This window comes from Macrosteles quadrilineatus, unplaced genomic scaffold (assembly GCF_028750875.1).
Source record: "Macrosteles quadrilineatus isolate MER2022 unplaced genomic scaffold, UCM_ALF_1.0 Scaffold_14__1_contigs__length_3811126, whole genome shotgun sequence".
Taxonomy (NCBI): Eukaryota; Metazoa; Arthropoda; class Insecta; order Hemiptera; family Cicadellidae; genus Macrosteles; species Macrosteles quadrilineatus.
The window spans coordinates 1,018,975-1,148,332 of NW_026542607.1; the positions used below are offsets into that span (position 1 = coordinate 1,018,975).

At 34.0% G+C, this 129,358-nt stretch overlaps 4 protein-coding genes across 6 annotated transcripts; all 4 read right to left on the bottom strand.

Moving 5' to 3' along the window:
• Positions 1–1,037: 1,037 nt before the first annotated feature.
• On the bottom strand, positions 1,038–25,010 carry LOC129005032 (sodium-independent sulfate anion transporter-like). 3 transcript variants are annotated; one of them, XM_054433786.1, is made up of 14 exons: positions 24,950–25,010; positions 15,508–15,689; positions 14,131–14,326; positions 13,295–13,397; positions 11,224–11,341; positions 10,528–10,696; positions 9,672–9,836; positions 9,031–9,192; positions 7,866–8,006; positions 6,876–7,021; positions 5,431–5,592; positions 3,919–4,069; positions 2,922–2,979; positions 1,038–1,360 (listed from the first exon to the last, which is right to left on the bottom strand). In XM_054433786.1, coding segments are annotated over exons 2-14 (1,752 nt in total). In that variant the 5' UTR covers positions 15,688–15,689; positions 24,950–25,010; the 3' UTR covers positions 1,038–1,359. The 3 variants fall into 3 exon arrangements, with proteins under 3 accessions (XP_054289761.1, XP_054289762.1, XP_054289760.1); XM_054433787.1 differs by lacking the exon at positions 24,950–25,010 and adding an exon at positions 17,926–18,128; XM_054433785.1 differs by lacking the exon at positions 24,950–25,010 and having other exon boundaries at positions 15,508–15,736.
• A 3,752-nt stretch (positions 25,011–28,762) lies between these two features.
• Positions 28,763–51,641, bottom strand: LOC129005014 (HUWE1-associated protein modifying stress responses-like). Its single transcript, XM_054433762.1, has 7 exons — positions 51,324–51,641; positions 51,136–51,210; positions 43,163–43,349; positions 32,822–32,924; positions 32,663–32,789; positions 32,169–32,331; positions 28,763–30,665 (listed from the first exon to the last, which is right to left on the bottom strand). Exons 1-6 carry the CDS (start codon positions 51,520–51,522, stop codon positions 32,171–32,173), a joined length of 852 nt encoding a protein of 283 aa, XP_054289737.1. The 5' UTR covers positions 51,523–51,641; the 3' UTR covers positions 28,763–30,665; positions 32,169–32,170.
• Positions 51,642–53,749: 2,108 nt separating this feature from the next.
• Positions 53,750–61,080, bottom strand: LOC129005038 (uncharacterized). Its single transcript, XM_054433797.1, has 8 exons — positions 61,006–61,080; positions 59,264–59,365; positions 57,761–57,899; positions 56,923–57,050; positions 55,865–55,993; positions 55,399–55,536; positions 54,790–54,840; positions 53,750–54,021 (listed from the first exon to the last, which is right to left on the bottom strand). Exons 1-8 carry the CDS (start codon positions 61,052–61,054, stop codon positions 53,819–53,821), a joined length of 939 nt encoding a protein of 312 aa, XP_054289772.1. The 5' UTR covers positions 61,055–61,080; the 3' UTR covers positions 53,750–53,818.
• Positions 61,081–63,223: 2,143 nt separating this feature from the next.
• LOC129005033 (heparan-alpha-glucosaminide N-acetyltransferase-like) lies at positions 63,224–90,307 on the bottom strand. Its single transcript, XM_054433788.1, has 13 exons — positions 90,072–90,307; positions 86,066–86,191; positions 85,443–85,561; positions 83,682–83,779; positions 82,377–82,504; positions 81,440–81,549; positions 80,512–80,619; positions 80,114–80,372; positions 79,001–79,191; positions 66,967–67,061; positions 65,794–65,918; positions 65,271–65,454; positions 63,224–64,232 (listed from the first exon to the last, which is right to left on the bottom strand). Exons 2-13 carry the CDS (start codon positions 86,189–86,191, stop codon positions 64,051–64,053), a joined length of 1,725 nt encoding a protein of 574 aa, XP_054289763.1. The 5' UTR covers positions 90,072–90,307; the 3' UTR covers positions 63,224–64,050.
• Positions 90,308–129,358: the final 39,051 nt, after the last annotated feature.

Below are 129,358 nucleotides of genomic sequence, written 5' to 3' on the forward strand. Positions count from 1 at the left end.
CCTGCGACATGCCCCTCGAAAACCAACCTATGTTAACTTATTGAGCTATACACACCATTGTCGCAGACACGTTGCCTGCGACTCGTGTCGCAGGCGTGTGTCTCAAGCAAACAAACCGGTCAGTGTTTGGACAGACATGTCTCTTGTCTGTTGGGCCCGCGCATGCGCAGAACACGTTTCTAGTAGTTTTGGCGTTTTTTTACTTACTTAATTGCCTTATGGTGTGAAATGTAGTATTCTGATATTATAATACTTATTGACACCATAAGGAAATTACGTAACTACCTTAATTCAATTAATTAAATTGTATTTTGGAAAAATTACCATGAAGTTATCTTTAATGTTTTTGTAAAAAGAACAACAGCAACAATACATCATCTTCTTCTGACGATGACATTATTTAAACTGATGAATGTTGTGATTCCTTCACTTTCATGTCGCCAGCATGTGCTTCTTCCCATGGTTGTATTTTATTATATGTCGCAGACATCATGCCCGCGACATCAGAAATATCGGCGACATTATGTCTGCGATACCGGTGTGTAACCCGCATTACTTGAGTAAACAGAAACCAAGTAGAAGCAGAACTTTTGAACATTAATTCTTCCTCACTTGTAATTCCATCTCAACACGACTGAGTATCAGCTGGTGTGTGTAAAGCTTCTCGCCAAGCAACCAGCTAGGCTACAAGCGACCTGCTCTGCTCAACTGTGTTTTACCCTTAGGAGTGTGGTACGAAGAGTGCTAAAATAATGAGAAAGAGAACCTTTTCAAATCCCAACTCTTATCCTCTAGGATACAAAGGGGGTGTTGTTTCAATAAACCTGCTATATGGTGCACAGTCGTTCTATATGATTTCCGAAACCATGTGGATAACCGATGACCAGATATAGTTGTGGTTCTACTGTATGTTATAGTGCTATGCTTAAAGTTAAAGAGGTTTAAATAAAATAAGTGCAGCATAACAAAAAATACTTTATTTGTTTTATTTACAGATATTTACAAACATAAGAATGCAGAGTTTCTCTAGTAAAAATATAAGTTATGTATATCTTGCACTGAAGTTTATTTCACCGTCAAATTAAAGAGATTAGTTACTTTAAATCCAAATCTAATTAGGAAATGAAAATGTAATAAAGGATCAAGTTTTCTCTAGGGGGAAAAATAAGTGTCAAGCTTAAGTGTAGTACCAAGCTAGGGTCATGTTTTGATCTCTTGAACGTACATTTTTAAACTTTGGTTGTGAGAAAATCTCGCTGTGATGAAACTCAGTTTATAAAACAGACCTTTCTCCTTAATATTCAATTAAATTAGATGAAGCTGAAATCGTGCATCAGCTAGACAAAAATAGTTTCAGCATCTGAAACAAAATGATCAAAATCATTTATTCAATACAGTACATTAAAAATGGGTTGTGATATTTGTATTGTATTCACTATTCACTAACAATTAGTTAACTCACTGTAGCCATTGTCAAATTCCATCTAGAAAAGTGTTAATAATTTAAGGGGATTCTTTGTAGCATATTCACATAAAAGTTTTAGAGTTCATCCACTGAATTAATATATACTCAAATATATACTCAGTTTCCACTTTTTGGCAAACCATAAACATTTCAAAGCAAATTATATATGCTTTGTTATTAAACCGCTATATCAGACTGAACAATGGTACATCATTGTTCAATACCTTACTTACTTGTGTTTGAAGAAAATCAGCAAAGGAGTTTTAGACAAGCTAAAGAAATAGATAAAAAATATGGATTTCATAACTCAAAAAGTCACACCTCACATTTTAGGATTAAAAAATGTAGTAAAAAACAGACAGTACAAAAGAAAGTTGTTCAAACGTAGTAAAATATGGGTTTGATATATTTAACACTAAAGTATGAGTATAGCTCGGGACTAAAGTTCGTTGATCTAACCTGCGATTCAACTGGATCTGATCGAGTCGGGTCCATGTGGACTGGCAAATGCAAGGTTAAAATAGGCCACCAACCTCTTTAGAAAGGAAAAAATTGCTAAAAGGTAGAATAAACCATCCTCAGACGTAATGTACTTGATTCAATTGTCCTCTGATAACCTCGTCACAAGAAATCACCTACAGTAGACTCATTCTTATCCGGACACCTTTTACCGCACATCGGTTTAACCAGGCTACACTCGGCGGAAATGAAATCTCTTTAACCGGACAATTTTTACCAGCGCATCAGTTTAACCGGACTAGATCGGCAGGAAGTGGGCGGTACTGAAACGACTGTTCTCGTGGGAAAGAGTTCAGACCAGTGATCACGTGTCTAAATACAATGCTCTCCTAAATTTAAGTCAAATATGTATACAGTATGCATTTAAACGGTCCGTTTTAACAAATTTTTAGGGACTTGGTTTAACCGGAACAACCGTTATCTGGACTGGCCTTGGTCCTGAGGAGTCTGGATAAGAGGTAGTCCTCTGTAACAACCAGTATTAGGGACGTTTTTTCTCAATTTGAGCATAGACAAAACAAATTAAATATAGACCGACATCAGTGCTGCGGTTAGCATATGTTCTAGCGCCCACTGCTAGAAGTCCCGTGTAGTTACGGCGAACACCGCTGCAGCGTCTGCTGGTAGCAAACGGTGAGGAGCCGACGACGACAGCGAATCAAACACTGAGCACACTCTAGCGGCACATTGCGGAAGCTTCCTTTGACAGTCTATATTTATTTTATTTGTCTATGATTTGAGTTTTTTTTTTTATTCACTAGCCTTCCTTAATCTAAAACTCTATCAGAAACAATGAAATATTCTAAATGTATGTTTAGTGAAAAGCTTAGTTAATTATTGTGCCAGTTTGGACTCTTTTCCATGCAGTATCCCTGCTATCCTTACAAAAATCATGAAAACAAATTTTTTAATAAATATAAAATTAAAAATTACTCACCATGTTTCATTGTTTATGGATTTCAGTTGTAAACCACTCTCAATTTTTATTGGATCTTCTGTAAGCAAAGTAAAACTTGTTATAAAAATGCTAAATATTTTGGTCTTCAGAAAAACCTTTATAATATCATGCCTAAGTTGTCAGCACGTTGTTCAGATTTTTCTAAAACTAAATTGTGAATTCATCCAATCAAAGATTTGTCATTCGTTCAGTTTTGGAATAACAAAATGATAATTTAGAATCAAATGAAAGATCTTCATCCCTTCAAGAGTTATGTCCAGATATGCAATCGTATTTTTTTCTGTAAGGACGTGGAGAAAGCCCAATGTATTTTGAGTGAGTGTAACTAGACTTTCAATCGTCTTGTTAAAGTTGTTGCCAGGTCTTGAATCAAAATGGACGTAGTTGAATGGAACCACTGACAAAATTTGCGTGCGTAATGTAAATTACTGATTTCTGTTGAATATGCAATTTTTTGACCAAGTCAAAATTATAGAACCACTTTTTGTAAGGTATAGCATATTTTATATCAAATCTGTCTAAGTAATGAATGACAAACTAAGACAGAAAATTAAAGACTGTGGTGCTTCCTGAGGGTGGGTCATGTCCTTTTTTAATAACAGGACAACATTAATAACAGCTGGTCCATAAAACTGGGATGTCTACTTCAGTATCCAAAAATCAATGATTAGACTTGCACATAAAGAATGGTGTTGTCTCATCTTTGTCATCTATAATTTGCTTATCTAGATTCTTGCTGTACTGACGAGTAATATTGACTGAGGCAATACATATTTTGCAATGTTCTTAGCCACAAGTTAGATTTATTGATACAGTCGATTTCACTGAAACTAAATAATTCACAAGTTTTTAAAACAATATTTTAATTAAAAGTGACAATCATCCACCAAAAATTCAATCAAACCTGCAATGTTTTTTTTCTTAATTGATTTCACCAACATTGGACTTATTGTTTTATTATTGTGGCAGCACTGACCTGACAGTATCTGCTGGACGTGTTGGTGCGAGTTGGCCACCCGCAGGTTTGGACAGGTTGATGAGAGAGAGTGCACCACTGTGTCTGTCGCATTCAGTAGAATAACCTGGACGCCTTGCTTCTTGATGTCAGCAATCATTGACGAGACTCCCTGCAAAATAAGTGATTTTGTTGGTGTTAAATCAGTAATCTTTGACTTTTCGACCAGTCCAAAACCTTATTGTAAGCTAGAGCCATCTTTTACGTTCCATCAATTGATGACATCTCAAGTGATGCATCAAAACCGAATTTGAAATCTCAAATTAGTTTCAAAATTTAAGATTCAACTACGCTATTAATTCAATAAATTACAAATTGATCTCATCATGTTGTTATGTCAGTGTCTTGTTATAGGAAAAACTTTTGGTTAAAGCTTTAAGAGTCAGGATTTAATTTTTCAAGTTTAAGTTTTGGTTTTGAGATTTAAAATTTCTGGCTTCAACCATTACTAACATCAACTAACACGGCAACAAAAACTAAGTGAGAAAATATAATTTTAGACTGTAGCACACTCTGTGTTTGGTTTGTTCAAGCATGTTCTTGTTGGCTAAAGGTGATCCTTATATAGATAGAATGCCAAATTCAGTGTTTAAAAGTCAATGCAAGTTTGAAAATAGTAGTTTACGCAACGATGGCGTAAAGATAGAGACATGAACATAGAACGACATGATGACTACTCATAACTTCTAAGAGAGGTTATGTTTTTGTTTATAACCTCTAATTGCCACTGACAGTGATGCAACGAAACATTGTATCAAATACTTATTGCACCAATCAACAATTAAATTGGCCTGAACAGCTGATTAGTTAAATTTCGAATCATTAAAATTTTGCTTCTCCTCTCTCAATCCTTGAACCTCATTGGTCCGTTACCCGTGTTGTTATGAGTAAAACTATGCTGTTGTGAAAGTAAACAATGCTGTTATGGGATACTTTTCAATTCTAAGAACTGTACTGAAACGGCTACTTTAAAACACGGTAGTAGGTAAAAATATTTACCCACGATCGTTTTTTTTTACTGGCCGCGTCAGTTCAGTAATTAGAATTGAAAAGATTCACTTAACAACACATTTGTTTACTTACTTAACAGCATTGTTTTTTTACTTAACAACATGGGTAACGGACAAATGATGTTCAAGGATAGAGAGAAAAGAAGTAAAATTGTAATGCTTCGAACTTCAGCAGTTGTAATCAACTGTTCAGGTCAATTTAATTGTTAAGGAGTGGTGCAATTAGTGTTTGGTACAATGATTTGTTGCATCACTGTCAGTGGCAATGAGAGGTTATAAACGAAAACATAACCTCTCTTAGAAGTTATGAGTATTGATTAGTAATTATTATATTATTAGTAATTAAAACTCTGTCAAAGGTAAAGTAGTGTACGCAACTCACGTTAATAATAGTCTTAACGACACTATCTTTAGGAGATCATTGCGTAAACTGCAATTTTGTTACAAGCTCCAAAAGATTCACCTTAGCCGCTGTGAAGTCTGTGTGAAGGATGTAACTGCAGTCTAATACCAGAGTTGTCGGTTCGCCTTCTTTCACTTTGGTGACGATTTTATCCCAAACATAATCCACAGCTGGAAACAACAATGAACCGTGAGGTTGTACTACCCAGTAGATGGGGGAGCCCTGGAAAAATGATGTCCATGTTTTATGTTGAGGGTTCTTTTTCAATGGTTTCTTTGCCAGGATACCAGTTACCAAACATAAATAATTGAAAATATCTGTGACATTCACAGAATATATTTGAGCTGATTTTCAAAACTAAACAGTGTGACCGTGATATGTGTCAAGTCTTAAAAAAATTGTATATGACTATTTTTTCTGACACACACGAGTATGTTGTAATGAAGCCAAATATAGCTAATTCATTCAACTTATCTTTCCACACACAGGATTATTATCCCAAAAACACGATTTTTAGACCACGAGAGGAATTAAAATGGGGTGCGGGATAAAACAGGATTTTCGGCTATGACGTTTTTTTTATTTATTCCACTTAATTTTAGAGAAAAACTAACTCCAATTGATTAAGCTAATGTAGCAAAATATAATAGCAATGTTTAAACAACTATTTAAACATGATACGTCAAATATAACAATCGGGATTGAACAAAAAATCATGACCACACGACTCAAAAATATTATCCCGCTTACTGGGTTGAGAAATCCTGTTTATTCCAGCTTTTGAATTATGAAAAATCCCGGTTTTCCCCTCATGATTTTTTTGTTCAATTTTTTTTGTTGGTTGTTGTATCGAGCTAACCCACCTGGGCAATTGTTCGCTAAGGACTTCCTACTACTGAAATGTCATTTTATTATAGTAAACTGTCACCTTCTGGTGTTCTACTGTTACCTCTGTTGTGTTTTGTTAACAATTATGAAATCGAAATTACTAATTAGGCAAATACAGTGATACCCAAACCAGGGTGCTGGAAACATGGATACGCCACTGCTGAAATATTTCCTCGTGTAATACTTTGCTACAATATCATGATCTTTGGGTTACTTTACTTTAAAATTGTGTTACATAACGGATAATGTCAGCTGATGTTAAACGTCATTGCACATGGCTAATTTTGAGAGCAGTAACGAAACTGACTACTATATCTAATCAGTTCAAAGTTACCTATAATATGATTCGTTTTTACCGCAGAAACAACTATACCATTACCAGTAATCTAGACATACTTCTGTTTGTCAATGTGCCAAAAATTAAAATAGTCACATTTTTCTGATCAATTTAGAACAAATTAATACTTTAAAATCAGCAGCTTAATATTTTAAAACGTCAGGCTGGTTCAGGTGCAAAACAGATGTAAAAGACAGTTCAGAATTTGAAGGGGTGACAAATATTTGCAGCATTTCAATCGTAAAAGCACTTAATGTGGTGTAAATTGTAGTCTTATTACCTGCACTTTATCAATGGAAACACGAGGCCTTGCGTTAAAGTAGAGAAGAATAAGAACATCTATTGCCACCCCAATAACCAGCCCCTTTTCCACCCCAACTAGTAGACAGGCGATGAAAGTGACCAGAGCTGGAACTAAATCTCTGCCTGAAAATAAAACCCAACATACGTTAAAAATGTATAGCTATTTGAGTTTGAATGACAATGAATACTCAAGAGTCAAGTAAATAAATCTAGAATAATCTTCAACTGTAGATATCAAAAAATCTAGCAGAATTGTTAATAAAATAATAAGTTGAATATGTGCCCTCATTCTTGGAACTCACCAAGAGCTTGTTATTTCAATATTCAAACAGTGCAGTTGTTTTTGTTCTGGTGGAACTCGATTTTTTTAATAGTGAGGTAGATCTATAAGACCAGCTTTGACTATGTAATGGAATCAGTGGTAAACATCTAATCCACAGGAATTAATGTTTAAAACTTTTGTTGTTGAATTTTCCAGTCCATTCCAATAACTATTCATGTTTTAGAATCGGATGGACATCTGGTCCACAAGGACATTTTTTATATTGAACTTGTTTGGGGCTTTCATTGCTCAGTCCATTGTGGGAACAACTCTTGTTGATAAATAATAATACACTGTTACCTTCTACCGTTCCAAATTGATACGTAGTTTACGATGCGTTTCAGCACAGTGACATCATCAGGTAATCCACTATTGCTTGGTCTTCAACACAAAACAGTCTTCGTAACATAAAACAGTCACTAAATTCACAAACACACATTTAACACACGTTTGTGTATTGTGAGACTGTTTTATATTAAAATTGAAGACGAAACAAGAGCGGATTACCTGATGATGTCACTGTGCTGATAAAACACGTCGTAAACTACATCAATTTAGAACGGTAGAGGATAACAGTATTATTATTTATTAGTAATTGACTTTCCAGTAGTATAAAATTTATTATAATTCTTGTTAGACACTTACGGTTGGATGTCCACATTGGTTTGATGATTTGAAGATCAATCATGAAGAGCACAGCACACATGATCACAGCGGCAAGAGAGGCTCTTGGGATGAAGAAGAAGAAGGGAGTCAACAATCCCAGAGCCAATAGGATCAGGACACCTGAGATATACCAGATAAATATCAGCCCATATCTAAGAAATGCTACCCTGGCAAAATATTAAATAGACTCAAGATTACTAAATCTTATATTAAAAGTCATCATGATAATCCAATACCTATATTTTAGTTTCAGAAGCAGTGTTTACATCTGAGTTTATGACAAAATGTTCAAAAATTTAATTTATATCAGCTGTTGGTAACAGAATTTCATAACATTTCGTTGTAAACATGGTTTTTGACTGTGTGTTTTCAACAAATGTTAACCTCATATTGTTAAGCTCAAATGTTTACAATACTCTTTGATCTGTTATTGACTTCTTGCGGAAAAGAAAATTAGTGTTGTAAGCACTGAAAAACTGTTATTGAAATATCATCAACAAAAATAAGCATGCTTTTGATTGTTGTAAATTATTGTAAATGCTGCTTTTGTCTAACGCAATCGTTAATAGACTAAATAGGTGAATAGCTCAGGAACAGCTAGTTTACTGTAGTAAAAACAATGAAAGCCATTTCGGAAGCTAACTTATCAATGTGAGAACAGTGTACAATTATTTGTGTTTTGTGAATTAGTTAGTGTAATCATTATAAATTCTGGAGTAAAATAAACACTGAAATTCCAAGCATAGCAAGCATAAATAAACCAAACTATTTCATCTTTCAAAATAAAACGACTATTGGAAAAAAGAAAATAAACCATCTGATAAACAAATAGCAAAATGAAATAGCCAGTTGATATAGTAGTCAAATTATTTACACAATTAGCTTAGAGAATGTCACAGTAGACCTATGATAAAAAAATATAATTCATCACAGACTAAAAAGTCTTTACAATCTTGGCTTGATTGGCTCGATTAAACTTATGCTTGTGTCAAACAGAATAAGTCACTGAAGGATTCAGATGTATTCAGTTCCAAGTACCATGGTGCTTTAAACTCTAATTCTCATCAAAAATCATTTGACTTTCAATACTAATGCTACAATCAAGCGCAAGATTGAATGTATACTTAAGGAAGGTGTGACTAACTAGTGTAAAGTCCACCCATCGGTGATCTAACTCCGCTTGCGTTGTTGACTGCCGAGCGGCTGAAAGCCCCTGCGACTGGCATAGATCTTGCGAAGCTGCCGAGAATGTTGCACAACCCTAGAGCAATCATTTCCTGCGTTGCGTCCACTCTCTTGCCATTGGCTGCGGCACATAACAAAACGTCAAAGCTACACCAATACCTTTTCCATTGACTGGTGAATGTTTCGCATCAACACCTTTCATTAATTATGAGTGAAAACCTACCAAAATTTATGTCTTGAGGATCCAAAACGGGAATAACCAATTTTATCCCCAATAAAACTCAGATCATCTTTGTTTGTTCCAATGGAGTTCACCCCCTTTAAATAAACGTGGGTTTACATGTTTGTACAAAATTTCATTAAAACTGGATGATTTTTAATTGAGTTATCAAGGTAACGGACACATTTAGATATATATACAAAATAAATATGAACTTGAAAGGATTGTGTTTTTGGCCTCTAAAACAAGAAACATGCAAGTAAATTTTGCCCGGGTCCAGGTCTTACCATGAGACCTAATTAATAGCTTATTCCTATGAGGGAAATGAACTCAAATACGTATGCAAAACATCTTCCCCATCATCGTTATGTGTTACTCACCGAATGCCTTGGCAATAGCGATGTTACTGATTAGTGCTATCAGTGGTACCACTACTACACCAGCGCCCAGCTCTGTGATCATCTCTGTGAAGCCGAGTTGTCTGCCGTTAATCTCCGTAGATGTCGGAGGGAATCCTATTGTAGGGAGCCCTGCCTCAATCTTACCTGAAAATGATGTTTACCGCATGGTAATTTCCATCACTGAACCAGCTTTTAAGCAAAGTAAGTCCAAATTTTCCAGAATTTTAAAACATACCTGTCTTAGTTGAACTGGCTGCATTATTACTGATTTAGTCTACCCAAAGGCCTTTATAGTCCATGTAGGTTTTATTTCCTTGAAATTACCTGTTCGACATCATTGAAATGTCTGATTACAAATTTCCCCCCATTTATTTCTAAGTATACATTTATTTTGTGCAAAAACTAAGACAATTTGTATTTCACCAGAAGATTTTTTAACTGAGAGGGGGATTTCTTCACACAAGTGGGGTGCCGTTGCTTGTCATCATAGTTTCTCTATGCGTGTGGGGTTTGTTTGCCCCCTTATACCTAACCTCTCACAGCTACAGTCTACTAGGACTGGGATCACCATTGGGATTACTGCAGCCCAGCAGGGTAAATTCTTGTTCACCTATTTATTTCTACATATACTTATATTTTGTTTGGTTTCCAAAATTAAGAGTACTGTATTTTTGTCTCAGAAATTTATGTGTTTTTTTTTATCAAAATGACATTTGAATTGATAATAGAGAAAGAGCTACAAGCTAAGTTGGTCTATTGGTAGAATTTCGTTATATCCACCTTTTGGGAACTATATGATAGAAAATTATCGAGAAAAGATAATAGACTACGCTACCTGTAAGTTTAAATGGGGTCCAGTCATTCTGTTGGAACAAAAACGCAACAATGGAACACATGAGAACAACCAGTGCGTTACGTCCTGTAGACAAAAACCAGATGATTCCGTTGATCACCTTGTGTTCTTCTTTATTTTCAGTGTTACCAACCCGAAAATCTTTGAGTGTCTGAAATTAATGTTGAAATAATTAGAAAATAACTGCCTCGATGAAGTGTTGGTTAAAAAATATACAAGCAGCTAGCTAATCTTAGTTTATAGATTTTTTTTGTCCTAGGGCACTACAGGTTCTAACATGGAATATTTTTTTCACATTACTTCAAGCTAGACCTAGGGATTGCGGCATTATCACTTAGATGAAATCTGTTGGTGATTTGGCGGGATATGAGGACAGAATCTTAGGATCCAAAGTTCCGTGTTCTATCAATAGACTAGCTAACTACCCGAAGCCTGGATATAATGCTCAACTGGTGATCAAAATGTTGTTGGTTCGATCATGAAAACAGTCAGTTGCTTTTTGATGCTTTGAATATTGAATCCGCTGTTTGTTCTTAATAATTGGGACTTTAGAAAGTCCAAAAAACCATCTCACCTATTTAGTCAGTAGTAATTAAGGATGAATGTAAGAAAGAACCAGATACCCAAAGTTCGCCTAAAAAAATAATGCAGTCAATTAATTAACTGTAACTTGCTTACTCTAAGAGATAGCAGCGTCCCAATACAAATCACTCCAAGTATCAAATCTCCCGGTCTTGTTTCATGTATGTGACTTAAAAATGCAGTCCAAGTGTCGAGGAATGCTTCTGTATTGTACCTAAAAGCAGAATGGTTGATCATAAGGTGAGTTAAGCCCTTTAAACTACAATATCCGATGTATTGGACACAATTGAGTAATATAACTGAAGTTACTCTTACAGTTGGTAGACCTATTCTGACTTGTGCTGCAGCTTTAAGTTACTTAAAGAACTAGGAAGTAAATACAATGGACCAAAGAATATGAAAGAGTGGAAATAAACTATTCATCTTGTAAATAGAGAAGGAAAAAGGCAAGATAACAAATAGTTAATTTGATCCTATGATCCATAGTTTTGTAGCGTAGTGCTCCTGGCCTCATTTTGCTGTAATAAGTATTTTTTAACAATAGGTTGCATTGGAAATAAAATTATACATATAAATAGGTTAAGCATATAAAAAAATGTATATCTCTTTTTGGGTTTATATACAACTGATAAATCTGCCGCTTAAGAGCAATGTTAACGGCAAATTACCTATTATTGATTATTAATTGTTAGTTTGTTGTGTTTCTGTGTTTTGGTAGTAGTTTAGCCTGCTGAACACATTCAATTTGACTCTTTAATTTTGATAAGGAAAAGCCAAATTGACCATGTGTTTGTGATTGCTGCATTCGTTAGAATTAAAAAATCTCACTGAAAAGTTTAATTAAACGTTTGAGGAAGACTTAATTACATGTTGATTATTCATAATTGACAAAGTTTTGACAACTGCTCACAAAGTTATCTGAACTAATTTACGTGGATGCCTTATCTGTTTGCTACCTATCACAATTTTTAATTGATAAAAAACTTGTTCTTTTACCATAAATTTAACCTTAATCCAACATTTCTATAAAGTGGATCAAAGAAATTGCCAAAATAAACAGGAACTTTTTCAACCCTTCCTGGACAGACGAAATCGTGACATAGAATGGGAAAAAATTATAAGAAAAAATAAAAATAAGTTTTCCTTATTTGTGTTTTGTTATACAAGTATACATAAAATAAACACAATGGAACACTTCATACTGTCAAAATAATTTTTTACTCGTTTTTAACTATGCGGATATATCCGCTACCCGTCCGCGGATAAGTAGAAAAGGAGCAGATTTATCCGCCTCCCGTCTTTGAAGATATGACCATGACAACGTTAGGCAATAAATAATGAACAATATGTAAACAATAAATATAGACAAGATAGTGTTGAGCGTGAAACGTCGAGTGAGGAGCGTAGGAGAGGTAGGCAGTGCATGGGAGAGGGGTAGGTGCGTGAAAGAGGGGGGAGTGGGAGAGAGCGTAGCCATGGAGAGAGCAGGAAAGTGGCCCCTTGGTACCGCGAAACATCTGGTTACTGCTCAAGCGCCTGCCAGGCTGTCTGAAGAGAAGGTGGATATATCCGCTTCCCGTCCGGAACATCAAAAACCATAAGCGGATATATCCGCCACCCGTCCTTTATCGCCAAAGACTTAGGCGGATATATCCGTCACCCGTACGGGAAGGGTTAATGTAGCGTAGCCTTATATTTAAATATTTTGATGGCTGATTTGGAAACGAATGAATGCCTGTGAGAAAGTGTGCTGATTTATTTTTTAAATATCAAAATATTCAAATATGTAAAAGAGGAATTCATTAAGTACCTAGTTCCTCAGACATTGTGTTTACAAAATCACCTCTCTGCTTTGAAATATTAAATATTGAAATATTAACCTCTCTGTTGCAATATTTAAACAAGTCTCAAATACATATGAGGAGAATCTCACAACTTTTTTACAATGAGGCGAATTTGTCAAAACGTGCACTAGAATTTTTCTATTCTAACCAAACACATGACATACCTCTCATACATTACATATTTGTCCAAATGGAAACATTCTTCTTGAGCAACAAAAACACAGTGGGAATGAAAATTGTTACATTAAGGCCAAGCACGGGTAACATGGACTGTAAATTATGAAGTATTACGAGAAAATAAGTATGTGTGCAGTTATTTTTACTTGAGGCCAAAGAGTGATTTGAGCTGAGCAGAGGCTATGATGAGAGCTGCAGCGGAGGTGAAACCGGAAACCACAGGAACTGACACAAAGTCCACCAGGAATCCTGGAAATTAAAATAAATTACAGTAATGTGGTTTGTATTGCCTTAATAATCATAATAGTAGGTAATTCATCTATTGATTACATTGGCACAACTATAGTATGGGATCATCAGACTGCATAAATTAACTTTAAAGAGAAAAAGCAAATCAAACAGGATGGACAAATAAAAAATGTTATCCATCTTAAATAAAGCAAAGTTCATAAATAAATTAGGTTATCCAGAGGGACCAGACTAATGATTCTTCCAATGAATCTTTTTTCTGAAATACCACCTGATGATACAAAAATATTTTCTATTTTACTGCTCTGTTACAAGCAGGTTGGATGGATAGTATGTATTTAACAGGTTCAGTACCGGCCGTCACACTTCTCTGTATGTAGAGTCTCCAGACACACGGGAGTGAATGCGTTAATTAGTTTTTCGTTAGGCATAACACACCTATTTTAAAACCATAAGTAGGATATGAAAGATGAAAATAGGATTCATCAAATTCAAATAGGAATCTGTACTTTAAATTAACAATCAATGACTTTTGTAATATGATATGTAAAATTAAATTGTCTACAACAATGCAATTAAAATTGGAATATTCTAAAGATAAACTAAAAGAACAGGTTGTAGACAATTGGTGGGGTTTATTTGTTGTCCAAACAAATTTATCACGATTCTAAAGATTTGGATACTAGCCATAAATTGAATACATTATCTGCTGTTAGAGTATAAATTTACCCACCCAAATGTAGAATCCCGAACAGGAGTTCAACACAACCGGATATAAAGCAAAGGAAAACAGCCATGTCAGCGTTGAGATCGTGAGTGTACGTGAACGTAAGTAGAGACACCAACGCTGTAGGACCTAGAGAGATTTGCTTAGTGGATCCAAACACGATGTAAACCAAACATCCAACCCAGCCAGAGTACAACCCATACTGAAACAGAGAAAAGTAGTGAGTATTTTATCATTCCAAGTTGCATCCCAAATATTGAATGGAAAGAAGTACATGGTAGTAAAGGATGGTATTAAAGGAACTGTGTGAATAAATGAAAGTTTTTGAAAAGATTTGCCAACAATCAACAACCAACTTTGATTGCTCATTCGGTACAACGTTGAGATAGCTAGTAGTTGCACAAGACAAATTTATTTCACTTCTTGGTACTTTTGCTTCTGTGATAGTTTATCTGACATTAAAAGTGCTAAAGCATAAGTTGTCCGTTCTGTTTGGATTGGTTACAAGTTGGCATGTTGGACGGAAATAATTAAATTTAAATCAACATACGCTGTTGGTGGCTAAATTTAACTACTACACTAATCGATTTTCCAACCACTGGATGGAAATGATCACATTGCCACACGTGTAAACAGTACGCAAAATTGCACAATTCTGCTTTAACTATTCTCATTCCCGCTCCCTCGCTAAATCCGCTGATTTCATTGTTGGCTTTGGCTTTTCTATAAAAGACGTAACATACATTCAATCCAATAATAAACAAATAGACAACGTAAGAAAACAAACATAACCAAAATTATTTTATATACAACTAAAAAGTTAATCTGCGAGTTAAGATAGATTAATTATGTTGGTAGGAAAAATCTTGTGTGTATAAAGACCACAAACAGCTCCTTTTGAAATGTATGGTAATGTCTAGTTCTCGAGAGGCACTGACGTACTTTGTATTTAGGTCAATATAAAGGCAAATCCGCTAATAACTTAATAACTTTAGCATAGGAATGGATGGGAATATCGAATATCTAGCTCTATCCAAAGTCAAAGATATCACTACCACAAAATACCAATACTTGGTGTTAGGGCTTGTCTAGTAATCCTCAGTAAATCGCTGATTTAATCCTGAAAGAGGTTATATTAGTTTGTAAATTGAAACTTGACTCAGCTGTTCCTGATAATTTTGCAAAGCTACTAAGTATTTCACTTTGTATGTATTCTACATCCATCTTCACCTTAAAATACAAACCATGGTGTATCAACATAAATATTCTAATCATATTCAGAGGTTGATTGAAATACACATTATGACTTTTGAATACAAACTAATAAGTTGGAACTATAAGTTAGTTATAACATTTTGAATATTGTGTCCCTAACTATGATACCTGAGGGCTGAGGCCGGCTAGGCCTGCGTAGGCAATGGCCTGAGGCATAAGCGTGAGTCCAACAGTGATCCCAGCGATGACATCGCACGCTGCGTCTCCGAGGGCGTAGGTCGGCAGCCATTGGACAATCGGTACCCTCTGTCGCAGTAACTCCCCAAACCTGGGTGGTATGGGTAACATGGCTGTAACAGATGTCATTAATGTGATGCTCAACCATTTTACGATATAGTCAAACTCCACGCAAACCACCACTTCAAAAATAATAAAAAAATTAAATTAATAAAAAAAAGGGGAAAAAATAAATTTAATTTAGTTAAACAATTAAGTACATTAAGCTCCAGCCAAATAATTAGGTACATTTAGTGTTTGAAATTTTTTTTCAGTCTGCTGTCGCCTGATTAGTTTGTTTAGTGAGTGCCAATTTTGTTAATCACGTGTGGTACGGTACCGTTACAATTATTGTAGTGTTGTAACGATCAGTAATCTAAGTCAACTGCCAAGTGCAGCTGTCCGCTTCCGCTTTTGTTTATTAAAAAAAACTATTTATATGAAAAATCCAACTTCCAAGTTTGTTACCAACTGGACAGGGTCAAGTCCCAATTTTAAATGATCCAAATAGTTGGAGTTTAACTGTATTTTATTTGTATGCTGGGTATGCATGTGTTTTTAGCAACCATATGTTGATATTGTTGGAACTTGTTAGTTTCCATTGAAATTTTTAGGTCAATAAGTTTCATACAGGTGCTAATATAGTTGGGTACCATCAGTGCTTGCCTGGTAATTAGAAGGTTGCAGATTCGATTCTGAGAATAGTCAGTAGGTTGTTGATGATTTGAAAATGGTCCCAACTCTCTTTGATCGTTGACATTTTAATTATTGGTCTTTGCTACAGAACCAGTTGATCCCATCCAGAAACAAAGCGATAGCGGTGAATCAAAACTAGTGTTGAATGGATTAAATTATCATTTAATCCATTCAACACTCGTTTTGATTCATCGTTGCCTTAAATATGCAGCCTCATGTGTTCTCTAATCCAATTTGAAATATTTCACTACCGTACATAAAATGAGTATAAATTATGATTTCAAATAGAAAGATGAACAATAGATTCCCCCAAATTTCAAACCAAACTTTTGAAATGTGTCTAGACATATCATAAAAGGAATTATAAAATCCAAGTTAGCCAATCTTATGTTAATAAAAAAATAATGTGGTAATTTTAGTTCTGATAAATTTAAATTACTATATGACATTTTGTGTACAGAGATGTCCAATAATTACAGTTTTGCTGCCCTAAAGAGATCTATCTCCATTTGGTAAAGAACCTACAGCCATGGGTGTCCATCAATATGGAAGCCCTGCCTCGAGCCCACCCTATGAGACCCTGTGTTGATCACATTTTTTACATTGTGTAGTGAAAACATAAAATATCAGACATATGGATCAGAAAATTTGACACTCAATAAAAACAGGATGGAAAATATTGTGTTAGAAAAAAAATATTGAGAAAAGTGTATGTACCAACTTATGAGAATGGACATTGGAGGGAGTTATTGAAGGAGGGAAACTGGAGGAGTTATAGAAAGAGAGAAGTGAGGAAGTCATACTGTATTTGAGGCTTTGGAGTAGATGAATGAGATTGGCAGGAAAAGAAGGCTCCTTATCAAAGTTTAGTTCTGGAGAATAAATCAGAAGGCAGGAGACTCCTTGAAAGACCAAAGCAGAGATGGTTGGACCAAGTGGGAAAGGATCTAAGGAGACTGGGAAGAAAACAGGAAGAGGCGAGAGACAGAGATTAGTGGAGACACTGTGCTTGGAAGGCCAATTACCACTAGGGGTAATAGTGACCAAAGCAGTAAGCATAAAGAACAAATTGAAACTGAAAATTTAGGTATAAAAATAAGTATAATCAACCATTCTGTACCTAAACAAACATTTCCCAGCCCCATCTCTTTACTGGGGGTTATTCCATACCCCACAGATCCCCGCCCCCCTTAATGGAAAATTTGGATGGACACCCTTGCCTACAGCTTAATCTAGTTTCCAAAACTCTGGGACACAGCGTTATCATAAAACTATAAGTTATTGGTAATTAGCGGGATTCAAACCAGGGAATCCAGGACAGAAAGTCTAGTGCTTCATCTGTACACACATAATTACTTTATTTATTTAAAATTTGTGAAACATTTTCGGGATTTAGACTGAAACTAATTTAATTTCAGTAGGCCTACACAGTGCGATTAAATTTACAACAGATAAAATTTAAGCAATTCAGTTAAGCAGGTTTGCTAAATTTAGCCTACAATTTGCAAATTTGCATGCACCTGGTTAATATGCCATCTGTGGATTAGAATAGCCAATTAATTATATCCTATTGTGTTAGTTACAGTGTGAATTAGTCTACATGATTATACTTACTAGTTTTTAATCAGTCTGTACCAAACGTAAAAATCCAGCTTTGTAAAAAAAGGTTCAACTGGACCTGTTAAATGACACCCTAACCTGATGAAGGGGAATACCGTTAATTTTCACTTCAATTGGCAATCATTTAGAAAGTTGCCACAGCTATTTCCATTAGCATTGCCTTCAAGCTTGTTATTAGTTGGATAATGACTTAATAATCCAGCTTCATCTTAACCTGCACCTATTCATACTAACTCATAATTTAAAATTACCGAAAAGCAAATTAATTTTTACAACAATCAGATGATATTTTTTTATATTCAAAGAAACACATTCTTGTTTTTAGCGAATTTCCCATATAGGGAATAAGCTATTACCGTAGTACTCATGGTAAGACCTGGACCCGGGACCGATATTTTTTTCGTTTTGAGGTCCCTAGAGGCCAAAAACACCATCCGTTCAAATTCATATATATATATATTCATATATATATATATTTATATATATATATATATATATATTTATATATATATATATATGTGTCCGTTAGCGCGATAACTCGAGCAAAAATGATCCGATTTTGATGAAATTCGGTACAAACGTGTAAACCTACATTTATTCAAATGAGTTCGCAAACCAGCATGATCGGACCATAGGAACGGGGGTTTATGGGGGCTTTTATGGGGTAAAAATGGGTTTTTCCAATTTTTGACCCAAAAAACATAAAATTTTGCAATTTCTTTCCAAACTATTTTGTAGAGCTTAAAAAAACAAATAATTTAGTATATTGAAGCGTTATAATGCGCCTAATGGTTACGGAGAAAATTCCAAAAAATTGTTAATTTAAAATCCCATGTTATTCTTATGGAGAATAAGTAAACTGTTGTAATTTGCTTGTTTATTAACATATTTTGCCCAAATTTGGAAAATGTTTTTATTTCTTACTAACTATTAACATTTTACATAAAAAACAGTTTTACCCTCCCTGTTGCAGCAAACCTACGTATGTGTTAAACTGATTCTATTTAAATAGGGAATAAAAGTGATATTTTTAAGGAGACATTTTAGTGTAAACCTAATCAGGCAAATGGAAATTCGCTTAGTCTGCAGGTTTGCTGCGGCGGGGGTATTTAGTCTTACATTTATTTATTATATTAACAGAAAAAATATTAGTTTGAATTGGCAAAAAATAAAATAGCACTAAGGTGAATAAATAAAATTTTAACAATGTACAGTGGTAACACATTTTTACATTAATTTCACATCGCTTTACAATATTTTGACAAAGTCGTTGTTGCCAAAGTTTTGCCTATTTAAGTAAACAAAAACTTTGCAGAAACTTGGTCTAGCTTCTTTTTAACTATAATTAGGAACAAAGCATTTGACCTATCCTAAGACAAAGAGTAGATTAAATAGATTGACTCTGATTTCTAGATTTAGACACCGAAAGATTATTCCAAGTTACAAGATTTTAATTGATATGTAAACAGCTAGTACATTACCAAGATGAATTAATCAGAAATTGCAATGGGTTGGCATAAGATCCTGGTAAAATAAAGTATAACAAAGCTAAAATACTAAACAGGAGTCTTAGACAAAAAATAAATAAAAACTTCTGAACACCGATTGATAATAAAGCTTAATGAAGTTACGTTAGTTAGCCAGTAACTAAATGTCTGAACTACAGATAAGAGTAAGGATAGTGATTGTTGTATTGTTTTACTATCACTAAACAATACAGTAATTGGACACAGTATTTTCTTGTATTACTTTCCTGCTAAAAAAATCTTGAAGTTCACAGTTTAAAAAAATAATTAAAATCATTACCTATTCAATCATAATATATGTTTTTTGTAAGATTGTCCTCTGCTTTGGAAACAGATGTATGAGCTACAAAAACTTTATATAATATTAAAAAAAGAAATAAAATAAAATGTAAGTATGAACAAGTATAGAAGAATAGTGAAAGAGTGCTACATGAAAATCCTGGATTATCCAGTAAAGCAATTCATGATTTTGAAACATTCCTTCTTGAGAGCCATTTTTTTTTAATTATCGGGAATACATTGATTGAATAAGTGAGTATGGATTTCTTTGTGTTGAAAATGTTGGCCAAACTTAGAATTAGAATAAGAATATTTATTTTCTCCCAGTAATACAATACAGTAATTACATTACAAGATACTACATTACCTATATCAATATACAACACATGAAAAAGAACTTGATATATCTGTAAAACCTTTTAAGAACATTGTACAAATGTTCTAATCCATTTAGACTTGTAATGTGTTCAAACATTTAATCGCAGACTAGGTAGGGTCTACATCAATCATTTGTTGAGCTACATAGGAAGCAGTAGTTAGCTGTCAGCTGCTAAATGACTAAATGACTCCTCAACTGTCTTACCTTTGTCCTTGTAGTTTCTCTTTGCTAGTTCAACAGAACAGCATGAGTTTTATATTAATGAAGGTCAGTGCTGAATATTGATTGTATTACTTTCTAAATACATTTTGCGTACTTCAGAAACCGCTTTATCAATTTAGTATTTGTCTTTATATGAGATTTTGCTTTATAAGTTAAACTGTTTGATGTGGATTTATTTAAAAAAAAATTGTTTTTAAGAAAACAATCTGAGAAACATTTAGGCATAAAAAGTATGGAGCATTGGGAATTTGAAAGTATTGCTTCCGTATTAAATAAAGAGTTTGGTAGTTACGGTGCGCGGTTTGATAGTTTTAAACCTTTTAAAATTTACGTTTGTATTATGACTTTTTATGATGTATAGAGTAGAGATCACAATTTTAAATTCTGTTTATTTTTTCTGATTGCTGAATTTTATTTATTTGTTTTAAATCATCTAATTATCATTTTTAGGTTTTTTTTTGTATTATTGTCATTAAGTCAGAGGCTTTTATTTCTTGTCACTTAGAAGTATTATTTTAGCCAATTATTCGAATCAATGGAGAAATAGTATACAAATAGAAATAGTTTCAGTCATGTGTAAATTCACGGTCTATGCACAAGGCCATTGATGTTACAGATCATTTAGCATTTACGATTGCATAATCATCATTGCAGATGCATTGTTATTGAATTTTCAAATATTCGGCTATCAGCCTGCAGTTTTGCTTCCATATCTTTTTAATACTACATGTTACCTCTTTACATTAAAACACATAATATGAAAGTACTATCAGTATTTTTTTAAATATTTTTCAACAACTAAACTATGGTATGTTATACTATTTTAGAAAAGTACCGGTAATAGTCCAAAGTTTTTTTTAAGCAGATAGAGAATCGAGAATATCATATAATTTTTGAACGTCGGAACAAGTAAACTTCTTATACTCAATTTATTAAAATAAAGTTTACAAGTAGGCCTAAGCGATTTATAGTGTGTAAGTTTCTAACAGAGAATTTACGATCATAAACGATTTACTTTTGAGGAAGTATTTTTTGGGGAAGAATGTTATTAACTGAAAACAAACTATTTTATATAAACGATCAGCTGACAATTAGAACAAACTATTTTGCACCAAGATCAGCTGACAATAATTATAATTAGACCATTTCGCACCAAGATCAGCTGACAATAATTATAATTAGACCATTTCGCACCAAGATCAGCTGACAATAATTAGATTATACTATTTTGTACCTGAACAGTTGACAACTAAGAGACTATTTTTTTAACCAGATGACAATTCGATAAGAATATTATGCACCAAGACCAGCTGATCATTATGTCCTGACCACCACACTATTAAGCCCAGAGTGTCACTTTGACCGGAAGCTGCTATTGTTAGGAGGCGTCAATTTCCTGTATTTTCCCGCGTACTGTCCACATCTCACACTCCACGTGCGTTGATTGTTGCCTTCCTTAATTAAACATCGCAAGGTCAAAGTTTAAAATAAGAGACAATAGTTTTTTTTTTTCATTTTGAACACAGTTGAAAGTTGATTCAACAAAAGATTAGGTGTAATGTTTTTAATTTTAGAGTATATTTTAAAAAAATTATAAGACGTGTCAGTCAATAAAAAAACTTAACTTACTACAGTATGAGATGGTTTTGTGAAGGAGTTTAAAATTATGAGTAAAATCATGGTAAAATGTGCTAATTTATGTTACCATCTTGAGTAGGCTACTAAATTATTACTCAGTACGACAAAAATGTATATCAGTAAATGATGGTACAGTAGTCTACTGAAGTATTTAAGTCGATGGTCCATCTCTTTAACATCATTTTATGCGCAGAGTTAAAAAAATTTTACTTTAATTTTATCCAAGAAAATTTTGTGTGAATGCAATATTAAATTATTTTAACCTGTCAAAATATTTTTAAGGTTATAATTGTACAAACTTACAAAGTTACTTGTCTTCAAAACATTGCGCTTCTAAAGTATAAGAACCTCAAGAATTGTGTTTGATTACGATCATGACCTACCCACAGACATAACAGCAACAGCAAAACCTAAACCATATCAGACAAAGACCACCAACAAAGGTGCAGGTCAAACCTTTATGAAGTTCCCCATGGCTCCATTCTGGGGTTTGTTTTGTTTTGTTGCTATTTCTATTCAAGGCCATGGATCTTCTTTGGAAGAGATGCAAGGTCAATCATACACTTCAATGTCCTGAACTAATTTATGAATTAATGGATACTGATACTGTAACATTTATGGAAGAGTTACAGGTCTACACGTTCAATCTTCTTACATCACTACCACTAATATCTACAATATTTATTTACGATGAAGTCACAGGAGTCACGACTCCAGTGATTTTATCACGTTCAAATTTTTTGTTTTTTAATATTACAGACATTAGTGATAGTGATCTAAGAAGATAATATAGGAGACTCCCTGAAGATGCCACAGATTGCTGACAAGATGTAGATAAAAAGATTAACTACTATATCACAAAGACTGAAGAAAAAAGAGGGTTTGGAAAAAATCTAACAACTAATAACTAACATAATTTAAGTAGTAGTATAATGTTATGTATAAGTATAAAAGAGGAAGTTGGTTTGCATATATATATTTGGCAGTGATAAATTCAGATACCGCTGGACCGATAGCTCAGAAACTTGTTACATACGCATGTATAATTTCATGGAGTAGGTTTATACACCATCAATTTCGTGATTACTTTCAGGGCTTAGCTCTAGGACCGTCTTCAAGTACCCATGTCAAGGATTTTTGTTTACTTACAAATCATATGAAAGTAAAATTAAAACAGGTAAATTAATGGTGGTATTTTTTATTCTGATATTTAATTAATTGTTTATTTGTTAATATCAAGATTTGTTTCTTGGTGCCATTTGAATTTTGCATATATTTTAAAAATGCAATACACTTTTATAATAAAATGTTGGTTTGTAGTACAATTTTACATTCTACATTATGTTTTAATATTTTAGCAGATAAAATAGATCAACTAAGATATGAATAGTCAACATACAAAGTTTTTAAAATTAATCCAAACCAAAATGGCGGTTTTCACTACTTTATGATGCTGGTTTGCAAGTGTTAGAATAACCAAAGGTTTACTTGTTTGTCCTAATTTAACCAAAAGCTGATTCTTTTTACTTGAATTGTTGCGCTAACGGACTCACACACACATTTAAACATATGTAAATTTGAACAGATGATGATGGCCTCTGGTGACATCAAAACCAAAAAGTAATTTTTCCCAGGTACAGGTCTTACCGTAAAAGCCACCAATTACCTGATTCCCAATATGGAAAATGCACTAAGATGTAATTTGAAAAACAATTACCAATACGACTTGTATTACTTCTAAATAGCTGATATTACATAGAGGAAGAAGTCCTGTACAATATCTGAGTTATCCAAGGTCATGTGAAAATTACAGCAAATTACAGTATTAGTCTTTGCCAGGTTGTGGTATTTAACTGTATGACATCCAAACTGTGCTGGGAATACAGAGTGGAACTGAACCTCCATTGTGTAACAATATTGCTAATTATATGAAAAAAAGAGTTACTAATGAACTACTATATAGTTTAAATAAAACATACTTGATTCTAAGGATGTATTTTTGAAGAAAAACAGACAAATAAATGCTGCTGGTGTTAAGGGACACTCCCATCAAGGAATTCAATTTTTGCTAAAATACCTTTAAGAAACTACTAAAAAACTATTTCAAACTAAAAATCACTATATTCCGCTTCAATAGAAGTTTTGTAAATTAAAAATTAGAAAAAACTTTATGTTATAATTTATGTTTGTAATATTTTATTTGGGGTACTTGGGATTTGGAATACACCTATTTTTTCATTTTTATTTTCTATTCTGTGACACAATTGATGTATTTCCTTAAAAATACTTCTATAAATAAAGATGATTTGTATTGTAAAAAGATTTGTTCCAGCATTTATGTAATGCCAAATGTTTTATTGGTCTAATTTGGAAGTAGAGAATATTGCTATTTTATTTTGGTTCTGTTTCTATTTAATAAATAAATAAAAATATTACAACAAATTTGATGAATTGATCAAGTACAGTGCACTTGCCTACTCCTGCATTTTAGTACATAACTAATTTAAGACAAACATACACTACTTCATTACCTACTTGATAAAAGCCTCTCTTAAAAATGTTTAATTAAGAATACTGAAAACCTTTTTCTTTCCCACCATTGCATTCTTGATTTATTTTTGTAATTTCTAACTCCAAAATAAAGACATTCAATATTCGTTTTAGGTATTTAAGAAATTTGTTATACCTGTATTAGTAGGAGTTTAAAACATTATGAATCATGCTTCAAAGAACATACAATCCCATTTATAAAGATATAAAATCATAGCATATCATGATCAATTAGGTTCATTTTAAATTTTTGAAACAAAATTCTTAGAATTTAAATATTTGTCAACAAAGACAACAAATAATACACTACACCTTTTTCACAGGTATTTCAGAATAAATACTTACAAACAATACTACAATTCCAATCAAAAGCATATTGAATTTACTTGGAATGTCAACAATTAAACAGCTGATACGAACTCACCTAACAGATGTTAATGTGCGAACTGCAAGCAACCAACTGCTAGACTGAATCTACATGTTCAATAGCAAGCTGCCAAATACAAATCCCCACCAACATAACTGCAGATGTGAGTTCAAAAATTGTCTGGTCATTTGCTCAAATTAGAGGAGCAGGTTTGCAAATTTGCTTCAGGTAAAATTATTAGCAGTCAGCACTCAGCACTCTAGTCTGGATTTTCCAGATGCTGCGTTGTTATTAAGAAAATCTAATTTGGTAAAAGTATCTATTTTACATATGAGATGGAAAAAGAAAATACAGTTTAAAATTCCTTAAAATTTTACAATAAATTTTTTGTGAGAGCGTCGATAAAATTATAACTAAGTTTTATCAAATAAAAACATACTAAGTAGAATTTTTGAGTAAACTAATAAACATTGAAATTAAGAGTTTATTACTTGTTAAAACTAATTATATTTTTTTAATGTTTAAAATTTTATTTTTTATTGAGCAATGTAAGAAATTGGGTATTTGTAAGGATTAAGTTCACTCTGATTTATTTTTCACCACACAACACAGAAAGTACGGTAGACACCCTCTTATCTGGACACCTTTGAACTGGACTACGATCAACAGAATTTGACATCTCTTATCATATAATTCTATCAATTTTTATCAGTACATTGGTTTAACCAGACTGGATCGGCAGGAAGTGGACGGTATTAACAACTTTTTCTTGTGGGAAATATTTTAGACTAATGATTGTGTTTGAAAATACAATGTTCGTCCTCCTAAATTTGAGTAAAAAAATTGCATTAGACATTTCCAATCGAAAGAGTTTTTGGGGACATCAGTTCTACCAGAAAACCCGCTATATGGACTGGTCTCGGTCCCAAGGAGTCCGGATGAGAGAGAGTCTACTTTAGCTTGTATCTGCACTCCTTTGTAGTCGAGAAAGTCGTTGTTTGGAGTAGGGACCAGTAAAGTATGCTGGAGTACATTGAAGTCAAATGGAATGTGGTAAATTTACTGTGGCTAGACCTCACATCCACCCGGTACACGTTGCTCACCATCTCAGTAAGTTTTAGTGTTGCTTAATGTTAAACGTTAGTGTTCATTCAATGTTCGTGTTAAAGGTTTTTTTCATTTTAAAAAACAATGAAGACCTTCAAATGAAGTGACATGGTTTATCCATGTATGCCTGAAGATGACTACACAGAGTTGAAATTAGTTGCAACATAAAGCATCAATAATGTCGATATTGTAGCAAAACGGATTGAGTTATTTAATTATAAAGCATCAAATTGGATTACTTAAATGTAGGTGTTTACACATACTGAAGGAAAATCAGCTAAAAAATAGGCACCAAAAATGAATTTAAATTTTTTTTATTAACATGGGCTTTATGGTTTGCTATGCTGGTGATGAAATATAAACACAAAATCAAAACAAAACAGAAGAAATTCCAATCACATGTTTTTCATTTATAGCGTGGGGTGAAATTGGAGAAGTCTGTGGATTACATATTTTCGGTAGAGTTTTCAACTACTGGAATACCTCTAGTATTTATTTAATTCAACATTCAGAGAGTATGATGGTTAAATATTTACAACCACAAAACTAATCTAAACTGAAAAGTTATCCTCCAAAAGTGTTTCAAATTCCTCAATTCCCTGATTTGACTAACTAATAAAAAAATTACACTAAATTGAACCAACCAAAAATATGTTTAGTTAATATTTTAAGATGCTATTTTCCAACAGTATGTAATTTTTAGTGGTCTGGTGAAGATAAGGCATGTGTTCACTAGTTATGCTTGATACAATTTGCTAAATTGAAAAGGAAAACATAAAACCTCAATCGGAAATTTTCTTACAGGCTGCTGAAATGTACTAGAATACCAAACAGGCGAGATGGAACGAGAATGGAAGGATAAAATTAGACAACAATGGCGAAGCTAAGGATGAGCCTAACCTACCATAGGGTTCTGCTCTGATTTAAGTGTAACTGCGACATTTGTGACTTGGGAAAGTTTGGACAGCTTACTATTTTAAGTGCAGACGACTGATGGTGATTTGTGTAATTTATAGTGTTCTAAGACTTCACATTTACCAAATCAAGTTTTTTAGTGACTTTAAAAGGACCTTATTTTTTATTTTTTTCAATAAGTTTTTTGTAATTTTTTTATTTGGTAATACAGTAAGATAATAACCTGAACACACACCTAAAATTTAGCTAGATAGGACAGGTCGAGCAGATGTAGTGAAAGGCCAACCCAGAACCGTTCTACACTTTACTTTAGTCACTCCTAGAGGGTTGAGACATTATGGCTTCGATAAAATTGGTAGGGATTTGAACCCAGGAGTTCGGGAACTGAAGTCCTGTGCTCTACCACTAGACCAGCTTACTCCCAAACTTTTAACTGCCAACAGTTAACTTCAGTTTTAATATATATTAAGACAAGAATAGTTGAGGACATGGCACGCTTCCTCCACGTCCAATCCACGTAGGCACAGAGAAGTAAGATACAGACCAAACGTTCAATAGGACACACAAGTGGTGCCTAGAGCAAAATCCAAAACCGTCCTCACCCTCGTTTACTACAACACTCACAGAGGAGGAATACCTTCTTGCCTTATACGATATTAATTTTTGTACAGTGCTCGCCGCTCGGGCTCTTGCTTTGTTTGTCACAAGTATATTTCCCGCACCACATTCTAGAGCTGAAAGCGCACAGTCCCAAGTGAGGTTTCTGTACCTTACTTAGCTGTAACGCAGGCTTGTTTTGTGTAAACCACAACAGGACATCCTTGTTGAAAAGTGGTAGAGTGCTATTATGCTGGAAAATGATTTCCGCCCTTTTTCAGGGATCCAACAACTTGGGCCAAAGAAAATCTAGGAACATTTCATCATCCAATCTTCTCTTAGATACGTGGTCTAAGAGTCTCCAATCATACCTGCCCATGTATTCTCATGCTTTCCTTGAAAACTTTACCATGATACTTTCATCACTCTATTGAGCTCATTAACGGTCTCATTAGCTTGTAAGTAAGTTAATAAATTATTCTCCAAAACACCTGTGTTTGGCCTTACCATGTTTTTTGCACAATACTGCATATTTTAAAGTTCATCATGAAATGAGAAAGTAGTTTAGGGTTGTATGTAATACTACATAATTGTAAAGTGCATTTAATGAGGTTTTTAATAGTATTGTAATAGCTTCATTAAAAGCTATATGAATGTTATTTTAATTTTGGTCTTGGTTAAAAGTTTTTACTTTAATGAATAATCGTGGAATATCACCTAATGCTGATGTATTATTGTTGTTTTAAATATTATGAAGCCTCTTACTCTGCATGGGGACCTCAAATGTTCATAATTCAAAAACTAATTTTTTTCTTTAAAATCTGTTCTATAATGTAGAGAACAAAAAGTAAATGACAACGAATAGTAACGTTTGGGGATTAAAATTGCTGCTAGGCACTATTAACAATTATTTTAAAAGGAAACACTTCACACAAATCAAGGGTCACTTAAGTCCCACACCAATGATTAATACAGTATGCATTTTGTTAATATCAAGGTATCTGTAAATCCCTTTCTAACTGTCTTCTTGTAATACAGAAAACAAGAGTTAATGCAACATGATGAATAATATGCAAACTTTTGTTTAAAGGTTATCTGTAAATATCTATAAAAAAATTTTACTCCGCAAAATATTACTGTATGTTTGTTTAAACAAATTCATGTGATTTTTTAGTATCTCCAGAAAAAGGCAAGGAACCTAAATAATACAGCATAAAGAGTATGGGTAAGGGATAACATTAAAGACTCAAGTTGATAATTAACATATACAATTTAATTAGAAGGAAAAAACATTATAAGCAATGAAAACATAACGACTAAACTGTAAATAACAACCAAAGAAGAAAATACAATTTCAAGTCTATGATGGTTCTATATTCTTATTACAGTTAAGAAACTATAGTAGATACAATATATTAAATATTATGTACATTATTGAGCGCCGTCAAAATAAAACTAGAATTATGTATTCAAATAATAAATTAAAATAAAGTTTTAAGTCTAGCTCATTCAAAAACGTGCGAAAGACTCGTTCCTGGAACGAACCGGTTTAGCCTACATGAAACAAGAAAATATGCTCAATAATTGTGAACATTATCTTGATGATTCATGGTAATGTATATTAATATTTTTCCTAAATAAATTAATGTAATAACAATAGAAGAAAAAATCTTTGACTTAAAAATCCAATAGCTCCATTCCTTGCTAAAATAAATAAAACCTTTGTTTGGTAACTTTACAAACGCATTAAAAATATTTAATGATCATAAGTATAAACAAACACAATATTTTTGTAATCAAAGATGAGTTGCGCGTTTATTGATATTGCATAAATTTTAACAATTTAACTTGTAAAAATAGAGAGCCACATATAAAATGTATTCATCAGTTTCATCAAGTAAAAGATGAGAGATATTTTGTTTTATCACTTTACGGTATATCAGGATCAAACCACAATTCTTTTCTCAATTGTCCTAAACATTTCCTTAATGTACCAAACTACTTTTAAGTTTGGGAATAACTGAACCAAAATTAAATTATAAATGCATAATAGCATTAGAATAAAACAGTTTCAAACTTTGGTAAGATAACATGAAAAAGAATTAAAAACTGAGAATAGAGCTTTTTCAGTTCCATTAAAATGTATATTCCAACGAAACACAACTGGTTAAAGCATCATTTAACTACCCTAATTGTCAAGTGTTTAGAGCCTTGTAATGTAAAATATATTTTGTAGATAAGTTTGTTGGTGGATAAATTAAGGAAAAAAACATCAATTGTGGATTTTAAATATAACTGTTGAGTAAAATTAGTGTGTTGCTAATAATCTATAATATTCACGGGCTAATACCACGCACTGTTAGATAGGCTACTGAATTTGACATCCCATAAATTAGTACCAGGCGCAGCCGATCTTTTATAGTAAAAAAAAAAAAACATTATATAAGCCACTCAGTCAATTAGTAATAAACGGGAAACAGCTTGTAACTCTAACGAAACAAAATCCTAAATCTGGAACTTGAGAATATAGCCATATCTCATACTTTGGTAAGATCTTAGAAAAAGGACAATACCTTTATTGTTGATTATAAATCACACGGCATAAACTCATCACGAGGAGAAAACTTAAAAAAAGAGACCAAGTCATGTTTAACATGAACAAAACGTTCTAAACGCTAAATAAACAAATTCAATTTGAATTGGCAAAACAGATGGCAAACATTTTAGGTATAATGAGTATTGGAGAAAACTCCTAAGATAAATTATTGTGCGGATTCGTAGTGTGCAGGGAATAAATAGAATCGATGATAAAAATAAATCAATATCGGTATATAAATAAGTCAATAATCGATAAATAAATGTTAAATAAAATCGATAATCACAACAGTCTACGTGCAAACTATCCAGTCAAACCGAACTTACAACCTTTTCCTACAGAAATTAAGTTACACTCGTTTATGTTTAAGAAACACGCGGCCTATTTACAATATGAACATTAACAATCGGAAGTACGTACGTCTGTACAGCTAGCGTGATGCCTTACTATATAGCAAGACGGAGAATGTACAGCTAGCGAAACGCCTTACTATGTAGACGCCTTTGTAGCGAGAGGTCGGTATATACAGGCATGGGAAGGTGGACTCAGAACGGTTGACTGAAACAAACGGTTATCATGTTAGAAATGGTCGTTTTGTCACAACACTAAAAGAGTAAGATGGCGTAGTTATTACTGTGTTGGTTTCACAGTCCTCTGTGCTATCAACTGAACCACCAACTCACCAAAATATTGTGGCGTTTCATATTGTTTAAGGCTCATAAAATACCAATGCTTCTTGTACTAACTGTGCTTCGGCCAACACAGCACTTGACAACTGTGCAAGACAAATATTCACTTAGTTGTAGATTGTTACGAAACAGCTTAAAATTAAACCTCGAAGATTGTGACAATAGTTTTTAACACATTATGCCAATTTATTATGAAGAGGTTACTATAGTAGTGAACTGTAGTATACATGTTAGGATTGTTTGGGCTGGTGTGTCAGTATTAGTTCCCTTCCTATCCATAGCTGTGTATCAACAAGTTAATAAAAATAAATCGTCTAACTTAATAAAAATAAATAGTCTGACTAAATAATTGTACTCAAATAATATGAGCGAAAATCATTTCCTTTCGCCCAGTTCTCAGTTCTTCAATCAGCTGTCTCCTTCACCAACTGTGAAAATATAAACTTCTCAAGAAAGAAACATCGGGAATGATTGGGAACGCTTGGAATGAACCTTGGACCAGAAATTCTTTTGGAATCTTATCCTCCAACTCAGTCTTCTCATTGAAGTTATTTTATGATATTTTCTGTTCAGTATAAACTATAAAGTGTTTTATTTTTTAAACTTGGGATATAAATTTCTAATACATATTGATTAATAAAATGCTATAATACTACAAAAATCCTATTCACTGTTGGAAAATAAATTAGTTGGATTAGCAAAATTAAGAAAACAAAAATTAGAATCTACAATAAAACAATAATTAGACCTGCAGTCTTATATGGAGGGGAAAATTGGATCCTGAGCAAAAAACACGGAAAAGAAGATTATAACATTTGAGATTAAAGTTCTATGAGCTATATATGGTCCAGTGTGTAAAGATGGAGTATGGAGAACCCACCACAACAAAGAGGTAAGAGAATCATTCCGAGACCCCGATATTGTAGGAGAGGCCAAAATCAGAAGGCTGAGATGGGTTGGCCATATCTTGAGGAGAAATGAGGAGAGCTTGTTAAAAAAAGGTACACAGGGGAGATCCGAGGGAAGGAGACCAGTAGGAAGACCAAAAGTCAGGTGGTGGGAATCAAGTCAAGGTCAAGTGGTGGGAAATCTTACTATAGCATTGAGGAATCTTTTCTGGATAATTTTGAAGGGTCGGTTGTGCCACTGTTTAAGAAAGAATCCTTACTTAATTTTTTGCTATAGTCAAATTATATACAGGACAATAGCCTAAATCTTGTCCTGATACAGACCAGACTGGTATTTCATCATGTGGTTTAAGCTTACCGAGAGAACTGGCGACACCCTGTTGGCGAGGCCGGAACCCAACAAAAATATCACAACCTGTCCCGGGAGTTTGGCGATATCCAGCAGCTGTAAAAAGATTACTTACGGCTACATAAACCGGGGCCTCTTGGGATGTGTGGGACTGTCCATGTTGACGTCGTGAGGTGGAGGCGAAGGCATTGGCCGCTTGACAGCTTGACAGTGTCGGGCAAACTCTCCAGCGACAAAGGCGCTCAGCTCAGCGGCTCGTTGTCTGCGTGAACCACCACCTATAAACAGACTCATTGTAGATCAAGACTCATTGTACATCACAGACATGTTTACACAATGACACCACAAATACCGTTACTTTTTAATAATAGTCAGGAGGGTTCCAAAACAGGTGAAATAATACAAAAGGGCAAAATATGTCACTAATCATCATTAATTTAAGTTGTTTCTGACATTATTTTTAGCACGACTGAATTTGAAAAAAATTGTGTTTCCTTATATTTCAAGAATTTGTATAACGCCCTATAGCCTAACTGTGTGTACTGGAAGCCATGAAAACCCTACTTTATGGTTGCATTGCCTTTTTCTTACATCAAAACTGTTCGGTACCTGAGATGGCCAAGGCCTCGCGGAACATGTGTAGGTTCTCGTCCATGCTAGCTGCAGCACTGTCCTGCACCATGCCTTGATGAGAGTTGCCAGAGTGACTGCTGACTACCAGTCTAGGCAGAGGAGACATCCTACGACACAAACATACGGTTACAACATGTGTAGGATATTGTCCATGCTAGCTGCAGCACTGTCCTGCACCATGCCTTGATGAGAGTTGCCAGAGTGACTGCTGACTACCAGTCTAGGCAGAGGAGACATCCTACGACACAAACATACGGTTACAACATGTGTAGGATATTGTCCATGCTAGCTGCAGCACTGTTTTGTAATTTTGTCTTTAAGCCTAGGTTAAGGCGCTTTAACTGTCTTTTTGGCCTTAACTTGAAATGGGCATTAGTTCTGTTATATTAAATTTGGTAAAGTAGCCTACAAAGTCAGTTAAATAGTTTAGGCCTATGGATTATTCTGTGTTATCTTTGAAAGTGTTTACAGCCTATGTGTAAAATGTTATGTTTCTTGGCTGGGTCTATGTTGTAAGTATAATCATATTGTCAAATGTTTTTATGATTCACTTTAAAGAATTGTATATAATGCAGTAGGTGCTATTCATATGTCTATTCCTAGTGCACAAAGAACTTACTGTGAACACATTTAGGTAGGTTAGGTTAGGCCAGTTTGAACGGGCATTCGTACCATTCAAAACTCTAGTGCCTTATAACTCTTGTGATATCGAAAGACTGATCTTTTGCTGCAAACCTCTTGTTGAATTAAAATTGTTATTTGGACAGTCAACGACTGACATGAAATCTTAAGACTTGTTCTTCTAGTTAGCTTACACAAAACATATAGACTAAAACTTGTCATCAAGTGAACTGTTAAAAGTTAGGTTGGTACCTAGTAATAAGGTACCAAGTATGCTTATGCACATTTGGTGCTAGACACTTAGTGAAGATGAACTTTAGTAACCTTGCTACCGTTGTGATTTATTGACTATCAACAAAACTGAGTTTACGGGGTAATGATTGCTGGAGAAATGTCCTTGCCTACTGGACCAGACATGGTGACCCATCCAAGACTAGGCCTGCCTGCTAGCCTCCGGTAGTCAACCACACTGGAACCCCGGCTAGTCCCGCCAAGTAGTGTTGTGAAAGGACCTGATTCGACGTACTCACTAAGCAGAACCTAACCTCTTCAATTAGGCCTAGATTTAAATTTTATAATCGACAACCTAATCTCCACAATCTGATCCCTAATATATAATTTAACTTTTTCTTATCCTGTTTATTATGCTATTTGTAATGTTCTTATGAGTAGCGTTGAGTTGTATTGTCGTCTACGTTATATAGTTCTGAGATGTAATATGTTAAGACAAAGTGATTTAAAGTTAACTTAAACACTAGCCTATGTTGTTTTAAGGACCTTTTCTTTTGGAGGCTCATGTTAAAAATTTGTTTGATCATTGTTACTGTGTTATTTGATCACTATACTGTTGTTACTGTGTGTATTTGGATTTTTTTAATCCTCTTGATTTTTAAGAAAAGTTCTTACCAAACAATTGTATTCTGAGTTTAATTGTTGTGCTTTTGCTATATTTACATTTCCTACCGTGTTTAAACCAAACATTAGCCATTTCTTTCAAATTTAACCTAACTTCTCACGCTCACGCCAAACACTTACTAGACAATAGACAATAGACAATAGACAATGATCTTTATTTACATATTCGTTGAGAACAGTACATGCGTCAGAATAATAATTAAAATTTGTTGATTTAATATGTTGTTAAAGCTGGTTGTCAAGGAATTCTTTTTCTGAGTAGAATGGCCTTTCTTGCAGCCATGTTGTTAATTGGTTCTTGAAACGGTGAGTTGGTTCATTTCTAAGTTGTTCTGGTAGGTTGTTGAAATACAGGGCCCCTTTGTACGATGGCTTCTTTTCAAAGAGACTTAGATGGTGAGGTGGTATTGCAAAGCTTGAGGCGTTCCGTGTATTGTGATGGTGAATGTCTCTGTTTCTTGTTTGGTTTGTGGAGATGGCATGGAGAATTGCCTCACGGATGTAAAGTGATGTCAGTGTGAGGATTTTTAGTTCCTTAAATGCATCACGACTGCTTTCTTGATATTGAAGGCCTGCTAGGCATCTTATAGCTCTTTTTTGTTGGATAAGTACTCTTTTTAGGTAGTTGTTGGATGTACTTCCCCAGACCACCAGACCATACCTGAGGTGTGACTCGACCAGGGCATGGTAGGCTGTTTTTGCGGTTTCCAGACCACCAACCTGCTTCATTCGCCTGATGACATGAATGCCAGAGCGTAGCTTCTTGCAGAGTTGGTCAATGTGCTGTTTCCATGTCAGTTTTGAATCCATGATAATGCCGAGATATTTGGTACTATTTTGTGCTTCTATCCCAGGGATTAATACGTTTGTGTCTTTATTTTTAGTAGAGTAGTTCAGCTGAACAGTTTTCTTTTCATTTAGAGCCAATTCGTTTACTGTACAATATAGTTTAGTCATGTTGAAGGTTATATTGATGTTTCGGTTTAAAGTTTCCGTTGATTTGTCGGTTAGTGTGATGACAGTGTCATCTGCATACATTGTGGTTTGGCAGTATTCTTGTAGCTGGTCTGGTAGGTCATTTGTGAGGAGGAGGAACAGGACTGGTCCGAGAACTGATCCCTGTGGTACTCCTCTCCGCATAGGGACAGTTTCGGAATGTATTTTATGGCGAGTGTTTTTTTCTACATGCTGAATCTCAACTAGTTGCTGTCTGCCATTAAGATAGCTGTGGAACCATTGTTTAGACTTTCCCTCAATACCCAGAGCTCCCAATTTTCTAAGAAGTGTCTTGTGGTTAAGGCAGTCAAAGGCCTTGCTAAAGTCCAGAAACAGACTTGTGACTGAGGAGCCGTCTTCTAGTTGTTCTATTATGTGCTCGGTGAGCTGTATTAAGGCAGTGGAAGTGGATCTTCCTTTAAGGAAGCCATGTTGCTGGCTGGTGAGCAGCAGGTTTTGGTCTAGATGGGATATTAGTCTGTTAAGGACGATTTTTTCAAAGATTTTAGAGAAGGTCGGTATAAGTGAAATTGGTCTGTAACTTTTAGCATCTGTGTTTGGTCCACTTTTATATTTAGGGTATACCTTGGCAGTTTTGAGCTGTGTTGGGAAGACCCCTTGTTTGAGAGACTTATTTATGAGTGCTGTTAGTGGGTTAATCAGTTCATTTTTGCATGTTTTGACCAGTTTGGCTGATATTTCATCAGTGCCAGATGAAGTTTTTGGTTTAAGTGAGTCTATTGCTTTTAGTACTTCGTTATGTGTTGCAAGCTGAAATTTTAGTTTGTTAGCTGTTAAAGGAGGAATTTCAGGGGTTCTGGTGTGTGTGTTGGTGTTGTTTGCCTGAAGTGTCCTTTCCGCGGCTGTAGCAAAAAAACTGTTGAGGTGGTTTGCTATTTTGATTGGGTCCTGTAATGTCTCCCCATCTACTAGGAGTTCCCACTCATTTGCTATACTGGTACTTGATTTTCTCTCATTATTTATAACCTGCCAGAGTGCCTTGGACTTGTTGTCGGCATTGCTTATATAGTCGGATGTTTGAGTTTTCCTCAAAGTCTTTAGTCTTAGGTCATAGTCCCTTTTTCTTGCTGCGGTTTCTGCTTTGTCTTCAGGTAGACCTGTGCGGTTTTCTTTTTCCAGGGCATTTATATATAGATTTTTTAGTCTAGAGCATTCAGCATCCCAGCAGTTTTTTTGATTGTGTTGTTTTCTCCTTGTCATTTTTACTGGGCAGGTCTCATTTAGTATTCCTTGGATAGCCCTGTGAAAGTTGTTATAAGATTCATCGACATCTTCTATGTGGTAGACACAATCCCAGGGTTGTTCATGGAGCCTGGTTTTAAATAGATTTATGGTGTTTTTGTTGAGAGTTCTTCTTTTCTCCTTAATTGACTTTGTGATTTTTTCTGATGGTAGTTGGAGAGTGGCAATTTGGGCAGTGTGGTCTGAGAGTCCAGACAGGATAATGGATGTCTGGATATGTTTTGGGTCTATGTTTGTACAGATCCAGTCTATTGAGGTTTTAGTTTCATGTGTAATTCTAGTAGGCGGCAGATTTAGTCTAACAATGTCAAAAGAGGATAGAAGATCTTCAACTTGGATGTTATCTGTGTCATTTGCATGTTCACCAAGGTTGTTTACATTTATGTCGCCCATGATGACAGTTTTCTTCTTTGTGCGGAGAGCATATTCCAGCTGGCTTGCTAGGATATCTAGCGCTTGTTCCAAATTGTCCCTTGGAGGCCTGTAGACTCCCATGACCTGGACTATTTCCTTTTTCAGTTTTATTTCGAAAAGAGCAGTTTCACATACTAGTTCTGAGTCGTCATCACTTATCTTAAGTACTTTCATATAATTTTCCAAGCCATGTTTGGCATATCCTGCAACTCCTCCTTTCGTATGATTTCTTCTTGTGTAGCCTCCAATTAGGGTGTAGCCAGCTAGCTGTGTGTTTTCTAAGTTTTCTCGGGAGAGACCATGCTCTGTAATAACTATGAAGTCTGGTTGTTCATTATTAAGGAAGTGTGATAGTCTTTCTGTTTTATTAGACAGCCAGTCTATATTTTGGTGGGCAAGGGTGAGTTGGTGTCTGCGAACTAGTGGGTGTTTTGATTGGTTATCAACACTGTTTTTAGATTTTGTTATGTTGTTGCCGGTGGTTTGGTTGAGGGTCCTAAAAAAGAGGTTTGGGTGTTGCTGGTTTCTGTACTTGGGTTGCTGCTATCTACTTGGGGTGGGATCAAGGTACTTCTAGAGGCTGGGGTTTCAGAGTGACTAATTGAGGCTGATAATCTTTCTTTGTGTTGGATATTTATGTCTTTGAAGTAATCTATATGCTTCATGAAAAAGTCATCCAAAGTTTCCTGGTCGCCTCGTATTCTTGCTGTCATAGGTGGAAGCCTTTCTTTTTGAGTCATTTTTTTAGAAGGAGTTTGGTTGTTTCTCCTGGTCATATCCGGGTTCAGTTTTTTGAAAGGAGTTTGGCTTTCTCTCCTTGTAGTTTCTCGTGTCAAGATGTCAGCATCGCATTTCTGTTTTACACCATCTACCTGTAAGCCTATTTCTACATTGGCAGGTTCTTCAAGCCGAGATTTGTTTTTGGCTACTTGGAGAGATACACTGAAATGGTTTCTTTCTTTCCCAATTGGTTTTTTGCTCTTGCTTATGTTGTGGTTTTTAGAACGAGGAAAAATCTCTTTAGTGGGTGAACTTTGTGTGACTGTTGATGGTGTAGCAGGGTTTATTTGTTCACCTTGTTTGTGCAATTCTTTTTGCAAAGTTTCCACAGAGCGTTCTAGTTGGTCTTGTCGAGTTTTCAGCTGAGCCAGCTCAGTAATTAGAGAGGCACAGTAGTTGGGAACATAAAAATCGGAGTGATTTGTTTGTGTTTCTGAAGTGCCAGTAGGTTTTGGTGTCTGAGGTAGGCCCACTTTGTCATCTTGGTTTAGCTTCAGCTTGTTTATCATTCCACCTAATTGCTTAATTTCATTTGCTGAGTTGAGTAGTAGTTTTTCTCTTTCATTATCTTGTTCTTCAAAGGTTTGTATCATTTTAATTCTTAGCTGTCTTTCCTTCTCTAGTTGGAGTTCTACTTCATTTAGTGTTTCAACCAGTGAAGCATTTCGGGAGAGCAGGATTTCCTTGTCATTTTCAAGCTCTTCAATTTTTGCCTCAGCAAGGTTCATGTCAGCAAAGTTATCGTCTCTGAAGTCTTGGCATTTTAAGGAAGAGAATTTTTGTTTCATATCATGTAGTTCTTGCTTTAATTTATTATTTTCTAACAGTAAAGCATGTCCAGCTTCCGCAGCAAGTGTGAGCGATGTCTCTAGATCATCAGGATTTTGTTCTTGTTCTTGTAAATCTTGTACTTTATTTAGGACATCTCTGAGCTGCTTATTTTCTAGTGGAGGGACATTACTGTCTAATGTTGTGTTTCTGTCAGGGTTCAAGCATTTCGGGTTTGAGAAGGCATTTTCTGCTTCCTTTAAGGCTTTGTTGAACACTTTATTTTTAAAATTGTCTATTTTTGGTTTCCCATACAGATCTTTACTTTGTTCGTAACAATACATATCAGTTTCTCTAACGTCAGCAGTGTTGTTGTCGCCAAAAAAAATTACCTTATATTTTGAGGTGCAATTTTTGTCATTTGTACAAATTTCAGTAATTTTAGCTGGCCAGTGTGGGTACCCTTTTAATTTTACAAACACAATTTGTCCAGTGTTAAAGCTAGTTTTGTTGCTTATTTCCATGTTAGTTAATCCAGTTGCTGATTCAGTTTTGAAAAGTTTGACTGGTTCTTTATGTCAGGGATCTTGAAGTTCAGTGTAAAATTATATCAGTTTTGAAAAGTTTGGCTGGTTCTTTATGTCAGGGATCTTGAGGTTCAGTGTGAAATTATATCAGTTTTGAAAAGTTTGGCTGGTTCTTTATGTCAGGGATCTTGAAGTTGTACTATTCGAAGGGGTACTATTCGACACGTCAAATTGTCTAGTCTTAAGTAATCAGTAAGTGAGTCTGAATGAGTGAAGCTCCCTAGTGGTCCTTGAGGATAATTCAATTAACCCCAAACATTTCCTGTTATTGGAATTCCTTGTTGGCCAGTGGACGATCTACAGAAAATAATTCCCAAAGTCAATCCCTTACTTCATACTTACTCAAAAATCCGAGGACCAACCCACCCCCTTTTCTCTGAACAAAACTGGGCCTAGGCCTAGAGATTTTTTAAGATTATTAAATACCTTCACATAAGGCCGACGGCTAGGTTCAAGCCCGGAACTGTTTTGCACATTACTTCAGGCTAGTCCTATAGGGTCGCAGCATTATCACATCAATAAAAAAAATCCATTGGGGATTGGTGGGATTTAGACTCGGGACATCGGGTTCCAAATCCCCGCGCTCTACCACTAGACCAGCTCACCCCCCGCATCAAAAGGTTCGGGCTCCAAATCCCCGCGCTCTACCACTAGACCAGCTCACCCCCCGCATCAAAAGGTTATCAACTGTTAATGTTAGAATAACAACATGATGCTCACTCAAGCGATTGTAGTGAATTCCTTTATAATTTCCTGCGATCGCATTTACATTGGTGATCATAACTTTTGACTTGCTGCTAACTTTGCGATTATCTCCAGCAATTATTTCAACACCCATCAACTATTTTTCGTGATCAAGGCCACATCTGTAATCATCTTGCAATCACGGCAAAAATGATGATGATTTCTTGCTTCTGCGACGGCGGCCATGATTATTTCTTACGATCGCCGTGATGGCCCTGATTAATTCTAGTGATTGCGGCAACAGCCCTGAAAATCTCTTGCGATCGTGGACACGGCCAGGATCATTTCTTACAATCGCGATCACTTCTATGTTCACATCTTATGATTGCAGCGACATCTGTGGCTTTTTCGGCAAATTAAAAAATTTTATTTCTCAGTTCCTTACAAAATTCAAGTAAATTCAGATTTTTTACTGGTCATCACAATTTACATACAATTCCCGGTTTTCCTGGTTGGCTGGACACCTAGAATATATAACCACAACCCCAACACTTGAACAAACTCTAGGTAAGCAATATCACAAAACAAACAGATGTTTTTCTAACTTCATATTTTGAGTTGTTTTGTCTCTGGATCACAGAACAAACTATAAAAGGTATAAAATTACCTGAGTACTGCCAGAGTGATCCTGTTTGTTCCTTACGGATAACGCGTTTCGAAGACTAAGTCTTCATCATCAGATCTTGTACAAGAACATTAAAACACTGTCACTTTGAAAAGGTCGTCAAGAGTTTACATACAAAACACGGAAACATATTATGTACAAACGTGGATGTTTTACGAATAAAAACGAGTAGGCCTACCGACGAAAACTTACAATGTCCGACCGCACAGTTACAGGTGAAGGTCATGACATGAAAGTCCATGGAGAAGGTCAGAGTCATGACCTTCACCTGTAACTGTGCGGTCGGACATTGTAAGTTTTCGTCGGTAGGCCTACTCGTTTTTATTCGTAAAACATCCACGTTTGTACATAATATGTTTCCCCGTGTTTTGTATGTAAACTCTTGACAACCTTTTCGAAGTGACAGTGTTTTAATGTTCTTGTACAAGATCTGATGATGAAGACTTAGTCTTCGAAACGCGTTATCTGTAAGGAACAAACAGGATCACTCTGGCAGTACTCAGGTAATATTATACCTTTTATAGTTTGTTTTTCTAAATATGAAGTAATATGAAGAAATGAACATATAAGCCAACACACCTGAATATTTGGATGTTTAACATTTTCTAACAGTCCATTGTTTGAATTATACATTTAGAGCAAATAAAATACTACTTTTCAACTTTGTAAGAAAAAATTGAGGCACTTATCATTGTAGCAGAAGTGTTTTGAAATTCCTTTGTCTAAGAATTTTGCTTTCTGTGACCTCAGTCGCTCAGTAACACGTGAAGTGCTGTGCTGCTAACCAACTCTTCATTTTGGGGACGAAGGGAGTGACACTTGAAGCAAGAATATGGACGTTTGGTTGGTTAGTGAACATCTCAAATTTGAGTGATGGTAGGAGAACTTGAATGATGGATGGAGCTTGTGTGAGGTTGGCTATTGCCTTGCAAAAACAAAATGTTGGACGTTTAGTTTGGCGATTGTTCAATCAAAGATAGACCATTTGATGTCATAGAAAGATAGAAAGAGTCTATTCTACAAAACCCAAATGGCCAACAATAGAGTAAAAATGTAAACATTGATTATCATGATGAGCATTGCTTCCTCACCCTAACTAGTCATTGCCTAAATATCATATATTTTTTTTTGTTTTCTTTCTTATTGTTATAATACAGTACATCCAAATGTTCAAACTCAATATCATTGTCTAAAATGTGGGTGTGAAAATTGGACTCTGAAATTTGTTCTATTGGAAATATCTTCTTGGTGGGACCACAGAGAAGTAAGATACAGAAGAAACAAGCTTATGGGACAACTGTGCGCCTATAGCTCTGGTATGTTGGGGCAGGGATTTACTAGTATCGAACAAGGAAGAGCTCTAGAACGGCAATGACCACAAAGCATATTTGTACAGCAGTTGTAGCACACAGAGTCTTCTTACTGCGTGAGTGCAAGTACGTGATGTCAAGGGGGAAAAGGAGAGCGGAAGGGGACGACAAATAGAATTTGACACCATTGACTGGTACTAGACACCACTTAAATGTACAATTGAATTTGAGCGTCTATAGCTCTGGTATGTTGGGGCGGGGATTTACTAGTATCGAACAAGGAAGAGCTCTAGAACAGCAATGGCCACATAGCATATTTATACAGCAGTTGTAGCACACAGGGTCTTCCTACTGCGTGAGAGCATGTACGTGGTCTCAAGGGGGAAAAGGAGAGCGGAAGGAGACGACAAATAGAATTTGACACCAGTGACTGGAGTACTAGACACAGACACCACTTAAATATACCATTGAATGTATCCTTTGTTTCTTATTTCTGTGTGGCGGGACAAGGTGAAACGAGTATAGCCATACAACATTCTACAAGATCTTCCTTCAAGACTTCTAGACCCACATTAAATGAAGGTGACATTTGCAACAAATAGTCCTTTTATTTTTTTAATCCTTCATGGGCATATGCAACAGCCATTTAAAACTGAATGTACAATCTTTATATAGGCTATAGATTTTATTTATTACGACAATAATAGGTTTTTACATACCTCCGTCAAATAGTCCAACAACTAATATTGCAACTTGCCAAAGACACAATCAAAACACGGACGACACGAAAACAAAAAAAAAACATTAAAACATTACAAATACACAATAAACATTTAGATAGCGCTATCATAATACTGATTATATTTATACGGATATCTAAATGTTTATTGTGTATTTGTACCATTTTAATGTTTTTTGTGTTCGTGTCGTCCGTGTTTTAATTGTGTTTTTGACGAGTTGCAAGATTTGAAAATGTTGTCTTCGCAACGAAACATGTAAGCTGATGAGCAATATTAATCGTTGGACTATTTGACGGAGGTAGGCCTATGTAAAAAACTATTATTGTCTTAACAGTAAAGTCGAGGGGCCAGAAACATGAATTTTAATTTATTACGTTGTTATGTATACTTCACTCACTTGACAATAAATGTTTAGGCCTTTAGGTTTTAATTCTGGCTACCAAAACCTTGTCTTACAGCTAGCGGGACTATCAGCAGCAATTTTTCTTGACTTTAATACCCTCACAACAGGAAGCCTGACGACACTTCCACTGTGACTGCCGGATAGTAATTGAGTTGACAAAGACGTTTGTACAAAAAGTGTGCGGTCAACATGTGAATATTGGCACAAGACAAAAACGTTCCTTACTTCCTACATTACTTTGTAGGTAAAACGTGATTAAACATGAAATGTGAAACCACAGAACCGATGTAGAAATTCCCCAGGGACCTACCTGTGGTGAGCATGATGAGAGCATGTTGTACGTGGAGGGAGTGGTTTTCCTGCCAGATAAGATATCAACTCCTCCCGTCGGATGTGTCTCCGCTTCTTGCGCGCCCAGTTGAGTAGCTCTTTGTTCCTACGTTGGTATCCACACTGTGTACCAAGTTCACCTTGTCGTTTAATGGCTTCTGTGGCATCTGTAAAATATTTTGAAACGTAAATTTTCAATTGGTAGGTCAAGAACTAATTTGAAAATCCTGGAAATAATCATATACAGTACTAAATTACATACTTTTAGACTACAAAATAGTTCAGAAGGGTAGGATATTGCAAAATTTTATGCTTTTAGGGTAAAAAATGGGAAAAACCAATTTTTATCACATATAACTCAGTTGTTCCCATAGTTATTTGCTAACCAGGATGAGGATTTTAAAGCAAAAAATAAGAATAAACAGTAAAATAAAAAAAAATAAAAGTAATATTTTATTTTTAAATACATTGCAGTGAAAAATGGTTATCCAAGTACTATCATAGATAAACTAATCAGTAAACAGAAATCCAGAACCGTTAAACAAGAAACTGACAAGTCCGGTCAAAAGTTCGTATCAATTGAATACGGCAATGTCCTCCACTTCAATATTTAAAATGAACTTAGGAAACAAAATATCACCCTGGCATTCAAAACCTCAAGCGATAGAACGTCATTTGAACACGAATCGGCGTATTAATATTGGTAACAACTTGGATGACACGGGTGTTTATAAAATAAACTGCAATGATTGCCCAAGTATGTACATAGGGCAAACAGGCCGTTAATTTAGAAAAAGGTTTAACGAAAATCTCCCTAAACCTAAATTGCATTCACAGCGTTCTAAGATTGCCGAACACCTGCAAAAAGAAAACCATTCCATAAAAAGTTACGAATGGAGGATTAGAAATTTTACATAAATGCAATAAAGGCCCTGTGATGAACGTTCTAGAACGCTACAAAATTTATAAAGCTTTCAAAAAATAGCCAAACGACGTGTTAAAAAAACTTTCAACTCCAACATTCTGTTCATTCACATTAAATCATTGAACAAATAGTGACAGTGTTATCTTTATCGTGATTTTCAAACATGTATTTTACGTGATTTTACAACTGTTCATCAATAAGTAAGCTACTATTATTTTATACTTTTTTTTGCATCATCTAACGTTTTTATCAACAATATTCTGTCCTAAAACAGCGTAGCAGTAGACAATAGACAATTAATCTTTATTTACACATTCATTAAGAATAGTAGTAGCGTCAATAATACTGTCGGTGAGAGTAAAGAAGTCCCTTGAGCCAGAGCGATACCCAGCTAAATTTGGAGGGTATCACACACTATTTGCAGGCGCTAAGCATCTGGGCGCCTCGCCTCGATGTCTGGCTGTAAACAACTGTTGTAAACATAATTACTCATATCTTTGTTTTGGTAAGTGGTTATCATCATGTGGTCACGTCATTTGATTCAGTGCAGTCTCTTATGTTTGCGTATTGAGTTCTGTTTTGTTTTGGACGGTCCTTGCAGCTATGGATTTAAGAAAACGAGGTGCTACTATACATATAGTGGAGAGGAGGGATTTAATTAGACGGGTGATCGACTGTTGTGACAACGAATGTAAGGACAAGAAGTTATTAGTGCTAATAGAAAAGACAACAGAACGTGCCGAAAAAACTATTAAACGCATTAGGAAACCCGGCAAACAAACTCCGGATTAGAAACTCTGTACACCCGGGAAAAAACGCAATAAGGCTGACCACGCAATAAGGACAAATAGATAGTTTTGATAGGCGTGTAATCGTAGATGTAATACGCGATTTTTACACGAACAAAATAAAGTACCTACATGTAATAGTATATTAATAGTATATAACAAGAGTAGAAAGTGTGTCATTACATATTTGAAACCATGTTTAAAGTGCAAGATTTATCGAGCACTTTAAATGGTCGAGAATATGTATAAACCCACTTTCACTCGTGTTTTGAACGTTACTTTTCTTAAAATTGAAACAGTTGTTAAAGCAATACGAAATATTTGTTTGTTTACGTCGGCAAAATCTAAAAAATATAAACACTATTTTTGCCTCAGTAAATAATGTAATTATGGATTTTCACAGGTGATTAAACATGTAACGAAAACAGGTCATTTCACAGTAGTGTAGCGAAAAATAACTATTACCTGTTTTGAGAGAAAGGATTAATTTTAAATGGATCAAACGGGCACTTCGGCGTCTTTTAAAAGATATGGGGGGAAAGTGGAAGAAATGTGATTCCAAAAGAAAATGTTTGATTGAAAGGCCTGACATTATGAATTGGAGGTTTAAGTATTTGCGAGGGATGAAATAGCTAAGGGAACAAAATAGGAACATTTTCTATCTGGACGAAACTTAGATGGACAATAGAAACAAACCGTTAATTTAACGTTCCAGAAATGTTGACAAAGTGTAGACGTCGATGGTGTGTTACCTAATATGAACGCGGCAAACCGCGTGAAGATGGTTCTAATTGTTCCGCGAAACGTTCATGCGTAACGCCTTCAAACTACGAATAGGCCGGAGCTCAGGGGTCTTCTTTACTCTCCCGGACAGTAGCGGTAGCTTACTAGACTTTTGATTGTTCTGTTCTTTATTTTGCAGTACAATGTTTGGGAATATGTTTGTTTGGGTAAAAGTTTAAGAAAGCTGTGATTTTAAATCTTACAGTTTTTATTACTGAACCAATGTGAATGACTTCACAGAATTACTGTAGCATGATTGTGCAATAGCCTACTAATTGTATTTTGATGATGTATGCAAATTATCACATTGAAGTCCATTATAGAATACTAGCAGTTACCTGGCGCGCGTTGCTGCGCTTAACAACTATTATTTTAAATGGTAATTTGTTCTTTACGATGAATAATAAAAGTGTACGAGAGGTCGTCCAGTGGTCGAAACTCGACCAAAAATATGTAATGTACTCACTTCTCTATTTTCACCCCACACTGTAAATAAAACATGTGATTGGAGTTTCTTCCATTTGTTTTGATTTTCTGTTTATATTTCGTTGTTATTTCGTCACCAGCATGGCAACGCATAAAATCCATGTTAATTTTTTCAAATTTTCAATCTCATTTTTTGTGCTTATCTTTGAGCCTATTTAAATTTATAAAGGGATTCTGCACACCTACAGGAAAATTGCTTTCTAACGGTATGCGCAGATTTACCCCACGATGCACACAAGCTGAGAAAAAAGGTTTTAAAGAAACATGCTTGCCTATTAATATATAGATAGATACCAAAAATAAAAATATAATATTTTACTTAATAGCCAGTGGATAAACAATGGTTTTTCTTTTTTCATCAGGTGTATATAAGTATATAAGTTTTTATGCGTACCTACCACACGCAACATACAGTAGACTCCCTCTAGTTCGGCCACCTCAGGACCGTACTACTGGCCGGACTGGGACTAAAAAATGGCCGGACTAACCGAAAGTAGTAGAACCTCAATTATTCGAGGTAATAGGGGGGAGGGAGACCAACTGAAAACCAGGGTTAATCCAACATGACATAAACATTTTATATTACATACCCATAAAACGCCTACCGTAATACTGTATTAAAATGAATGTTATAATGCGATGATTAAATTGCATTTTACATCATCATACTCAAATATTACTGTATTGTGCAATCGTGAGATATGTTAAGTAATAACCTTGGTTTAGTAATAAAAACTGTAAGTTTAAAATCAAGCTTACTCAAGCAAAACAAAAATTACAAAACACTGTACAGCAATAAATCAGGTAAAGAACAAAACAGTAGAAAGTCTAGTAAGCTACTGCTACCCTAGTCAGCATAGGCTACTACTACATGTTGTTTCAGAACAGAAAAATGTCGATAAAACATTAAATATCTCATAAAACAGCATAAAAACATAGTACTTAGTCTTAAAGTTAATAACAAAAGTCGTAAAATAAGATAAAGATAACAATGGACGACGTAAAACACCGCTTATTCTTTCTGTTTGTTCTTCATATTCTTTCTTTGGTTTCTCTTTATACACACATTCAACAAGTTGCTATGGTTACTATTCACCAATTAAATTGTAAAAAAGATGTAATTTCCGCCGAGTATTGTACCGTTAAACGATATCCGGTTAAAAGGTGTCCGGATAAGAGGGAGTCTACTGTAATGGTGATTGCGAAAGCAAGACACAAAGGGAATTGTACTTGCTTAAATTCAGAGGGTAATTCGGATCAAATCAATAGTAGCCTATTCTTGGGATTAAGACTTCTCCTTTAAACTTACCACCGATAATTTTTGCTTCTATCAATTTTGGTGTTATTTTTTTAATCGTCAGTCTGGTAACGTTGCACAGCTTTGGTGGATTTAAGTTTCGCATTAGTATTATTGGAGTTCCTTCTTTTAATGACAGAAATGTGGTGGGTTAATGACAAATTGAGAGGCTTGAATACCTGAGATAGCACGCACGATTATTATTCACTTAATGATTTATGTTAGATTGTGTGGGTATAGAACAAAAGATAAAAATATTAAGGCATTGCCATCCCTTTTATTGTTTATAATACTTTGATAAAGGTTTTTATGTTTACATATTTAACATTGGAGAATTTAAATGTTGTTGAGTGCACAGGTGTGCTGGAATTGGGGTTTAATATATTTGGACTTATTCAAAAGTAAAATAGTTTTCTGTGCTGGACTCTGTGGAAACATTGTGGCACTATTTCAAATCATGACTAATAACTAGCGTCTAGACTGCCAGTGCAAGTCCGAGGAACGGAGGATCGTGGATCAGATCATACCGGCGCATCAGCATAGCTTATCTAATAACTGTTCGCGGAAAATTGTTATCTGTATCACTGTTGCTGTCAAAACGTATAATTTGTAGATTAAATTTGAATTAAATATAATTAAACTATCATAACCTAACCAAACTTGCTGATAATGATACTCGAATGAAGGTTTACTAATCGAAAAATAGCTCTGTTCTAAAAATAAAATTTAAAATGTCTCAAATTCAATTTTACAATCTTTTAATTATAAAATTAAACTGTCATAACCTAACCAAACCAACCAAACTTGCTGATATGAAAAAAAATGTTGACAAAAAGTTAGTGCTCCCAGTGGGATTCGAACCCGGCACCATCAGATTATCAGCCCGACACGCTATCCACTACACCACAAAGGCTCATGACTCAGTTCGGTTCAGTATCGTTGCAGTAATGGTTGACGTCACGCCATCGGCACTGAGCGGTGGTGGGGGGTTTTTCGATCTGATCCACGATCCTACCGATCGGCCGTTCCTAGGAGTTGCACTGGCAGTCTAGATGCTTATTGACTAATACACAATGTTGTGATAATTCAAACCTACAAAACGGTTGCCACACAACAGCTAGGCCTACATAGTTATATCATTGTAGTTCAAAAAGTCTGACATTGGCCCACTTAAAACCCTCTGGGGCGGAGCCCTTTTGACGGATCTGCACCAAACTTCACACAAACCATCCTTGAATAATGCTTAATAATTTATGAACACAGGCCGAATGAAAAATCTGTAGGCCTACAGCTAAGAAGAAGTAAAGGGTAGAGTTCCCTATCTGTTGGCACAAACAACCGAATGAAAATATAGATTAAATTCCATTTGATATATCGTTTGGTTAGGTTATCAATTATTATTCAATTATCAATCATTGAGAGGGGGACGCCACCTAGGTGCGTATTTTACCCAAATATGAGTGAAGGATGAATGTAGAATGGTGCGTGATGACCTTTGTTACTGACTAAGATCATCGGTTTCATTAGTCAGGATAATTTATTTAAAGCCCAATGATCAGGAACAGCTCGGCCCAGTTTTGAACCATCAAAAAGCTACACTTACTACTTTTCTCAGGATCGAAGCCCAATCTGTTAACCTTACCTAACTAACCAAACGATATTATCGAATATTCGATATATCGATCGATATTTTCATTCGGTTGTTTGTGCCAACAGATACGGAAGTCTACACAAAGTAAAAAACAAAATAACATTATGTCCGATGAAATTTCGCAGGCTATAGGCTAGGCCTACTTAGCCCTAGGAGTGGCAGATCGAAAGAAAATGTCGATTTAAAAATGTGCCGCTGGAGTGGCGGGCGACAGAATATGTCGATTTATGTAACGTTTGTTTCAGTTGCATGTTAAGCACATTTAAAGTCGGTGAAATGACATAACTCTTATACCAATGGAAAGATAAGATTCCGAAGTTTCATTTTATTATAAGAATGAACCTTATAACATAAATATATCGATCTTATAATGAGTTACATTTAAACTAAAAATACGCGCAAACTCGAGAACGCCATGTTTTGTTGCGCAATCGTAAAAGATGAGTCATTTCAAAAATAAATAGCAGACGTAATTTTTGTCTCTGACAAAAGCAAGTGGTACCACTGCAACAAGCATGAAGTAACCTTTTATTCTGTATAAAGTATTATGTCATAATACATCCCAACAGCTGATGAACAATTTTTGTAAATAGCCTATTTTTATGTATTGTTCATGTGGTGGATCGACATAAAATGTTGATTTCTAAATCGCATATATATACAATGTGAAAAGTACAAAAACGTTTTATATACACTCTTGTAGACGAAGGACAGTAGAATTAAATGTTGTTAGGCTGGTCACACAAATAGAAGCTTTTGATTTTTTAAAGCTAAAGGAACAGAACACTTGTCATCGTCTAACCTAAAATGGCGGCGTCGTTGTGAGTTTTTGTCCGATAACAAAGACGAAGTGTGGGTTTTATCCCTAATTTTACAGTGTAATGTTCGTTTTAGTTTTTATTATTTTGTATTAGGCGAAATATTTATGCATTATTTTGCATAAATATTTATACATGTGTAGGTAATCCAAAATAGGATAAAAGTTAGTGAAGTTTTGTGGGCTATAACAGCTGATCAGTTGTTTTGTTTACATTTTTGCTTTTGTGAAAACCAAATATTCTATTACTTATCTTATTTAGTTATTCTTATATAGAATATTATTGGCTTCAAAAAATGTATGGTTTTATCATATTGATTTATTAGTAGAGGGCATTTGTGGATCTATCAACATGTAGTTGAAGAAATTTACGTTTTCCAATTTTTCCGTACGGTATTATTGCTAGTAAATCTAATAAAAATAATTATTTTGTGTATATTATGATTTGTCTATGTAGAGGAATAAATTCTGAACAAAATGCTTATTTTGAATTGTGCAATAAAAAATTACGTTACATGTGACACGTGTTTGCTTTTGAAATAAAAATTAAAAAATTTATAAATTTTCTTTTTTTTTACTTTTTTCTAAAAATCTACCTTTCTAAATTTGGTTTTTATTACCATTTTTGAATTCTACTGACTATTACGATCAAAATGAATATACGGTTCAATAGTTTATCTCTACATACTAATTTTATACAGATTTTTGAAGAACTCCCTTACAAATTCACCAAAATGAGCGTGCCACTCCACAAAGCACATACCTACTGAAAATCGGTCTCGCCACTCCTAGGGTTAACTTAATACCTTTAATGAAATGGTGACCATACAAAGTAGGTATTTTAAGCCAAGTATGAATGAATGGAGATGAGTGTACAATGGATGGCGCGATCTTATAGTCTTGTTACTTAGTGACTAAGGGTACTACACAGTAAGCCTAAGTTCTAATATAGGCTACGAATGTGTAGGCTAAATGATACTAAGTTAGGCCTAAAAGAGTAACTATAGCTAGGTACAAACTTTAAAAAAGGAGTAAGCCTAGGCCTACAAAAAACATATTATCCTTGCTTCTGTTTTACCTCAGCTGGAATTGACAATGGTAAGCCTATGCCTATGTATGGTACCAGCCTAAGAGGTTATGTATAAAATCTTTTAAAACTACCCAAATTTAATTATTAAGAAATATAAGATAAAGCATTGACCCTACCTTTATAAAGAGTAGCAACTGAGCCAGCTGCAGTTTGAAAAGGCACCCATAATGTTGGAACATCTTGCAGTCGATCTAAAACGAAAAAATAAAATGGTGATCAATAGATGGAATCCAAAATGGAGACTGTACCCTCCTACGTTTAAGCTTTTAATAATATAATAAAATCATAAAACGCGTTAACTCACCTTTATAAAGCTGTGCTATAGCAGTTGCTGAATTTTGAAAACAACACCATGCCTTTTGAGTTGCTAAATCCCTGTCATTTATTACTTGCCCTTCATAGTCAGGTTCATTTTCAAGGTGTTGAATACACTGTTGTTCCCAATTAGTTAACCAGAAATCACCCACAGACTCGTCGTCTCTATCCCTATCTTCATTCATCATATTTGATATTAACTTAATAAAGTAAGAGAAGTACGATAAATGAGAATGAAAATTCAGTACAATGGAAAATTCCTTGCAAGTCAACGAATTCCTTAGTCCACCCTCCCCACTCTTCCCACTACCACCACTACACAAGGAGAACGAATTAATAACGACAACGACAACCTGCTGTTGGCTTGCCGTCTACGTCTACAACTAAAATATTCAGATTTTTTTTCTCTCCTCAGTACCAAAGACTGTCAGTTGGTTTTTCTTAATGGAGCTGAGAAGTTCCCTGAGTATTTCTTTATCACAAAATTTGTATTAGACATTGACTAACGACTAACCAGAGCTAAAGCCGTTAAAGCACTAGATAAAAGTATGTTTTATCTATGATAAAAACCCCTTAATTGTTTTGGTCAGTCTATGGTTAATATATTTATATGCAGTCTGCATTATATAGAGATATCTTCATGGACAATCACTAGAATAACAAAGTGATTCCTGATAAAATGGTTTTATTTTGTGCGTTTTCAACGGCAATGGTAGGTCTACTTTTACCTTAGGGAATGGTACAAACCCTGATCTTGATACTACCATAGATAAAACTTACTGGTTAGTCTATGTTACTTTTAACGTCAACCTTTTTTAGCGAATTTCCCATATAGGGATTAGATATTACCGTAGGTCTCATCAGTGACCTAGCCAGGATTTCAAATTGTTGTTTGGGGGGCCATGTGGGTTTCCATACCCCCCAGGTAAAAGAGGGAGATCCGGGAAAATTTTTAAAATATAGGCCCTTAAAGTTAAACGGTCTTTGTTTCCTCTCTTGGCATTGAAAATAATCAACCCCAACGTCAATACAGTATCATTATATAATTTTACATTTAATTTAATAAAAAAATATTATATTTAAGACCGGAAGGGGGGATCTGGACCCCCATGACCTCCCCCTGGCTACGTCACTGGTCTCATGGTAAGACCTAGACCCGAGACCGATTTACTTTTTCGTTTTGAGGTCCCCGGAGGCCAAAAACACCCTCCGTTTGAATTCATATATATATATATATATATATAATGAATCAGCATATTTCATTATTAATGAAAGTAGCATTCAATCAAATCCTCCCCCAGTACTGAAAATTGATTTTCCAGACCACCACATGTTATTTTTAAAAGACCACAAAATTTAAAAAATATGTTGGTGAGAACATAGATAAAACATGTGTTGCTTATTGTGAGACCCAAAATTCAAAATTCTCGGCCTTCAAACAATTCTAAACCCGGCTGTGAACCATGTCACAAGCCCTGATGTGGTAGGTATTTGCAAATTTATGAGTAGTATGTTTTATCTATGGTAGTACAACTGAATTTGATAGCAAAGTTACAATGTTTATCCGATTGTTGGTAGATCAACTTGTGAAACTCACAATGTGATTTATCAACTGTCTCTAAGTAGAAATCCAGCCAGGTACATGGAAATTTTGCTTAGTCTGTAGGTTTGCTGTGGCGGGGGTATTGTTCGATAGCATCATCAATAGGATTCTTAGCCTTAGAAAATGACATCAATGTAGAACACTTGCTTGAAAACAATGCTTTCCATAATTATGTTAAATGTACAAAATTTAAGAAAACATACCTCAAAAGGTATATGGTGACAATACATATATATTTATGTGAAAAGGGCCCCCTCCGAGGGGGGCCCCTTGTCTAAGCCGCCCCAGACCCCCAACTATGACAGTACGCCATACTGTCAAAATCTTTATGAAATTGAATACAACCACCATCGTCAAGATCAAAGTCATCATCGATACTGTCTTTGATTGGAGGTGCATGTACCAAGGGCACCGGAGCAGTAAAAAGGTAAATCAGTCCGAGGACTAGGTCTTACCGACTACCTACAGCATTATTATAGCTTCTTCCTATAGGGAATTTATCCAAAAAATTATTTTATCTATCTAAAAACTAGGTGGAACTAATTTTTTATGCTAAAACCATTGGTGGATGTGTGCAACTATTTCATAAAGCAGATGAAGAACCATATTGTACTCTTTCATGTCCTCTTCCTGTTGAAAAGCAAAGGTGTAGTTTAGTCAAATTCAAGCATATGTATGTCTAAGGTTATACTTATCCAAACTGCTTGTGCAACCAATTTCAAATTGTGGTCTCCACATCAGCTCATAGATTCAAAACTAAAAACGATATGTGAATGAGTTTTGGTAGGGTCCTCAATGGTAAACAAACTCAATATTGTACAAAAGTCTTTATTAAAGAGATAATGGAACATTCCTTGAGGGAAAATAAAACAGTGGGATGATCAATCGAAGTGTCCGTCCCCTCTGGTGTATTCATGGTTGTGGTTGATCATCTGAATGATGTCAGCTGTGATAACGGAGTTCGTTTTGACGCAGACTGGGACCGGGGGGATGTCACAGCGACACTCAACGTCTGACACTTCAGACCATTGGGAGAGACGATCTCCCACATGCATCGATAACTCTCCAAACTTGCAGGTCAGGTCTGAAACAAAAGAAGAGTACAAACATTGACTTTGGATACTGCAAGTACAGTAGACCCGCTCAACCGTCCTTAACTGTTCTGATTGACCCTCTGCCAGGGTAAAAGTAGAGATTGTTATCCCCCCAGAAATTTACTGAAATTTACAGAAATTACTTATTAACTGGTTGGTTTGGTTTAGTAGATTTCAACACTAAGTTCTAAACAGGTTGGCCGAAAACAAAGGCTCAAAATTAAATAATAAACTAGTCAAATTAAAATAAGGCAAACTCATTAGGTAATAGCTTTGAATTTTGATAAAACTAGACGTTCCAACAACATGATAAAGTTGTTGCTAGTTTTTGGATTTAAATGGACCTTGTCGAATTGAGTCAACAGAAGATTGTTGTGAAGTAAATTACTAATTTCTATCGAATATGCCAACTTTTTGACAATATGAAACTAATAGGATGATTTATGATAGGCTATAGCGTCTATTATTTACCACAAATGATCTGAGTGACCAAAAATTATTTAGAAAATTGAATTTCAGACACCATCACACTCTGATTGACTGTTCTTTTTTAGTAAAAAAAAATAAATAAATAAATAAAAATAGCTGGTCCATATGGATGGAATGTCTACTTCCGTATCCAAAAGTCAAATGGTATTAGCTTGTTTAATTACATAAAGTATAATAAATGATGTAAATTTAAAATATGTAAACTAAGTGGATACGTTAAGTAAATTTTACTAGATTAAAATATTGTCATAAATGTACAGACCAATTACCTTTCTTGTCAGATGGTTTGTCTGCTTTTATAACAGAATCAGTAGAATTAGCTGTAACAAACAAAATAAAATGTTAGTAACTGTAATAAACAGAGTAAGTTAGTAGTAACTTGTAAGGGGTGCACTGAGATGCCAACTGACAACTGCAATGGGTTCTGGAATAGCTTGTGATATCAGGCTAATATTGAATGTCTGTAAACGTAAACTCTACATCACATAGCCTAATCTTCTAATGCCAGAAACCTTCCCAGTTCCATCCATTAGTTATTTAGTTATCAACTAAGAGGCAGGCTACCCCTTATTACATTTGCTATTTCTTCAAGTTTGTTTTTAACACTAGTTACTGAGCAAGGGTTACGGGGGGGGGGGGGGGGCACTATGCACTAGTACTGCATCCTTATAAATTATTAGCAACATGGTTTACAAGTTATGTAGTACAATAAAAAAAATATTATCTGAAATTACTTTTTGTGACAGCTATATGACGTCAATGGGTATTGTTAAATACCACTTGTGTTGGATATACATAAGCATAAAATAAAATAAATAACCTTACATGATAGATAGTAATCAGAAAAAATCCCACTTAACGAGTGTAAAACTACTTACGACATCTAAACATGACAGGACAGCAGCCCTGAGCACTGAGATAGACAGGGATGCAACCTTTAGTGAGGGAGTAGGGTGTGTCTCCCCACAGCTCTAGGGGACAGTCCATGGGGGCGCAGAACGGAGAGGCAATACTTCCTGAGACAGAGCCAACAAGTCAGGTGGCGACTGTATCTTAAACAACACTTTAATTCAAGTGGCCTTGACTTGACTTTTTAATTTCCATTTGATCGCTAAATGGAAGAGTTTTTCTTGTCATTCTCCCTGCACTTCATTCGGTCAAACCACAATTTTGATATCTTTACACAACAATCTACAATCCATGCTGCTGATGATGAACATGCACAACGTGAATCAATGTTTGACAAACTTACTAATAATTGTCTGTGTAAAAACATTTAAAAAATAGTAAAACTGTTAAAAGGATTTTACTTCAATTGTTTTTGGAATGATCAAATATACCTACCATTAAAACCCTCTGCGCAGATGCATTGCGTACAAGTCACGTCACTTGTCGGGAAAAACCTCTCGCCCTCTTTGTAAGTTTTGTTGTTGTACGAACACCTTACTTCTTTGCGGTGGGTTGGGTCGGAAACTATGAACAGACATTACAATGTAGATCATTATTTTTTAAATATGACTTGTTGAGTTGTTTTTTTTTTAACTTCTTGTGTAATATTCTAAGGTGAAAATAATCAGTGGGGATTGGAGAAGCACTATTATATACTCAATTCCATGTTCACTTCACAATATCGAGCTTAAGCCACATGTTTTAAATTACTGTCTCAGCGATATTATCTGTCCAAAATAGCTGGCAAGTTGGTTGATTAGAGTGCTTGCCTATCAATCATAAGGTCACCAGTCCGATCCTGAGTAAAGTGAACAGCTTTTGACGATTTGTAACTAGACCCAGTTGTCATTGATGATTGAGCTTTCGATAAATAGTCCTAAAGCTAGTTTTAGTCAGGAAAAACACAGATCATCTCACTCCATTTTACACTTGCCCTTTTATTCATATTTAAGCTTGAATTACACACCAAAGTGTGTGTTTATGTCTCAAAGAATTGAATTTAAAACATCAAATCCTTTACTTTTTATATATTTAAACACATTTTACTCCTACCACCTACAAAATCCAAAATTCAAACAAATTAAAAATCCAAACATGCAGGCACCCAATCATAAAAGGCATCAAGTTGCTAAAATAAGTAAAATGTGCTTTATTACATTATGAGAGCCGCAAGGAGATTTGGTATGATGGACCTTTCTCTACGACAATAATAGATTGTACATACCTTAGTCCAACGATTAAGATTGCTCAGTAGCTATCTTGCTTGTCTTGTTGTAGTTGAGTTGGACTATTTGACGGAGGTACGTAAAACCTATTATCCTCTTGACAAAATAGCCCAAGGGCCATAGAAACGTGAATTTTGATTACCTCTTTAGTTATTAGCTAGGAAAAATAACAATAGTCATAAGAAAAATAAGCAACTGAATTTTTCTATCAATGCAATCAACGAATACCTTTGTCACAAGTGACAAAACTCTTCTTGCAGCAGGAGAGGCTTTCTTCAAACATGTGTCTTCGACATTCTTGAGGCAAGGGCTCACAGTTGTTGGCACCCTTACCCAGTCTGCAGACAAACTTTGCCCTGCAAGCAATGGAATTGTGGTTAGAAGCCATCAAGCTGTAATTTAAAATCTGAAGCAAGCGTTAGTGTAGAGTTTGATTTAAAGTCAATGGTAATACTCACTGCTTGTGAAAAAGGTTAATTCCACCCCTAGTGATGGGTATGGCCACTGTAAATTAGTCAAGTGTAGACAAATAATGGTAGAGTAGAGTATTAAGTGATTTATTTTTCAAATATAATAGCAGTTGCTATAAACCCAAACCTTGGACTAAGGTTTAGATGAACACAAAGCTCAATTCTTTCATTGACAACTGATAGTACGGATAGTTTTGTGTTAGTAATCCACTGTTAAAGTTCACAAAAGAGAACATCTTCCTGGCTAGGGGAGCACATCTTAGATTGAGGGTTTTTAATCTTGTCTCGGTCAGATCTGATGAACAACTCATGAGGAGTTGATTAACCTGTGTTGCAGAGTTTGGTGGTGGAGACCCAACTTCAATATAGTTGGCTTAGGTTTCCACCGTGTTGACAGGATGGGTGGAACCGATAATTGCACCTCAAATCAGGTGTTTTGCTTATTAGTCCTTGTGTGTCCAATGATAAATTGCTCTGAAAATAACTTCAATTTTGTGATTTTAAATTGAGGGGAAACATTACAAAAATATTTATAACTAAATCACTGAATTATCCACAGAGCTAACAGGTTATTTAAAAATACAACAAAAACTCACCCTTCTTCAGTTTTCTTGCAAGTGCAGGCTTCTATACAGGGTGTCTCAAAATCAACTTTACCTCTGGTTACAGTTGTGTTGATTGGATACTGGTTGCCGAAAAGGTAACATGAGTTTGGATCTCTTTTTAAAAGATTATCTGCAAGAAATCGAATGTATTCAGATTATTGTTAAGAAAAAAAAAACATAGAAGAAAAGTCTCTAAAAATTATATAGGGTGATTTTTTTATTGGTGCGGTTTTCAAACTAAATAAAAAAATGAAAAACAACCTGCATTGGCATAAAAATGCATTTATTTGAACTACAGTGTCATGACATTACGTTTTAAAATGATTTCTGGCATATGGGGTCCATTCCGTTCGCGTAGAAAGCCCAATCGAGAAGTCTAATTTTCGAATACTCTTTCCAGCAGCTGTGGTTGAATTCCGCCAATAACTCGACGAATGTTAGCTTCCAAGTAATTTAAAGTTTGTGGCTTGTCAGCGTATACTTGAGACTTAACATATCCCCATAGAAAGAAGTCTGTTGGCATGATATCACACGACCTTGGGGGCCAGTTGACACTACCTCTAAATGAGATGATACGTTCACCAAATGTTTCTGCCAAGAGGCCAATTGTGTCATTTGCCGTGTGGCACGTCGCGCCGTCTTGTTGGAACCAGACATTTTCTACATCCACTTCAAGTTCGTTTAGCTGAGGAACGAAAAAGTCCCGTAACATTGCCCGATAGCGTTGAAACTTTAAATGACTTGGAAGCTAACATTCGTCGAGTTATTGGCGGAATTCAACCACAGCTGCTGGAAAGAGTATTCGAAAATTGGACTTCTCGATTGGGCTTTCTACGCGAACGGAATGGAGCCCATATGCCAGAAATCATTTTAAAACGTTAATGTCATGACACTATAGTTCAAATAAATGCATTTTTATGTCAATGCAGCATTTTTTATTTAGTTTTAAAAACCACACCAATAAAAAATTACCCTATACAACCCTGAAAGATAACTTCAACGACAAGTTTGTTCTCGTACTTTCTTGGAGTTATGTTTTTACTATATTTTATAAGTTCTCTACTTTTCAACTTTCTATTGTATGGTTTATTGCTAATTGATGATAAGTCCAAAAATGATTGCACTCACTAAAATTCTGAGCTTCTGATATTAATTTCTTGCATAACAAAGTTAGATAAAAAAAACTAGCATTAGGTATGTTGATGAAAGATATGATTAGTAAAATTGGCACCTTCAGCGATGAACAACACTTGGGACGTTGTTACCATAACTAGACAAGACAGAGAACTTTTCATTCTGTTGAGCTAGTTTTGTTATGTGTGTTAGTAAAAAAAGTATTCAAATACCACCAAGCATTAGTCTTGCACCTCTTGAATAGACAGAATTTATTCAGCAATCAACTCTGTACTAAATGCTTGACTAATCTTAAGTTAATAAAGTTCAACTTTAAGTTGATGCTAAGAAATTAAGAAATTTAATATTCCCAAACCTTACCACATTTGTAGCTTCCTGGGCAGGAAGAGGAAGCCTCCATCTCTGGTTGACATTTAAGTTTCCTATAGAAGGCGTGAGCAACATTGTTGCAGGGGTTTGATCCTGGGAAAAAAGTTCTAATCAACAAAAGGCTACCAATTGTCTAGAGCTTTTATAAAAGTAAGTGGATTAAACATTTTAAAGTTTTAATTATTTTCTTCCTTGTACAATCAATTGATGTCAATGAATAGTTATTTATCCCATTTTTGAACAATCCAATATTGAACATAGTAATTGGTTTTGTTAACAATAATGATCACTCTTATATTGTCCTTAAGCATTAAATTCATTCAATAGAAATTATCATTTTTAAGATGCAAAATTTAGTTGTTAAATAAGAGACTACATGAAAAAATGCATTCTTTGAATTAATTAATACAGGGTGCGGCAAAAACCCGATCTATTTTCTGCAGCACACTGTTCAGTGAGAGGTCGTCTGAGGGTAATGGGGGTAGGCTCGTTGGAAAGCCTACATAATGCCAATATCTGTAGTCATAGAGCAATGTTCACCTGAGCTACAAGCGTTTGTTATTGAGCCGTATTTAAAAAGTAATTAATTTATTCATTGCAACTTAATTAGCGGAGTGGGGGAAATTGTGCAACACCTAGCCTACTTACCATCTTAGACAACATATACAAAATTTAGAGCTGTTGGTAGGTTAACAGACATCTATTCATTGGATTAATTGTAAAAAAGTCAAACCTTTGGATTAATTTTGACTTGTCTGAAATTTATTTACTCTTGGATATTTTGATATTTGGTTTCTTTTATGTTAAAGGAATTTGTTGGGTAAATTTTTTGAACCTTTCTTGTAATCAGCTGTACAATAGTTATTTGTGTAACTAGTGGTGAAAGTGGCACTTTGCTGCACACGAGAGCAATGTTTACCTCCTGCGGAATGATCTCGAGTGCAGCAAAGGCCTTTTTCACTCGTGTTACACATTATATTTTTCCTACAGTCACTATAAAGCATATAAATAATTAGTCTTTCAAACACTATACACAACACGTTTTTAGGTTCAGCTGGCAACACAAATGGTGCCCTAGAGAAAGTAGTACCCGCGGTCCGTATCACTCCGCTATTTTTCCTCGGCAAGAAATGAACTCCACATTTTGAGAATATAGTTCCGTATGTTTTTGTAATTTGAAGTGGTTTCCGCGCCTAAAAAAATGCTTTAAAGGTATTTTCTTGTTTATTAAGATCGTAGGAATGTTTTAAAAACGTCTAAAAGAAATGTCCAGAAAGTTCAGAAATACCAAAACTATAAACACGAAATGACAGGTTAAATCGTAGTTATAATAGTCAATCAGCTGCTCATAGTATTATTATCTTTAAGTGTTGCCAACCTATTTCCAAGCGTACACGGATTACGTGCATAATAGAACCACGCTGTTTTGTGTTGTTTCGTTGGAATCCTGATGTGCGGCAAAGTATAAACCGTACGGCAAAGTATAAATATGCAGCAATTAGCAGCTTTCTGTACTATAAACAGTACAAGGAAGCCAACTTTTTCGGGTGACTGTAGGAAAAACTTCTTTTCTTGTTTAATTCATATTACCTAGATTGTGTTCAGTACATATCACCTTGGTCAGATGGTTAATTCAGTTTAAGGAATCACGAAATCAATACAATACATTTTCAGGGCTTTCCCTCCTTAATAAATTCTCATATCAAAGTAAGATATACTATATTCTGACTAACCTTGAGTTGAAAGAGTATAGAAAGACAGCAGCAGGAGTGGCAGATGCATGGTGTTAGACTGAGCTCAGACTATTATCCAATCAGACCAGAGGGGAGGTGATAATGTGCCAAATCAAAATGGGTGCTGTGTCCGCTTCCTGTTTAAGCCAGTGGATCCAAGTGGTTGAATGTATTTCAGTATAAATCTGTTCTCACCTATCTCTGTTCCTCAGGGAAGGGTTTTAGGACCTTTATTTTTTGACAAAATTACTCGTAATTCACCATTGGATTAAACCAATAGAATATATTTCAGTGTTTGAACCCACACAGTCAGTTGTCATCTGCCTGGCTGGGATTGAAATGAAAATACTTGTTTAGGTGTTCCTCAGTGAATGGTTTTAGGACCTTTATTTTTTGACAAAATTACTCGTAATTCACCATTGGATTAAACCAATAGAATATATTTCAGTGTTTGAACCCACACAGTCAGTTGTCATCTGTCTGGCTGGGATTGAAATGAAAATACTTGTTTAGGTGTTCCTCAGGGAATGGTTTTAGGACCTTTTTTATTTTTTGACAAAATTACTCATAATACACAAAACATGTAGATCAAATTAATAGAATGTATTTCAGTGTTTAGACCCGAACAGTCAGTTTTCATCTGGCTGGCTGGTTTTGAAATAAAAATACTTTTATTGGTGTTCCTCAGGGAATGGTTTTAGGGCATTTTCTATATTTAAACAAAATTACTCATAATACACCAAACACAAGAATCAAAATAGTAGAATGTATTTCGGTGTTCAAACCCGAACAGTCAGTTTTCATATCTGTCTGGCTGTGATTGAAATGAAAACACTTGTTTAGGTGTTCCTCAGGGAATGGTTTTGGGGCCTTTTCTATTTTTTGACAAAATTACTCATAATACACAAAACACAAGGATCAAATTGAAATTAGTAGAATGTATTTCGGTGTTCAAACTTGCACAACCAGTTCTCATCTGGCTGGCTGGGAATGAAATGGAAACACTAATTGTATAGGTGTTCCTCAGGGAAGGGTTTTAAGGAACTTTAAAGTAAAATTTTTAACATTTTAACACTGTGACAAAATATATGCGACTTGTACACTACTTGCCATGTTATTTTTTTCCAATTTTACTATGACAAAGAAGTCTATTGTATTATAAGAGTTTTTGATTATCTGAGGTAGGGGAAAGCGGGGCTAAACCGTACAGTGAGGCTAAACCCATTTTTTGGCCTAGAATTCAAGCTAGGTGATACCGACAAGTGCTGCTATCTAGCAGCAGAATGCGCAAGTTTACAGTATCTGCATAATTTTGCTATGTGTGCTAGTTTCAATGTTTCAGTAAAAAAACATGTTTCTACTCACTTGCTTCTAATTTTCGTCCAGTACTAAATAAAAAGTTAGTGAAGTAGCTTTTATCGTAACTGTGAGATCATAATAAACTACATCCCTTAAGCTCTCTTTTGGTTATTAGCGATTATTGGTTAAGTGATAGAATTTGAGTGTATGTTTATAAATTCCCACGAGGTACAGATTGGGGCTAAACCGTACAGCTCTGGTACAGGGTGCTGCTCATGTTCAGGGTGGGTCCATTCAGTTTGCAGTGCTGCGGAGTCCGCAGAGAACTACATTTGTGGACTTTTTCTTCTTTTTTTTAATTTTGGGAGGAAATATTATAACTTTTTCATAAACTTCATGTTTTTTATGAAGGTTGATTTTTGAAATGTTATTTCTTCTAAAATGTTAAATTGTAATACACTGTTTCTTAACTACAACCTTTATATAGTAATCAAAAGTATTTGTACAGTTATTTGTTGCAGTACTATTATATTACTAACCTAAACAAATGATTTTTGAACTGTACGGTATAGCCCCTTCCCTGTACGGAATAGCCCCACCCCGCAGGGCTATTTCGTACAAGGTAATTTTTTTTTAATTACCAATTTTATTTTTTCATGTAAAAAATGCAATAGTACCAAAATGTTTATATACAATCAGTAGCCAAATAATTAAATTATATATTGCTTGTGTTTACATTAATTTTACTTCGTAATTTACGATGTAACTACGAATCTTCCTTATGTGTATAGCCCTGCTCTCCCTTACACTTAGTCCTAAATACCCCCTAATCAAGGCTCTACTTTATAAAAAAATACAACTAACAACCTCAAGAAGCTGTTTGGGAGAGTAGTTTGGTTGGATAAGTATAACAAACATGCACAGTATAAAATAGTTTATTAAAATATATGCTAAAATAAGTCTCATTGGTTAAATTCATAGACTATAGATTCCAAGTATAAATCACATTAACTTTTGGTCCAGGTGAGTCTGATAAACTGGGGTTTGGACTGTTTCTTCACAAAAAATATAAAAAATGGTGCTGGCATTGAACTCAAAATAGTTCTTAAAAAAAGCAGTGTACCTAGTGATTTAGCATATTCCCAATTTGCAAAATAATTTAGAAAGTCACATAAATTACTTTTTCCAATAATGGTAGCTATTTTCAAACACTTCAGTCTGCTTAGCTCAGCTCGAGTGTGTAAGTTTCAAAACTAGTCAAGAATATTCATGTTTTCATTTCATACACTAATCATTATATTTAAATTCAGAATGTTTTTTGATTGCGAATATTGTATTTGTCTTATAAATTATAAGTAAACCACTTTTATAGCTCTTCCTTTATGCTACTATGAACATTTTTGTTTCCTATTTTTGTTTTCAAATTATGATGGATTTAAGAAGTTTTACTTGATCAAAAAACTATAAAACTACTTTAAACAGTTTTGCTTTACCTTTGTTGAATAAGTGAGCAAGAAGTGTTATATCTGTTATATGTAGCATTAACTTCCCTATGTGTTTATTGAGTTCTACCAGAATGAAAAAAATAAAACAACAATAAAAATGTCAAATGTTGACCCATCTTTACAGCAAACTCATTCAGTCTCAAATTAGTCAAAATATCAAGTCGCTGTGTCCTAACAAATAAAAAACCAACTGTTTCTAACAGGATAACACTTCAGCATCTATAGTCGATAGTTAAAATGCTCAAATAGAGACAAATATCTGGTATCTCTCCAGTACCCAAGCTACAAGAAGCCAAGCGAAAACTCCATTAACATTCATCGAGAGTAGTTCTCCATGGTTTGTAACGTCACTAGGCTTCCAACTCCAAGGGAACGTGTGTTTCAGAAGAATATGCCCGGTGTAGAGAAGAATAGCGTTCATCCCTACCAACATAAACAGTAGTCAATGGTCAGTTTGTTTAGCATAATAATTTACATGAAGGCTGGATAAAAATTCAAAAATTGCCAAGGTTTGCAGTACAAGGAAATTAAAAACTAATCACGTTCATTTACAGAACCTAGCCAAACACACCATTTGTAAAATCAGCCATACAACAAGTACTCTTTATCTATAAGAAAATTATAGACTCCCTTTTGAGATATTTTAATTTATTGGGTTGATTTAACAATAGGCAATGATTAAGTTGGCTTAGTCTGGTGACAAGAGAGGATTTCTAGGGAAAATAGAGTTGATGGTAAAGAGGAAAGGAGACCTACAGGAAACACAAGTAAGTGAGCAAGAAGTGTTATATCAGTTATATGTAGCGTTGATGATAGTGGCAGCAGTCTTTTCTAAAAAAAGGAACTATAGAAGCAAAAAAGAAGATGGAGAGCCAGCCCTAGTTAACAGTTAGACAGGAGAAAACCAAAATGTAAGATATTATATTAATGTAGTTATAATCCCAGACACACAGGATACAATATTGAATTATATGAAATATAAAACTACCACAGTTTTGGGTAGTGCAAAAAACAATGAAGAACATTACAGATGATTAACTCTTTGAGCTCCAAAGGATAAACTAGATTGAATGACAAGAATGAAATATTTTGTACAACATAGATATAAATTAAAAATTTCATTAATTGTGGTTAGGTTATATATTACTATTCCTATAAAAATATCCTATTATACTATAATACTCTGTTTCCTTATGAAAAATATAGATATACAATATAGTCATAGTCAGGAATCTTTATACATAAATATACATGGTTGTACATGAATAGTGTCAAATCAATTAAAAACTAACGCTTAAGACTAAGATAAAGCCGTTTATAGTATTTTTGACTAGTAATTGGCGGTCTTGTAAAAATTGTTATACAATTTTTAATCGATTATGCAAACTGCGGCTAAATACAGAGACATTTTTGAATGTGTCAGTGCTGTTTTCAGTGGTCAAATAAAAAATAAACACTCACCTGCAGACTTAAACATTCCTCCCGTACACCAGCGACAGTGGTCGATCAGGAGGAAGGCGAGGGTGAATACAAGAAAGGCGAAGGATGACGTGAGAAGAGCGTAGGAGACTGACCACAGCTGTTTGTTGACGGGAATCAAACCTCCTTCTACAGACCAACCGCAGAGGAAACCAGCAAACAGACCCTGAGTGAGAAAAAAATCTAATCAAAAGATTTTTGTAAAAAAATTAAAATCAAATTATCTGACTTTTTAATGTGACAATTTGAAATTTTTCGACAGGAAATAAACTATTACCGTAGGTGGTAAGAACTTGACTTGGACTGATTCTTTTCTTGTAAATATTGAACCTAGTTTTTTTACTTTTATATATTTTTATTCAAACCCCTATGTTTTTATAATCAAAGCTTTGAAGCATTCTACTCTTCCAATAATTGTGAAGACCCGCTACCAGTCAACATCACAAAACGTACATAGCTTGAATGACAAATCTTAAACAATTGAACATTTTTAAAAAGATCTTACGGTGATGAGAGCCCAAAACAGCCAACGTAGAGAGCGAGATACGGTGGAGTTATAACTGAGGATAATATAACCAGCTTGAACACCCAAGTAGACCGTCAGGCATGTTGTCAGGGTCCCAAGAATACCTGAAACAGATCAATATACAATAACTAATATCAAACATAATAAGATCCATAGCTTCTTTTAATACAAGGCTGCTGCGTTGGTGTGCGACATCACATCAGCCAGACTTTTACCATGGTAATAACAATAATAAGTAATAACAACGTGTAAACATAAACATAAATAACTTTTTTATCAGCATCGTACATGTTATTAAATTACCTGAAGGCTCAGAAAATACGTCAAATCAAACTTGTAATAATATATTTACACTTGTACTGTTTACTCACAAGACGAATCCAATTCACCTTTTGTGCCTGATGATGATTGGATTGGAGTGTTCAATCGATCACCACTTCCACTCTTTTATGTTTTTAATGTTTTGTGAGTAAACAGTATAAGTTTAAATAGATTATTACAAGTGTTGTTTGACGTACCTTCTATGCTTTCAAAATAAACATTGAACAGAAGCTCTATTATGAATTAGTGCAACAGCTGTTTTGGTAGACGTGATAGGCATTGCCACTTTAGTCTCGCTGGGACCAGGATAGACCCCGCCAATGATTTTACAGATATCAATATCACAGCCAATTAACTAAAACTTATGATACCTAAATTAGAATACAAGACTTGCTGCATACAAAAATGGATTGAGAAAAAAACCACGCCATGACTAGCTTTTTGAGTTTTTTTGTTGATACATTATTTTATCTGACTGACAATTTATTAAATAAATAGCTACCTACACCTTTTTCCACGAATGAGAAAGTTCTGTGATTTATGTATTAATTCTAGGACATGTTTTTTAATCCGTTATTAATTTGTTATTTTCGTTATATTTTGTTATTTATTTATTCATTCACCTCGCTCCAAGTTTGGTCCTATGAAAAGTTAGCTTGTAAGTTTTAATATTTAAAAGTTCTTTAATCCCAACTATTTGATCTAACTACAATTAACTACTTGTATTCATGATTTTTATTCATTTATAATTCATAGTTGATGATTGACAACATCATACGCAACACAAATGCTATTTAACAATAGAAATATTGAATATAGGAAAAAACTTACCTTCAGGGTCAAACGGAACATTAGTATGATAGACCCTTTTGACAGGACCGCGCGGATAAAGATGAGCATCTCCAAACACCTGGCTGTCAATGTATCTGTCGGAACACACCAAAGTTAAAAAAAGTGTAACCTATTCAACGTTTTAACTGAGTTAACTAAATGTGGTTTTGGCACTTCGGTATTTTCATTTGTGTTGCACTCTTAATATTTAGGTATTGATAAGATTTCAAAGTATAACACATTAATGTAAATTCTTGGTTTTTGAGTAATCAGTGATCACCGTAGTGTGGTTAGACTTGTGAAAATACTGGCGTATGTTTGTGTTACATCGGTGCAGTAATCCAACTTAGGGCTACACAATTCAACTTAAGTTGTAACTTGTCTCAAGATGGGTTGCAGCAAAGCGTTTTGAAACTTTGGTTAGTCTAAGTAAAAATAAAAAAGGCTAATCAAAACATCAACTTGAATTCAAATCACGGAAGACCTAAAATAATCATGAAAAGTTATAGCCATGGGAAGGACCTAACTCATTACATTGACCAGGCTAGCAGCAGCAAGTTTAATACAATGAACCACTGCCAGCCGGGGGCTCCTTTGGACGTCATTGTGGAATCCAGGGAAATCAAAAAGCTGTCAGATAATGATTTTGTTGTTTTAATTGGTGGCACTAATAATATTACAAAGACGACTACGAGAAACTCTGAAGGATTCATAAAATCATTCAAAAACCAGTTTAATGAAGTACTGGTGCATCTGGAACATACCAACGTTATCTTATCAACACTACCTTATAGGTATGATTTGAGCGCTACCAGCCAGGAGAATAAATTAGTTAAAGAAACAAATTTCACTGTCAGACATCTTGCGTATGAGAAACCCAACATCAAGCTCTTGGATTTCTAGACTCTTAAAAGACGCTTCCACACCAGACATGGCCTACATTTTGATAAAAGTGGGAAAAGGTATACATCTAAACAAATTCTTATACTAACAGAGAATTCCAACAACAGAAACCCTTCCTGTAGCACCTTGGACTCAACCGACCCACATGTTTCAACCTTATCTTCGCCAGCAGAAATAGTTAATGCAAACATACCAGACCCTTTGAATAGAACATCTTCTACAGAATTTTTTCTTGAGGACAACACTTTCCTGTTGCAAATAATTGAAGCTGAATTGAGATGCAATGAAATGAAATGAAATGAAATATGCTTTATTGTCTTTTGAATTTGTACAAATCATCGACAATGTCAAGATACAGCTAAAATTATAGCATAGTCAGGTAATTAATTAATAAAATACTTATAGCTAACTTAACAAAGGGAGACATATTATAATACATATTCTAAATGAATAATTACAACTGAAGAATCTTATTCTTAAAAAAATCTTCCAAACTATAAAATGGGTTATTGGTCAGCCAACAATAAAATTTACTTTTGAAATCCTTTATATTGTGTAATTTAATTATGGATTCAAGAAAGTTGTACACTTTAAGTGATAAAACTATGTGACTATTTAGGGGCGGTTTGGGAGCTCGAGCCCAGCTAGTACGCGCCTAGTGTTAGACGCGCCTAACTTTAGTCCCAGGACAAGAAACCAGGCTTGGGAGCTCGCGCCTAAGTTGAAATGGTCGTAGATCAAGTATAGTCGCGCCTAAGTTGCAGCGCAGCTAGATGGACAGGGAATCGCGGGGAATTCAGGTTTTGACGTTGGCAACGGCCACTGCAGAGCACGTTACCGTTGACAACAACAAACGATGAACAATTGAAGATGGATACAATTTTATCTTGGTATATCAACGGTGGCTAATTAGTAGACTATGGTTTAAGTTTCTGCATTGTACCATTACAAAAATTTAGTTTTGTAAGATCGTTGATTTACATCTCAATGACGGCTATGTTTTATATCTGGTACTACACCTTATAAATACGTACAGAGCAGCATAGGCTTCTGAAAATCAATATGATTTCTTTCAGAGATCAAAAACATTTAGGTAACCTAATCATTTAACAAAGATTACCCTGTGTGTGGAACGGTAACATCTGAAACTCGGTTTCATGCAATAAAAAGTTTAAAAATTAAACGGCAATTGCCCTGTATAATATATGGGTATTGACGGAAATAAAATAAAAAGTATTTTAAGTAATTGCGGAGGTTATGATAGTGTGAAGCAAATATATATCTGTCAACACTTACAAAAAAATTGTTGTAAATTTTAAAAATTTTAAACATGGCACTCTTTTATCTAACTTTCCTATAATAGTGAAGTAGCTATTACCATAGGTAGCACTTAGTTCCGGGACCGATATACTTTTCCATTTTAATGTCCCTAGAGGCCAAAAACATGCCCTATTCGTTCGTCCCAATTCGTTCAAATGTTTATATATGTATAGCCCATACATTATATACACGTCCATGAACTTGACAAATTGAGTAATTTTTGTCTGATTTTGATAAAATTTGGCATGAAAGTGTAAGGCGCGATGAACCCTAATAAGTTCGCGAACCAGCATGATCAGACCATGTGAACCCGGGGTTTTATGGGATAAAAATAGTTTTCTTCTCAATTTTAACCCCTAAAACATGAATCTTTATATTTAAAATATTTTAAAGAGTATAAAAAAACAAATTAGTATCTTAAAATGTTTTATACGGTTATTGGCTACAGAGACTATTCAAAAATCGTAAATTTAAAACTCCCATGTGATTCTCGTGGAGAATAAGTTAACTGTTGTAGTTTCGTAGTTTATGGATATATTTTGATGAATCTTGACAAATTTATTTATCTATATATATAAAAGGCAAAGCCCTCACTGACTCACTCACTCACTCACTCATCACTAATTCTCCCACTTCCCATTTACCTAGGAGGCTGAAATTTGGTACACTGATTCTTTAGGCATTAAATAGGAAAACTAAGTGGTTTTTATTCTGATCGGGCTCTCGGGCCCCGCCCCAGTGGCTCTGGAGTTTCCCATGTTAACCTTATGAGTACTCATATTTAAATGGAATTAATGTATCTTAACAGCTGTTTCAATTAAACAAGTTGGTTCTGTTCTATGATGTGCAATAGCATTAAAGTTACAAGGATTACCAACAGGGTTCAGCACTATTATTCTTTTTTAAATTTATGACAACAGCTAATTTGCAACCAAAAGGTGAGTGAGCGTAGCGAACGAACTTCAACCCGGAGGCGAGTTAGCGTAGCGAACGAGCTAACCTGAAGGCAAGTGAGCGCAGCGAACGAGCTAACCTGAAGGCAAGTGAGCGCAGCGAACGAGCTCCAACCTAAAGGTGAGTGAGCGTAGCGAACAAACTTCAACCAGGACGTGATTGAGTCATGCGAACGAGCTCACTTATGAAGTAAAACGGGGCAAAGCCCGCGGGTACAGCTAGTTTTATATAAAACTGTTAATATTTTGGTAAAAAACACACTTTATTGCCTCCCTGTAGTAGCATACCTACACGTAGGTAGTTTTAGTTACTTGTTAAACCTAAAGCTATTTAAATAAATTTAATTGAAAGTCCTATTAGGTTATTGGATATTCGCTTAGTCTGTAGGTTTTCTGTGGCGGGACTATTGATATACTGTATATATTTTCTTATACTCCAAATAATCTAGGTACTACATTTTGATGTAACTAGCACTTGTCAATGACACTGAACTGAGCTCAATCACAACGCAATAAAAAGAAAATTATTATGACTGTGAGCTTTTTGCAGTTTTTTTTTGTTTTGTTTATTATCTCTTCACTCTTTCGTAAGGGGTGAGTGGGGGAGGGGGGTATGTAAGCGGTTGCAATTTTTTTCCTAGCTAATAAAATATTTATAATTAAGGTAAGGTTGCTTATAACCAAACTCTCAGTTGAAATAAATTATATTCAGGCTCCATATTTTTATTGAAGTTAACAGTAAAAACAAAAACAAAATAATATTTCGTTAAATTACTTCCCGCAAGATGTTTTTTTTTTATTTTGAACAACAGAAACCTAAAAAAAAACTTTTATCAAATACACTTTGAGGGTAATGAAATTGTTCGGAATTTAATAACGAATTCCAATATAACATTATTTTACTTAATATGTAAACAATTAACTTGCTAATGAGCTAATACCGGCATGATGTCGACTTAGACCTGCCCCCTGGCAGGACTAAAGTTGGGGACTAAACTCACTGATTTTTATGACGAAAACATATCTCTTAGTCCCGAAATTGGTCTCCCAAACCCACCGAGACTATCTCTTAGGCTGGCGCCTAAGTCTACTTGACTCCCAAACCAACAATATTTAGGCGCGAGATTATCCCTGCACAAGTTAGGCGCGCGCCTAACTGATCCCGAGCTCACAAACCCGTTTTCGAGGCGGCAGCCTAAAATACCGGAAATATCCGGATTTAGTCGCGGACTAGCGCTAATACCGAGCTCCCAAACCGCCCCTTAGAGTTTTACTTAAACGATGGAATTCTATTGAGGTATGGTTCTTATTTCTGGTATTATGATCATGAGTATGGTTTCTAAATTTTAAAAGATGTTGATTTTCCAAGATATAAACTATTAAGTCATAAATATAAACGTTAATAATAGTAGGGATTTGAAGATTTCTAAAAAGTGGTTTGCTGTGGTCTCTTGAGCCTTTATTAGAGATAACTCTAACCGCTTTTTTTTGCCAAACAAGAATTTCCTCTACCCTAGCACAATTGCCCCAAAAAATTAGCCCATACCTGAAAATGGATTGAAAATATGAAAAATATGCTGTTCGGACATAATTTAATGGAATGCATTTTTTCAGACGACCTAGTAAAAATATTACACGATAAAGTCTGGTATTTAAATAGTCTATATGAGAATCCCATGTTAGCTGACTATCTACATATATTCCCAAAAACTTTGCTGAAAAAACTTTACTACCCTTATCACTGTTCTCAAACAACTCTCTTGAATTATAATTTAAGGAAAATGTCAATTTTTGTGATTTTTCTTTGTTAAGCAAAAGTCCATTACTATGAAACCAATTTTGTGCATTATTTAATGTTTCATCAGCCAATTTTTCAAGTTCTTTATAGTTTTTACTAGTAGATAAAAAGGTAGAGTCATCTGCGTACAGAATGGTTTTACAATTAACAGAAGAGGGTAGATCATTTATATAGATTAAGAAAAGAAGGGGACCAAGGACTGAACCCTGTGGCACTCCCCACTCGACTGACACTTCATCTGACCATCTTCCTTTTATACAAACTGATTGTTTCCGATTTTGCAAGTAGCTTCTTAAAAAAGATAATGGAGGGCCATCAAATCCATAGTACTGTAATTTAGAGATGAGAATATTACTGTCAACAGAGTCAAAAGCTTTACTGAGGTCACAGAAGGTGGTCTGAGCATAAGTTTTATTTTCGAAAGAGAGATGAACTTGCCTGACTAGATCGTCCAATGCATTGAGAGTGGATTTTCCCTTTCTAAAACCGTATTGGTTGTTGTTCAAGATGTTGTTTTTTTCAAAATAATTTCTGATTTGATCGTAAATAAGTATTTCTATTAGTTTTCCCAATACAGGTATAATTGAAACTGGTCTGTAGCTCTGAGGTTGGTCCTTAGGACCTTTTTTGTAAATAGGACAGACTCGAGAGACTTTGAGCAAGTCAGGAAAAACCCCTTCTGATAAAAGGTTATTTATGCATATTGCCAAGGGGTTAGCCAAACAGTCAATAATTACTTTTAACAGATTGTTTGACATATTGTACACATCCACACTAGCTGATCTTTTCATCCTTTTAGTGGCACTAAGAATATCACTAGGTGTGATGGCTGACCAACAAAATTTATTACAACTATCAATTTCATATTTTTTCAAAAAATCATTACAAGAAGTGATTATACCTGGAATTTTAATAATTTGTTTGATCTTGTCTACACTGTCAACAAAAAACCTATTGAAAGTATTTGGCTCAATTTGCAAATCAGCTGGGTTTTTTATTTCACAGTTATTCTTTATTACCTCCCATGCGGCTTTACATCTGTTATTACTTTCTTCTATGTATTTAGCATTGTTTTCTAGCTTTGCTTCATATAAAGAGTTTTTATATTGACATTTCAGTTTTAAATATTTATACCTTAGTTCAGTATTGTTCACATTTCCAGTATCTTTAAGCAAACTATACAAACACAATAGCCTTTCTTTCATTTGACCCAACTCTTTAGTATACCATCCCTTGTTCAGTTTGTTTAAATACTTAGGTTTGAATAGTTTACCTTTATTTTTATTTGGGACCATAAAATAATTAATATTGTTGATTAGTATATTAAATAAACATTGGAACTGCATATTAGCACTACTACTCTCAGACTTGGACATTAAAGATAGCCAATCATAAGTAGACAATTTAGAGACAGATGTACATGACTTTTAATAGGTAGATAAAACTGAATGGGATCTTTTGAGACTAAATGAGATGTATTATCTATAACTAATGGTTCATTCTGCATATTAACAATAATTCCATCATGGTCCGAAAAAGGAAATTTGAACAAACTTAAAAAAGAGAGCCTAGCAGATTTTTGGTTTACAAACACATTATCTAGACAGTTTGTGCCTCTAGTTGGTGAATTATTTAAATGATAAAAGTTGTACTGTTTAAATAGATTTAACAAGTTTTTTAAATTTCTTTTGCTTTTAGTAACATCAAAATTGTGGTTGAAATCACCACCGATGACAATATTATAGTTGTTCCACTGAGTTATAAAAGGTAAAAAAACATCCAAAATCCTTAAAAACTCCAAAGGTCTACCATTAGGCGAATGATACAAAGAAACAAATATAGTTTTTAAAGAATCTATAAATACGGATGAAACCTCAAAATCCAATTCCTGACAGAATTGGCTTACATCACACAATCTTGAGTTAAATTTAGTATGTACAAATATACAAGTATTCCCTCTTATATGTTTGATTCTATTGTAGGAGCTGGCACAATGAAAATTATGAGGAAAAGCTAATTTTATTTCGTCTTCCTTCAACCAGTGTTCAGAGAGACAAATAACATAAATATTTGTGTTAATTAAAAAACTCTCCAAAGCTGAAACCTTTTAAACCTTGGACATTTAAATATAAAATATTCAGACTATCATTTCGCCTTGATAAAGGTGTACCATTATGAGCAAGGACCTTGGATGTGTTAAATACAAGGACTATTTACAGGACTAGTTACAGAGAGAGTATACAGGAACACTTTTAGCACTTTCACTTGTACTCTGCTTTAGCGCCTCACAAAACGTGAGGTCGCCGGGCACTACACTTATAACTTCTCCATTCTGTGGTTCCTCCATTGAAGTTAGTGTTGGCTGGTCAGACAGAGCCGCAGTGTCGTCCGTCGGTTCCAGGGCAGGAGATGGCAGGAGGGCTGTCATAGGTGGTGTGACAGTGTGGCAGTTTTCTTCCGTTGCATCAGACAAGTTCATTGTTTCTTTCTCTTGATTTAGTTGATGCCGATGGATAAAAGTCTTTATTTGGTTGTTAAATTCATTGTGTGATAAACCATTTCTCAACTTTCTCAATGATTTTTGGAAGTACGACACAATGGTGACTTTTGCTCCTGTTTCGTTTTGAAAAGTTGTAAGGTTATTTAAGAAATCAGCCAAGGATATATTGTCTCTAACACAACCAACTGGCGAACAAATCAGATGTGTTAGGTTCTGTTCCTTAAAATGTGTTGTCAATTCCTTAAAAGCAGCATAATAGTCCTTTATATTTGGTTTTCCATTATAGTTATCTTTTGTAATTAGGCTGTACACGGTAGCACCCGGTTTCTGGTGTTGAGCTGCCAGATGACTTGAGACACGGTGATGAGGTTCAGGTTTCCCAAAGTGATTTTTGAAAATCACTGCCACCCCTGCTGTCATGTGTCGAGGGTGATTAAAGTCTGCCGATATGCTATGTGCAAACCCAACTGATTCATGATGCCGGTATTGTGCTATAATATCAAACATTGGTTTTTCTGTCAGTGTCATTTTACATTGGTTTTGTGAATTACATTTTTGGTTTGTATTACATGAAGTTTTTACTTGTTGATTGCTGTATTGTTGAGGATCATTTGAAGGTGGCTGACAAGATCTGTTTTGGTTCAAAGACCACTGGGAGAGAGTTTTAATGACTACACGGGCCAGTTTAGCTCTGCCTCTATTGTTTATGTGGAGACCATGTGTTGTAAAATCTGCCCTAGTCAAAAAATTGAGATTAATTAAGAATGTATTTTCTAATTTTGCTACTAGTTCTATTATGTATTTATTGACTAAATTTAACTGGATGTTTTCAATGCTGTTTGGATGTCTGTCATATCTTACAGGAATCGTTGTGATGAAAACTGGTCTGATTTTATTGACAGACACCAATTTCTCCTCCAACTCTGTGAAAATGTTAGAATAATTATTATTCAGGCTGTCATTACTTCCCCCTATAACTATTAGTGGTGTGTTCAAAGTTTTTTCTATTGAGGATGATTTGATGACATCAATCAGAGTGGTATTAGGTCGTACATACCCAAACACATCTATTTTTCCATAGCTTATATTATTTATTGTGGACGCCAACATTTTCCCTTGGCTGTCTGAACACAATGTAGCTCTTATGTTATCCTCTTGTTTCTTTTGCTTTGACATATGGAGTTCAAGTGTATTATTTTTGGATTGATTTTTAGCATTGAAGTTTTTATGCTGTGTAAAGTTCTTTTATCTTTCATTTGGCAAATAAATGTCCAAGGTGATGAACACATATAAACCCCCTATCAGTCAAATTGTACAAATAAGTAGGGCTACAAACTTAGATGAAACTCTTAATCTCAGGGTTCTAGGAATGTGCCGGCTTAAAGTAGGCTTATGTGATGTTGGATAGGCATAAGCCTAATGTTCATCACAAGTTATGTACAGTTCAATTTACACTTTTGAAAAGAAGAAAGTTCAAATTTTGAATTTAGTAAAATTATAATTTAGGTAAAAGTTCAAAACGGCAAAAGCCAATAGAAATTTTGGAATGTGAGTATTTAGCAAAGCACAAGTTCAGCCCGATCTCACCCAAAAGTCCATGGCAGTCCTCTCCACAAATATACTTCCCGAGGCAAAAAATGATATGTATCAAATAATTGAGAAAAATCCCGATACTTCAAATACTATAAAGTTAAATCACCAATCAAAAGTTTTAAATAATCCTCCTGTCTTGCTTCCTCATTACTTATTCTCAATTGAAAAATCTTGATTCTTGATGTTCAATTTCATACATCTGTTTCAACAATTAGTTCACTGGTTTCTTGATGTCACTATTCACTGTTACTTTTATGATTGGTTGGTATTATATGAAGAGTATTTTAATTACATTTTTGAAAGTGAAAGAGAAAAATAATTTTGTAAAATAATTCAAACTGTATAAATAACTTCCAGTGACTATAAATTTAGCTTATTAAATAAATGACAGTGTTTGATGAGAATGTGAAATATGGAAATTTACAATAGGTGGAACCTTTTGCCCTTTTACTGCATGTAAACACATGTGATAATTTAGAGGTATTAATTTAGCTAATAGTAGGCCTAGGTATTTGGATACATAACACATGGTTTATTAACATTCAACTTAAATACAAATTCAAAAGTAAAAAATGAGGATAATTTTGGAACATCTCAGCTGTGCCGATGATTTGGGCTTTGTTTTATGAGCCACATTCCTGATCTTGAAGTTTTTTAAAGCGAGTTTAGATTGCGATTGAGATTGCCATTCCTTGTCCGATTGATCTGTCCTTGTCTCATTGATTCTTTCATCATCATCAGACTCACTTAGTAAATTAAAACGATTTTGCACATGCAGGTGTTCATTTGCCTGGGGTCTATTTTTCGTTTGACCTTTCCTACCTCTATGGAATGTCCATTCCGTATTAGTTGAAGTTTCAAGCATGACCTTATTAGAAACTTCTTTTATAACTTCCTGGTTACGATCTATGGCTCCATTGACATTTTGTATGATTTTGCTGTTTGTTTTTGGTTTTACAGAAAATACTAAGTCTTTCAGAGTATTTTTGTGTAAAGTAACATGTTGTTTGTTATGTGAGATCAAAGCAAGCTGGGCTCTTTTGGTGAGAACATCAGACTGAGAGAAGTTTGGAAGTATTTCTGTGAGGATGTTCTGTGACAAAGATGTCAAACGGCAATGCATGATAGATGTTAGTATAATTGTGGCATTTAGTATCATGTGAATACCACAATCATGCCCATTGGTTTGTGAAGGTGTCTTGATATTGATTACTGTTGACTGTTTATCAGTTGTCTGGAGTTTTCCTGCTATTATTTGAGCGTGTTTAAGGTTTACCTCACCCAATGAATCAAAATGAAAGAAAATATCTTGAATTTTATCCCACAACATAAGGCTCCAGTGTGTTCCTGACCCTCCAAGATTCTGAATACTTTCTGAATCATTAATCGGGATGAATATATAACTTTTCCCAATCAGCTCTTGAGCAGGGATTACATTTTGATACTCATTTAAGGTCTTAATTGCTACTGTTACTACAGGATTTAAAAACTGGAATTTATCATCTGCTATACTGTCCAAGGATTCAAACGAAATTCTGACTGTATCATCGGTGACCCATTGGGATTCAAGAAGGGACAATGGAATATTTAAATTATTGTCTTTCAAACTTGAGCTAGAAAGTAGATCATTACCAAGAGTAGTGTTGGTACATGAATCATTATTTTGTACTTGTAACGGACTACTAGTGGCTGAAGGCATTTCAGCGAGTAGTGCAGAATTTTCTAGTAAAATGCTATTACTGCTGTTTGTGTTTTTTGAGCTATTATCCTTTTTACTAAAACTCAATTCCATTTCTTTTATAGCAGCTTGAAGGCTTTTATTTTTGGTCGTCAAATTACAAAATCTTGATTTGTTTTCATGATATTGACATAAGTCAAGCTCTTTTACGCTAGCAGTTTCGTGTGTGCCATAAAACGTAACTTTATACTTAGGCAATTTGCTTTCAGTATCAATACTGTCAATCAAAGCTGGCCAGTGAGGATAGCCTCTTACTTTGGCAAAGACTTTGTCACCAGGGTTAAATTTAAAATTAACCCTATCATTTCTACCCATTTTAGTTAGTTAATACCAGTTTTGGTTTATAACATTTGTTTTCAATGCTTGCTTATGAATAAAAATAATATTAAATAAAATTGAAATAATCTTTAGATAAAAATTAAATAAAAATGTCCTCTATAATATATTAATAAGTCTTGATGTTTGTCATCATGTATTATCAGGTTGTATATATTATATATATATGTATTTTATTTTCTCATCACTTGTTTTATTTTATATTATTTACAAGGCCAAAATTCCAGGATCAGTTATCTAGGTAATGTACACTCCTAAGTTACACAACAAGTCCTAGATTGATAAGGAACAGGTTGTCTGTGGTCAGTCAGGGCAAGGTTCAGCAACTGACGTAAGTCTGTATAGTTTAGACACCAGTGTCTAACCTGTCCAGATCCTGTTGCAGGCGAATGGATGCACAGGATGCCAAAACCCGACAAAAATAGTGCCAATTTTATAAGTTTTTGTGATCTTCTTTGCTCCTTACTTTAATAATCAAACTGTTTCATTATGATTCCAAATATAATTTGTAATGATATAACATGCTTTGTTTCTTGTGAGTGCTCTTAATTCAGGAATAAAAGTGGTTTGAAACTATGACTGAAAACATGTGACAATTTGCATCCAATTAGTAAGTAAAACTATTTAAGATAATATTAAGTTTATTTACTGTCTCCTTGAAATAGTTATGCAGAAAAACTTGTTATAAACTGTTCTTGTATCAATATTACTTACTTTTAACACCTTTTAAAATTTGAATACCACAGTATTTCATAAATAAAATAGAGCACTTTAGAACAAGACTGATTTTTTCAAACCATTTAACAGCAAAAATCTTGCTTGAGTATTAATCTTATTTGACATACTTTCTGAGTTTACAAAAGGACTAATTATATTTTTTCATGTAAGATTACCTGGCTGCTCCTCCTGTACAGTTCGGGTAGGCTCCATGATCACCCAGGCCACCCGGACCAATGTAACCCGTGGGACACCCGGGAACCGGGTGGAACATGGTGAAATAGAGATGAACACCCATAAGAGTGAGGATGACAATCCACTGTCGCCAAGTGTCGACCAGCTCTGAGAAAGACAGCCAGCGACCGTACTGAAGACAAAATAGAGGAATGGAAACAACTTGCTGGTTAGTTTGTTTATACTTTATAAGTTTAAATGATGTAAAACTAGTATCTTTACTAACTCAAGTGTACAGTAAGCCTTCAGCAGATTTCTCTTAGATTAGCCTTAGCAGTGTCTTAGATTACTCCCCTCTAGCCTGTCAAAAAAGGTGGTCAGTTAATCTGTTCTAAAATTAAAACTTTTTGGTTTAGCCGTCATTTTCTGGAAACCAAGATACTTCCATTCATATCCGTATTTTTATAATAGATTTGAATAGTGTCTGTGAAGACCTAGCTTCGTAATAAGTTTTGTCATGTTGGCCTGATTGTACATTCATGACTCATTCTTCACAGTTTCCGATAGCCAATGTGTTGGAATATCAAGTGTCAGATTAACAGGTGTCAACTGTATTTGTAGGTCAGATCAAAATAATTAAGTGAAAGTGTATAAAAAATAACAGTTCAGCAAACTGACAAAGTAACTTCTCCAATTAGCTTAACATTATAAAATTGAACTTTTCACTACTTTTACAAGTAAAACAGTAAAAACACTTCATGAAAATGAAATCAGAGTTGTAATCTATATCTATACATATATAAAACATTTGATTGGTTTTCATGGGGAAAATAAAAAAATTGCATTAACTTTTGAACTGTAATTTTTTAAACAGCAATGAGGTTTGTAGGTTGTACTAGTATGTTTGAGGTTTAAAGGTTTTAACTTCAATTAAACTAGTTGTAGCCGTTTCCACACACTCATACATAAACCCACACATAACCACTTAAACACTACTTTTTTGGGTGCCCAAAAAAGATAATTCCACCCATAACTCAACAATTTTAACAAAAACAATGCTTTCTCCATATACTATATAGGGGGAGAAAGTAACAGTAAAATCTGTAGAAAATTACCTGCAAGCTGGGTTGTTTCTTCATGAATATCGTCTCAAGTGTCGATACAACCAGATGAGCAACCCCTAGCCGCTGCAGCACCCCGCAGAACCTCATGGTGTGGAGGTCATTGTCGTTGTGTGTGTTGAGGATCAGCCCCAGCGCGATGAGGACGGCCGCACGGCGCAGAGACACGTAGAACACATGAGTGCGCGACACACACGAGCGCAACTTGGAGCGATAACTGATCACTAGGCTGACACCCATCACCCATGCAAACCTAGAGCATAGGAGGAAGTAGAGTAATACCATCGACTACAGATAGTACTAGACATTCCAGTGGTTTTGTGTTTGAAATAATAAAATGCAACTGTTCAACAGCAGTTTCCATATTTTGTCTGGTAATATTTAAAACTCACCAGGGATATACGACATCAGCAATAGTCAATCCGTTCCACGCAGAGTGTTCAAAAAACCAAAACTTGCCGCCTCCGTAGTTAACGAAAATCATCAAGGCAATGGTAAATCTGTAAAAAACACAAATCAATTTCAGAAATAAAACCAAAGCCGGGTTTACATGATACCAGTTGGTGGGACAGTTGTCTTACCCAATTGTCATTGTGGGATATTGAATTGTCTCATTTGGTCTACTTCCGTAGACAACTGAATTTCAGGGCAGTTGGCAAGACGATTGGCCTGAAGTGTTTACACAAAGCCAATAATTTCATACCAGCAAGTTGTCTTCTGGCAATTATTGTCTCACCTACTGGCATTGTGTAAACCCGACTTAAATTTCCTTATCTCCAGATAAAATTTCCTTGTACAGGTATTAACCACCGATATCGGCATTCCTACTTATGTTATATAGTTTGTCATTTTAGAATATTTTAATATATTTGTTTGAGTGAATTGATTTATTTATTTATCAGCAGTTAGGTGGTATAGAGGACTTGGTATTCCTAACTTTGCCTTAATAAAGTCATTTTCATTTAATGTAATTTTTGTGGATTAATCACAGCCGTTTCGAAAGAAAATATATCATTGTGCTATTAATTACTCTCATATAACAGGTTGATGTTAGATAACTACAAGACAAGAGACTAATCCTTTACAAAGCTACGATAATTTAGGTAATACACCTAGTCCTCATCATTCTATTATCATTATTACAGATTACTGGGTGGTACTTTTTGGGGCTTCATTTTCAAATGTGACCATCAAATTTTCAAAACGTATCACATGAGGAACAAAAACAAAAATAAAAAATACTACACTTTGGTCACAAACTAGGCATTAACATTAAAACACATGTATGTTATCATACATTTGTGTATGGCATAAGTTTACCCTCTAAAAGTATCCAAAGCTTGAATACGTGGGGAGCTGAGTCGTCTAAGAGGCACCAGCTCAGACTGGATGAGAAGAGAGTCATCAGACGAACTGGGATTCCCCAGATCCTGCACACATAAACAAAGTAAAATTTTTTGGCAAACTGACACATAATTTCTCCCATTAGCTTTTGCGAGGTATAATGAGTTTTATGGGGAGGATAAAAAATTGCAAAAACAAACTGTTATTTTTACAATACGCTAAGGTGAGTAGTACCCTACCATTTGGTTTGTTTATAGTTAAAAGGACTAAATATACTAAATCTTTAATAAAAATTGTTAGAGCTGTTTGCGCAAAAATAGCATTTTCATGTTATTTTACAGGTTTTCTTTTTATGGAAATCACCATTAAAAGGCAAATTAAAAAATAAATAAAAAACGCCTGAAGTTACTATGGATTAGTACCCATATACCAAATTTCATCAAAATCAGACCAGAGATGTGGTCTGCAGCTTTGTTCACATACAAACCATTTCAAAAACCACTTGATTGGGTTTGGGGGACCCAAACGGATTTTTCCACCCAAAACCCAAACTTGAAAATGTTGACCAAAACAATACCGTACTTTCTCCATATACATGTATAGCCCTCTACTCCCCAGAAAGTAAAAAGGAGGAACAAAAAATAAAAAGGCTGAGAATTTATTTGCAACCACATGATGGCAAAACATAGAGAAAAAAACCTAAAACAATTGTAATTTACTTATCTAAGTGATGATACCGTAACCTTAAGTCTAATGTGAAAAACAATCTCGTGTTATAGCCTAGCATATTATCATAAACATCATATGAAAATGATGACATACTTTTGCTTTAATATACCTTAGCAGCAATCCAAAAAAGAAAACTTGCCATAATGAGCATATAAATAGCTTGTAGAGACTTTTTTACACTTACATTTCGCATGTCAATAATAGTTGCATCCCTGGAAAAAATGTTTTGTATCCATTGTGTTCTGCAAGCTGACCGAATCAATACATAGAGCAACATCAACGCTGTGAGGCCGTATATGGCCACTTCAAGTGCTGTAACAAATACAAGGCGAATTAGAATACATTTATTAATAATACTACAAGTTAGCATCTCATTGTTTTTGTAATTAACAGTATACTAAAATTATAACTATTATCGTTAAATAGAAAACTAAGGTTTTAGAAATCACAATCAAAACGATTCTCTTTTATGAATCTTTTATCTAGTGTCTAGACAAATTATAATACCCTCTACACAGCAAAACTTGCAGACTAATAGTTATTTGTGCAACTAGTGAGAAAAGTGATCAATTGACTCACTCGAGAGAAATCCTTACTCACGAGCCGTAGGCGAGTGAGGAATGGTTTCTCGAGTGAGGCAATTGTACTTTGAACTCGAGTTGCACATTATACTTTTCCTACAGTTACCATAAAAAAAAAAATTGGTGAAGAAACATAACCTATTTTTACACAGAAGTGAACTTTTAATATAACATTTAATGTGAAGTGACAAATACAACAGTACAACAGCTGACCAGCTGATTTACAGCCAGTGCTGCCAACGTATTTCGCGCGCATACGACGTTGCCGGCATGTTACGCGCTCACTATTTCGTGCCTTCACGTTGCAAATCTGGAGTGAGACAAAGTAATTAGAGTGAGACAATGTTAACATTGTCTCACTGATGAGCGAATTGGCCACTTTGCTTTCTCAAATCAGTGAGAGAACATGTACATTGTTAGGTAACTGTAGGAAAAACAAATTTCCTCTTGCCTGATGGGATTTCCACTGAAATACTGTCTTATACATGTTAGATGTATTCCCCATTATAAATAACATTTAGTATTAGCGAGGGTTAAGGTTTGCTGCTACAAAGAATGTCGTAAAGTGTTTAATGTTAATAACTTAGTATGATACAAAGAAATTGATCAAATTTGATCAAAATATGCCCATAAACGAGCAAACTACAAAAGTTTACCTATCCTCAATAAGATTAACATGCAAATTTTAAATTTATGGGGTTCATCAGTTTCTCCATAACCATTAGACATTCGATGATGCTTCAACATAATAAATTATTTGTTTTTTTAAAGCTCTACAAAATGTTTTGGAAAGAAACTCCGAAATCTTGTTTTGAGGAAATTAAATAAAAACTATTTTTATTTTTTACCCAATTAAACTCTGTTCCCATAGTCCGACCATACTTACCAAAATTATAATTCATATTTACCTAAGTAAGCGTTTTCTCCCTCATCCTCAACCGTAAAAGTGCAGTTAGTTCCGATTTTCCAGGACAAGAGCTCATGCTGATTTAGTAGAACTGTTTGGCTGAAAACACAATAAATCTTCACGATGTGATACCTCGGCTAAGCTAAATACAAAGATCTAGAAGCCTTACCAAGATCAGTCTTGCTTGGGTTGTGTTATGCAAACCAGCCAATCCTTCAGGGAAATTTGTAAGACAAAAGAAGGAAATCATCGACTATGTGCTCCATGCTCCATAATTTGGGACTTATCTAAACAAGCCGAATCATCTGTCGTTCCCTATTTGAACTTGCAATAACCAAGTGATGGTAATAACCATACATTACAAATCTTGGATCCAAAACTTCAAAATTTATTTTTGTTTAGTAAATATCAATATCCTTATACATAATACGTGAAGGAGATTTCTACGAAACACTACTCCTCCATTAGTGATTGATGGATTTTTACAAACGATGTGTCAAAACTAAGTATTTTTTGTGTGGACGCCCCTTTTCACCAATTACTGTAATAAAAGTCCTCGGGCTTTGTCTCACAGACCATCAAAATCCCAACGTATTTCTTATAAAGACAATTTACTAGCCCAGCTGTTAAATAAATCTTACTTCACTAGTGGAATTTGTCAAGTGTACCTGTCAAAGTAAAACCTCGATTAACCGCCATTCTTCTAACCGCTCATCTCGGATATACGTAATCTCAAACTTGAGTATTTCTGAATTCTTACTATAAAAAGGGGTAGCTACGCTGCAGTTTTTCAGATGTTATTTTATGAAAAATTTTTGGTGGATAAGCTAAACAGTAGGTGACGATAAGATAAAAATCACAAAAAACACACTAAACATGGAATTTTTGGAGATACCTGTTCCTTCTTTGGTACCAGAAGCAGACTCTCTGTTTTAGTTTTATTCCTAGAACCTTTAGAATCTACAACTAGGACTTAAAGAATCTACTACCAGTAGTGAAAGAAAGAGCTAGCAGCTCTTAAAATTGCATTTTAGGGTGTTTATTCCTGATTTTCATCTGTTATCGTAAGTGTGGTAAGTCTACTGTTAAACCTATCCACCACAAAATCCATTAAGTTTGGCCCAAAGCCATCTTTGCCAAAAAATATTTTTCGTCAGACTGCAGCAAAAACAGCCAGTTTAATGCTTGCGTTGCGGGTGTAAGGTAGCATTTTTTACTCTCTAGGAAGTAAAAGCGTTTTTAGCCCCTAGGGAGTAAAAATCTGCTGATCTAAACTCAGTTGTTAATTTCAATTGTAGGCCTAAACAATCCATGTATCGAAAGTATGTACCGATTGTTTGATTGATTGTACTTATTGTTCTTGTTGCCTTATGTAAACAGTTTGACATATCGATAGTATAATGTACACAATCACCATAAACAAAACAATTCAAAGCCTTAGTAGTAAACAGCTCCTTGTTTCCATTAGCTAATTAAATTGAAAACACGTTAGAAGTAGTTTTGTGAGGTTATCTTTTAATGAACACTTTTTTAGTTTGGTAACACAGTTTGTTCAAATAATGGGTGCAATATGACAAAAAATAAAGTTCATCACATGGACAAAAAGTGTCTTTTCATCACTCATTTTCCAACCTCGGCTTCGCCTCGATCTTTAAACTTGAGCTTGGATCGAAAAGAGTCACTTAAGGCCCTAGTGATGAAATATACTATTAAACCCTTTCATTGGTTATAAATGACAAAGGTGTATTTTTGGTTTACTCACTTGCAGATTGATTCGTTGCTGACTTTTCCGACTGCATAAAGAGTCAAGGGCTTCACAGCAGGTGTGACGAAACTTAGTGTGCTGGTCAATGGTACTGAGCTCCACAACTGAGGGTCACACTGGAAAAGAAAAAGGGCCAACAGTTGAAATTATACACTCTAAAATTGTTTATCAGACTTTGGTGATCAAATGGTTAAAATGATTAGGGTAAGTAAATATTAAATGAGTTAGCCTAAGCCTAAAAATGCATTTGACTGTGTTTTATCTATGATTGATTGACTAATGCGATACTCCCTGATGTGGATTAACGCCAGCAATAGAGACTATTACGGCCTTTTGCAGTACTATCCTGATAATTAGACCAATTTGTTAATTACAAGGGAAAAATGTGGTTTGGATTCTACAAGAAACTGTAGGTCCCTTAGTTGCTGAGCTGTATGGGCTATTAATTAACAGTTGTGTCTAAGGAACATGTTGGCCTTAGTCACTAACAAGACTACAAGATCGGGCCACTCATCCCACACTCATCTCCATTCATACTTGGCTTAAAATACCTACATTCGTATGATCGCCTTTTCAGAATAAATTATGAAAGTATTAATCCAACAAACCATCTACTGTACCTGATAACAATCAGATGAGAGCGTATATATGTCAACATTTTCTTCCAATTGATTTGTTATCAGTAGGCAAGCAGTGTCGTAGTTGAGTGAAGACAAATTGGACGGGCAGTTGCGGCTGGTGTCCATCTGGAATACAAGCTTCTTATCAACCTTTTCTTGCTAATTAGGCCTGTTTAATTAATTTTTCTCAAAAGAAGGCCTACTTTGCACAGTTGTGGAATTGTGAAACAAAACATTTTTGAATGATTAACTTCAATAATTAATGCAATGCATAGTTAGACATTTTTTTTCAAAAGAGACATTTCTTTATGTAATGTATCATTCTGTAATTCACAAAATATTTAGTGTGTCGTGGTTATATCTATCTTAAAATAAAGCTTTAAAACAAGAATATTCTACATGTGTTTTTTGTTGAGCCTTGCTAACACAAATTTACACAAAATAGCTTTAGATTATGCCATGCCTATGAAAATAGGTACAGTAAACTTACCTAATCTTACATAAACTTATATAGCTTACATAATTGTTAGCTTAATGATCTTAAAATGACAGTTGGGCCAAATTAGGTTGGGGTACAGTTCCGCAAAAAATCTGTGATATATTATCGATTTAAATATCAATATACCGATTTTCATTCAGTTCAATATAGCCTATCGTTTCTACAATATAATTTTTTATGTACATTGAATTGATTTATAATCTGCTTACGTTTTTATTGATGTTTAAAAAATGAAACCATCGATTGGCCTAGGGACTCAAGCAAAATCGAAATATATTTTATGAAAGTTAACCAAACAAACAATACTTAACTAAAACTTATTCACATAATTACTGCATACGGTTAGAAAATTTTCAGTTATTGAAATTAAAAAATAAGCCTAAGTAAAAAATAAAGAAACTACTTTATTAATGTTTGTTATTGTTTTTATTTATATAGGCTATCATATGGTAAAATTAAATTCGATGCGATATTTATATCAAACTGAATCATATTCTAGGCCTATATATGTTTATATTAATACGATAATAAATTGCAGGTTCTCTGCGGAACTGTAACCTAGGTTGTGAACCTCAAAACAGCTTTTACATTTTTATTTCCATTTTTTCTAACTTAAGTTAAAGCAAATCAAAGCAGATGGCTGATTTTTGGGTACCGGTGCTTTGGTATTATATGAAGGCCACCCTCATACAAAGCGCTGCGGAGGTTATGCTAGGTTGGGTTAGGCCTACCTATTATAAATATGTTTGTAGGACTTTTCTCGTTTTGTTATGAATCGAGCAATACCAGATAAGTCATACTTTCTCCCACCAAATCCCCTCCAAGTAGTCCAAGGTCAGGTCGTTGACCGGAGTATCACCTGTTTCTGGGTCTGTATCCTGAGTGATTCATTGCCGTGCACTAGGTTAGTTTTGTCTCCATAGTCCATAGTAAGTGACGTTCTTTTGAACAAAACTAGGAAAGTCCTACAAACATATTTATAATAAACCCAACCCAACAAAACTGCCGCAGCGCATTGTATAAGGGTGGCCTCCATTTAAACTCAATCCGCACCAACATCGCTGCCTTCTGGGAGGCAGAACTTAAAGGGCACTAATCGTAAGAATGTCAAATTTGGACAGTAACTTAAGGCAATTAAGGTGTATGTTCTTTCCAATTAACTTATGTAGCCTAGTTATTTTTAGTCTACAGTAAAAAAATCCCTCTAAAATAAGCGTATAATACCAAAGTACCGATTTTTGTCCATGTGTCCATTAACTTATTTACTTGGGATTTTTAATTGTTTGGAATTCAAAAGTTGAGATAGGCCTAGCTACTTTTAAGGTTGTATTGTGTTTGGGATTGTCTATCTTTATAACATCACTAGCTGGCCCGACAGACGTCGTCCTGTCCTAATGTGGTTTTATGTCAATGCTCGTTCATTTTCAAGATGAGCTCGTTCAAATTGCTCAATCACATCCTGGTTGAAGTTCGTTTGCTACGCTTACTCACATTAGGTTGGAGATCGTTCGCTGCGCTCACTCGCCTTCAGGTTAGCTCGTTCGCTACGCTAACTCGCCTCCACATTAAAGTTCTTTGGCTACGCTCACTCACCTTTTAGTTGCAAATCATCTGTTGGCATAAATTCAAAAAAATAATAGTGCTGCACCCTGTTGGTAAACCTATTAACTTTGTAATGCTATTTAACATCACAGAATCAAATTGTTTAGTTGAACCAGCTGTTCCATTTAAATTTGAGTGTGGTTTTATGTCAATGCTCGTTTATTTTCAAGATGAGCTCGTTCAAATTGCTCAATCACATCCTAGTTGAAGTTCGTTTGCTACGCTTACTCACATTAGGTTGGAGATCGTTCGCTGCGCTCACTCGCCTTCAGGTTAGCTCGTTCGCTACGCTAACTCGCCTCCACATTAAAGTTCTTTGGCTACGCTCACTCACCTTTTAGTTGCAAATTATCTGTTGTCATAAATTCAAAAAAATAATAGTGCTGCACCATGTTGGTAAACCAATTAACTTTTTAATGCTATTTAACATCACAGAATCAAATTGTTTAGTTGAACCAGCTGTTAAGATTCTTTAATTCCATTTAAATTTGAGTACTTTAGTATTTGATGTACACTCATAAGGTTATTAACATGGGAAACCCCAGAGCCTCTGGGGCGGAGCCTTTTTGACGGATCTGCACCAAACTTCACACAAACCATCCTTGAATAATGCTTAATAATGCCTGAAAGTTTCATTACAATCTGTCAAGCGGTTTCAGAGTCCATACAGGACAAACAAACATACATTGGATTTTATATGTATAGATGGTTTTGGGCACTACTCCTGAGGCAGCGGTGGATAGAGAAGAGTGGAGAAGCATCGTTGGCGAGGCCAAAAACCTTCTGAGGTTTCAATGGCCAAGGTAAGGTAAGGTAAGATGGTAACTTAAGGCCATGAAACTTAGCCTATATAAACTGAAGTAGGCCTAATGGTATAGCATCTTCCTACAGCAGGATTTAGGTCTATAAACTTAGGTGTACAATTTATCTAGCAAAGCTTAGATCTAACCAGGCCTGACTAACTTATGCTTATTTAACTTAGAAGGATAATTTGAGGGCGATAAATATCTCTAGGGAATTATTCTATAAAAGATGACTAGGTTAGGCCTATGTCTAATTATAGGTAAGTTAACATAGATCATTGTATACAGAAGTTAGGCTAACTAACTAAGTTAGGATAGGCTAATTCAACCTAGTCAACATAGGCCTAATAACTAGGTTAACTTCACAGATCTGGCTTTAAGTTGGGTAGGTACAGTTTCTTAACTGGGCTATGCTAATATAGATTGAAACTATAGAATTGGAAATATTGATTACCGGTAATAATCAATATTTTTAAATATGTCTATTATAAAATTAAACTATCATAACCTTACCTAACCAACCAAACTTGCTGATGGTGAAAAAATCGCATGAAGGTTTACTAACTTAATCGAATCGATAGTTTCAATCGATATTACCATAGCCCAGTTAAGAAACTGTACCCTTTAAGTTTACCACGAAGAAGATGGTTGACAGCTTAAGTTATTTTATGTTGTACAATATCTTTTGAACTCCAAGCAGTTTAGTTAGATTTATTAGTTATGTTTAGGAGTCTGGATAGTACTTAAATTCAATTAATACATTGATCTGTGAATGGGACTTCATCTGGCACCTATCAATTCAAGTTATTGATGGTTTTAAAGAAGTTAAAACCTTTTAAGTAGACTACTGTAACTAATTGTTAGCAGTAGGCCTAAGAAATGTGTACTTAATTACACTCTCCGGCTTAAAAGATAAGTAGGCCTATTTGAAAAATCATCAATAATTTTAATTCCGTAGCCATTAAGATGGTTAAGCTGTGCAATGAAATCATGGAATGATGAAAGAACAAACGGGGAACTTAAGATACATAACACGATTTCAGATTATTCCTATAGATAAGATGCCAAAAAATAGGAAAACTGTCAACTACACAATCCTTACCTTAACTTTGGAGTTGTCAACTAAAGTCAAATTTAAAAAACAATGCTAGGACTAGTATGTAGCATTTTGCTAAAATTTCATAACTACTGAGATTTTAGTGATGGAAAATCATAAAACACTTCACTCTTTGGCGAATGAATGCCATTCAAGAAAAAGAGAATTTCAACTGGAACTGAATAAAATGAAATGAAAATTCCATTAAAACAATACAAATAGAAAATTATGACAGAGAGAGACTGGTATTTGAAAACAGCTGTTCTATCATTACCAGCTGGTACCTACCAAGTTACCAACCAATCGCAACACCAACTTTTCTGACATATAAAAAAGCAATTCATTAGGATATAGTGAAGCATTGATTATGTATATAAAACAAAATATAAGTTTCATGTCTACATTATAGGCGTTATAGCATTATTGTTATAGTTGATGATCTTTCCACTAAAATAAAATATATTTAAAAATATAATTACTTGCAACCAGTTTGTTGATTACTCGTTTAACACGGTACCATTAAACATACTCCCTTTGTGTTAGTTGGTCCATGACGGTAGGCTGGCTACAGAACATTTGCACATACTACGCACAAGAATTTATTACTTACTGTACATGGAAGTTATACCACTGATATTAAATCTCCTAAAGTAGATGTCTTATTGTCTAGATGTCTAACACAGATCATCTCTCACTATTCTAAACTCACCCTTTACTCATATATTTGGGTTACGCACCTATAGGTGGCTCCCATCTAAAACAATTAGTTGATAAACATAGTTATTTTACAGTTTGTGGAATTGAAATAAATAAACAACTTTTCTCAAAATATAAACAAGTGTTGCCAGACATAAACTATTTTAAACCAATGTTAAAAGAGTTAAACTAATCTATAATAATCGTAAATCGATAGAGGAGTTACCGGTAGTAAATTGTTTAGTTAAGCCATCTATTTAATCATCTAGTCAAATTATTGTAGGTAGTTATGTGTAAGTATTTGCAGACTTATATTTATTTACTGTTATACAACTAGACTATAGGATGAGGCAGAAAGAACGGATCGTTTTTAACACATATTATTCTTACTAAGCTAGTAGGATTGGGAGGGAATGTTTGATATATGAGAGGGACTGATAGACATAAGAATACCCATGATAAAATGTTAAGTTATTTTCACAATCTTATCTAGTCTTATAAGGCATAAAGAGATTGACATGAGAGTCAGGCAAATTTGTTTATTTAAGCGGAATAAATGAGTTAGGTATTGAGTCAGTGTCGCGACAAGGTCTGTGAAACTTATTGTGACAACTTGAAAGAGTTTAGAAATCCGTAACCTCTTAATCGATGGGAGACATTTTGGTAAACTGCACCTGGTCGATCAACAAAACATAGTAATCAGAAACAATCGAGAATCATATAGAGTTTATCCATAAGCTAAATGCCAAAGGGGGGGTCGTGGTTCTGTGATTAACCGATTTGGCGATTAATTTGAAATTTACCTTAATTTATCCTCATCTTAAAATTATCTTTCACTTTTTAAGTACCGGTACCTATAGAGATAACACGACAAATAATTGTTTATAGCTTATATATTTTTTTCTAAATTAATTACAAGTTGTATTTATTAGAATAGGTTTTAAACTCTTGCTAATCTATATAATTATAAAAGGGGATGTCATGGTTTGTTTGTATATATATTTGGCAGTGATAAACTCAGACACCACTGGACCAAGGCCACGCTGGACCGATGGCCACGAAAATTGGTAGGTACATATGTCGAGTTTATGGAATAGGTTTATACACCAAAGAATTTCATGATAACTTTCAGGGCTTAGCCCTGGGACCGTCTTAAAGTAATTAGACATTCCATCCCCATGTTAAATTTGTAGCCAGCTTTGTTATCAAAATTGTCGTAGTTGATGTGAGCCACCTACAGATTGCGCTGATCTAAATTACTAAATTCTGCCAAATAAACAATCTTTTTACCCAAGTCAAACTTAGGGAATGACTTATGATGAGTTATAGCAACTGTGATGACCCATCAATCTGGTCAGCAACAAAAAATAAGGTATACAATAGAACTTTAGACACTAGCGCATTCTGTGACTGGCTCACACAACTACATTCTTTTTTAATAACAAATAATACAAAAACAGAACCAAAACACGTTAATATAATAAGTTATAGTACAATTTTGACATGGAAAAATAATAAAACATTTGCTATTTAAATTAATAAAAAAGCTGGTACTCCAGCCCCATCTTCAAACTCTCTAAGGGTCCTCCACTTCTTCCTTGTCCTCCTTAGACACATGCTGCTGGCCCTTAACGTCGCACAGATGGTTTTTACCCTTATCCACTTCATCACTAAACTGTATGGTTTCTTCCATTTTTATGTTAGGCGTTCTGCCATTGCTCTGAGCAAGGTCTGAGACTCTTTGCCTAGCATTCCGTCCACAGACGTGACTAGTGGGGTAAAAGAAGAATTTCTCGTTTCTGTCATTGTTAAATATTTTCTCTTCTTCTCTCTTTCTGCATTCTCCAAAACATTTTCGAATGGGAGGTTCAAGTACGATGGAGCATCAGTGTCAACGACACGTACATCGAATAATGCTTCCGTCTGAACCTCCCATACACCCCTACAAGCCAAGTCTGCTTTTAGTGCTGCAGTATCCAATGACTCTTACTCAGAGATCATTGGTTCTCGAGCACAGTTTCCCCATGCTAGCTCCATCAAGCTTCCAAGCGCATCCCTTACCTCATTATGCCTTCTTATTATCAAACCACCTGTGCGACAGTTAAGGGCATGATCCATACTGAAGTTTTTGCCACAGCCATCACATGAAGAGGGGAGGTGTATAGGAGTTTTCCCATATCTTAATGCAAGAGCATCTCTGAACTCCAGTGGAGAAAGATCTAAGTTAAGTTTTTTTAGAGGAATGCATGACAGCGATCCACTGTGTTTCGCTTTAGTATTTGCTCCTCGCAAGATAGTTTGTTGTTGTTTAAGAGGAAGATTTTGAATATTCGATTTCAAAATGTTTTCTTCTTCTAATCTTCTCTCCTCTTTCAAGTTCTTTTTTGTGATAACAAAATGTTCTTCATGTTCTTGCATACTTATTTTCCTCTTAGTTTTTATTTTAAAATCCGAATTATTCTTTTCCACATTCTCTCCCCGTAGTGAAGCACGGGCAGAGAAACTATAGACATCCCAGAGACAAAAGAACCCTGGGCCATTTCGAGCCGCGCAGGTTTGAAGGGTACACCACACCTACCAGCGCGAACCACGTGATCTTTCCGTTTCTGTGCAGGTTGTTTGTTCTTGGGATGTCTATAGTACCATATAATTTAATTCATTACAAAATATCCTCCAATGTCAAATATGGCTAAGAATAAATGAGCTAGACGTATATTCTAATGTTTGTTTAGGTAAAAGGTATAAAATAAAACTATGTAGATGCAAATCGTCAAAATATGTACGTATTGAAACGAATACATTTTATTAATATTTAAGTGAAGGAAGGAGTACAAATTTTAATAGTCTATTAATTCATAAACACCACACACACTATCAATTGTAAACCATAAATATAAACAAACTAGCAGAGCACCCGTCCTTCGTACGGGGTTGGCATAAAAGTATAAAATGCTCATTGCAGTACTTAAGCTTATACTCAAGCTTTGCGTTTGCAATAGGGGGAGGACACAATTTGATAAAATTTGGTTCAAAAATTTAGGGAATGATATAGTATAACACATCTACCATTGCCATAATGTTCTACCATTGCACCTAAACAATAGAAAAAAATAAATTATCAAACATTTGCACAATATCACAAATTATTCATTAAATAAAAAACTCAAACCTAACTGTGAACAATCCTACTTTGGCAGTTCTCATTGTGTATCACAGCTTTTTGTTGCTGCTTAGTTCAAATTAGCTGTTGTCATATATGCACAAACAAAATAATAATAGTGCTGCACCCTGTTGGGAAACCTTATAACTTTTTAATGCTATTGCATATTATAGAAACAACTTGTAAAGTTGAAACAGCTGACTAAATTCTTTAATTCCCTTTAAATATGAATACTCATAAGGTTAACATGGGGAACTACAGAGCCACTGGGGCGGAGCCCGAAAGTATTTTTGAGATAAGAATATGCCTAAATGTTAATAGGGAATGAGAGCTATCATCATGCCAAATTTAAGCCTAATCCGTCCAGTAGTTTTTGCGTGATTGAGCAACACACAAACATACACACAAACTCACAAACTTTCAGATTTATAATATTAGTAAGATGTTGTTAATTAGATTACATGTAATAGTTTTTGCAAAGGCGTAGGGCAAATGGTGCCCCTTGTATACATATAAATATGTTAAAGAGGTTTCATGATTTAATTTCTTTCTTCTTCTCCTTTAATGTCTGAAAACCAAGCTATATACGGAGTTTGTATCCTAATATTGCATTGAAATAAACTGTTTTACTACACACTTATCTTACAGCAATGCCCTTAGATTTTTTTACCAAGAGTTGGTAAAACACTCGACTACAAACATTTAACTTATGTATAAAATATACAGAAACGCCTTATTTCAGACGAGCATTCGGAAAAGGGAAACGATTTTGATGTTTGAAGGAAATTGTTTGATTTAGCAGAAAGTTTCACTTCGACGAACTCCCTACATTGAGAAGTGTCTTTCAGTAAAATAATCTTTCATATCTATGTTTCTCTTTGTATATCTATTGATGTGCAATGAAGCAAGTTTAGGAAAGATCAATGTTAAAAATGTATACACCTATCAATGCGTCTGAAACAAAACGATAAACTTGACCGGTAGCCTACATTGCTTGTCATTCGATTACTTGGCAAGATACACTTGAAACAATCCACTTTAGAATACACTGTGATATTTTATCCATACATAATTCGATTCCTTATTTTCCATGAATATTAGATCTTGAAACTTAACAACTTATGGTAATATCTTTTAACAATGGGAAATGTTAAAATTTAACTTTAATATCTTCAAAAAAGAAACTTTCAACAAATTAATTGGTGAGAGTTCGAGGTTAAGTTTACACCATGCACTGCTGACCTTAAGTTGAAATAAGTTTACTTTTGATTTGAAAGTTTAAATCCGCTAACAAACTTCAACTTGACTCGTTTTGGTTAGCCAACAGAAAAGTCACATTAACTAGCACTTTTATTAAATGAACTGTAACGTGCAATTAAATTGATTACTTCTCACTAAACCGATTAATCTATAATCATGCCAAGCGCACTGTTGTAAAACCACTGGTTTTGATCGTAGATTTAAGTAATTTTACTGACAAAATATAAGTAGAAAAGCATAAGTTACCTATATTATCCTAATATGTCAAATATTTAGAATTAATGCGCTATATCAGATTTTAATAAGCAGTGACTTACCGACATACATATTTTAATGAAGACAGCCATGTGTAAATTATTACAAATCACAAGGCAGTAATTGTGATCTGTAGATAAGGTTAACTTGTTGTAACATAATTGAATTTACCTTACAAAAATATAATAATAATTGAGTAACAGCCAACAAAAAAATCTAATGTACCGTATTAGTAGGTATCCATTATATTTCACAATCGCACATTAAACATATACAGATATCTTTTAGGTATCTTACGATAAGGGGCTTACACCAAAACGGGAGAGGTCAGTACAAAAAGTACCTCCCTTGCGTATATTTCTGGAACAGTTTCGAGAAAACTGTCGACGTTTGCTGACATACGAGACCTGCCCGAGTCCCCGAGCTCAGAAATCAATTTAGAAATACTTCTTCTCCGTCACGTAAAACTGATGAGTAAGCAGCGAAGGCGACTGATACAAATATCTCTGACATGTTCCAACACGTTGTGCATAATAGTAGTGTGCTTGAAAACTCTACATTGATAAATATGCTATTTTTGGTTATTTTAAGAATATATTAACGTATTCGTTGTAAAAAAGTATATAGGCTAATAGTTTTAGTTTGGGTAGCCAAGTGGTTATAGTGCTCGCCTTCAAACGTCAGGACTGCTGGTTCGATTCCAAGCAGGGTCTGTTATATATTCTGATACCATTTTTTACTTGGATATTAATTAATGGTGTAATATGTTTAACGTATGGTTGACGTTAGACAACAGTAATCTCATAGTTATAACCATTTAGTGCAAAAGACGTTAAAACTCCAATGGCCGTCGATGACAACTCCAATACTAGCCATAATATCTTTGGACCGTGTTACTTTATCCAAAAATGTCACTGATGAGTTAGCGTGAAAACTAAAAACTATTTAATTTGGTTTCTTACAAGTATTGCAAAATTTATATTGTTTCTTTTGTTGACGAAACGGTTTACTGTAAATCTACAAAGTCTAATGCGAGGGATTTGCAAATTTTCTGTAAATTCAACTTAACCATATAAATATCAACTGTTAATATTGAAACATATACCAAACTTAAAACAGGCTAATAAGGTACTTCAATATAACAATTATTGGAGAAACATGATTTTGACATAACAAACATATACTGTAATTTAAATTGAGCAAATGTAAGTCCCTCTCTGTTATTTCCGACGTAACTCTTGAGTTATTATACTTTTGTAGTTGTTTAACAAACGAAAAGTCTCAGTCAAATACCCTTTGTTTGAATGAGAAATATTATTAAAAATGAAAGTTAACTCTGCATAAATCCCTAATATAAATAGTTACAAGTTAAAAGAGAGGGCTACATGAATTTACTTCAATAATGAGGCAAAAAATGAATGATTACCGAAACAATACAATGGAAAATAACTTTCGTTAAAATGTCCTTGAATATTAAAAGTTGGGATTGTAAATGAAAACATTGCATTAATAATAATTTTTTTTCACAGCTGTATTCAGATGCAAGATAGAAAGTTAATATCAAATCAAACTCAGCAGTGTAAAATTATATTTGGTGATAGAGTTTTAATTTAAACAATCCAATCATCTTAAAGTCCAATAGGAAATGACCCGATAAATTACCCTTCATTCCCTTAGTTGGATTTAAAGATGAGTGTCCAATCAAAACTGATCGCTCGATAAGTTATCATATTATTATTATAGGTGATATATGTGTGCTTACTTGTTTTGAGTGGGTAAAAAAACTACTGAACCGGTTGTGGTAAAATTTTATACCAAGACTGATAATGAACTTGGCTAAAACGTAGGCGTATCTCAGTCCTTGAAATTCCATTGAAGTATCGTTGGACACGCTTTGATCGATAACTTTAAAAAATAAATATGCATAGATAAACCTGGCAGCAAAATAAACAAAATACTTCCATTTACTTTGTTTAAATTTCTGTAAAATTACCGGCAATAATTTATTTTGCAAGACAACTGATTGAATGGAACAAAAGAGACATTTCAGAAATCAAGCTGTACGGTTTATCTTAATTTTATAATCCATTGGGGTTTTTGACAATGAGCAGAAGATAATACTGCAATATGGTTCCATACAGTTGCTCATTTTACAATTTCATACAGCAGAATTTGGTTTAGAAAAAAATTCAAATATTAGTGATGCGTTAACAAGCAAACAGTTATACATAACCATCGATGTGTTGTTAGATTTTTCAGATCCAATCAATTGTAAAATAACCTACCCTGCTGATATAAAAACTATTTTTTAAATACAAGGGTAAAAAAACTTCAAATACATTGTGTTGATTTCAATCCATCCTTGCTACAACAAATGTATAAAAACGACCTCTTTAGTAACAAACATCGTCATACCAACAACCAATATTAACTGAAAAGAATTTGACAGGAATGTTGTAATAGAACCAATTAAAATGCTCCCAACTTTAAACATCCCAAGTTAAATATTTATAAGGTCTAATGAGAAAACTGTAGAACCGCTGAGCGTTTCATCTGCAGCCAAAACAAACTTTGGGTTGAGTCTTTCTCTGGCGAAACGTTCATTTTAACTCTTTCAGAAAACTTTGGTGCCTACATAAATTTTGGCTATTTCGATTTTCTACTTGTAAATCTTTTAAGTGGCAATAAATCCAATCGCCAGATACTAGCAACTTTTAGCAAATAAAACCGATATTTTAATTTTCATTGATCATTACTAATGCACAGAGTTCCTTAATCAACACGGTACTTACGTATTATACGGAGGCCACATATTTTACAGCGCGCTGCAGCGGTTATGTTAGGTTGGGTTATCATAAATATATGTTTTTTTATCAAATTAAACTATCTTAACCTAACCTAACCAACCAAACTTGCTGATGGTGAAGGTTTACTAATCGAATCGAATCTGTAGGTTAGGTGGCCTCCGTTTAATACGTAAGTACCATAAACACATATTACTTAAATTAAATTGAAATGTCAGTTACTAGACTAGTAGTTTTATGAACAGGGCCCAGCTGTTGTCAGAAATGGTTGGCGTAAATATTACAATGGAAATAAACGAGAGAGCCTGGATAAATTGATATACTAAAAAAAAGTGAATTGTCACTTTGCTGCATTTCTTTGTAATCATTGAAAGAGCCTATTTGCAAACTATGGAAACATAAGAAAGTCATAGGACACCACAAAGGAGCAGAAATAGAAATGTTTTTTTATCGTTATGGACAACCTAATGCGGCTCTGACTATGCAGCTATGAGTAAGGCTATCTGTAGAAAACACTAAAAAACAAGAGCAGTTTTTGAAAAATTATAAGATATTTACAAGAAATGTTGATCGTAGGCTATTGATCTTTTACATACATCTTGAGTGTTTCCATAATCTTTGAGTTGAATCTTTTAAAGTCATCAGAAATTATGACTGTTATTACTTAAAAAAAAAAAAACACCTGTAATACTTAGCAATTGCTCGAATTCGAGCAACAGGGACACTAGTATTATTAAATGATTCAAGTAGTATAATTAGTATAATAAGGTATTAGCCCAGAGTATCATCTTTAGCTCCCGCATCATCACAAAGGGTCAGAGAAATGTTTAGGAGGGTAAAATAACAATTTCTGGTGGTCATTATTAGGGGGGTGGGAGAGGATCATCAATTGAGGGTAAGAGTATATTTTTTAGGGGGAGAGTGTAATTTTTTAGAGGAAGCATCAATTTTAGAGGAAAGTTTAGTTATTAGGGGACATAATGATTGATGCGTCATAACTAAACTTCTTCTGAAAATTGATTGAATTCCGAAAACGTATTTACCTTTTCCCACGTAGAGTTTATGCATTAATACTGTAATTATTGGTAAGCACATTTTTATTCAGAAAATTCTCTGATAAACTTGAGATCATAGCTGTTTTACTTTTTGGTTTGTATGCCTGAATGTTTTTTAAATAGTTTTAAAACTTGTAAAAGCTGTATAAATAACGTACTTTAAATTATGTACATCAGCAATCATTCAGCATGTTTTTCGGAGATGTCAGTATTTTAGTTTTGAAAAAAAATTCTTTGGTTGTAAACGAGTTTCTTAAAATATTTTTACTTATATTTAGTAAGGACACACAAACATTGTTTTGTTTAATGTAAAATTGTCTATTTATAATGGTTTGTACAATACTTTATCATGGTTTTGTTTATCATGGCTGGTTTTTTAGAGTATGATTTTTGCAACTTTCGTTTTATCACTTTCTTTCACAAAAATGTTTAATAATTTTGCCCAGACACTATTTTTTCACTATATTATTAATAATATTATTTTTGGATGTTCTTGATGTTTCTAAAAGATCATAAAAAATATCATCAACATAAAATATAACATTCTCAAAAGAGTTTTCTACCAAATAAATTATAAAAAAACAAAAGATTCATCATGATGGAACTTTTAAATCGTTATGATAGAAATGAAAAGGAAAAGTTTTGAAAAGTGTGAAAGTCTTTTGAAAAAACTGGCGAGAAATGATTTATCTTTTGATTAAAACCGCTTGAATTAGCATAAGTTTCACTTCAGTAGTTACATTGAATAGCGATCATTCGAAGTAAAATTTTCTTCTCTTTGTTCCATTTCTTACGATTTCAATAAAATTAAAAATTAAAAATTTAAATAATATCGTATACTTTATGAATTTAAGCGGGATACAAAACTATTGATTAATTGTTAAATATATAAATTTATTTAATCTTTGTCATATTAATGTTACTGTGTGAAACAACTTTTTTACCATTTTAATTTTTTATTTACAAATTTACTCATATTTTTTAAGTTCTATAAAACTAACACACCATTAAGGTATATCTCATTTCTTCGTTCTTCAGAATGTCTCATAGTAGATTATAGGACTTAGGGCGGGGAACCTAACGATTTATTCATCCAGTGTATTTAGTTAGTTTGATCACATATGATTTAACAATTTGTTGGTATGGAATATTTTTGGGTGTTGTATGTTGAATTTAGTAATTCTGAGATTAAATATCTTTCCAAATGTTAGATAATATTGGTTGTAATAAATTTAAAGTAAACTATACAAAAATAAATAGCAAACTCCAACACACACCCTACCGGGCAAAATTATATCTAAAATTTATCTTAATCAGGTCTATGATTGTGGTCAAATGCACGCCATCCCATTGAAAATATACACTAACAGGTTTTCTTTGGGACAACTTTATGAATAAATCTACAAAATCTATTTCATTTACACAGAAGCATGGTTCTGCTTTGACTTCGAGTTAAGAGCATCGAATCAGTGAATAAATAGTACACTACGAGTAGGTAGGAAGCGAATAATATTTGATGCCGTCAGATTACAAAATCAAACACAGTTTTGTGTATAAGCTTTTCTACTTTTATTCATAATTGGAAGTTTTGGATGAAACTTACTTTTCTATTTTTGTGGAGAAATGGTTTTTAGGTCGCTAAAACAGTTTAACGTTCTGAATATTGTATTTTAAAGGAAAACGTCTGCTACGCTTTTATACTTTGTATATTAGACTACGATGTTGAAATATTCGTATTGATATAATAAATATATACATGTAGGTATGTTTTTCTATCAGTTATGTTGTGTTAACTATATTGAGATTGTATGTTCTTATTATGTTCTCTTAGGTCTAACCTAGAATATGAGATGATCTGTAGAGTCGGCACAATGCGATTTGTCTGTCTCATGTATCAGTATGATGTCAATGTTCCTCTAATTAATGACCATGTGATCAAAATCTTTTTTAATTAAACTTAAAAGCAATAAACTATTAGTTTTTACACTAAAGTAAATCGTAATTTCAGTAGTACAATTCGCCAAAAATACATATCACGTATGTTATCAGTTATACAACCTATTATTGGTTACAATAAGAATAAGATTGGGAATCAAAATCAGAAACGAACGTGAAACAAAATCAAAATAACGCGGTACCTCTGTTATTGATACCCTAGTGTGCGATCCAATATTTTCTTTTCATGACGACTTTTGACTTCAACACTTTCTTAAAAGAAATGTTGTACGTAATTGGATTAGAAGTAGCGCTAGGGTAGTCTGTAAACCAGAAGTCGCCGGTCTGATCCCAAGAAAAGACAGCTGTTTAGTTCTATAACGGAGTTTAAACCAGACCCAATCGCCTCTGTCATTGGGATAGTTAATGACCATGACAAATGAACCAGCTGGTCTTTGTCAGCGACAAATCTACACAATGCATTTACCCATTATCATCTTCAATATTCAGCCTGAAAACATAACCGTATGTGTATAGTTGTACCTTTGACTTAAAAGCTTGTTTATTTTTTTAATTTGTAAGATATAATAATGAAATTGTTGTCCTTATAAAAAGGAAAGGAATAAGAGTTCGGGTGCAAACATGTTTCTGTTTATTGAAAATAAAAACGTGAGATAAAAATACATTAACTAGTAAATCAGCAATACTCTAAATCAAAGAGGGCAATGCTTTTAAAAATATAACATGTTTACTTGCAAATAATATATATATTAAGAGGCAAGCATGTTTCATTAAAACCCTTTTCCTCAGCTTGTGTACATCGCAGGGAAAATCTACGCATACTATTAAAAAAATTGTTTTCCTGTAGATGTGCAGAATCCCTTTATAAATTAAAATAGGCTGAAAAATAAGCACAAAAACGAGTTTGAAATAAACAAACATTAACATGGGCCTTATGGGTTGTCATGCTGGTGACGAAATAACAACGAAATATAAACAGAAAATAAAAAAAAAATGGAAGAAACTCCAATCACATGTTTTATTTACAGCGTGGGGGAAAATAGAGAAGTTTTTCGACCACTGGACGACCTCTAGTTCATTATAGCATTATTATAGCACACATGGGTTTTGGCGTATTCTCTCTTGCCATAGGGTATGTAGTTAATACGGTTAGTACGATAAATACTGTAAATGAATTTGTAAAATTTTTTAACATATATTAAAATACCTATCTTAGTTGTGTCAAAAGTTTTTTAACAGCTCAGTATTTATTTCAATTTAACAGTATATACTATTATTTATAACTAAGAACAGGATATAACTAAAGGATATTTTTTTTATTAAATACGTACCATAAAAACTAATTCTATAGTTCTAGTACAAGGAATGGCACAACTTTAATTTATTTAACATATTAAACTATAAAACTCATTATTTATATTTCTGTCTTCTCACCTTCTAGAAGTCGTATTAAATTAAAATATAGTTACAAAACTGTATCTACGATAGCTAAAATCCTTAAGAATTTATTAATCCATCAAACAAAGGAAGTATGCAGAGTTGCTTCCAAGGGGTAATGTAATTTCTCATCTGAAGCTGAGCTAATCTCGCATTATATTCTGCTCCACAATGCAATGTAAAGCAATATTGCGGTATATTCCATCCGATCCCACGGAAAATTTGATTAAATCTTTCAAAAGCCTCCATATTCTATATAGGTGACTAAATCATATTGGTTGCTATTCTTGAAGGTCCATGTGGTATAGACGTTCTTAAGATGTTTTTAATATAACTTATTTACATTTTATCCATTCAATCCTAAGAAAGAAGTAAATAGTTTTATTATAAACTGTTTTGTATTTACCATCTTGTGGTTTAACAGTATATTTCAAGTGTTATTCGACGTATTTTTATTTACTTTCCGTAAAATGAAACTTAAAACAGCTCTTTACTAAATTTGGTAAATACTGATTGCGTAGTGGTAAAAACAAAGGTTCCACAAAGAGTGTTTAAGTCTGTGTAATTACAAAGCAAACTTAGTCATGCTTTGATTAAAACCTGTTTTGGTTGCGTTTTTGGGAAAAATCTCTGTTTAAATAGGTTTACAACCTGATTAGCAAAACCTTATGTCGCAAAATTTTCCAGTCAAACCACACATTACAACAATAGTTATATCAAGTATATGAATATGACAGAAAGTACCTTAAACTATACGAATCAGTCTTTTGATGCTTACAATAAAATCGTACAGTTGAAATAAAAAATCTAAGTATTAACAACATATCTGAATCATATAAAAAGAAAATATCTAATTATATGACACATATCCACTTACAGATATCACCTACAGCTGTATGCTGGCACCACAAAGGCGGTATTGTACATGTCAGACACACAATGGTGATATATGACTCATACACACTTACAGATATCACCTACAGCTGTATGCTGGCACCACAAAGGCGGTATTGTACATGTCAGACACACAATGGTGATATATGACTCATACACACTTACAGATATCACCTACAGCTTTATGGTGGCACCACAAAGGCAGTATTGTACATGTCAGACACACAATTGTGATATATGACTCATACACACTTACAGATATCACCTACAGCTGTATGCTGGCACCACAAAGGCGGTATTGTACATGTCAGACACACAATGGTGATATATGACTCATACACACTTACAGATATCACCTAAGGCTGTATGGTGGCACCACAAAGGCGGTATTGTACATGTCAGACACACAATGGTGATATATGACTCATACACACTTACAGATATCACCTACAGCTTTATGGTGGCACCACAAAGGCAGTATTGTACATGTCAGACACACAATGGTGATATATGACTCATACACACTTACAGATATCACCTACAGCTTTATGGTGGCACCACAAAGGCAGTATTTTACATGTCAGACACACAATGGTGATATATGACTCATACACACTTACAGATATCACCTACAGCTGTATGGTGGCGCCACAAATGAAGTATTGTACATGTCAGACACACAATCGGGATATATGTGTCATACAAACCTACAGATTTCACCTACAGCTGTATGGTGGCACCACAAAGGCAGTATTGTACATGTCAGACACACAATGGTGATATATGACTCATACACACTTACAGATATCTCCTGCACACAAAGGCAGTATTGAACACGTCAGACACACAATGGTGATATATGACTCATACACACTTACAGATATCACCTACAGCAGTATGGTGGCACCACAAAGGCAGTATTGTACATGTCAGACACACAATGGTGTTATATTACTCATACACACTTACAGATATCACCTACAGCTGTATGGTGGCACCAAAAAGGCGGTATTGTAGGTGTCAGACACACAATGGTGATATATGACTCATACACACTTACAGATATCACCTACAGGTGTGTGGTGGCACCAAAAAGGCAGTACTATACATGTCAGGTATACAATGGGGGATATATGAAACATACACACTTACAGATATCACCTGCAGCTGTATGGTGGCACCACAAAGACAGTATTGTACGTGTCAGACACACAATGGTGATTACACATATTCAGCACCACTGTCGTATTGATAATGTCTTCTGGGATTTATGTGGGCTCAAACGAAATATTTAAACATCAGAAAATTACTCTGTTGTCTACATGGAACTATCTTTTTTAAATATTTGTTACAAAATTACATCTTGTCGTTACCATGATGAATTCTGAAAAAAGATAAAGTTGTGCCTTACTATTGTATAAGCTTTCAACATATTGAAATAACTTAATTATTTGACTTGTTATTAACTAAACTACTCTACAATGTTGAAAGAAATAAAATACGGCTTAAATTAAGATCACTTTAAGCTCGGATACTTTTTGACCTAAAATCATGGGATAATGAACGAAGTTTAAGTAAGTAATTAAAAGTTACACCACAATATTTATCATCAAGCAAGTTTGGTCGTTAAAGTTGAGGTGGACATAAAACATTGAGTTCTGTTGGCGACAGCTCTAACTGTAGCTGTGTAGATTGGTCACCGATTGTTAACTTACCTAATATTTTAATAGGTTTTAAACAATATAACAATCAATACTTTAGTAATTAATATTTATTTCGAAGTTTATTTGTAAACAACTTTATATTTTTACTAGCTGTACCCGCGAGCTTTGCCCCGTTTAACTTCACAAGTGAGCTCGTTCGCATGGCTCAATCACGACCTGGTTGAAGTTCGTTCGCTACGCTCACTCACCTTTAGGTTGGAGCTCGTTCGCTCCGATCACTTGCCTTCAGGTTAGCTCGTTCGCTATGCTAACTCGCTTCCAGGTTGAAGTTCGTTCGCTACGCTCAATCACCTTTTGGTTGCAAATTGGCTGAAGTCATAAATTAAAAAAATAATAGTGCTGCACCCTGTCGGTAATCCTTGTAAATTTAATGCTATTGAACATCTTATAAAAGAACCAACTTGTTTAATTGAAACAGCTGTTAAGAGTGGGAAGTGGGAGAATTAGTGATGAGTGAGTGAGTGAGTGAGTGAGTCAGTCAGTGAGGGCTTTGCCTTTTATATATTTAGATTAAAGAAAAATATCGCTTTAGCATAAACATTGTAGGGCTGATTGCAAAAAAGAATAAAGCAAGTAGAGATATACAAAAAAAAAAAAAAACTAGAAGTAACAACTTCGATCACACTGGTGGCTTAAAGTGTTAGCAAGAAGAGAGTGGGATTGAGAGATTTATATGATAAATGGCTCGACATTACAATAATACGGGTTATCTTCGGCTAGATTTTTCACGACTCGACCGTTTTCTGAAATGCATTGCGACATTTGTCTTTGAAAAAGAAACGTCTCCAGCGGCAGCAGAATGATAATACTTTACGAAACAGAGGTATCAAACAGTGTAAATGAGTGGTTATAGTGTTCCCCTGGTGATAAGAAGGTTGCTGAAAATCTACCTTTCAACATGGGTATACTGGGTTCGAATGTAGACTCAGTAGTCTTTGATTACTGAGCTTGTAATTGTTCTAGCGTAGAAAACAGCTGATTTTAGTGATTTAAAAAGTTTCACAGGTTGATTGATTAAATTTAAAAACGAAATCAAATCAATGATACAATGATTTTATGTGGCCAATCAAAAATACATTGATACAGGTTATGTCAAGCAGTTTACAAGCATTACATAAATATCAAGTGTTAAATAATCAAACCAAGCAAAATAAATCAAAACCAACCATGTACAAAATAATGAAAAAAAGTCATGCACAAAAGTCTATGAACATCATCTGTCGTCAACATTCCTAACCTAAAAATACTCATTCTGTTAATGAAAAATACGCGTTTTGTTTACATGAATATTGCTCATTAAATTATGTTATACCATTTTCTGAAGTCATTAATTATAGTTTATTTCAGTCAACTCGTTGAGCATGTTAATTTGGAGTTTTTACTGTTAAACTTGATGTTATACAGTATTTGTATTGCTGGTGCCTCGGAAGGAGAAGTTCAATCCACCCATACGGGAAATGGTTCGAGCGGCTTGGAGTGTTTTTCCATATCGTAAATAATAATAGCGTAAAAACTATAAAACAATGTTGATTGAGAATATAATTCATTAAGCTCCAAGTGAAATGTAGCTTCAGTGCAACCGTAGTTCTGCAGTTCTGTTTGATATATGTTTTGAATTTACTGATATCTCAGCTGGTGGAGCAACCTGTAGTTGATATCTGCTTTGTTGTCATTGTCAGTGCAATTCTCATGTTGTATTTGTTGTTGATATCTCCTTAGCCAAAGCTACTGCTATTTCTATGAACCGAAACATGAAATAGGAACAAATCATTTGGCATCAGTATGAATAGTTCTAAATATTTTAAAGTAGATTTTACATTGACATAGATTTTAATTAATTGTAATTGGATATAATCCATGAGAATTTTAGTTTGAATTAATCATATTTATAAAACATCTCAGTTGTGATAACTAGTGGCTAGTTGAGCAATTTTGTGGTGAACGTTTTCAATTATCATTTACTATTGAAGAAATGTCTTCGAATGGAAACTATTAAATTGAGGAGATGCAATAATGTTGAAACTCAAAACATCTTGTTAATTGTTGTATCATAACGATAATAATACATTTAAGGAGATTTAAGATTGAGTGAATTAATTATTCAATTTTTACATTAATATCATGTAACAAACCCCATTTTGCATGCAGTAGATGTCTACATAGTTGTATACCTGTGATGAAGTAAAAAAGTTCAAAGTTTGCTTTGAGCTTTTGCTTTATGTCTACTTATTTTTAAAAACTAATTTTTCAGTCTGCCTGTATTCCCAGCATGCACAAACCATTTTACGATCAGCAGACATTTTTCACAAAGACTCTCCAGGTTTACAGTAAGTCTATTTTCATCTTGCAATGGACCTGCTCGGTCTACATGCTTCGAAGCTGGTTCTTAGAAAAAGAATAATGATTGGCCAAAAAAAATAATAACTGTAATATTTACTTTTACTTTGGTTTCATTATTCAAATGCGTAACATTTAATTGTCATATAGCTTATGTAAAAAATAATGTCTTATAAAAATATGCTTTAATTTTGTTTATTAATTATTGCTATTGATTATCCAGAATATTGAAAACAATTAATTTATTAATAGTAAAAACTATTTCAGCAGTTTAAACTGTTTTCATAGTTTTAAATGTATACTCTGTTGCAAATTATCTCAGTACATCTACTACTATCAGATGTCAATGTTGTATTGATAAAAGAGACGAGATTTAATGAAATCCTACACCTCCAAGCTGATGGTTGTAAGATTATTGTAAGCCTCTAACACAATTAATTTCAATCCATCTACTGTTATTACAAAAACATATTACATATAATATGGTGTAAATTACACAATATTTTGCTATAAGTCTAGCTTTAAAAACTAATAGAACGAAAATAAGTTAAACACGAAGTTTCAAACTACAAATTTTCATCAATAAAATCATCAAAAGCTAGTAAAGTTTAACACAAGTCAGTCATTTGTGGATTGTTTTCAAATGCAAAGACACGCTTTAAATTTCAAGACCGGTTGACTTTTAAAGCGTCCTAATTGTGTTAACTGGGTTGGCTTTTACAAATTATGAAAAGTATTTCGTAAGCCTGCGAGATCAAAGGAAACCGAAAACTAGATGCCCGAACAATTTCCAGAGTTGTTGTTTCTGGAATGCCACAATTGGTAGACTTAATCTCATATCGCTTATAACCGACATATAATTCATACAAGTTAATATATTTATATCAAAAAATATTGAAGTGTTAAACGCCTTATTTATTGACATCTTTTTGTTAGAATGGTATTTAATTTTTGAAGAATTTTGAACTCAATCCAATAAAATTCGATATGACAAAAGAAAATTGTAAATGTTCGTAATATAATAGAGGTACTTTTCAACCACAATTCATCGGTATATTAAATGAACAGGGTAAGATAGATCTCCTAAGATAAATAAAAACGACAGATTACAGAGAAAAAGAAAAAAAAAACTCTTAAATCAAAACCAGAAAATACATAGGCCTATAGTGGGAAGTTGTCAGTATATTAAAAAATGTCCATACCCTACTAAAAAATATTTACAGTATTTGACTACAGCGTGGATTTAAATTAGAAAAAATTGTGTTTATGATACTAGTTTTGAAAATAAAATAAAAAGTGACCGATAAACGATTACAATGGGACAACAATAATTATTACAGTTCACTACACTCCTAATAGTTTGTTTTTACGCAAGTATTTTACGTTATTTATAGTTTTGCAAAGTTTTTCCTTTAGTAGACTATCTCAAAGTAGACTCTTCACTATATACTTGTAAATAAACAATTGTTAATGAATATTAAATTGTCGTTTTAAAGTGCAATGATAATATCTACACTATATTTGTTATCTGATAACGTGATTTTATAGTGTGCTTTACTAAATGGTGAACTCGAAATTGCCAATCAACGATGAAAGGCTCAACGCTCAGTCTAGTTAATGAATAAAGTGGCCTAATCACATTTTAGAATTTGGACACGCGCGCCGGTCCACGAGCTATTAATGGAAGGGTATTGAAAGGGCAAAAAATATAGGGGAGGATTAATAAAGGCTTTTATCAAAACTTAAAATTTGGCTAATTTTTAGGATCCAAGCCTAATCCTATTTTCAGGAAGTAACAACGTTACACCACAAAATCAGTAAACAAACCTGGCACTTTCTTGAAAAAATATGAAAATAACAAATGTTGAAGCAGTCAAATGAAAATTACAAACAAAAATTAAAATACCCCCGCCACAGCAAACCTGCAGACTAAGCGATTTTCCATTTACCTGGCTGGATTTCTACTAAAATATTCCCTGAAAGTAGGTTTACACGTTTGTACCAAATTTCATCAAAATCGGATCAATTTAGCTCGAGTTATCGCGCCAACGGACACATATTACATTATATATTTGAACTTTGACGGAGGGTGTTTTTGGCCTCTTGGGAATTAAAAACATGCGGAAATCGGTCCCGGGTCTAGGTCTTACTATGAGACCTACGCTATATCTTATTACGCTTATCTTATCTCTACGCAATAGCTTATTCCCTATATGGGAAATTCGCTAAAAATTGGGACATTCATTGTATAGACAACACAGATAGCCTTAAAATTCTAATATATTCCGTGGATTAAACTCTATCCAGCTTCCAGCTTGGTTTGATAACTATGTCATCTTACAAATTCCAATCCACCTGAAAACAGGGCCAGAATTAGATCTAGAAACGTCGAAAAACTTTAAAATAGGTTATGAAAAAGGCAAAGCGATTTTGGTTGCTTACAAAAATGAGTATTTATAATAAATTAAATGAGTATTTCTAAGAAATTACACTGGTTTAATTAAAAGAATTCTAAAATTAATGTTCAAAACTGTAATCTTAGTTGTTTATTACAGGAAGAAATCGATCAACTTGATCATTAATTCTGATTACACCCAACAACCTGAGAACTGCGAGAAATTGAAAATAAACAACCAATTACCTTAATGATCCCTGTAAAACAATGCCTTTACGGGAAAACTTTGTTAATGAAAGGGTCTGGATAAACACGAGGGCGAGTTATAATAATAACAGTTTTGAAATAACTAAATAATAACCAAGAATGTTTATTTAAAATGGAATTTAGAATGTAGATTGTATTTGGAATGTAATCAAACTAGAATACCGATTATATTTACAACAACGAAACATGTAACCTTTCAGGTACTTAAATATAAAGCCTAAGGATTAAGTATGGATTAAAATTATTTATTGCATATTGACTAAGTTCTTATTTTGATAGGGAAATAATGTTTCAATCTTTTGTTGCACATAAGGATAATTGATATCCTAGAATAGAGTTTAAAAAGCAACCAGCGTTATGTTTTCGTTTATACCCTATCATTGCCACTGACAGTGATGCAATGAAACATTGTACCAAATACTAATTGCACCACTCAACAATTAAATTTTCCTGAACAACTGATTAGTTGAAGCTCGAATCATTACAATTTTACTTCTTCTCTCTCAATCCTTGAACCTCATTGGTCCGTTGCCCGTTTTGTTAAGAGTAAAATTATGCTGTTATGATATTAAACAATGCTCTTATGAATATAAATCTTTCGATTAATTCTAAGGACTGAACTGAAACGGCTACTTTAAAAAACGGTCATAGGTAAAACCTTTAAACTCTCTACAACTCTGGCATAGAACTAAAATATCCATTTTAATCTTTTATCTAAGATAGTTACAGTATAACAAAACTTGATCGCAAGTTGAATTTAACTAACACGGATACAACTTAAACAAATACAACACAAATACTAACAAACTTATGCTTATGCATATGATGGTTTATCATATACACCTTATAATATCAATCCCATCTCTTTTCCTACCGGCATATTTAAATTTGCAAATAAAACCAAATTTGTCTCCTATAATGCAATTTTAAAACCATTTCGTGTGAAGAAATATTAAACCCCTTTAATATTTCTTCACACGAAATGGTTTTAAAATTGCATTATAGGAGATAAATTTGGTTTTATTATTAGATATTATATTATTATATATTAGATACTATAACATTTATTTAAAACAGTTAATTTATTTAACATATTTATTACTTGGTATAGCACATATGTACAATAAATTTACAATACAAAACTTTATAAGCCTTATAAAAAGGCTTGACCACAGCATTTCTTATAATACTAATGTCTTTTCCATCCTTGTCTTGAGTCAGTGTTTAACTGTGCAAAAATATATTTCCTAGGAACAATATTTAAACAAATACTTAAACAATTGCAGATTTGGCTTATAACTTAGTGTTAACATTTATTTGTCAGAGTCTTTGATTTTTTGAAGTAAAACCTCTTAAAAAGAAAATAAATTTTTACTAGGCATTTATAAAAAGGAAATTACATAATTAAATATATTTAATAAACTTCTCAATAGAATACTGACATGAATATGACGGAAACCACTAAAGCGTAACCAAGTTTATATTACGATCTGCGTTTAATGCACCACATGGTTCATTGCATTAACACGAGTAGAGGCTATATGTAGACTAGACTATGTTTAGATAATGATTTATTTAAGCCTAGACATTCCATCTCCATGTAAAATTTGTAACCATTTTTAAAATCAAAACTTCGTAGTTGATGTGAGCCACTGACAGATTGTGCCGATCTAAATTACTAAATTTTGTGGAATACATACACTTTTTTACCAAGTCAATCTTAGGGAATGACTTATGGTGAGCTATAGCAAATTATATTACCTATCAACCTGGTCAGCAACAAAAAATAAGGTATGAAAATAAATTTTATATACTAGCGCATTCTGTGGCTGTCTCACACAACTAAGTTCTTTTTTAATGAACAATTGGCGACTCCTGGTCCATATAGATGGGATGTTTACTTTAGTACCAGATAGTATATGGTTCAACTTATGAATAGAATGGTAAATTTTTCAACAAGGTATACCAACAGATATCTTCTGAATTACCAATAAACTACCCTGTATATTAATAGACAAGCATTTTTCTTGAACACTTTTTTTACTCAGCTCGTGTGCATCCCAAGGAAAGTATATGCATAGGCCCTACTGTTGTTGGAAAAATATTTTCCTGTAGAAGTGCAGAAACCCTTTATAAAATAAAACAGGCTAAAATTTAAGCACTTTAAATATAAAAAATGGGCCTTATGGGTTGCCATGCTGGTGACGAAATAACAACGAAATATAAAAAGGAAATCAAAACAAATGGAAGAAATTCCAATCACATGTTTTATGAGCTTGGGGTGAAAATAGAGAAGTAATTACATTACATATTGTTTGTCAAGTTCTCGACCACTGGATGACTTCTAGTTAATTTGAAAACTTCCTGGGACTTTGATTAAATCCTGTCAGACACCATTGGATTTTAGTAATATGATAATGTAATGATACGTTTGTTCGAAACTCTCCTTAATATGAGATAGCATCTATATAGCTGAGTGGTTATTGTGCTCGTATGGATATCAAAAGGTCGCCCGTTATGTCACGAGGAAATACATAAACTTGTAGGTTCTAAAATAAACCCAGCTGTCCATTAAACATTTATTATGTAAACGGTCCTCACTAGAGATGGTTGTGTTGCTAGGGGATCATCTCATAACTCCAAGGTTTCATAACTCCAAGTGATCATAACTCCAAAGTTTCATAAGTCCAAGAGATCATAACTCCAAATTATATTTAATCCAAAGTTTCAAAACTACAAGTACCCGAAAAGGGATAATTTCATTACTCCAAGAAAAATATAAGTGCAAGTGATCATAACTCCAAAGTTTCATAAGTCCAAGATATCATAACTCCAAAGTTTCATAAGTCCAAGTAAAAATTAAAGCAGAGTGTCATAACTCCAAAAGTTGAGTCGAGTCTCATATCTCCAAGTGGAATGTGTAGTACAGTCAGCGCCACAAGTTCCTGCGCTGTCCGCTCCGCTGTAATACTGTCAGCAGCCTTTGCCGCATCATTGTATCCATACCTACCGTCGCCTGTCAAACGATTATGTAATTTTGTTATATACTTACAGATTAATTAATTGATATACTTCTTACTTCTATGCTAAAGGTACTTTAACCTTTAACTACTCGCGCGGGTTTTACTAACGTATGTACTCGCGTGGGGTGTTTTTGACACCCCGTTATTACATATTTGTTATAATTAATTGTATTAACACTAATAATTGGTAAATAACATTTTTTGTTGTTATTTAAGTTTATTAAAACGTTTTTATTAGCTCGCTTTCTTGTCCGGTACAAATTTTGCAATTAATTTTATACTAACTTCCCGATGAGCTAGAGACTTGAAACTTGAAACATAGCCCACAAATGGAAGACAATGCAATATAATATCATTTAATTTTCATATTTCCCTTGGGCTACGCCCCATGGCTTGTTTTTATTTTACTGTATACTGTTTCCAATATGAAAGAGTTATTTATTTTAAGTTATACAATGTAAATAATATATTTCTTTTACCAACTGCAGTTTGTGTGTGTATTTGGTCAAGTTTTGCATATAAACCATTTGTTGTATTAAAAAATATGTATTTTGTCATTGAACTGTTTGATATTGAATAACTAGCATATGTACTACCCGGAAAATATATAATTTTTAAAAGATTATAATATGTCTGTGAATGGTAAAGGTATTATTTTTCCCTAAAATGTACTACTAAAAAACAGTTTTTAGGGGGGGGGATCGTAATACACACAAGTTTTGTGCAAACAAATTTATTTATATGTCAAAAACACTTGTTTGTTATCGAAATAAATGTAAATAAAAAATGTCCTTTCATTACTTTTAGAGTCTTTCGCAAAAAGAACAACATTACCTTATACAGGAACTTGTACTTTTTACGAAACGTTAACACTCACGTGGGGAGTTGAAAACACCCTATACTTTGTAATACACATGTATTACCAAGTGAACACTAGAGATCGCACGGGGACTTTGGATGAGAAACGTTCCTGTGTTTCACAGTTTTAACTTTACATTTCAGGTAATTTACACTAAGTGTACAATGCAGTTGTCTGCTTGCAACATTGAGCAGATAGCAGACATAATAATCAAATAATTTCTAAAGTCAATGTTACATATGTTTCTCGTAAATGAAATGTATACTTGCAGTATCCAATCTCATTAGTATATATTTTGTTTCAAATGAATGCAATGTCTAATTTCGTTATTCAAAGTCAATTACAAGTCTGGTTCAATTAAATGTATTGTCTACCTCAAAGTATATATGTGTCATCTGGTTCTCATAAATTAAATGTCTATTTGCAGTAGCAGAATCCTAAATCAATAGTACGCCAGCTTCACAAAAATGAGAAATTTACTTGCAGTATCCAATGTCAATGGTCCATTTGGTTCACATAAATAAGATGCCTATTTGCAGCATTCAAAGTCAATGATACGTCGGGTTCACATAAACGAATTGTTTACTTGAAGTATACAAACTCAATGGTACATATCGTTCACATAAATAAATTGTCTACTTGCAGGATCCAAAGAAATGGTTAATTTGATTCCCATAAACGGAGTGCCGATTCGCAGTATATTAAGTCAATGTTACGTCTGGTTCACGTCAATGGAATGTCTACTAGCAGCATCTAAACTCAGTGGTATCTTCGGTTCATATTAATGGAAGTCCTAATTATTGCAGTACCTATTCAAAGTCTGCATTATTTAATTGTAAGTCTAGTTCACTGAAATGGAAAGCCTACTTGGAATTGCAAGTTAAATGGAAATATAACTCAATGGTAGGCTTATATTTGGTTAAAATGTAATGGATATTTAGATTATTTAAAGTCAAAGGTGTTTCAGCCTTATTCTGGCGACCATGATTATTGGTTGTTTTCATTTTGTAGTAAATTATGCTCAATGATATTAATCTTATTGTTCTTCCCTTCTTCTGTGTCCTATACGGTAATGTACTTTTTAAACGATTCTTTGACTAACATATGTGGCAACTCTTGTTTATCTTTTTAGTGTTATCTCGCAAATAAAGTCATAGCAACCAATGAACCCATAAGGCCCATGTTAAATTAAAAAAAAAAAAAATAAATTCACGTAGGGAAAAGCCCTGTGGTCCAATTTGTACCCTTTAAGATTTATACATTCCCATGGTTGGTTACTATGATCGTGCGAAATTTCGTGTAGATCGCTTCAGCCGTTCAGGAGGTATTTGTAAAACAAAAAGAGGAGAGTAGTATAAGAGCTTCGCTTTGCGCCGTTCAATTACTAATGGTTGTTAATCCTCTATATATCGAAAACGGCTAATACGATTTCCTTCTAATTTGATAAATAATTTATATCTGGCCTAAAAACGTGTTTACTGCAGTTAAAACTGCTAGCAAAAAACTAACTACGCAACAAAATTGAATTGAAAGTCTATAATTTTTACATTGGCCTCATTGGTTTCCAAGTAACCATGACCATAGACTAATAGAACTATTTTAAGTTGTAGTGTGTTGTTATGTTCACCAAGGTTTTACGAGCAAATCAACGAATGCAGTGCAAAGGGGAAAACACCAGTTGTTACTATTGAGCAAAGATTACACTGAAGATTACTCAATGTAGGGGTTCAATGGAAATAAACTAATACCACTACCCTGTCATGGCTTGGTTCCCAGGTACTACTACATAAAACCAGGGAGACCACTGGATGACATCAATTCTTATATTAAAGTACTTAACTCATTAAGGTACTTCAATAATACCTAAATGATAAATACCTTCTATTTAACTCAAATAAAACAATCTGGTATTAGGTATAGATGTATTTACTCAAAAACCTATTTCTATGATAATTCAGTAACGAAATCCAAATGTTTAGACCTATCTATAAATTATATCCGCTTGTTTGGATCATACAAGTCTAGATAGTATTTTTAAAATTTTAAACATGGTATTTTTTTATTAAACCCATTATGCACTACAAACATTTTGCGTACAATTTACTTTGCTAACATACACTCTCATATTTGTTACGGAATAAAGATTTATGAGGGAACAAGTAATTGTAACTATAATCAAATTTTATATTTACAAATGAATGCTACAAGATGAAACCTTAACCTGGATTAATACTGTTTAAATTTTTTCCGAAAATAGGAGATGAAAAATAGTGGAAAAAAAGGCACTACGACTTATTTGCGTTGTGCACCACGAATATTATGTAGAAAAAATTTCGAAACTTCGTACATACAGCTTAAGAAGTTAAGACTAAATATTTTTCATAGTTTAGAAATTTTAAAACGTGAACTAATACTGTATTTCCTTAATATTGTTGTTGGAAGACGGCAATTGCTAAAATACTGTGCGCGTAAACTAATTCATTCACCTCATGGTGGTCATCTAAGTCGATTATTGGACAAACTAAAAGTCTTACGAAAAAATGTTTGGAACAAAAATTGAAGAACATCTTATTATCTATACTTTTCTCGCTAAAAGTCTTCATCTGACCAAAAAATAAAAAAAATCCTCGCTCACTTACTTTTTCATGTTTACATTGAACAACCTTTTCATATTTTCCATTATTAAACATTAATCATCTGCACGAACTAAATTGTATTTATATAGTATTAAACATCAGTTTACGCAGAATTTAAATATGTAAATTTCATCCTCTCACTATTTGTATTACAATTTAGACGAACGTGCAAAGCAACAGGGAACGCACCACTTCGAATAATCTCGCCAACATCGGAAACTCTCTTCCAGCATGTGTGTGTGTAATGGGTGCGTGTGTGTGCGTACGTTATCGCTTCCTGCACAGACTGTACCCATTGTCACTTGGAGTTATGAAACTTGGTGTTATGAACCCTTGGAGTTATGAAACTTGGACTTGTGGTCCTTGCAAATCTGTACGTTTGGAGTTATGAAATTTTGTATTTTAATTTACTTGGTTTTATTTTAACTTGGACTTATGAATCTTGGAGTTATGAACGCTTGGAGTTATGAAACTTGGTCTTATGATATTTTGGTTTTAATTTACTTGGACATAATTTTACTTGGAGTTATGAAATGTTGTATTTAAAAGTACTTGGAGTTATGAAAACTTGGAGTTATGAACCTCACCCGTTGTAGCCTAGTGGTTAGCGTCTCGGACTTCGGTGCGGGAGGGACGGGTTCAATCCCCGGCACATCCACCAAACATTTATTCTCTCGTAACTCTCTCGTGAAATGCCACTGGCGTTGTATCACTCATTCAATAGTCATCCTTTACGTATCTTCGCCTAAAATATGTACAGTACCTTGAAACGTTGGTGATGTATAAGTATAATAAAATATAATATTGGAAACAATGATAATCCTACTAATATTATAAATGAGAAAGTTTGGATGGATGGATGTATGGATGTATGGATGTATGTTTGTGACAAGTGAACGCGAAAAATACTGGTCGGATTGGGCTGAAATTTGGCATGATGATAGCTCACATTCCCGATTAACATATAGGCATATTCTTATTTCAAAAATCCTTTCGGGCTCCGCCCCAGTGGCTCTGGAGTTTCCCATGTTAACCTTATGAGAAATGGAATTATTGAATATTAACAGCTGTTTCAATTAAACAAGTTGGTTCTGTTCTATGATGTTCAAAAGCATTAAAGTTACAAGGATTACCAACAGGGTGCAGCACTATTATTTCTTTTTTATTTATGACAACAGCTAATTCGCAACCAAAAGGTGAGTGAGCGTAGCGAACGAACTTCAACCTGGAGGCGAGTAAGCGTAGCGAACGAGCTAACCTGAAGGCAAGTGAGCGCAGCGAACGAGCCCCAACCTAAAGGTGAGTGAGCGTAGCGAACGAGCTCCAACCTAAAGGTGAGTGAGCGTAGCGAACAAACTTCAACCAGGACGTGATTGAGCCATGCGAACGAGATAATCTTGAAAATTAAGAAGTTAAACGGGGCAAAGCCCGCGGGTTACAGCTAGTATCTTATAAATATAAGCCTCTCAAGTAAGGAGATTTTCCCAATAATGTTTAACCCGCTCAAATAATAGTATATTTCGTACCAAGGGCCGAAAATGAGGTTTTGCCGGCTCGAGATAGTTTTTAAGTTCGAGACGAAGTCGAGAACTTAAATCGATCGAGAGCTGCAAAACCATTTCGGTCCGTGGTACGAACGCTATTTTTCACCACACTATACCCTATTACCACTATTCACCACTATAATAATGCACACTGATCGTCAACACAACTACAACTTTAAGGTTAAGAAATAATTTGAGGAATCAGCAAAAATATAAATAAATAGTTGCTAGGCAACGGTGACAATAACACAATTCTATATTGCAATGCTATGGATTTTGATTGTGTATTTAAAACGCATTCATGTTCTAAGTAAGTAAGCGGACAGCTGATTTTGCGGCCCCGGCCTGTAAAAACCTGCTCGGTCCCCAAATTGGCGACAGCTGGCATGGCCAGCAAAACGTAACTTTCAGCCACCAATTAACGTATGTAATACAGCCAAAAACATCATAGTGTGGTGAAAAAATCTTTACAATAGTTTTGTTTGTAAAATATTTCATGACAACATTTTTCCTAAGACATAATGATAACTTGTATGGTTATTTTTAGTCCAATCAACAAGACAATGTTCGAATATTCATTTACACGAAAAGAATAATTCACGAAACGATGTTTTAGACCATGAAAACAATGCAAACGGAACGAGATACACTTCAATAAACCTACGTACACTGATTCCATCTCAGTCTCTGTTTTAATGTTTAAAACTTACTGTTTTAATTTTAGCCCACTATTTGTTTTAGGAAATTAATGTGCAAAAAAGTACACGGTAAAAATTAATAAACAATGTTTTTTTTTTGTTCGTTGCTGATAGAAAATAGAACCTTAAGGCATTGCGCTTTAAGGATTCACACTCAAGTTCTTTTTATATTGTAATCTAATCTATTACTTTTTCCTATTCTGTTCCCTATTCCTAAATTGTAATTGTGAACATCTTTGCCTGGTAAAGAACTTTGTAAAATACCTTTTAATACATATCTATTCAATAGAGTCAAACATCAACGAAAAGACAATTTTTTGTTACATTTTAATAATGATTGGGATGGCTTTTTTAAAATTTGAATTAATAAAATAGACATCTGAATTGTTATTAATATGTATTGAAAAATTGCATTTTCATTGATGTTTGACCCTACTGAATAGACAATCTATTAAATGGTATTTTACAAATGTTCTTTACCAGGAAAATATGTTCACATTTACGATTTGAGGAATAGGGAACAGAATAGGTAAAAGTAATAGAATTGATTAAAAATTTTCCTCGATAAACATATTTGGTCAAAGTTAATGATTCATCAAATGCTTAGCCTAAAATGTAATAAAAATTCAAATCCTTTTAAACAAAAGCTATCAAGACACCTGATAAAGACAACTGTTAAAGACTTTATTCAATTGAATGATTTCCATTCGAGTTGTTAATATTTCTGGAGAAATAATTTAATTTAGAATTATGCAAAGATAGGTTAAAGTTTAAGTTATAAACAATCTAGCCTTCAATGAAGCTACAGTATATACTTATTATATTTTAATAATTCATGAAAATCGAAATCCAATTTGTAAAACTGTAAATCTACGAATATAACAATGTTAATTTAAAAAAAGTTCTTTAAACATTATATGGGATTTCAAGGATAGAATGAATTTTTTTCTCACAACATTTCCACACTTGTAGAAAATTTATAGATATTTACTTCTATAACACTTTTATAAACAATTAAACATATCTTAAACTACAAAAATATAAATCTAATGAAGGGTGCTAAAAGATAAAACTAAGTACAAATGACAGCAGTTGAAATTTAGAGTTGGAATATTATTTGTCCAAGACAAATACACACGGTGACATCCCAGTTTTCGTAATGCCGGGCCGTGAATCAAATAAAATATCTCAACTTTTCTCTCTCTCATTTTGCCACCAAAAAATGTAATATTTCCTGCACTTCTCCGAAAATATGATTCTTCGTGTCCGGGTTGTTTATTTTGTTACACTAAGTATTTCCGTTGCCTTATGTGATTGGGATGCCTAAAGCTATGAAGTAAAATAGGGCCAAAATAGTTTTATTTTTTAAATTTTTATTAATTCTGTTCTAAAACAAGTATCTAAGTTTTATTATTAAGTTTGCCACCCGGAAGGCGTTAACTGGTATAATTATGTCAGATATTGCAGCAAAACTGAAATAAACTGTTGTAATGCAACAGGCCATATGGCCTTGTTTATGAAAAAATAAACTAGATTTACTTTAAAAACAATATTAATTTAGTACTCTTGTATTATTCAGTTAAGAAAGTATTACGTTGTAATAATTGTTAGTGTTACTACCACCTTATTATTGCGAAGCATAATATTGCATAATAGCATAATTGCAACGTTATATTTGATAAATCATTGAAATATTAAAGAACTAATTGAACCATTAACATAAAATTGTATCTAAAACGTAATACATAAAAGTATGGATATCAAAGCAAGTATTGCTTTAGGAAGTAAATACATGGGAGTCAGAACAAAATATATTATAGGGAAATGTAAAATGTATACGATCTTTGGAAACTTTTGGGTTCGTGGATAAAAATGAGGCAAATTAAGAAAGAGCATTAAACTATGTAACAAGACATACTCTCTTCATACAGTTGTATTCTGACATGGTTTTATGATGTTTTCTTTCCTCTTCAGCCAACCCAAAAGTTTTCCTCTTTTAAGTTCTTACAGCCCCAATGCGCCTTTTATCCTTTATAGCGTGTGTGTAGTTCTCATTTTTGGATTACATTGGGATCATAAAAAATAATAGCTGAATTCAATTCTTGGTGCGTAAAGTGAATATTCTTTTATACAGGACCGATTACACTCCTGTTGAATCCATTTTAACAATCTTAATGTCTGAGTCAAGTAAACCAAATACACTAAAGCTTTCCAATTAATAAATGAAACTCAGCTTTTAGAGAGAAAGACCACTGTTGTATATTTACTTAAAGGAATTAGTTTTATAAAACAACGAAAACAGTATAAATAGTTATGTAAATATTGATCCGATACTAAATGGCAGATTTTAAAACGTGTTTACGGTTTCAAGAAAATGAAGTCGTACCTACATAACTAGTCCTACCTAGACTGAGAGTGAGGCCCCTTCTGTTATCCTCTTTTATAAAACCCTTTTAATGGTAATCCGTTTAATTAAAAGATTTAGGTTGACCAAAAATGTATCATTTTCCTACAGCCATTAATCAGTGGTGATTTCAACAAAAAACAATTTTATGTCTTTTAAGGTGTACTAGGTTTGGTTTTAGGAGCAAAATGCTTAATTGAGTAGAACTTCAAGAATGATGGTTTTTTTTTCTTTCAAAAATTAATATAGCTGTTATAGACCATGAGCCACCAATATGAAACCCTTCCCCCCGTGGGAATTTATGACTTATACTTTTTTTGTTGGTATTACCTACCAGATTAAGAATTCAGTTGTTTGCCTCTTTTAAATTACAGCGTATTCCGGAAAATAAAGAAAAACTGTTAAATTTAAAAACTGTTTTATTTAAATTACATAAGGGTAGCCTGCGTTAATTGCTGGTGAAATATTTTTTATGGACTTCTTCAGTATGTATTCAAAGGCTTCAAATGAAAATAAAAAAAGTTAATAAAATACCCCCGCTGCAGCAAACCTGTAGGCAATGCGGTTTTTAAATTGGCCTGAATTGATTTTCAATTAAATCTATTTAAATAACATTAGATTTAACGAGAACCTCTAGGAAAGAGATTTTAAGAGTTTCTATTCAAATTAAATAAATTTTATTGAGAAATTTTTGAAGTAAATTTTACTGGAATGTAAGGTTCCAGTAAAATTAACGTCTAAAACTTCGTTTTCCTCGTATCAAAATCGAATTTGCGACAATAATTTTATTTTTAAATCTCTTTAAAACAATGTGCTGATTGATATGGGTTGCCTTAAAAAAATTTTAGTTACTCTTAGCAACCCTGTTTGTAGGTGGGAGTGAATTTCAAAATATCACCAAAAAGAACCTTACATTACCCTATAGAAACGTGTATTGAAGCTTGTTTGAATTTATGCATATTTGTGCTGATACCATTCATTATTTAGCAGGTTAACCCGTTGTTTCTTATTTTTACCATTAGCTAGGATTTTTTTCCAATCCCGTGGGATCTTGATTTTGGACCTCTCATTGAAAACGTTTCTCCAAATCCCCTTCTCCCTTTCAATGTTTTTAATAGATACATCTAAATAGGTATCCTTAATAAAGTATATCCTGCTGAATTTCGGAAAACGGCTGAAGGCAATCTGTGCTAGTTCACCAGAGGTTTCTGGAATATTAGTAAGAACCTAAAAGTAAGCCATACCGTCAATTACATACATACATTCTTCAATCTTGGAAGGTTCGTCTACTATATACCCTTGTTCTCCAAAGCATGGAGCAGTTTGGCCTTTTCTGTTTTTGTTGGGCATCCATCGGTAGTGGCTAATGCCCATGGTCCTGGATCTAATGGGTATGTCATCAGCTTCTCAAGGTTAATATCACTTTCCTGGGACAGCAGTAAAACTCCATAAAAATATTTCTTTTAGCTCCTATCTCAACTAATCTGTTTGCATGCAGCTTTCCCTAGATTATCTACATTAAATAAATTGTCTTCCACCGATTCGGGTACAGGTCTTCCAGGTGATAAACAGACCATCTATAGGAATTCTGATCACGGGTTTCAACTTCAAGCAGAATAATGCATTGTTCAAAAGCATAAAGTACAGTACTTGCAAAATACCAAATACTCCAATACTTTGCTAAGTCGTTTCATTTCATTTGCTTGCATGTCACTGTGAGAACAATCTGATAACTTCACCATACTTGCATTTTCAAATGCTAACTAGCTGTGGGCCCGTCCTACGCACAGGAATCGACTAATCAAATCAAATCAAACTAAAAAATCTATACTAAAGGACACATGCTGCACTGCAGCGTTTAAATAAATATCATATCCGAGAAATAATCAAATTTATGATTTTTGATTGTATAATACAGTATCTTAAACTTAACTGATTCAAACTATCAATAGCTCAAATTAAAGCCTATAATTGACTGATTATTTTGAGTCTAAAACATATAAAAAACGTAAAACAATACTGGAGCTATTGATATTCAATCATAGAAAAACCATATAATTTTTTTTTATGTTGGATGTTCACCTTGCGTTTGCTTGAAACCCGTCCGATTTGAATAACTAATATCTTAAATGCAAGCCGATATTTCACTGAAGGTTCTTAGACCAAAATATATAGGGTACAATTATAAATGGTAAAATACCGTACAATTTAAATTGAAACACGAATTAAAAAATATATCAAATCTATGTTTTTTGGTCGAGTAATAAAGTAGATAAATATCCGATGATGCTTGATGTGAAATATATGTGTGCATACTACCAATTTAAGACCTCAATCATGAAGATCGGACGTGTAGAAGAGCCAAAGAAACTCGGAAAAGAAAAAAACAAATTTAACTCCATTTAGAAATACAAGGGGGCAAATTTCATTTACGTATAAGCCGAGTGGGACTGTCGATAAATATATTCTGATGCTTGATGTGAAATCTGTGCGTGCATACCTTTAATTTGAGACCTCAATAATGAAAATCGGGTGGGTAGAAGCGCCAAACGAACTCGGAAAAGAAAACCCAAATTTAACTCCCATAAGAAATACATGGGGAGAAAATGTCGTTTACGTATAAGCCGAGTGGGACTGTAGACAAATATATGCTGATGCTTGATGTGCAATCTGTACGTTAATACCTTCAATTTGAGACCTCAATCATAAAAATCGGTCGGGTAAAAGAGCCAAACGAAATCGGAAAAGAAAAACAAATTTTTTTATGTATATATATTCTAACTATCATGATATTTTCGTGTTTTCTGGAACATGCTGTAATTCACAAGTGGCAAACACCTAAAATCTTAAAGTACGTGTCAATACGAACACAAAAATGTATATTTCAAAAATTCCCACCGGGGGTGGAGGGGGGGTATAGACCAGCCTCCGCTCTATTAATGTTTACGGGTTTCTTAAATTTATTATCCGGGTTGCATTGTATTTTTAAACCCTTATTCATGTTTGAATTTAATACGTTCGTGGTTAGTGTTTCTACATTTCCATGACTACTTTTAACTTGCGATCCAAATTTGGGTTATATTACCATAGTATAAGCGCCAGTTTTTAAACACGTTACTGTTTTTAATTTAACAGTTTCAAAGTTAGTATCATAGACAAACAATAAATTTTACACATCCCCGCCTACCCTACATATACATGGTAAACCCTCCCGAGAGCTTCTATATTATTAAATTATGACAAAATGCGAAATCTATGAGGCAGTATGTTTTTTTCTTTTTTATTCTTTTAAAATTGTACTGTTAAATTCACGCACTGGATAAGATTTAAACTATTCTTATTGATTATTGAAAAATTGAACAATCTTGTACGATAATTTTAATGAACAACTAGAAGAAATATAATTTTTAATCAATAAACATCTGTCTTGACCATTATTTGAAATTATACATACTATCTCAACCATATGTTGTTAAGACTGATTCAGGGATATGACACAAATAATAAAATACATTTTACTGCAGACATATATCCTTGTTAGCAGTTTATTCAAGATAAGTATGATTAACTATGTATTTTACTTGGGTGCAAAGACAATTTAAAACTTAATTAAACCTGCCCTGCCAATTTCAGCAGTTAAGTGCTTTAAGACGACAACACTTTTGATAAACACTTTGCACCAACTTAATTATAAAATATTCCCAAGAGTCTAAATTACCGCATTGTTGAGACAAAAATTAGGACCTACAAAAAACTTTATCTCTACTTAAAAAGGTACGTTTAGTCAAATTACAGTTTTTAGAGGGAATTATTTATTACTCATAAAAGACTGAAAATATATTTAGAGTTTGCAGGTTTGTGCTAAGTTCTATATATTTGGCTTTAGGTGAAAAAGCAATTTCTTTCATACGACAAAATAAATAATACATTTTGATGAAAACAATTCCTATTTTTCTTTCATATTTTATAAGGGATTTTATAATTCAACCACCTAAAGCAGTTGGTTGCTTGGGGAGGATTATACGATTCACAAAGTTACTTAGGACGAAGGGATTAAGATATTTTAATGACAAATATTACTTTCTTTTTGCAGCTGCCACAAAACAGTAGAATAATTCTAAACTTTTTTTAATCTTTCTGCATACAAAATACTTTCATTGTTTAAACTGTTTTAGTATAAAAACAAGAGTATTTTTTAGCTTGTTAGAGAACACTACAAATTACAATATACTATCTTAGAGTACCTAATACATTTATATAACCATACATTTAATGACATATAAATAGTTTTATTGTTTCCTTTATTGTTTCTATAACATTTTATGAACAATTTGTCTAAATTCTGAATAATATTACATTAACTCAATTTATTTGCATTATTTCCTTTTTTAAACATACGTAAATTCTATTACACGTGATTTACAAGTGTCCATTATTATTTTAACAAAGATACTAAACTAAGGTCAACGTCTTTTAGGAAGAAGAAAGGAAGAAGACGAAGGAGCTAAGATAGAAGATAGATCATCACAAGAGACAGCTAGTTGTTGTAATGTTGAACGGTGAATCAAGTAAATATACTCTTTCATCACATAATACCTTCTCTAGAGAGTAAAAGGTTTCAACAATGGACGTACAAATTTCAGTGTGATATTAACTTTGCGGGCCAGGTACAGCTTAGTTTTTGTTCAGGCGGTGTATTTAGTAGATATAATATAGCAATATGACCCCACTTTCGGCGTTTCTGGACCTAGGACTTTTGAATTTTTTTGGTGAAAAAACACCCCAAATAGGTATAATATGATGGTTTTACCCCATTTTTGGCGTTTTAGAGGCTATATGGGGGCATTTTTTGGTTAAAAAATGTTATTAATACTGAAAAAACAAGCCTGGAAATGAAGAGCTTTTTTTGACCACTTTTTTAAAAACCCGGCTCTCGGCACGTGAACTCGGACGCGCTCCCGACCCATAGGCATACTTCTGATCCCCAGCGATGACAAACTAAAAGTCTTATGAAAAAATGTTTGAAACAAAAATTGAGGAACATCTAATCATCTATACTTCTTCCACTGAAAGTTTTTCTCTGACTGAAAAATAAAAAAAATCCTCGCTTACTTACTTTTTCATGTTTGCTTTGAGTAACCTTTTTATATTTTCCTTAATTAATAATTATACAGTGGCACAAATTAAATTATATTTATATCGTATTAAACAGTAGTTTATGTAGAATTTTAATATATAAATTTCATGCTATAAATATTTTTTTAGAAGCTAGACAAACATGTAAGTGATAGGAGGCGCATCACTTTGAACACCGTCACGCCCCTGACAGTGCCGTGCTGGTAATACCTAGAGTTTGAAACTATTGCTATTGTTGAAATTATATTATAACACATTTACATACAAAAGAAACTGGTAAATGGTTTTAAATTGTTTAACTTTTTATGCTGTATTATTATGTTGAAGGCTATTTTGGTTGCTGGAATTTTAGCTGTTTTGTTGTATATCAAGCCTTTTTTTTAGATATAATTATTTTTAAACAATAAATCAGACCTTTATTTACTAATGCTGATATTATATTACAATGCATTGGCATACAAATGAAAATGGTTTGATTTATTTGTACTCATATAAAATAATATAATTCTTTTGAGTTATAGGGACCTCTGGTGATTAAATCATAAATTTAGAACATTTAATAATGGACTTTTAAAATAATGGAATTAAGTATAGACTTATAAAATATTCATGATAACTGTTTAATTTATTTGTACTCATTTAAAATAATGTTAAAATAGTATTTGATTTTTATGTTGTATTATTGTTTTTTGTTGTTTAAAAGTTGGAACTAACATAGTGTACCTAAATTTAACCATTTGTCGTATCTCAAGCAGTTTTTGAGAAATAAGCATTTTAAAACGATAAAGTCACACCAGTAATGCATGGAGTTTGTAACCATTACCAACACTGATATTATGTTATAATACATTGTCATACAAATGGAACCATTTAATTTATTTACCAAATGGTACTTATATAAATTTTAGATTTTTAAATTTTTACCCTGTATTATTGTTTTATATCAAAAGTTGAAATCAATGTAGTGTGCCTAAATGTTTATTTACTGTATCTTAAGCCAATAGATAGAATAGGATAAAGAGGTGTTTTTGGTGTTTTACCTATGAGAATAACATGGGGAGATTTTAAGCCACTTTTTAAAAAATCGTGCTTATTTATACATTTCTATATAAATGTCCAACTCCAAAAATATTTTCAATCCCTATTAATGTCTGTATCATGTGAGATTTGTACCAGTTGGTTTGAAATATTTATAAATATAATGTGTTGCTGGAATCACCTTAAATGGCAAGAAACACATAGTCTTGGGATGTCTGGTAAAATATTGGATTTTTCTAGTTTGGATTAAATATTTGTGAAAAATTGAAAAAATATGTTTTTTACTCAACTATTTTAGCGTCTTAAAACATGTATTACCGAGGAATCAGGCAAATATTTCGTGCCAAAATTATATTTTACCTTACGTGAGAACTTGGAATCATTATTTAAACTCAGTCCTGCTCCACAGTATTATTGCAGGCTTGCTTCTCGTCCCAAGTGGTGAATTGTGTACAGTTTATGTGTGGTGCAAAGACTGGGTTTTCTTTTTAGTTGTGACCAGCTCATTCCTAAGATTAGTAAGGCATGCTAGATGGTATCCACTTTGCCTCTGAACATAAGTAAATTGTAATCTCCAGTTTAGGACTTAAAGTTAATGTCGGATGCGATGCCTCTTTGATCGGAAGTTTGGGTTGTGATTAGCTCAACCCCTATCACTAATATCAGCATAGATCCATTGAACTATTATGTGTTATTGTACTTTGTGCTGATTAATATGTGTTTGGTAAATTAGCATGGCACAACACACAATCCCACATCTTGCTAATCGTAGTTGGTAGTTTAGGTGGTCAAAGTAGAAGTAGGGAGCATTGACTTTCTACAATCAAAATTGGATATTTAGTTAGAGCCTTAGACTGTAATATAAAAATAGATGAAAATGCAAACTCTAAAGGCCCCGACTGTGTTTTATACTTTCGGGCTGGAACAACCTTTACTTGGAATATCGTACATAAATTGTTTGTATACATAAGACTCTTGTAGTGAATGTACTCTTCGATGAAAAGACAAAATAAAGATGAAAACAACTTTATGCAAAGAAGAGAAAGTGATTGTGAAGGGTAGCTACAAACAATCGCATTTTAGTGAGCAATGAAAGTTGCTATAATAATTGGGATTTTTTTGTAAGTTTATATATATATGTATTGTGTTTACAGGAATTAATCATAGTGGGGATGCCATTTACATCGAGACATATCGATTTAGTTAAAGTGATAAAACGAAGACCATAGATAGTGGTGGATAAAGATTTTATTTGTTGAGCAATCGATGTGAGAAGGAGTTTCTTGTTAAACAATAACCTGGAAAACCAATACAACGTAATGCATTGCCATCCCTCATTGGTATTGTACCTTACAAGCTCTGTTGTTCTTTACTCATTTTCAAAAACATAAATTACAAAATAAGCCATTTCTTTGTTTATTTTCAATTATTAACTGGAAACTATAGATCTATATTATTGTATGAACATAATTTCTGTATTTCATATATGTAAAAGCAATGAGACCATGCTAAATTACAGGATTCAATAAAAAAGGAAGCTGATATTGTGCTATATACCTGAGGGTGTAAATATAGAGGTGGGTATTTCTATAGAGACCTAATGATGAATTAGAATGTGAAAGTTCTATGGTAGAAATATCAATTATGCAAGAGTGATCATCAGAGGTAACATGGTCATCAGGGAATTCATAGAGAGGGGTCAGTCAGGTTGAACT

What these genes read in the sequence shown, in the direction of transcription:
- LOC129005032 (XM_054433785.1), bottom strand. Translation starts at nt 15,705, where the DNA reads ATGACATCTGTTACAGCCATGTTACCCATACCACCCAGGTTTGGGGAG. An exon ending in TAGCCGGCCTCAGCCCTCAG is followed by an intron (nt 14,327 to 15,507) that starts GTATCATAGTTA and finishes TCTCTGTTTCAG; the next exon opens with TATGGGTTGTACTCTGGCTG. An exon ending in CAGACTTCACAGCGGCTAAG is followed by an intron (nt 4,070 to 5,430) that starts GTGAATCTTTTG and finishes CTTATTTTGCAG; the next exon opens with GGAGTCTCGTCAATGATTGC.
- LOC129005014 (XM_054433762.1), bottom strand. Translation starts at nt 51,522, where the DNA reads ATGATGAATGAAGATAGGGATAGAGACGACGAGTCTGTGGGTGATTTC. An exon ending in TATAGCACAGCTTTATAAAG is followed by an intron (nt 51,211 to 51,323) that starts GTGAGTTAACGC and finishes TTTTCGTTTTAG; the next exon opens with ATCGACTGCAAGATGTTCCA. An exon ending in AGTTGCTACTCTTTATAAAG is followed by an intron (nt 43,350 to 51,135) that starts GTAGGGTCAATG and finishes AATATTTTACAG; the next exon opens with ATGCCACAGAAGCCATTAAA.
- LOC129005038 (XM_054433797.1), bottom strand. Translation starts at nt 61,054, where the DNA reads ATGCATCTGCCACTCCTGCTGCTGTCTTTCTATACTCTTTCAACTCAA. An exon ending in TGCAAGAAAACTGAAGAAGG is followed by an intron (nt 57,051 to 57,760) that starts GTGAGTTTTTGT and finishes CATTGCTTGCAG; the next exon opens with GGCAAAGTTTGTCTGCAGAC. An exon ending in CTGCGCAGAGGGTTTTAATG is followed by an intron (nt 55,537 to 55,864) that starts GTAGGTATATTT and finishes GCTCTGTCTCAG; the next exon opens with GAAGTATTGCCTCTCCGTTC.
- LOC129005033 (XM_054433788.1), bottom strand. Translation starts at nt 86,191, where the DNA reads ATGGACACCAGCCGCAACTGCCCGTCCAATTTGTCTTCACTCAACTAC. An exon ending in GCTTTGGATACTTTTAGAGG is followed by an intron (nt 80,620 to 81,439) that starts GTAAACTTATGC and finishes TGTTTTTTACAG; the next exon opens with ATTTACCATTGCCTTGATGA. An exon ending in TGTACAGGAGGAGCAGCCAG is followed by an intron (nt 67,062 to 79,000) that starts GTAATCTTACAT and finishes GTGTTCCGACAG; the next exon opens with ATACATTGACAGCCAGGTGT.